The sequence below is a fragment of the Hyperolius riggenbachi genome, chromosome 5, assembly GCF_040937935.1.
Source record: "Hyperolius riggenbachi isolate aHypRig1 chromosome 5, aHypRig1.pri, whole genome shotgun sequence".
Classification (NCBI taxonomy): Eukaryota; Metazoa; Chordata; class Amphibia; order Anura; family Hyperoliidae; genus Hyperolius; species Hyperolius riggenbachi.
The window spans coordinates 263,160,156-263,304,334 of NC_090650.1; the positions used below are offsets into that span (position 1 = coordinate 263,160,156).

Below are 144,179 nucleotides of genomic sequence, written 5' to 3' on the forward strand. Positions count from 1 at the left end.
GATTGGTATTACAAATGTGCAGCTGTCACACACACAGGTAGTCACTGAATGTGCTGGGCCTGGCAAGGGCACAGTAGGAATTACCAAGGGGCCAAGGTCCCAGCAACAGCTGCGACTGACTGACAGGGCTGTATATGCAACACAAGTGTCTGTGGGACACACACACGCACACACAAAAAAATATAGATCACAAGAACAACATTAGCTCTCAAAAGAGCTGTTGAGGATGAGGAGTGCTTTTTAGCAATAAGATCAGCAAGAAAGCGCTACCTAACAAAAGAGCCTAGCTAAGCTTTCCCTATGGCAGCACCCAGGTTCTCTACCTTCTCTAATTACTGCAGCCACACAAGTGAGTGAAATGGCTAATGCTGCTTGCGTTTTATAAGGGGGGGGGGGAGGGGGGCTCCAGGAGGGAGTGTAGCCTGATTGGCTACCCTGTGCCTGCTGACTGTTATGTAAAGGGTCAAAGTTGACCCTAATGATGTAGTATAGGGGGCGGGTCGAACTCGCATATAGTTCGTTTGCCGTGAACACGAACCACCGACGTTCGCGGGCGAACCGTTCGGGCCATCTCTACTTGTATACATATTTCTCATATTGACCTTGTACTATATAAACAACAACAAACCTTGTAAATTTGGGGTTATTATATACACAATGCCATATATTTCGGTATCTTTCTAAGAATTCAAGTTTAATTTGCAAATTGAAAGTGAACACAATTATAATAATGTAACGTGATCTTCTATGCGGCTCCTGTCGCCACCTCCCTCTTATGAACTTTGAGCTATCCAATTTAAAAAATGACTTACTTCTGTAGCAAGGGAATAGCCAAATAAATAATGAGACTCAAAAATCATACTGAGGAAAGGATGTATGCTAATAACAAAATTGGACTTTAATGATCTCAATGTCCAAATCCCCACATGTATTCTTGCCTGGTTAAACAACTACAATTGGTGAAATAGCAAGTTAATGGGCTGCAGGAGTGTGCTCAGGAGAAAGCGGTTATAAGCCAGGAGTGAGGAGGGCAAATGTTTAACACATCCATTTTATTCCTATCCCAATCTCCATTTATCATGTTAATTTATTCACAGGAAGCATTTGCTAATAGCTAATTAACAGATATGACTTTTTTAATCCCATCAGCGCAGAGGCACTAAGAAATATATTATTTGAACCTCACAGAAGATTCTGGGATGAATGTTCAATGGTCAGTTGTGTAGAGAGAAAACTAAATATATGATTTTTTTGCTGTTATTCAGCTTTTTCTGACATTCTTTGAAAATACAGAAGATAGCACTATATCAGCTTGAAATAACGCACATGCATCAGATCAGGGGCTGTGAGCCAAACGCTTTCCTTATGTCAGTCTTAGTAAGGCTACACTAACAGTGGGCATTGCGTTGCACTCCCTGTAAAAGCAGGAACCCAACACAATGGGAAGAAAAGTGAAGCCACATGTTATCCGTTGCATTGCATACTGAGAAGCATATAGTCAATGAAATGTATACTTCGCTGTCACTGTTAAGCCCCCTCTACACCATTCAATTCCATGCGCGATCGATCTAATTCGATTAAATCGAATTTGATTCGATTGATTAAATCCGACATGTCCGATCGGGATTCGATCGATCGTGTGATCGATTTCGAATAGTTTTTAATGCAAACCGATCACTTGATCGATCAAATCCCGATCGGACATGTCGGATTTAACCTATCTAATCGATAAATCGCTCCTGGAATTGAATGGTGTAAGGGGGGCTTTAGCGCACGTTTTCCAGTAACGCACTGTATTCAGTGCATTGGGATGCTGCATGCAACAGGCAATGCAATGTTTTGGCACTGTTGTGTTGTATCACAATGCAACATTCAGTGTGACCCTAAATCACAAGAAAACATGTACAGTCTGAAAGTAGCCTAATTCACTTTGATTTGCATTTATAAAGTGATGACATTCCATGTTGTGCTAAATAAAGTACAAAAATAATTCATATTATTTTCTGTGCTCAAGAAGTTACCATATTTTTAGACTATAAGAGGCACCTAGATTGTGAACGCAAAAATCAGGGGAAAAGAAAACAACTAAACCTGGTGCATCTATGGTGTACGGGCGTCTTATGAACCTTTTTCCCCTAACCTAACTAAACTACTCTATTTTACACTGCCCGGCTTTACTACACTAACCCCTGCCACACCCACCAGTTACACTAACCCCAGCTGCAACCACCAGTTACGTTACACTTCACTAACCCCTGATGCCCCACCAATTTCATTACACTACACTAACCCCTGCTGCCCCACCAATTACACTAGACTACACACTACACTAACCCCTGCTGTCCCCACCAATTTCACTACACTTCACTAACCCCTGATGCCCCACCAATTTCATTACACTACACTACACTAACCCCTGCTCCCCCACCAGATAAGCTACACAGCACTGCACTACACTAACACTTCAGTTCTCACCTGATCCTGCCACCGCGCTCCTCTCACTCTGGTCCTGTTGATGCAGACACGTTTCTCTTATCCTCCTGCAGATACTGGCGATATAGCGGTACACTGCAGCCGCCTGCTGCTATACAGCTCCGGGTCCTCTGTACTTCCTGGTTCTGTACTTCCTCATAAGTGGTTGTTATTGTAACCTCCGTGGCACACATCATGCATGGCCCTGGCACAACTGGGGTTACAGTAACAACCACTAATAAGGAAATACAGAACTTTGTCTGCATCAAAAGGACTGGAGTGAGGGGAAGAGGTGCCAGGATGCTGTAGGTGCTTCTCTGCACACTCTGCACCACTAGTTACCGTATCTTTGGAATATATGATGCACCCACTTTTTCCCTCAGTTTTAGGTGGAAAAAAAGTGTGTGTAATACTTTGAAAAATACGGTAACTATCTAAAGTTACATAGGTTACTGGAATGGAGATTTATTCCTCTGGTAAAGGAACCCTATATTAACATGTAACATGGTAGTCAATTCATCAAATGTTCATAACATTTTTGTTTGTCACATTGATTTACATATTACGCTATTAGGCTCCTCTTGTCTCTGTGTTTTCATTCAAGGTTTCAAAGCACCACCTCCACATGTCTCCAGCATAGCATGGGCTCACACATCTCTGACATAGCAACGGCTCACACCGCTCCAGCAAAGCTGTTACAATCTGCATCTGCTGGTAGATTCCTGCATGTACTACCTCTGCTTCACCAGCAGATGTCGCCAGCCTCTATGAATTTACAGCCTGAACTTTCCTCTGCCCACCAGCAGAGGGTGGACTTTCTGGATATCTCTCCACAGACAGGGAGGAGGCCTGGACTATCACATGGTCTTTCAGCATGGTATTTAAGCCACACCTGAACACTCAGAACTTGCTAGCTCTTTGTTCCTGATCCTAGCCATCCTGCCCTGTGTTCCCTGTTCCTGGTGTTAGTTCCTTGAGTCCCTGCTGTATTGATCTCCCGTGTTTTGACCTTGTGCCTTTGTATACCAACTACTCTTTGCCTAGCGATTACTGTACTGTTTGATCTCCTGTGTATGACCTATGCTTGCTGACTATCCGTGTGTCTCCTCCTTGATTGTTTATCCTGCATATATATACATCTATTGTGCTTACTATTCTGGATCCAGGGTCCGTGTGCACACAGTTCTATACACTGGACCTACTCTGCATAACTCGCTTATGCAGAGAGGTCCTTGTATAAACCCTGATTTTCATACCTTCCTGTATGCTTATTGTTTGTATCTACCTGTATTATTGGTTGCAGTGCATGTATGTGTGTTGAATACATTGCCTGCAAGTCTATGCTGATTGTTTCCTTGCATGAGGTTAATGCACAGCATTACTCTATTTTTATTTAATAATAAATTCTTATTATTCATTTATTCCTGGTTTTGTCAGTCTTTTCCTAAACAGTGACATCTCTGCCTGGTTGCAGGTTTGTGCGTTGTTTTCTGTTTGCTCCAGGTGCAGCGCACAAACTCCATGCAAATTATAACAATAGCATTGGCTCACAACCCTTAAGTATATCATGGGCTTACATCCCTCCACCATATCATGGGCTCACACCCCTCCAGCATAGGATGGCCTCACCCCCCTCCAGCACAGAATTGGCTCACACCTCTCCAGCATAGCATGGGTTCACACCCCTTCAGCACAGAATGGGCTTACACCCCTCCAGTATGAAAGCCAGATGCACCCACAGGAAACACATGGAAAAATCACACATAATGAAAGTCTATGGACCGCACTGCAAAACACAGCTATCTGTGGTACAATGTAACTTTTCAACACTGAACAGCTTGTTGGATCTTTCCGCACACAGTATGTGAATCGTATACAACCCGCATATGATGCTCTAGTATGTGGTGAAAAATGCATGCGTTTGACATGCATTTTCTCAAACAATATGATACTGTATTTTTCTCAGTTTCAGAATGCAAACACTTGAAAAACACAATTGCAAACGCATTAAAAATGCAGAACCAAAATAGCGAACTGCAGAAATGCACAGGGCAGAAAACACATGATTTTCCACACAGTCAAGTGTGCTCCCAGCCTCCGTGATGCTGCTGCTGTTTTGCAGTTGTTCCCGCAATGTGAATTTGCATTAGAACGGAAAGCCAACGTAAATGAATCGGCTTGTTCAGGTGTAATGCAAACTTTTGCATGCAATTAAAAAAAGAACCTGACAACCTGTAACATTTTTAGCATACCATGCAGTTATTCTATTTTTTACATCAGATTAAATGTTTTTTTCTGCATCTGAGAAGACATGGTGTATGTAAAAACGCGTGCGATAATACATGTGCAGGTTTTCCCCACCTACAAGTCGGAACCCCACCCTAATCTATTCCATTTATTCAAAATGTACGTATTTGTCTACGAGCATTATTGGAACAGGCTTCCATAGTGAGTGTTGTTCTTTCTGATTCAAACACAGTCCACACTATCTTTTGTTGAGGAAAGGTTTTTCCTTTGCATAAGCCACATAACACTTTGAAAGCAGATCAGCACAACCCTTTTCACCGAATGGTATCGCCGTTATTATATGAGCAAAAATAAATATTTGTTTTATTGCAGCGTTGCAGCTTTTATTTCCTAAAGAAAACAAATAGAGGCTAATACAGTATGCAATACCAATTTCATTACTACACGATCTGCAAATGATTGCTAGGAAATCCTAAAATGTGCCCAAGAGCTGCTGTTATTGATATGGAACCCTCAGGACATGAACATTTGGGTTTAAGTGTCTAAAGCGTTTTATTAATTAAATTGCAGTGATTTAATTCTCCCATGTTAGCATTTACAGTTTATGAAACAGCCTTGTAATTAGAAAATGACTACACTGATGTTGTGTTTTCTTTGCTAGTCATACATTACTGCACTGCTTTCCCCTCCTTTGCACACAATCTCCCAGGCTACCTTATTCTGAGCCCGATTAATAGGCAACCGCTACTGGTGCGTTAAATTACTTTCTGCTTTATATTTTGATGCCAGTATATGATAACTGGTACTTTAAGAATCATGTTTGACGAGCTGTAAAGAAATGATGCTTATTTTTCTTGCAAGCATAGGGAGAGGCAGTGCAGATGGAAACAGTGCAAATCTGATAAGAATATATCTGTTTCTTTATTACCATTCAGTCATGTGTCGCACTAATGGAATCATAGGAACAAGCAAACAAAATTCCACTTGTGTATTTAAGCACAAGAACTATTTAGATATATGGTTGAAGATTTGGCCATTGAATAATTGTTACTGCAGATGAATAGTGGTCCCTAGCTGTATTTATGAAAGCCCAGCTTATTATGCTGCCATATGAAAGGACAGCTGAAGGAGAATAGACACCACATCTGAATTCAGCTAACTGGAATACTACTAGAAAGACAGCGGTGTGGAGCAAAACAGGTGGCATTAGGAATTCTAGGACTGCCAGGTTTGTACACAGATGTTGGCCTATATTGTTGTCAGTCAAGAAATGAGCTAGTCCAGAACTTTTCAGACCCCAGAGTCAGGTTGAAAACTTCACAAACTATTAAATAGTTTAAATTTCAAGGCAAATGCTTTGGAAATTACAACTAAGGTGCACATACTGTACACATACTGTATAACAATCACTAACTAATGGAACAGTGGACTCAGGGTTGTTTTGAAGTAATCGGTGTCCCGGGAAAGGTAAACACCCACACAGACCCATACACAGGGGAATATACAGTGAGTGGCCCCCAAAAATGACCCCTTATTTGAAAGTAAACTAGTCCAATAGTGACATAGGATGACATCACAACGCAGAGTTGATTATATAAGGAAAGTTCATCTTTGGACAATGTAGTTGTTATGGAAGTTAATGTCAAAATGGGTAAGACAAAATATTTAAGTGACTTTGAACAAAGGATGATCGTCATCATTGCAGTATAGAATGAAGACGCATTATTTTTTTACAGCTGCATTAACTCAATGCAACTTATAAGAGCAAAGTGAAAAAATATAATGGCAACAGTTAAAGCACACCTGAAATGAGAGGAATATGGGGGTTGACATACGGTATGTATTTCCTTTTAAACAATGCACCTTGCCTGGTTGTCCTGTAGATTCTCTGCCTCTAATGCTGGGAATACACGATACTTTTTTTTGCGGTCGATTCTCCAAGCGATCTATTAACCATAGGATTCTCTGCTTGAATTCTCTTATCTTCCGCTTGTTTTTCTTATCTTTTTTTCCATTCACTTCTATGAGAAATCAAGTGGAAAAGAATCGAGCGGAGAATCGGACATATCGGAATACTTAAAACCACAGACCCTGGACAAGCATGCAGATAAGATGCTGGGACCCAAGTCTGACCCGATTAGCTGCATGCCTGTTTCATGGACAAAAAAAACGAGAACACTGAATCAGTTGTAATTCATCACCTTCACCATTAAGGCAATTGACTTCCACCTGTGATAAACTGTAATTATTTTAACTAATTCAGCATAAAAATAGCTATTCCTGGACCTCTCCAGTACTTGTTAGTACAACTGAGAGAAAACAATAAACTATGGGTTGCAAGGCATTGTCAAAACATTTCAAGAATAACGTTGTAGAGAGGCACCAGTCAGCAGTTGCATATAAACCAAATAAAATGCTTTATCAATTACTAGGAGCACAGTACAATCTATATTGAAGATTATGATGCATAACATTATTCAACATATGTACAATCTATTGTAGTAGGACTTTCCATGTTAACCAGCTTGGCGGTATGGACGAGCTGAGCTCGTCCATACCGCCGATACAAATAGTGGTAATGACGAGCTGAGCTAGTCATGCAGGAGCAGGGGCTTACCACTGCGATCGGCGGCGCGTCCGCTGCATCCCGCTGTCTGTGCTGGCTCTGCGGGCTGTGTGGTCTCCCCTCTCGGGCTCCCTGATCTCTCTGTGCGGAGGATTTCCGGATTCCCAAGATGGCGATGCCCAGCTTCCTTCTGTGATGTGTATCATGCGCCCTCTGCTGGCCGGTGCATGAATTACATCATAAAGTGACTCATTACACAATTACAAAGTAACACCAATCATGATACATTCATTCAAAGTTGTTTAGTAAATACACCTGATCACAGAATAAAAAGGGTGGGCTGTTACTGATTCTTCCTCTTTCAGAGTCACTGGTGTCCCATTGCTAGTCTGCTTGTCAGCTACTTTTGGTGATTGCTGTGCTTTGAGTGATTTTCCTGCGTTTGCTTCATACAGTTTTGCAGTTTTGCTAGTCTTTCTAAAGACGCTGTGATTTCTGTGTGATTTTTTTTTTTTTTTCCGCTGACCCCGTATCTTGTTTGGAGTCATGGCTTCGTCCTCCCGGAGGCGTCTATGTGACCAGGAGCTGATGGACGTCTTTGAGGATAGCGGCAGTGATGTCGAGTCTGTGGCGGAGGAACCTACCGACAGTGACGTTCCAGGGGATCTGTCATCAGAGACCGACGCCACAAGTGACAGCGACATCGAGGAGCCAGTCGTTGTGCGCACATGGTGTGAGCTGGAGAGCCTGGACCAAGTTCCGCCACCCAGGTTCCCTTTCACTGGGGTACCTGGGCAGAAGCGCAACTGCGACCACAACCCGCTGGCGTACCTGGAGCTCTTCCTGACCGAGGATGTCATCCAGCGGATTGTAGAGGAGACCAACCGCTACGCAGTGCAGCAGCAGGGTGCTCCTCTCAGCAGGTTTTCCAGGAGCAGGAGGTGGGAACCGGTCACCAGGGATGACATCTGGTTGTTCCTGGGCCTCATCTTCCTCCAGGGACTGGTCGGTAAGCCGCTGCAGAAGTGGTACTGGTCCACCAACCGGATGATTGCCACTCCGTTCTTTGGTTGTGTGATGCCGGAGTACCGCTTCAGCCTCATCATGAAGTTCTTACACTTCGCGAACAACGAGGACTTCGATGAGGCCACCCATCCTGCACCCAAGCTGAAGAAGATCTGGGACATCTACCAGATGATGGTAGGCAATTTCCGGGATGCCTACACACCAGATCGAGATGTCACCATCGACGAAAGTCTCATGGCCTTCAAGGGGAGACTCAGCTGGGTGCAGTTTATCGCATCAAAAAGGGCCCGCTTTGGGATCAAGTCCTTCATGCTTTGTGAGGCCAAGTCCGGGTACATCTGGAACTCTATCGTGTACACGGGCAAAGGCACGAAGTTTGGTCCCCAGTTCAGTGAGTATGGGTTGGCTACCTCATCCGTGCTCACTCTCATCGAGCCGTTGCTGGATCAGGGGTACTGTCTTACGACGGACAACTTTTATACTTCCCCTGAACTTTGTGACTACCTGATTCAGCACAAGACGGATTCATATGGCGCAATAAGACTCAACCGGCGCCAACTTCCACTGGCCTTTTCTGCCAGGCGTTTGAAAAAGGGAGAAATTGTTGCCTGGCAGAAGGGGGAAATGATGGCCCTGCAGTGGAAGGACAAGCGGGATGTTTGTGTTCTTAGTTCCGTGCACAACGCTGCTACCGTGCACACCACCACCAGAGGTAGCAGGGAGGTGGACAAGCCACAAGCTATAGTGGACTACAACCACACCATGGGAAGTGTGGACAGGGCTGATGCTGCCATGACTTTTTATCCGGCTGTCCGGAAGCAGCAAAAAAAATACTATAAAAAAATTTTTAGGCACCTCCTGGAACAGTGCATATGGAATGCCTATGTCCTGTTCAAGTAAAACAGTGAAAGGCCTGTTGCACACCATGACTTCATTTGGCAGTTGTGCAAAAACATTTACCTGAAGCACCCCCCACCGGAGTCCAGTAGAGTGGGGCGCAGAGCCTCATATGTTGTAAATCCGGAGAGACTGACTGGACGCCACTTTCCTGAATATTCGCCCCCGACCGCACAAAAGCTTCACCCTACAAAAAGGTGTGCGGTGTGCTGCGCCAAAAAAGGCCCCGAAGGTAAAAAAAGTGTGCAAAGAGACACGCACTTATTGTCCGGACTGTGACGTTGCACTTTATGCTATACCTTGTTTCAAAATCTATCATACGAAGGAGGTATTTTGAGATATACCATGCATTTGTTTTTCTGCCTCCATTTATTTCTGCCTTTATTTTCAGCATATTACTGCATTTATTTATTTGTATTACTTATTATTTATTACTGCATTGATTTAAAGTTATTTCTGTTTGTCATTAATAAATTTCATTTTATTTTTGACAAGAATTTGTGTTTGACGCTTTTATTATACTCCTATTGTATACTAAACTCTTGCTTGACTCATGTTGGTAAGTTACAGGAAAAAGGTTATGAAAATTAATTGTACCAATTTGGGCACGGAAATCCTGGGGAAATAGAACGCCAGGGTGGTTAATGAGCAAATGTAAAATCAGTATCGAACGGGTCTTCCCCCTTTCATCATAGGGAGTCTGATCTATCTTGCCATCTAGGCCTGATATCTGGGACCTTCATATTTCAAATTCTTTTGAATTAGTTTCCTTGGAACTTTTTTTGCATCTCTGGCAAGAAAATTATCTTCTGTAAATCAATATTCTTACTATAAATGGATGAGCCGTTTATCATCTAAATATAGATTATGGCCACATTTCCCTACATCTTTTTCTCAAATGGATTCTCCCTTGGAATTATTCTTTCAAACTATGTTGTGTCATATCTGTTAAACACATGGGCTACCTGTAACTAATTAACTTATTCAGAAACAAAACTATATATACTCTGCAAAGCAATACAGCGCTGCAGAAAATGACAGTTCAACAACTGAGATTTTTTTTTTCTTTTTCCAGAATGCCAGACTTTACTACAGCCTGACAGGAAATGGGAAGGCACCTCCTCTCCCTTACTCATATATTAAAAAATAGTAGAGAAGGTCGGGTTACTGGATTTTATGCACAACACTTTGACAGACTTAGTCAAATATCGATCAACTTGGGATGCCTGATTAAAATGATCCATGTCCACTACCTCAAATCATTTGAACAGTTTTATCTCGCTATGGTATCTACTTAAAGAGAATGTGAACCCCACCTCCCGGAGATACTTACCTCAGGATGGGGAAGCCTATGGATCCTAATGGGGCCTCCCGTCCTCTTCACCCTCCGGGATCCAGTGCTGGCAGCCCCCCGAACACCGGTGAGGTAAATATTTACCTACTGCAATCCTGACCAGGCGTAAGACAGCTTTCCAATTGGGCCTAGGAAGAAATAGCCAAGCTCAATCTGGTCTGTGCAACTGTGCAGGCGACTCGGTCAGTGCAGTAGAGCTGACCCGATCGGGCTCAGCTAGTTACACCTGAGAACGATCAGAAAGCAGATACTGCTACTGTGCAGGATTGCAGAAGGTAAAGGGGAGCCAGTGCTTGGTCTCTGAAACTTAGGAGGAAGGGTGAAGCTTCATTAGGATCCAGAGGTTTCCCCCTCCTGAGATAAGTATCCCCTGGGAGGGGGGTTATTTTTGTTAAAGATTTTCTACAAAGATCACAAACTCAATTTTTTTTTTTTTTTTATAAGATGCCCGGAAAGGCTAGTTATCAAACACGTAGCGTACTCTGTAAGGTCATGCAACATCCTCTGTTCCTGGGTCATAAGTATAACAGTTACAATTTTTTAAAAATAATTTCTGTTGATTGAAAATTGTTGTACATTGGCAATTGTCCTTTCTGTACTTAGTACATTAACCAAAGTATTAGTTGCTGACTGAGCATTAGACATTGCTGTTTAGTACGTGAAATATTTGTACAGGACCTGAGGAAGCACTCCTGTGGAGAGTGCGAAACTGCTGTAGACGTTTCTTGTTCATGCTTGTCCCCTCTCTCTCCTTGGCTGACTGCTGCTTTGATGGTATGTACTGCATTTTAATGGAATCATATTAAAGGTGTGTTTTTACTGGATGTGCCCAGCCGCTTCTATCTGTACAAATATTTCACCTGCTGGAATCTTTTTTGGGCTTTGAGCACTCCGGAGTGACCCTGGCTGGTAGTCCTGTGCACCTTTTCTCCTACCCATTGCATTGCTGTTTAGTACAAATTCAGTAAATAGTGTTTCATTGAAGACCTAACCATGCAAGCTGTAGAGGTTTCCAATTTAAGCATACTCATTCTCCTAAGATTGTGATTAATCATGGGAAAGTGGTTACTGATGATGGAACAATGGATTCCTTACAGTATAAAACAACACAGTCTAATGTATTCACTATTAATCATGCTTGATCGCTCAAGTGCTGCAAGTGTGTATGTGAATGTGATTAATTGGGGCTTTATTTTACACTGGGTCATATCACAAATAAATAATGAGATATTAAAGATCATTTACTTTTGAATTTGAAACTATGACAACTTCTTAACTATGAAACTATGATAACTTCTTAACACTGACCTCACAAATACTTTTTATTTTATACTCTGCCCCCCCCCCCCCCCCCCCCCAGCACACACACACAGCCATTTGTTAGGTTGCTGGGAAGCATTTGGGAATATGGTGCTTAGTTGCAAATGGAATGTAAATTACTTTGAAATGGCAACAGATTTTCCATAACATCTCAAAATTGCTTTAGAGCAACCCTGTCACCATTTATTGAACAGAGATTTAGCTTAATTTGGCGGTTGCAGTCTTCATTGCAAAGCAGTGTGTTATTGTTGCAATATGATAAGCTGTGTTAGGAAGAGACAGAAAGTGAACGCTTCACACTTCTCTTCATGTTTGCAAACACTTTTACCTTACTGTGCGTTATCATTAAAACCCAAGATCAGCCTTTTTTAACGCATATAATAGAAAATTTGCATTAGTTAGCAGTCAAGGGAATATCTGGGGTATGGCAGAGCATCTATTTAAAACAGGTGCATGGTAATTTGGATGCTGGGTATTGCCGTTGGCTTGGCTTTGGCAATTTGATTGTTGCTGTTTCCATCACTCTGTAATGCTAAGCTCCTCTACTACTCCATATTCCAAAGCCTGGTACACACTTTCAATTTCGACTGGCCAATCATTGAGCAATTTTACCAACTCCATGTAGTTTAAGGGTTTACCTGTACAATCTGCTCATATTAATCAATATCAGTTGACCATCATACTGCAGGGAGGTGGTAAAACTGAGCAGTGATTTGTCAACCGTAACTGAAAGTGTGTACTATACTTTACACGAACCCTCTTACAAATGCCTACCACTAACCTCCTTCCTACCCACACGTTTAATTACACCCAAGAGCTGAAACGTTGTCTAATGTTCAGCAATGTCTGATGTTCAGCAACTCAGCCTAGAATATTGGCACTCAAATTACAGCGATTCCCCACTGCGCTGCTATAGCCATAATAACATTAGTCTATGACAGTGCCCAAAGCAGGAGCCGAGATCACCTGTCTCACAAATACATATGTGCAATGCTCAAAACTTTGTGCACAGCTAATAAATGCAAATTTACTACCCTATGCATAGTATGGCGGTGGGGTGAGGAGGAGACGGTTCTGCAAACTATAGCTTTAAAGGAAACCTGAGATGAAGAACCCCTCAGGTTTTATACTTGGCATTTCCGCCAGCCCCCTGTAATCTGTCTGGTCCCTTGGATTCAATCCAGTCCTCTCTGTTGCGCCGCTACACAATCCTCAGGAGTACATTTGAAATGGGAGCCGGTAGACTTGGGCGTAGGATACAGCCTATATATGGCTGATCCTGCTTCTGCACAAGTCCGGGCCCCTCCAGGCCGCCATGGATAGTGGGGGGAATGATATAATTGGTCTTCCAGCGATTGCTGGAGGCCGAATTATTGTGTTTTTTAAGCAACTTCGGCTCTGTCTTCTGACGGCACTGACGTTACTCACTGAGCGCCGCTATAGACTGATTCCCATTATAGTCTATGGCGGCGCCGGCTGCTCCCAAATTTAGCATTGCCAAAAAGCACTGCTCCGATCCTCAGGCCTGGAGAGTTCTGCACAAGCGCAGTTACAGTCCTTATGAACTACACATGCACAGAACACTCTCGGCAACGGGAGCACAATCAGGGGGTGCACTTGACCAGGACCATGTATGTGCAGCGGCCTGCAACTGGGCCAGTCTGGGAATTTATCAGATCAATTCAATATAAATGCCTGACTCAACCACTTAGTTATAAGGTACCAATACCACTATCTGCGAGAATGACATCACAAATTCTTAATATAGCAATCAAATATATACTGTGACATTACTTAAGGAATGCCTATTGAGTAGGAATATAACTTTATTCAATTTATTATAAGGTATAAAAACCAACAACCAATTAAAACACGTAAAAACATGCTTAATAAATGCTCTCTGGAATTTTCAGAGTGTGGGGAGTATGGTTGGACATGTAAACCATCCCTATATATGCATAAATCATTGTTTTGATTAGACCTCACTCACAAATGTCACCCGTCCTGAGGCCCCCAGACAGCCACCCAGTACCCCATCATCACCCAATATGTTACATTTAAGCTCCACAGATGTAAAGTCTTTCAGGGAGTTCAAAATATGTAATACTTCCCTATCCTGACAATCAAAATCAACCTGTTGGTCTGTCTCCCCACTATTGGTCTCCTTTTTCCCCATGCAGTTTTTTGTAACAAATCTTTTCTCAAAAAGTGGGTGAAGGCATTAAAAACTTCAAAGGAATCCCTCTTACAGGTTGGGGAAAAAGTTAGACTTCAATTTAAAGCGGACCCAAACCAAACTTTTTTTTAGTTCAAAATATTTAGTTGCACCACTCTGACACATACAAAGATAAATAAACACTCCTTCAGGCCTCTTGCACACTGCACGCGATTCCGATTCAGATTCCGCTTTTTAATCAGTTTTTACATCCGATTCAGATTCTGATTTGCAGTTTTCTCCTTGCACACTGCAAATCGGAATCTGAATCGGATGTAAAAACTGATTAAAAAGCGGAATCTGAATCGGAATCGTGTGCAGTGTGCAAGAGGCCTCAAGCCTATGAGCATTTCAGTGCATGCTTTTCACCCTTCACTTTTTATAACTAGGGTTATACAGGTGGCAGCGATTAGCAATTCCTCCTTTGCTGGATACCATCTACTCCATCAGTTTGCCGGATTTTGTCCTGGCAATTTGAAAGGAAGGGAGGGGTTTCTCCAATAAATGTAAAATATTTTATATTTGTTACCAAGCAGCTGAAAAAAGGCTGCTATTTATTACTATAATTTAGAAAATAGATTTTATTTCTGAAATCTTGTATTTTTAATTTGAGTCCACTTTAATAGTGAGATATGATGTTCATGGACATATGGCCGCATAGGGGTGCTATTTTGGCTGGGAACGCGTAGTATCAGCCGCGTTCCCCAGCCTGACGGGTCCTGACGGCAAAACCGGAAGTGGCCGCCAGCGGGACCCGGAGCATCAGAGCTACTCGTCGTGGGCACCGATCAGCTGCAGGGGGCTGAGGTAAGCCCCAGGTGAGTAAAACTCAATTTTTTTTTCTCACTTAAGGTTCACTTTAAAGGGAACCTTAACTCTAAAAAAACAAAAACAAAAAAAAAAACATGAGTTTTACTTACCTGGGGCATGTACCAGCCTCCTGAAGCCATCCTGTGCCCTTGCAGTCACTCATGGCTCCTCTGGTCCCCCACTGCCAGCTAGTTTCATTTTTGCTGACTGGGAGTCGGCCGGCAGCCATGCGTACCCTTTTACGCATTCCTGCTGGTGCAGGAAGCTATTGCGGACATCAACAAGTACATTTTTATGCATTACGGCTGTAATGCGTAAAATTGTACGTATTACAACCATAATGCGTAAAAATGTACTTGTTGATGGCCGCAATACCTTCCTGCACCAGCGGGAATGCCTAAAAAGGTACGCATGGCGGCTGGCCGACTCCCAGTCCGCAAAAACGAAACTAGCTGGCAGTCAGGGGGACCAGAGGAGCCATGAGTGACTGCAAGGGCACAGGATGGCTGCAGGGGGCTGGTACATGCCCCAGGTAAGTAAACCTTTTTTTTTTAAGGTTCTCTAACTCAAAACTTGTCAAATTGATTACGTTATTACTGTCTGAATTATCCTCCACTCCAACTATTTCTTGCCTTTGCTGGCCCTTGATGGTAGTGGTATCTACTTCAGAATTGGTTTGGGTTACAATCTTTTTGGCTACTTTCCTCAATTTCTTTGTGCGATCTAAATCACCCCCCTCGTTCCCTAAAAAAGTCACTCCCTGGATGAAGCATCAGACAATTGTGTCTCATCACCACTATGGTCTCTAGACCTAGCACAAACTATCCGCTGTCTGGACTTAGCAGTACCTGGTTTGTATTCCAGAAACTCTCCATCATACCAGCCCTCCTCCTCATCTTTAATAAGCTTTTCATGTTTAACTAATCTGATCTATCTCTGGGTTGTCTCAATCTCACATTTCATGAATTTATTCATTTCCGTAAAATCCTCTCGGGATCTTCAGACAGCAGGTAAAATATGCTGCCAGAGTTCAAATAAGGATGTCGTGTCTCACCACACATTGACAGCGGGCCGTTCAGCCTCACACACTTCCAATCGCAAGAAGTCCTTAATGTCAGGTGATTTCAAGTTGTCAGTCTTGTGAAGGATGTTCTCTTTCCTGCTTGGGAATGTGGTCAGAATGGTGCCGACACTCAGTATAGCTGAGTGAGGGCTTCTGGGAACACATCATGCACGCAGATCCTAGAATGATGTTCCGACTCTAAAGTTCACTGGGAACCCTCACAGGCAATTACGGGGCATGACCATGCCCACCTACGTATTGAGCCAGCCTTATGAGCTGCAATAATGTCATAGAATTTATCGGACCTGCCTGCAGGAGAATGGAGAGGACCAGACAGAATCCGAGCGACCAGACAAACTACAGGGGGCTGGAGGAAGACCGAGGTCAGCATAAAACCTGAGGTGTTGTTCATCACAGGTACACTTTAAGTAGGGAACTGCAGATGTCTCTACTACAATATTATTTACTTTGGGATTTTATGTGATGGGGATAGGTCTGCAAAATAACTTTTCATTAAATGACAAATTCAACAAACATTCTAATGAAGACTACAAAAAGATGTGGCATTTTTGACAAAGAGGTTTCTCCTTGTATGATGCTGTGTGTTGCTAAATTAACAAGCTGCACCAACAACATTTCACACATCCGTGTACTCAGTCTCTCCACGGTGAACGGGGGCTGTACATAAACATGTTTAACATTCAGAATTTGTCCACAGACAATAATTTATTGGAACTCATCTGTAACAAGCACTGGCACTGATTTATAAGTTGATTTGAAAAATAAATAAAAGTGATAGAAACCTGCATTTGGTTTTAATGATAGACTGTTGCAGCGTGAAAAGTAAGGATAGGAAACATTGCTGGGAAATTAGATATTATGCCCTGAGGAAAGCTGCAGCTACCAGCCCATTAATTATTAGATATTTATTATTAAAAATTCTTTTCATGAGTGAGTGCAGAACATTCATGCTGTTCAAGCTGTGGAGTTCCAACATCAATGAGTTCTATGAAGCGGTTTTATATATCTACCTGTTGCTAGATTGTCAGGTTTGCTCCTATTTATACTACGTCTGCAAACATTAGCAAATCCTCAACAAGCGAATGGAGTATTAAAATCGGGAGATCCTTTGTTGCTGTAGGGCCATGTAAGTATCAGCACTGAACCATGCCTACATCGTGGAAGCCTGTTGAGGGTTATCCGAGCTTCTCGTAATTGTTCATTCTAACATACAGGAGGGGATATACTGAAGGACAAATATCTGAAAAGCAGTGACATTTCTTTCTGTTCACATCAAATATCCAAACCAAGACCAGCTGTGTTTACATTTCTATGCACCTTAATCGATGTTTGAAATGATCGGTGCCAATTAATGATAGAAACTCAATTATACAATCTTATGAAGTCTGTGAAGAAGGGGGGGGGGGGGGAGATCATTGAATATACTTTAGGGTACTTTAAATAGTCTCTCTATTCCTTGAAGTGGTAAGATTGTATCATTTGTGGGCACCTAATGCTGTGAATACACGGGTCGATCCGGCATCCTATTAGCCGCCGGATCGACCCCAGCCGCGTCCCCGCTCGTACGCACGGATCGATTACCACTCGTCCCCGCTGGCACTCCTTATCAGCCCTGCCATTGTCCGCCGGCGGGGATCGAGCGGGCGGGGGTCGAGCAGCGTGATCGGACCAGCTGAATATTATCAGCTGGCTGGATCAGCTGCTCGATACACGGTACAGAAACGTACCGTGTATCCCCAGCATTAAGGTGGCCATACACTTATAGATTTGCAGCAGATTTGACCATCAGATAGATTTCTGTCAGATGCCTGTCAAGTTGAATCTGACAGAAATCTATCTGATATGTGCCACACATTAGGAACAGATTTCCAATACATTTCAGAGTGAAATCTATTGGAAATCAATCTAATTGCATTATTGGACCATGAGATCCAATGTAACTCTATAGCCCATCGATCTGCTGCCAGCAGCAGATCGACCTAGATTTTCCATCCTGTCAGATAGACCAAATGGATTGAAATCGGCCGCAAATTGATCAATTTGATAGAATTCCATAGAATTGATCACTGAAATCGACCAGTGTATGGGCCTCTAAAGTGGACCAGAACTCTTGCATAAGACAGAAGGAAAATATATAGAAATGCACCCTGTATGTATTTATAGAGTTTAGCCTGTCTAATTTCCCCGCATTTTTGTCTAATCACAAGTTGTAATTTGATCTCTCCCCTGTGTCACATGACTGCCACAGCAGATAAGCTAATTTGAAAGCACAGGATGTTAACAATGTGTCTGCTTCCATGAAATCAGGAAGTAGAAACAGTGCAGATTTATTGTAGGATTTGCATCAGCTGTAACAAAGAAATGTTTTTATTTAAAGGTTATTATGCTGTTGCTTATCTTTTGGAGCCGAGAGGAGTGATCCTGCATCTTTTTACAGATCCTCTCCAGTAAGTGCTTACCTTAAAGAATAAATGAAATACTGAAAAAACCCACATTAACCTTCCTGGAGGTAAGCCCGAGCTGAGCTCGGGCTATGCCGCCAAAAGGCACTGCTCAGGTCCGCTGGGCCGATTTGCATAATTTTTTTTTTGCTACACGCAGCTTGCACTTTGCTAGCTGCGTGTGCAATCCGATCGCAGCCGCTACCGGCCGATCCGCCGCTATCCGTCGCGCCGCAGCCGCCCCCCCCCCCCCCAGACCACATGCGCTGCCTGGCCAATCAGTGCCATGCAGCGCGGTGGGGTGGATCGGAGTCCCCTTTGACGTCACGACGTCGGTGACGTCATCCCGCCCGTCGCCATGGCGACGGTGGAAGCCCTCCAGGAGATCCCGTTCTTTGAACGGGATCTCCTGATCTCTGATCGCCGGAGGCGATCGGAGGGGCTGGGGGGATGCCGCTGAGCAGTGGCTATCATGTAGCGAGACCTTGTCTCGCTACATGCAAAAAAAAAAAAAAAAGGGCTTTGCTGCCCCCTGGCGGATTTTGACAAACCGCCAGGAGGGTTAAGAGATGTCCAAAACTTGTCAGTTTTTTACTACCTACTGTGAGCTGCCGCAGCATAGGGGAGACAAACTTAGGAAGAAATGCCTCTTTTTTCACAAGCAGCGGAAAAAAGAGGCCTAAAGCCTAGTACACACTTTCAATTATGATTGGCCAATCACTGATCAGTCTTGTAGTATGAGGTTTTACCTACGCAATCTGCTCATAGTATTCAATAGCTCTTGACCCTCATACTACAAGGAGGTGGTAAAATTGGTCAGTGATTGGCCAATCATAATGTGTACCAGACTTTAGGTTGTGTACATACAACCAATTTTAATTTGCCAATTTTACCACTTCCATATAGTATAAGGGCTTACATACACAATCTGTTCATAGTATTCAAAATCTGTTGGACCTCTTACTACATGGAAGCGGTAATATTGGCTAATTAAAACTGGTTATGTGTATGCACCCTTAAGGTGCCCACTAACAAAACAATTTTCTGTAAATTTGATAGCATTTGTCTGATTGCTCGGGTGATTGTTCACTGAAAATTGTACCGTTAGTGAGCACCTCAAGAGAAAGGGAAAAGGCGGAAAATGGCTTAAAATAATACCAAACACATTTTAACCATTCATGCCACGTGGACGTGATTGTCACATCCAGGCGGCTGCTATAGCGCTGCTGCGCGCTCCCATGTGAGATCGTGCGCGTGCACATGTTGCCCCCCGTTAGCCCAAAGATTAATGAATGGGAACATGGTTTCAATCTAAGTCCCTGCTAGAAAGACAGATGGCTTCTTTTCAGAAACCGCCGCCTTTCTAATGAAAAAAAGTTTCCCCTCTATACCCTTCCCAGAAGGATTCATTTTAAATGTAACAATGTCTGTTTATTTCATTGAAAAAATTATTTATTAATGACCTAGTAGATGCAGTAGTAAGCAATGTTGCTATTTTTGCAGATGATGCAAAATTATGCAGAATCATCAACTCTCAGGAAGATAGGGACATATTGGAACAGGATCTGGATAGGATGGCTATATGGGCACATAAATGGCAGATGAAATTCAATGTTGAAAAATGTAAAGTTATGCATTTTGGTCGTACCAATGGTCTAGCACCATACAAAATAAATGGGATACAGTTGGGGACATCAAACTTGGAGAAGGACTTAGGAGTACTCATCGACAACAAGTTAAATAATCGTACTCAATGCCAAGCCGCTGCAGCTAATGCTAACAAAATTTTGGGATGCATTGAAAGGGAAATAAAAGCTTGAGATGCTAGCATAATATTGCCCCTGTTTAACTCTCTAGTAAGGCCACATCTGGAATATGGAATTCAGTTCTGGGCACCACATTACACGAAAGCTATTCCAGTTTTAGAGCAGGTGCAGAGACGAGCAACAAAATTGATACGTGGGATGGAAGGTCTCACTTACCAAGTAAGGTTAGATAAACTGGGTTTATTTAGTCTAGAGAAAAGACACCTTACAGCAGGGGATCTAATTAACATGTACAAATACATCAGAGGGCAATATAGAAGCTTGGCGGATGAGCTGTTTGTCCCTAGGCCTTCTCAAAGGACAAGAGGACATGGTCTGCGCATGGAGGAAAAACGTTTTTAGCCATTTATTTAGGAAAGGGTTCTTTACAGTAAGAGTGATTAAGATGTGGAATGCATTGCCAAAGGAAGTAGTTATGGCAAATTCTATACCTGCATTTAAAGGGGGCTTAGATGCTTTCCTTGCGTTGAAAGACATCCATGGCTACAATTACTAGGTAATACCCAATGATGTTGATCCAGGGATTTTATCTGATTGCCATCTGGAGTCGGGAAGGAATTTTTTCCCTTTTAGGGCTAATTGGACCATGCCTTGTAAGGGTTTTTTGCCTTCCTCTGGATCAACAGGGATATGTGAGGGAGCAGGCTGGTGTTGTACTTTCTCTGGTTGAACTTGATGGACGTATGTCTTTTTTCAACCCAAATAACTATGTAACTATGGAAGCGAGAGCGTTCGCTTCCAGGATTACATATTTTTTTTTGACTGTGGCCATCTTGTGGCCAAATAGTAAAACCACATCTACATACTTTTTTCAATGAAATAAACAGACATTGTTACATTTAAAATTAAATGTTAAATAAAATTAATGAAAAAAAATTTACATTTAAAAAAAAAATCCCAAACAAATAGTTACCTAAGGGGCTGAACTTTTTTTTAATATGCATGTGAAGTGGGTATATTACAAACATTTTTTAAATTATAAGCTTGTAAATAGTGATGGACGCAAAGATGAAAAAATGCACCTTTATTTCCAAATAAAATATTGGCGCCATACATTGTGATAGGGGCATAATTTAACCAGGTCAAATGGGCAAATAAAATACATAGGTTTTAATTATGGTAGCATGTATTATTTTAAAGCTATAATGCCGAAAACTGAGAAATAATGATTTTTTTCCATTTTTTTCTTAATATTCCTCTGAAAATGCATTTAGAAAAAAAATATTCTTAGCAAAACATACCACCCAAAAAAAAAAAGCCTAATTTGTGGCGGAAAAAACAAGATATAGATCAAGTCATTGTGATAGTTAGTGATAAAGTTATTGGCAAATGAATGAGAGGTGAAAATTACTCAGATGTATAAGGTGAAAAATCCCCACGGGCTGAAATGGTTTAAACAGTCCTGATTGCTGGACTGCAGGTAAACGTGAATATAATGAAAATAAGTTCCTCTCCTACAGTTTATGCATGTTTGTAATGGCTGTGCTATCACTAAAAGCAAAGCATTCCAAGCAGTCAGCCTAATGGTGCTCATACATGGTACAATTTTTTCAATTAGATAATTTAGTTCGATTATTCCGTTACATCAAATATACAGATTTTTCTAACATGTCCGATCAGATTTTTATTGAAAAAAAATTGGGTAATTGTTTGTTTTTCTTGATAAAAAAAATTATTCTTTTCAATTCGATCACTTTGGTCGAATAAATGGGAAAATCAAATGTTTTTATTGCTCCATGTATGTGCACCTTAACCCTCCTGGCGGTATAAAAAAATACGCCAGGAGGCAGCGCGGCAGTTTTTTTTTAATTTTTTTTTTCTATATCATGTAGCGAGCCCAGGGCTCGCTACATGATAGCCGCAGCTCAGCGGCATCCCCCCGCCCTCTTCGATCGCCTTCGGCGATCTCCGATCAGGAAATCCCGTTCAAAGAACGGGATTTCCTGGAGGGCTTCCCCCGTCGCCATGGCGACGGGCGGGATGACGTCACCGAGGTTACCGCCAAGAAGGTTAAGACTAAAGGTAGCCATACACAGGTCGATTTGCCATCAGATTCGACCAACAGATAGATCCCTCTCTGATCGAATCTGATCAGAGAGGGATCGTATGGCTTCCTTTACTGCAAACAGATTGTGAATCGATTTCAGCATGAAACCGTTCACAATCTGTGGTGGTGATGGTGGTGGTGCTGCCGCCGCTCCCCCCCCTCCACATGCATTACCTGCTCCGCCGGCGCGACTCCCCAGGTCCGCTGTCTTCTCCGCTCTGGTCTGGTCTCTGGGTCCGGCATGCTTCACTTCTTCCTGTCTGGGGGAAGCTTAAACAGTAGAGCGCCCTCTACTGTTTAAACTTTCTGCCGGGACAGGACAAAGTGAAGCATGCCGGACCCAGAGACCAGACCAGAGCGGAGAAGACAGCGGAGACCTAGGGAGTCGCACCGGCGGAGCAGGTAATGTATTGCAGCTGTATTGTGTCGGTCGTCGGGCACTCGAACGCCGCTAGCGATGCGCTCCCTACCCGCGGGCGATTGACGGTAATTTCCCGCACGGAGCAATCGACGAAATAGATCGAAATTTAGCGTGAACAATGTGACAGCAGATTCGATCCCAGTGATCGAATCTGCTGTCGATCGGCGGGGAATCCGCCTAGTGTATGGCCAGCTTAAAGCTGGGTACACACGGTACAATTTTCCATCAGTTTAACGGAGATCAGATAATTTCCAACCAGTCCGATCAGATTCTGATCACTAACGTAATTAATTTTGGGTAGAGAATGCAAAATCGATCAGGAACAATTAGGATGTCTATACACAATGCAACTTCTTATCAGATCACCCCTTCAATCTGATGGAAAATTGTACCGTGTGTATTAGGCTTAACACACCAAGTGCAAGAAGATGGAACCCAGGGCACAAATACAAACAGAATTTTGCCAACTACTGTGCATGGTGTTGATATCATCAGTAAAAAGAAATAAACGATGTGAAAGATGTAAACAGTTGACCTATTCTGTAGAAAGCATAGTTTATAATTTCAGAATAAAGATAGCATGATACTTTAGAAAATTGCAATAGACGCGTTGTGAGGGTTTCAGTTAATAGTTTGGTCACATTGACATAAGTGTACAGTAGAGTTATTCCTTAGGGCGAATTAATAGCATTGGGTTAGGGATGACAATAGTTTTGTTGATGGGTTAGATTTATGAAAATTAAAATCCTTAGGCAAACCAACTTATCCTTAACTGTTACACTACTCCTTACACTCCGTACTCGGCGCAGTACGAATTTACTTCCAGCAGGCGGTGCTGCAGCCCTGAATAGACGTAGACTCTATGTCGCATTGACCAGGCGTCCCCGCCGATCTCGCCGCTCTGTCCCCGCCGCAATTCACTCGCCCTGGTGTCTCTATGATGGCAGAGCTCTGTGAGCAGGTCAGGAGCCGTTTTCATTAGCTCCTGGCCCTGTCATCACTATAAGCCAATCCCATTGGCTTACATTGATTGACAGGGTCAGGAGCCAATGAAAGCGGCTCCTGACCGGCGCATATCCCTCTGCCGTCATAGAGACGTCAGAAAGTAGCCTGTGGCGGGGACTGAACGGCATGATCGGTGGATTTTTGCGGTGATTCATCGGGAAGCAGCGTTTTACTGTACCAGCAGTCTCTGGTCCTTAAAGGGGCAGAGGCTGCTGGTACCGAAGTGGTTAAATTTTTTTTCAAAAAAACAAAACCCTCATTAGGTGAAAGGTTGAAGTTAGTATTAAGAATTTTGTCAGTGTTAGAGGTACACACATCCAAATTTGGTTACCACTTCCATGTAGCGTGAGAGCTTAGCTACACAATCTGTTTGTGGTATTCAAAATCTGTTGGACCTCATACTAAATTGAAGTGGTGAAATTGGCCAATCAAAATTGTGTGTTTGCACCCCTAGTCTATTCTCCTGTACCTGTTTAGCTCACAGTTCTCATAATATGGATTAAATATAACCTTTCACAGCCATGGCCTGAGTGATCTGTATAAAGGTGGCCACACACAATACAATAAAATGATCCGATTTTACAGCAATTCAATAAAAAAAAAGGTCAGATTTCCCTAAAAATCTAAAGCTTTAATTTTTTTATTCGAGCAAGAAATCCGATCGGATTTACCATTTAGGTTGATCAGGAATGGCGGATTTTCCTGTTAAATTTTCATGAACATTGAATGGTGTGTGGTAGATTGTCAATTCTTTAGTATATACACCCAAGCAATTTTGTCAGAGTTTCAAATCATTTTTTTCATAACTGAGGAAAAATTGTGTGTAATACATTGGTCAGGTTTTTAAAATGTTACAATCAGTCAGAAAAACTGATTGCTATTCTTGAATTGAACAGATATTTAAAAAAAATGTATGGTGTGTGGCCACCTTAAGGCAATCTGAGAGAGAGACAGCATGGCAGAAATATGGTCACTCACCTGTTCCTCTGCATAACTTCCATTCATGGTGAACACACAGAGGTTGCTAGAGATAGGAGGGACAGAGCTAACAGATGGGTGTAGTATTTTTTAAGGCTAGATACTTTCTCAAAGCAGTGTTTTATGCTGTGGAGATGAGCTGTAGACACTCTCCTGGTTATTTACTGCACTATGCAGCCGATGTAACAAAGAGGTCACCACCAGCTGCAGTGACTTCCATTATTCTGATGCAACAGGGAAACTAAATAAGGTAATAAACATTTCACTATATTCCCTCCTGCTATATTATTAATGTATGTATTTCTATAACCTTAGCAAAGCTCCATCTACATGAATCATCTGTGCTTTCTATTCCAACTGCCCCTGAAGTACACTGCCATTTTTTTCTGCATGCCTGACTTTTCTATGTACTAATAATTCTTCACAAGACCAGTGGTGTTTTATACAAACACTTGGAAGTTTCAATCCATATAGAGACTTGCAGCTTTACATGAACACTTCATACAGCTACAGTTTCTTCATGAATTGGCTTTCAGGAACACTATTTCCCTTCATCGTATCCTGTGTTCCCTGCGATTGGCTCACTGTAATCATGGGGTCAGAAGCCAAAGCCAATGAAATTGGCTGAGGACGCTCTGCTGTCACTGAGACAGAGCAAGCTGGTACAGCGACTGGACAGTGGTGCAAACTGTGAAGACGGCATGAGTGTGTGGCAGCGAATAGCTGGAATCTACTTTCTGTCAGAGCCGCACAGCCACCATCAGGACATAGATTCCAACTATGCCGTTCCGGAAGGGGTTAAAGTTATCATGAAGTGAAAATCTAAAGAAAAACAATTGTATCCACAGAACGAATCCCAAACAGGGCTTTGCTGAAGCCCAGAATTCCTATTTTGTTTTCAAGCATTTTATATCTAGGTTTTGGAGATGTAAATGTTCTTAGGGAGGGTTCACATTTCAATCTGGGGAAAATGACCACAGAATTCCCACAAAGGATTTTGGGTTTGAAATGCATGTTTAAACATGCTCATCACCCACAGACAGCTGACTGCAGGCAACAGGAATCGCACTTGGTGTACGATTTTATGCTGCAGGTAGCAAGTTTTTGTCCCTGCATGTGGAAGCTAACATGGGCTGTCACAAGTGGTTTGATTCTGCATATGAGCCTGTGATGCGAAGATTGTTTTACTGAATTTCTACCATTTAAATCTGAAACATTGTGCAATCAAACATGAACAACATACGAGTCATTTTTTGATAGCCACATGGCAGCTCTCGTACAGCTCAGCATTGTGGAGTTTCCTGTGGCTACAGGAAGTACAGATAACCTCTCTCTAGCCAATCACAAAGCAGGGAAGGGGTGGGGCGTTAGGAGGTATAAAAGGTACTGCAGCATTGTTTTCTCTCACTGACTGTTGGATGCCATGGAATGAGCATCAGAAGGAAGGCTTGTGATCTGGGAAGCCATTGTTCAACCAAACAAAGCTAAACACAGGAGACAATGGACTGCTGTTGGAGTTTCATTTGCTTGACAAAGCAATGCTGATTAATTAAGACAATGGACAGTGGAGACTGATCTAATCTGACAAGAGCTAAAGGCCCGTACACACGCCGTACTAAAGGCAACGACGGGTCCGTCGTCACCTCCCGCTGGGCGGGCGTTCCAGCGACAGTCTGGCGTGTGTACAGTCTGTCGGCAGACTGATAAGGCTGTTTCAGAAACAGCCTTATCAGTCCGCCGACAGACTGTACACACGCCGGACTGTCTGCTGAAAACCCGCCCAGCGGGAGGTGACGACGGACCCGTCAATGCCTTTAGTACGGCGTGTGTATGGGCCTTAAGTGTACTTAAAGTGAACCTCTGAACTAAAAATCTACTCAGCAGAACTGAAAAGGCTTGGGTGTTTCTTTAAAGCGGAATGTAACCCTGCATTTCAACTTTGCTCTAAAACAGTATTTACAGCATATTATATGAAACCAGCATTTTTTATTTACTAGACCAGCATTGGAAGGGTTAAACACAGAGGTTTAAAGTTCAGTGGAGAGATACGCAGAAGTTCAGATAGATACATTTAACTAAATAGAATGTAACAAGTGATAAATGTTACACACTCTTTGGCTGTCCTTCAGCTCCTTCTCAGTCAGAGAGAGTGAGTCACATTCCACACTTAGATACATTTATGTAAACAAAATGTATCTATGTAAGCTTCGGATGCGTCTGCAGTTCTCTCCAGGAACTTTAAAGCTCTGTGTAACCCTTCCAATGCTGGTCCAGTAAAAAAAAAAATGCTGGTTGCATATAATATACTGTAAATAATGTTTTAGAGCAAAGTTGAAATGCAGGGTTATATTCCGCTTTAACAGTTTCACAGCATCCGAACTTGGTTTTTCTTACCAAAGCATCATTTTTAGCTGTATTTTTTAGCTAAGCTCCACCCATCAAAGAAAACTGCCCAGGCTTTTTTCCCTGATGCTGTGCAAAGCATGATGAGATTTCCTATGTTATTCACATTGGCTAGCAACTAGGAGGGGTGATCAGCACACAGGACAGTTGGAACTGTGTCTCATGCTCCCTGTCCCCTCCTTTCAACCAAAAAGAAACCTCATGAAATCAAACATTTGCCTGTTATTTTAAAACAGGGTGGGTAAGAGATTACCTATTAATTTTAATTAACATAACTAATGTAACTTAATGACAGTATGTTTGTTTAGGCTGAAGTTCCTCTTTAAAGTTATATACAGTGGGTTGCAAAAGTATTCGGCCCCCTTGAAGTTTTCCACATTTTGTCACATTACTGCCACAAACATGCATCAATTTTATTGGAATTCCACATGAAATACCAATACAAAGTGGTGTACATGTGAGAAGTGGATCGAAAATCATACATCATTCCAAACATTTTTTTACAAATCAATAACTGCAAAATGGGGTGTGCGTAATTATTCGGCCCCCTGAGTCAATACTTTGTAGAACCACCTTTTGCTGCAATTCCAGCTGCCAGTCTTTTAGGGTAGGTCTCTGCCAGCTTTGCACATTTAGAGACTGAAATCCTTGCCCATTCTTTGTTGTAAAACAGCTCCAGCTCAGGCAGATTAGATGGACAGCGTTTGTGAACAGCAGTTTTCAGATCTTGCCACAGATTCTCGATTGGATTTAGAGCTGGACTTTGACTGGGCCATTCTAACACATAGATATGTTTTGTTTTAAACCATTCCATTGTTGCCCTGGCTTTATGTTTAGGGTCATTGTCCTGCTGGAAGGTGAACCTCCGCCCCAGTCTCAAGTCTTTTGCAGTCTCTAAGAGGTTTTCTTCCAAGTTTGCCCTGTATTTGGCTCCATCCATCTTCCCATCAACTCTGACCAGCTTCCCTGTTCCTGCTGAAGAGATGCACCCCCCGAGCTTGATGCTGCCACCACCATATTTGACAGTGGGGATGGTGTGTTCAGAGTGAAGTGCAGTGTTAGTTTTCTGCCACATAGCGTTTTGCATTTTGGCCAAAAAGTTCCATTTTGGTCTCATCTGACCAGAGCACCTTCTTCCACATGGTTGCTGTGTCCCCCACATGGCTTGTGGCAAACTGCAAATGGGACTTCTTATGCTTTCTGTTAGCAATGCCTTTCTTCTTGCCACTCTTCCATAAAGGCCAACTTTGTACAGTGCATGACTAATAGTTGTCCTATGGACAGAGTCTCCCACCTGAGCTGTAGATCTCTGCAGCTCATCCAGAGTCACCATGGGCCTCTTGACTGCATTTCTGATCAGCGCTCTCCTTGTTCGGCATGTGTTTAGGTGGACGGCCTTGTCTTGGTAGGTTTACAGTTGTGCCATACTCCTTCCATTTTTGAATGATCGCTTGAACAGTGCTCCGTGGGATGTTCAAGGCTTTGGAAATCTTTTTGTAGCCTAAGCCTGCTTTAAATTTCTCAATAACTTGATCCCTGACCTGTCTTGGACCTGTCTTGTGTGTTCTTTGGACTTTGCGGTGTTGTTGCTCCCAATATTCTATTAGACAACCTCTGAGGCCCTCACAGAGCAGCTGTATTTGTACTGACATTAGATTACACACAGGTGCACTCTATTTAGTCATTAGCACTCATCAGGCAATGTCTATAGGCAACTGACTGCACTCAGATCAAAGGGGGCCAAATAATTTTGCATACACCACTCTGCAGTTATTTTTTATTTGTAAAAAAATGTTTGGAATCATGTATGATTTTCTCTCCACTTCTCATGTGTACACCACTTTGTGTTGGTCTTTCATGTGGAATTCCAATAAAATTGATTCATGTTTGTGGCAGTAATATGACAAAATGTGGAAAACTTCAAGGGGGCCGAATACTTTTGCAACCCACTGTATATAGCATAGCGCACATGATAGAAATATACAGGATCTTCTAAAAAAAAATTAGCATATTGTGATAAAGTTAATTATTTTCTATAATGTACTAATAAACATTAGACTTTCATACATTTTAGATACATTACACACAACTGAAGTAGTTCAAGGCTGCTTATTTTTCTTATTGATGATTTTGGCATACAGCTCATGAAAACCCAAATTTCCCATCTCAAAAAATTAGCATATTTCATCCGACCAATAAAAGAAAAGTGTTTTTAAAACCAAAAAAAAAAAAAAAAAAGTCAACCTTCAAATAATTATGTTCAGTTCTGCACTCAATACTTGGTCGGGAATCCTTTTGCAGAAATTACTGCTTCAATGCGGCGTGGCATGGAGGCAATCAGCCTGTGGCACTGCTCGGGTGTTATAGAGGCCCAGGATGCTTCGATAGCCGCCTTAAAGAGTAACTGTCAGGCTGCAGAAGCTAATTTAAACCTCTATTCTCCTGTGTTAAACAGTTTAGAAGGAAGCCAAAAAGGCATTAGTGAAGATAAAAATCTCTCTTACCTTTGATGTGTGCTTATCAGCAAAGCTGTTAGACCCAAGCAGGACACAAGCCGCATACTATACTGCAAAGCATTCTGGGGCCCTCCCCTCGGCTGCTAATGAGACGTTACAGCAGCTTGTAATCAGTCCAGCGCGTAGCACTGATAAATCTCCAGGCAGAGTACACTGCAGGAGTCCGCTATTGTTCCTAGCCACATGGCTAATTAATATTCACTGCACACTGTGTTATTCAGTACCAGCTTTTCTGTGATCAGGAAGCAGGCAGGACATGACGACACATTTGGCTTCATAGAAGACAGAAAAACATGGAACCTGCCATGAGTTGTCAGGAGCATCAATCTCTGCATATACTATATAAAAATTCTGTGAAGTACAAACGTGGACAGTGAAATGCATATGTAATGTAAGTACAGCCAATCTTTAGCTACTGATATATGTGTTTATTTTCTCTGAGACCCTATACCTAACAGCTCCTCTTTAAGCTCATCCAGAGTGTTGAGTCTTGCATCTCTCAACTTTCTCTTCACAATATCCCACAGATTCTCTATGGGGTTCAGGTCAGGAGAGTTGGCAGGCCAATTGAGCACAGTAATACCATGGTCAGTAAACCATTTACCAGTGGTTTTGGCACTGTGAGCAGGTGCCAGGTCGTGCTGAAAAATGAAATCTCCATCTCCATAAAAGGCAAAGGCAAATCGTAAAAAATAACCCAAAAACACACAAATAAATATTTATAAAAAAATACACAACTTGGGGGCGATCAGACCCCACCAACAGAGAGCTTTGTTGGTGGGGGGAAATCACTGGTGTGCTGTGGCAGCTCGGCCTTAAAGCTGCAGTGGCCATTTTAGTAAAAATGTGCCTGGTCTTTAGGGGGGTTTACCACTGTGGTCCTCAAGTGGTTAAAAACATTGCGCCGCAGCACAAACATAAAAAACTCAAACATTCATGGAAAATCATGTACAGAAAATGTGATTGAGAATGGAGGGCGCCGCAAATGCCCGTGATTTGCACATTAAAGTGTGCAACCAGCCTTTTTCTGCTTCTTCCTACTGCAAAGAGATAAAATCATAGCACTGGTTTATTAACCCATACAGTGAAAAAAAGAAAAAGTAAACAAATGCAAGTTTTAAATAGGATTGGACCCTTATATACACACTTTTTTTTTATTTTTTTTATTTAAATCATGCCTTATGTCACTTCAGATACATTTGAACCCTCTGACAGCCTTGACAAGATGGATCTCAGCAATGTCTGTCAATGAATGGTGTAACTTTGTAAAGTTTCACCTCGCCAATAGCAGTTAAAGGTTCCAGTAGCATGTGACACTTGATGACTGGTTAATGTGATCATGCAGTTTGCAGCACTTACCCATAGATGGGGAAGTTCCATTAGTCAGAATCATTAGGATTTTCCTTGAGGTTCACAGTGGTCAGTTGCATAACACACACTTTATAATGCATTATGAGTGTGAACTGTAATGGAGACTGGACAGACTTTAATACAAAGCCTGCATGCAGCGAGTTGCAGAGTTAAAGAGTATTACGATCAGTTACAACAGTACTGTGAACAGGCCCATAGAATTGTATGGGCAATGAGTTGACATGCAAAATATTCTGCAACGCAACTGAGCACTGTGAACTAGCTCTCAATCACCCAAGAACGATGGTAAACCTTTTACTAACCCTGGCAAACTAAAACAGTTTAGTGGTCCTTAGTGTGATGGCTGACTTCAGCGACTAACACAAGAGGTAAACACACCTTACCGTCACTTTTATTTCACCAGAATTCAGCTACTGAGCATTTCAACATACAGTTTTCAAACAAGTTTACCTCTGGCTGTATATTTCGTGTTCTCGTGCCCAGGTATGTGAAAGGATTGCTTTAAAATGAAAATTGAACCAAAACGTTTTTATTATTAGTTATGGATTGCATGATCTCAATAAAGAGAATGTCAACATGGGAGTCCAATATCTCTACTTTCCTTGTCCCCAACTAACTGCTGCTTTTTTCTGGTTTCGGGAGCAACATATCAGAAGAGAAAGCTGTTTAAAGAAGAGATAACTCTGGGGCACATTCCCCTTACATGGATCATTACTGGAAAATGAATAGGCACCAGTTGGTGTCAGCAGAAGGAACACTCATACAGTAATCGGAGGATCGAAATGTCAAGACTTGGAGCCCTTTTCCGCTAGCAGCGGTTTGCAATCAGATTCCAATAGCTTGCATATCGCAAAATGCTATGTTCTTCAAAATGAATGAAAACCATGGGCTTCCATTAGTGCGATGCATTTGCACTAGAGATGGGACTAATCCCAAATTTCCTCAAACCTGAATCCAAATATTCTTGATTTTCTTGAAGCCTTTATTTACAGGATTGGTTAGATTTGAGAAAATCGAGAATCTTTGGATTCCGATTCGAGGAAATTTGGAATTTGTAGCATCTCTAGTTTGCACAATAGCAAACTGTTGGTCCTGCTGCATTTTTCATGCATACTTTGAACAGGGGTGCAGTAGCATTACATAACCACAGTGCTGTGCAATTTTTTTTGCATTCTGATAGCTTAAAAATTTTGCCTCATTTTTTCTCCCATCGCAAATCACAATCACTGTACACCTAATATCCATATTGTGGAAATTAGTGGAGTAGCGATGGCTGATGCAGTCACAATTCACAGTGGAGAAGGGTCCTTAAAAGGTACCTGAATGCTCTTTCTGTTGAATACGGTTGGCCCAATGCATACAAACCAAACATATTTTCATCTCATTCACCATCTCTAATACTGAATTGCGGTATTTCTGTGAGTAGAGATACACTTTAAAAAGAACCATAGGCAAACCTCGTTCCCGTGTCCTCCTCACACCTACCACCACTTGCTAGGACCCTCCAGAAGAGCTGAGCCATGCTCCTCTTCAGCATGAGTGCGGCCATGGTGCACCTGTGCATCAGGGTTACTGTGCAGGTGCATCCGTACTCGCATAGAATCAGTACAGCCGTGCTCATGCATGAAAAGGAGTGCGGCCCAGATCTTTTTTGGGGGTCAAGGATGGTCTGGAGGACTGCATGGGAAGCCTCTAGGATCTAGAGGCTTTCTTCTTCTTGGGCAAGTATGTGTTTACACTTTAAGAATTTACCCCTCTACCTGCCATAGGAACACCCGTTGTTGAAGCTGCCATATTCCCCATCCAGAGTACAATTCAGGTACTTAAGAGTTTTCCAAAATTATTCAGGACAGAACTGTTAAAATCGGTGTTTTCAATTCATGTTTAGCAATAAAAGGAACAGGATTTATGTTCACATTTCATGTCACATTACAAATGATTTTGCAACGGAATTGCACAGTTAGAGAAACACACAGAGACGAGACTATTATACACATTGGGAAGGGAGACAAGTTATAGCAGTAGAGTAAACTGGAGAAAAAAATACATTCGTCATAGATTTTGTACATGAATAAAATGCTGCTTAAGTAAGGCTTATGTTCTCTTTCAGTACTGTAATCTGGAATCATAGGCGTGAGACCAAATCAACCCAAACTGCAAATAACTCCTTATGTCGAAAACCAGTTATATGCTTTATTGGTAAAAGGGGCTCTCCCATGTAAAGCAGCAATAGTCCTTTATAATATTAGATCTACCTAAATGATCTGATATGTGCTGTTTGAATTTGTACGATACTGATAGTTTTGAGTCCAAACACTGAAACCTGTCTTGTGATAGTGGCAAAAAGAGAGGTATAACAAAAAAATGCCTTGGTCCATTAGTGTATATAGTCCCGCCTCTAACAGAGAGGTCACATCAGTGACACAGTACCATACTTCCTCTGAAGACCTCACGTCCTGAGGCCCTCTGAAAAATGTCATTTTACAAGTGGAGTGGAAAAAAAACAAAAGCTTGCCCTTGGCTTTCACCTCAGCAGTAACAACCCAGGCAATATGCCTACACCTTCCATTTAGTGTATCCAATTCCCTTTGGAAAAATATAATCATTTAATGATTGTTCAAGTAAAAAAAAAACAAATACTAAAAAAAAATAAAAAATCATACAGTCTGAGAGAAAGTCCGTGATTTCCCTTCTGGGTTTCTTCTCCTTAGTAAACTAGAAAGGTGAGGCAGCTTGATTTTGTCCATGTTCTTACTATAGACATTAAGGAAAATTCCAAGTAGAACTAACAGTCCGGCCCATATATACCTGTAAAGGAGAATTGTTAAGGGTTAATCAACTGTAAAGGTAATGCAATACACAAAACTGTGAGATAATGAAATGAAGAGGAGAGGTAGGTCTTAATCGATTGCAAAACCCCCCCACAAAATCTGTAAACAAAAAATGCTAATGTTATGGATGTTTTAACAAATAGCTAAAAACATTTGTGTATTAAAAAGGATATGGAAACCACCCCCCTCCCTCATCACTCCAACCCATACACACTAGCTCACAACCATGCCCCACAGGATCAGAGGTCATATACTCCAAATGCTATAATGAACCAAATTGAGGATGGCAAATAGCACCGGTGGCTGGATAGTGTAATGGTTAAGGGCTCTGCCTCTGACACAGGAGACCTGGGTTCAAATCTCAGCTCTGCCTGTTCAGTAAGCCAGCACCTATTCAGTAAGGAGTTATTTGGGCGAGACTCCTTAACACTGCTACTACCTACTGAGTGCGCTCTAGTGGCTGCCTCGCAAGCGCTTTGAGTCTGACAGGAGAAAAGCGCTATACAAAAAAAGGAATTATTATTACTACTGTATTGATAATCCAAGCACAGGCTCGATCTTGCAACAAAGCACATGAAGACAAGCAATTGGCCTGTAGTGAAAACGTCCATACACAAAAGGGAAAACGAGATTAATGAAGGCAGCTGGTTGGATCAGCACAAAAAAGCAGGCTTGGATAGTGTCAGCATGGCAGACAAGCTAAAGCAGTTTGAGGGCCCTTTTACACTGGTGCGGTGGGTCATGTTTCTGCACCTCACCGATATGCTAATGAAAGCCCATGCGTGCTTTCATACAGCATGCAGTGCGGTGCGCCAGAAGTCGTCGATCTACCGTGCGACCTCTGCGACGACTTGCTGCGGACCAGAAGTCATGTAAGTCTATGGGGAAGCAGGGTTTGCCACAATGTTGGTCTTACGACACGCATGCGTTGGAGTGTATTTTTACAATGCGCTTCCACGCACTTCCGCATCTCTAAAACAGGAAGTGACCACAAACGTGCGTCACTTCCTGTTTGGATCCTGGCCAGAAGGGGATTACTGCATAATAACGTGGTAATCCCAAAGGCCTGCTTTTGGTGGTGTGGTGCAGCCCCCGGGCCACAACGCAACCCTGCCGCCAATATACAGTGCAGCCAGCCTGTGAAGCAGCTGGTGTAGTGTGTCATAGGATTCAAAGCAATGACAGCAGGAAACAAGCAGCTGCAACACAGCACAGGGCATAGAGCACTTAGACCATGTAGTGAGCTTTAATCAGTGCTCTCATACTGCCTACTACTGGTAGCAGAATAAGTTGGATCAACAAAATATAGCTGATGCGAGGTTCAGCCACATAACAACTGAAACTGGTGCACTGAGTAAGGGCACCAGGAGATTATGGAAGAATAAGGGCTCGTTTCCACTATCGCGAATCTGCATGCGTCCAACGCATGCAGATCCGCACATGTAATACAAGTGGATGGGCCTGTTTCCACTGTAGCGTTGTTGAGGTGCGTTTTTTTCAGCGTGAAAAAAACGCACAAAAGAGCCAACGATTTCGCCTGCGTCGGGAATCCGTGCGAATCGCCGCTAATGTATTTAATAGTAAAAACGCATGCGTTTGTTACATGCGTTTTTACCCGTGATTTCGCACCTTTTTCAATTTTATTTAGCCCTGGCAGTGTCATGGTTAATTTCGCATGGCACCCTGCCATGCGAAATCGCAGGCGAAATCGCGGGTAAAAACGCATGTGGAAACACATCCGCATGCGTTTTTACAAGCGTCGGAATGCGGCCAAAATCGCGTCGCAACAGTGGAAACAAGGCCTAAAGAAAGGACCACGCCAGCCAGATAAGCGAGAGTGCATTATGTGGTGCTAAAACTCTGCTGGGGCCCATGTGAGTAGTATTAGAATGGGGGAACACCTGGCGGGACATCACCAACTGTGGGGGGGGGGGGGTTGACAGTACTATTAATTCTTGCTAGACATCATGTTGACATCTATTCAAAGTTGATGTGCAGTGTGTGCTAGTAATAGATACAGATATGTATATTTTGCCACTTCGTGTGTCGGGTGGGTATCTGCTAGTGTATGGTAGGATTTACACATGGAACAAGGACATGTGACTTGCTGAGCTGTAGTGCTAGCCACAAAAATGCATCTATTACAAGCATAGGGAGGGATCAGACAAAAGCTCTGTACTCAAAGGAAGAGAATGGATAGTAACTCCTTTCTGACTCACTTATGTGGGTGATGATGGGATGGGGAGGAATTAAATTTAATTTACACCGACACCTCAACAGTAAAAAAGAAAATACCGGATACAGCCAGCCAGGAACTTTCAAAGCATCCATTACAAAAGAACATATATGTAATGTGGAACAAAAACTTTGTCCACTACTATTTAAAACAAAAATGAACTGTTACTTGCATTTAAAAATGCAGTGCAGTGCAGGCCGCACCCAATAAAATATTTTCATATAGTGAGAACTTAACAGAGAATTTGACCATCAGAAAATAAGAATTCTACGTGTCAGAAAAACAGAAAGCATGACTTACTGGAAAGTAAATGGTTTTGCGAAGAATAAAAAAGACAGTACAATGGTCATAGCCTTTCTCCCAGTTGTCACTGTAGGAATGAAGAAGAGATAACAAATTATTAAAGCAGAAACATTGTGATTAGTGTAGAACTTCTAACTAGTACGCTCAGAGCAAACATTCTATGATGGTAATGCACACGTATACAGTTCAACAGGCTTATTATCCCTAGGACTAATTATAGATTTCTCAAAGCTCTGAGCTCATTGACTGTCAAGTAAGATACTATCTTATTCTTGCTGTTAAATGTCCCAATTTACACTTTCTTCAATGCATCACAGGGAATTCAATTTCAGGGGGTTGTTCCATGCAATTGCTTTCTACCACTGAAAGATTTACTGTATAAAATAAGATGAAAAACTTCTACAAAACAGCTGTGTTTTTTTTGTTTTTTACAAGCTGCCCAGCTGATTCATCCAGGGGGCCATAAATAGGTGTGCAATCCTAATAAGTTATAATTTAATAATGTGCATCTAAGGAAGCTGAAAACATTTACCTGTCTTCTCTGTGGACTTTACTGCCTTGAGTTATGTCCTGCTCAGAAAGGATGCTGCTGACATCTAACTGCAACACTCAGTGGATGGTTTAACCTGCTGAGCGGTCTGGACGAGCTCAGCTCGTCCAACACCGCCAGAGGCTGCCGCTCAGGCCCTGCTGGGCCGATTTTAATGAAATAAAAAGCAGCACACGCAGCCGGCACTTTGCCAGCCGCGTGTGCTGCCTGATCGCCGCTGCAGCGCGGCGATCCGCTGCGTGCAGCGGCGAAAGAGGGTCCCCCCAGCCGCCCGAGCCCAGCGTAGCCGGAACAAACAGTTCCGGCCAGCGCTAAGGGCTGGATCGGAGGCGGCTGACGTCAGGACGTCGGCTGACGTCCATGACGTCACTCCGCTCGTCGCCATGGCGACGAGGTAAGCGAAACACGGAAGGCCGCTTATTGCGGCCTTCCGTGTTACTTCTGGCCGCCGGAGGCGATCGGAAGAACGCCTCCGGAGCGCCCTCTAGTGGGCTTTCATGCAGCCAACTTTCAGTTGGCTGCATGAAATAGTTTTTTTATTTAAAAAAAACCCTCCCGCAGCTGCCCTGGCGATTTAATCAGAACGCCAGGGTGGTTAATAAAAGTAAAGGTGGCCATACATCAGGCGACTTGGTGGCCGATTGACCATCCAATTCAAAAATTATAATCGAATTGGATAAAAATCAGTGCTGCCAAGTGCATACCAGATCAAAGAGACGCCCAATTTCAGGCCAAAATTGGCTGCATTAATTGGCTGGACATGCTCGATCGGGTGTGCGGCACTAACAGCCAGCAATATCGGGACGAGGGACAAAACCCCCAGCGCTGTTCCTGCCATGTATAAATGTGCAGTAAGTGTGTGCTTATACATTACTTATCCTGTGTCGTGGTGCCCCTCCGTCTTCTATTAGCCGCATACATGCCGCCCCCGTGTGACATCACACATGCGTCATGGCGCCAGGCTGGCAGGGTGTATGCAGCTAATTGAAGACCGGGAATCGGCCTGCGGTGTATGGGCAGCTGACAGATCTCTCTCTTATCAGATTCCATTAGAGAGGGATTTGTCTCCTGGTCAAATCTGCCCATCATCGCTAGATGTATGGCTACCTTAGAAGTGCAATATAAATCAGTGAAAACGCTTAGGCCTGGAACCCACTAGCAGTACATTACTAAGCAATTGTGATTTGAAAAGCTCTTGCTAATGTAATGCAATGGGTGTGATCCCACTTGAGAGATGTGATTTTATAAAACTCCCCCATAGCATTGCATTAGCAAGAGCTTTTTCAAATCACTAGCACTTAGAAAAGGCTGCTAGTGGGTTTGAGCCCTTATTCATTTTTGCATTTTGGAGGGTTGACTCACAACAAATCTTCTGTAGTAGGTCATCTTCCAAACATGAGCTTACCCACGGTGGACTTAATGCAAACATGTGGCCTAAACCCACCTTACCACCTACCCATTAGGATTTTACAGTATATTGTATAGGTTAAACAAAGCCGCTGCTAGTGTACCTTTAAACGTGTTTGCCATTCATAAGACTCTCTGGGACCTATAAATGATGGTGTTTTGACATGAACTGTAAGGCTAGGTTTCCACTGCTGTGATGACCAACCGATTCCCTGCACACAAATGCAGATGCGATTTGGCAACTACTGAAGTCAACAGGGAACATGTTTGGGTGAAACATCCGAGGTAGGCAGCACAATCTTGCGTCACTCGTCCGAATCCCATAGCCATGCATAGCACGGCTAGAGGGATTCAGCAGCAAGACACATAACAGCTGTGCCAGCATCGCATCTCGCAAGACGCATGCCGAGCACATTGGCACCACAGCCAAAGAGGAATTATTACAATACAACCCTACCATCACTTTTAACCTCCTTAGCGGTATGGACGAGCTCAGCTCCTCCATTACCGCCGGAGGGCGCCGCTCAGGCCCCACTGGGCCGATTTGCTTCATTTATTTTTCAAACACGCAACAAGCACTTTGCTTGCTGCGTGTCTACTCTGATCGCCGCCGCCGATGCGCCGCTATAGAGGTCCCCGTCTGCCAGACCCCGTGCGCAGCCTGGCCAATCAGTGCCAGGCAGCGCTGCAGGGTGGATCGGAATTCCAGATGACGTCATCGCGATCGTTCAGAATGGAATTTCCTTACGGGCGAGAGCGCCGGCGGCGATCGGAGGGGTGGGAGGGATAGCGCAGGGAGGGGGGCATCATGTAGCTAGCGCTAGGCTAGCTACATGATGGGGGATTTAAAAAAAAACAAAAAATACTGCTGCGTATCCACCCTGGCGATGTTGATAGAACGCCAGGGTGGTTAATTTAACAGCTGTAAAAATAAATTTCCAAGCAACAGGTAAACCTCTCTCCCATCTATTATTATCATCTAAAAAAAAACGGCCTCAAGGCAGCAATCGCATGACTGTTTACCCCTCATCTTTCACAGCCATGGACTAACTTACATGTCTTTACCGCAGTTACACCAAAATCTGGCACTGTTCATGAGCCATCCCGACTCTCAGTAGGAAATCATCTTATTTCTTGATTTGGTAGGAGTCAAGGTTAATGGACTACAAAATTAAAGCGTTGGTTTACTTATATTTAAAAGTGCTCAAAATTACACTTTGATCAATAATATCTGCATTACTTATTTTAGCATAATTTGAAAATAATGGCACATTATTGAAAATGCCTATACCAGGCCTGGGGCAAAGCTTAAGCAGCCTGGGGTGCCAGCTACGAACCACATTCCTTTTTTAATTCTCCCTCTCTCCTCCCTGCTGAGTTGTGAGCTGACGATAAGAAGAGGGTTAAAGTGGTCTGAAACGCTGACATAATATTCAATAGAAATGTGTTTTCCTACTTTTATTTTATCACGCATACAGTTACCATATTTGCTTTTGTGCACAAGTAATATTGCTCATTTACAAATTCCAAGTTCCCAAAGTATATTATATCTGCTCTAAAAGCTGCCAATGCATTTTATTCAAGTTACTTTTTATTATATATTAAAATCTTCTATCGAGCTGTTCTGAACTGTGTGCATATTTAAAACAATGAGAGCTCGTTTTCAGTTGTTACACAAGTAACAACTGAGGAATGTAAACAAAAGATACTGTTATCTCCACTGTATTTGCCTTTATACCCTTACCTATATTAAGTGACTTCACTGCTGCCTGAGAGCTCCTGTTATTAAAATCTCTATAATCAGTAGCAGATACAGAGCTTAGTCAACTGCTTCATTTTTTCTGTACAAGTTGTGCACCTCAGACCATACCCTTAGTAATGCTAGGTACACACCATACAATTTTCTGTTAGATAGATGGTTCGATAGATAATTTCAGTCATGTTCAATCTCATTTTTGATCGTTTTTCGGGTAAATTTTCATAGAAGTGAATGGAAATCGATCAGAAAATGATCAGAAATGGATCCAAAAAACGATCGGAACAGAAAATCGAACAGCAAATTGTATGGTGTGTACCCAGCATAAAGGTGGGAAAATAAAGACAACACAAGCCCTCTAATAACTGATAAATATAGTTATTAGTAAAGCAGGCTTACAGGTTGCAGTGAGAGTCATGCAGACAGCATTGTGTCATTATACAATATATTGCATTTAGAGTGATTGTTTCATATGCAGCAGGGATCATGTTGGAATATTTGTTTGTTTTTTAAATGATGTTATTCTTTATTGAATCATCAGTATTGTGATTATTATTATACCTAATGTTGAATAAAGATTCTTGTTATATTTTTCCAAAATTTGCTGCGGGAGGTGCTATTCTTTTTCTACCATATAATTGCTCTTGTTTTGAGCCCTAACACACACGGTTATTTGGTTGAGATGTTGCAGACACTTTTCAGAAACTAATCAGTAGAGTACACAATACCAGCATACCAAGAGTGCACACAGCACAGGCTTGCTTAGTACTGTGCAAACCAGTTACACAGAACACAGCGGTTAATACAAGGCAATTATCTTAGAAAGTCCCATATATTCCAGGGTAAATAAATCAGGTGTAACAAAGAGTGACATGTGCTGTGAAGCATTGGTCAATACCTCAGTTCATCTAAGGAAATGTTTCTGTTACTCTAACCTTACTTTTTAGCTTATCTTAGGTAGTTACCTGTGACAGCAATCAGAGCTCCAAAAAGTTTAATCAATGCAAGTACAAAAGATATTCCAAAATATCCAGTCACTGAGAAAAGGAATGCATATCCATAAGTCTGAAATGGATGCTAAAATACAACAGGTTCACGTTAGGAGAAATTGTTCTGCTTTAAGTATACACATATTCAATGTTACTGTTAAGAGAATATCACATACATCCTAGTAAGAATAATAATGATGGAATATATATATATATCAGGGCACTGGATACAATGTACTAATACAAGGTCCTGTTTTTGTTTCATATACAGTATATGAATACATAACTGTAGCACTTGTCACACCACTACCTTCTGATGAGTGCTTATTATCACAGAGGGTGTTAAAATGCTATACATTGACACAACGCTAAGTGTTGGCTTAAATCCAGGATCCATCTGGGAAATAATTAAAAAAAAAGTTTAAGGCTTAGTTCACGTTATAAATCGCAAGCGCAGAGTGCTTTTGAAGCTTTTTTTTTTTTTTTTTTTTTTTAGCCATTTGCGTTTTTTGTAAACACTTGTTTTTGCGATTTGAGCTTTTCTGTTTGCAGAATCAGGAAGTGAACTCTTTGACCTGGAACTCAATGTCTTTAATGCAATTTATCATAAAAAGCGCTCTCAAAATTGCTTTTCCAAACGCTTTGCACTTTTCCTATACATTACATTTAAGCGCAAATGCTCAGAAAATGGTGCAGGAACCGCATTTGCGATTGAAAAAAAAAGTTCAATGCTTATGTGAGAACACTCACATTAAAATTCATTACACAAGCGCTTTTATAGTGCTTTTAAAAAATGCTGGCACTTATTAAAAAAAAAAAAAAAAAAGAAAAAAGAAAAAAAAAAAAATCGCTACCCACGGCCGGGATCTTCTGCACTTGCGCGCCTCTCGTAATCACGCTCTCATCGCTGGAGCACTCTGTGCTTGCACAGTTCAATTCGCTGTGAACTGCGCAAGCGCAGAGAGCTCCCAGCACCGGGAGCGCAATCCAAAGAGGAGCGCGGAATGCCCATGCAGAAGATCTCAATCAAGCCACGGAGAGAACGGAGGCCTGACTCAGAGCGGAACTACCTAACAGACTTTTAGGGACTGGAAGAAGAGGGAGGGGGAATAAGTGAAGGGGAACAAGAGTTTCCCAGAGCCAATTGAAGTGCAGATAATGAATGAATATGCTTTGAATCACAAGGCATGTTCATTCATCAAAGTAAAATGTAGTTAAAATTTGCATTTAATTTTTTTTTAACACTTCCTGGTTACTTCCAGGAGAGCACCATCTAGTGGCTAAAAAGTATAATGTAAAAAGAATAAATGTAATTATTATTAAAACCTCCCCCGTACTTGCCAAACATACAAACTTAAAGTGATCCTTAAGCCAACGGAAAAAAATGAGATTTACTCACCTGGGGCTTCCCTCAGCCCCCAGCAGCCGATCGGTGCCCTCGCAGCTCCGCTCCGATGTCCCAGGACCCGCCGGCGAGCACTTCCGGTTTGGCCGTCACCGGCCGACAGGCATGGGAACGCGAGTGATTGTTCGCGTTCCCAGCCTGTATATCGCCCCCTATGCTGCTATTGCGGCCTCCTGGTGAGTGAGTAGAGACAACTATATAGACTGGAGAGAGTAACTCTTCCCACCGAAGAATAAAGTGTACTTGAAGTGGAAAATAGTACAGTTATTTCACTCAGTTTGTCCTTCCAAAACATAGATTTGGTAAAATTGTACAATCAATATTGTATCATCGATAGACATCTCAACTGAATTACAAAGTGCTATTTCCAATTTTTTCACAGTATCAATGAATTTCACATACGACACTGGGCTACCTCAAGGCAGTGTATGCGACTACGCAAGAGACTTTATTCTTGTAATAAAGATCCCAGCTTTTAACTTAGCTGTAGGGCCAGCATTGATTGCTGCATGATTTTTGTGAATGGATTCGCATGAGGATTTGCATGAGTGTGTGGAAGTTCATTTTGACTTTGCCGTTTTGCTTGCCACACCCCTTCCAGCACCTCCCTATTACATCTGCAAGTGTTTGCATGTCCTAGCTGGAGGTGAGGAGCTTGGATTTTGTGTTTTGTTTTTTAATTTTACAATGCTGCATAATCTACCTCCGTACAGATCATAAAAGACTCTATTAAATGTTTGTGTTCCAGATGGGACTAATGAAGCTACACACGTGGATCTACATGAAAAGCAAGACTATCCGGCACATATATCAGCTATGTGATGGATTAATTCTGAGTAAATAAAACATGCCATTATAGTGTTATTCACAGCAAAGGGGAAATGGTTTTCTGAAGCGCGTACATGACTTTTGCTGGAAGGTAGTGCAGCCTCTCCAGAACACAACATGTATATTCTATGCTGTCATGCACTATTGCCTTGCATTAATACACTTCTCAGCTGTGCACCAGACGTTTCCTATTTTTAATCAGGCTGCTTTGTTTCAGCACTCACCTTGGAACAGAAGGCTATGGCGGGAGTCAATCCGCTGGTAATGGCCAAACCCAGTAAAATGTAAACAAATCCTATGGAATATGAATACAGAACCTGAAAAATTAAATACTCACTTGAAAATTGTAATGGAAACCTCAAATATCGTTCACACAAGCGTCAAAAGCAGTTATATAAACCACAAGCAATTATATAAATCACACACACACACACACACACACACACACACACACACACACACACACACACACACACACACACACACACACACACACACACACACACACACACACACACACACACACACACACACACACACACACACACACACACACACACACACACACACACACACTATACAGTAGACTCTCGTTATAGTAAACTGATATAGTATACCTCTAGATATAGTAAACTCAGTCCTCAGGTACCGGGAAATGAGTGTGTATAAATATACGATGTATGACCAATTATGATATAGTAAACTTCTGATATAATAAACTACTTTTCCTCGTCCCTTGGACTTGGATTTGTGTGTGTGCACATATATATATGTATGTGCGTATGTATGTGTGTACACACACACACACGTTTCAGTCAGAATTCTGCTTTAGTGCAAAAATGTGTCATTTGTCATCATTACACAACTCAGATTTTAGCCAAATACAGTACAGCCCCGGGTTATCCAAAACTCAACTAACCAGCACAAATCCAAATCGCCGGCAGTACTCAAACTGGTGAAGGCCACATTTTTGGGCTGTTTGTGGGCTCTGATGTGCTTAAAGGCTGGGTTCCATGGCTCCCCCAAGGTTAATATACCTACACATGACTGTATTTTAACATTTAATACAGAGTTCATGGTATGTATATAGAGTGGAGAATAGTACTGTATTAGCTGAGCCTATTTTTAACATAGAGTCTCATGGAACCAGAAAGCATCAGCCAATCCCCATTAGTGTGAAAAAAACAATACTCTACTGTACCTTTAAATATTGTCTTTAAAGTTCTGACTACAACTGCATCTGTATAATAGTCAGTAAACATGCAAATAATCACTACAGTACAGAGCTTGGTGGAAGAAACTTCCCAAAATGTGTATCTGTCATTTATTGAAAGGTCTGCACACTCCATTCTCTATTTTTACTGTAATGACACATTCATCAAACAGGAAGGAGTTTTCTTGTACATATGTGGGTAGGCCAGGGATGTGTATATTTCAACTGCGGTAATCAGAGATAGGTGATGAGATACAGATATTCTGGGTTTGCGTGAAAATCTAATGCAGATTAAAATTCAGCCAAACACATGCAGGAGCTGAAGCTGAATTTCAAGATGCAAGCATACCAATCCCAGGGATTATGGCAGCTATTGGGGCCCATTCACACTACAAGAGCTGTTTAAACGCTAGTGATTGGAAAAGCTCTAGCTAATGCAATGCTTCGGGGGATTTTTACAAAATCACATCGCTCCAGTGAGAACACTCACATAGGATAACATTAGCAGGAGCTTTTAAAATCACAAAGCGCTTAGAAAAGCTCCTGTAGTGTGAACAAGCCCTTGCAGTGAACACATACTGGGCCTAAAGCAGTCACCAGACAGACAACTAGGTAAATACAGATATGTTCAAATACTTTAAATGTACACATATGGTTTGATGATTTTCTTTTCTTTATGGGAACTGGAACTGCGCTTTAAAGAGAACCCGAGGTGGGTTTAAAGAATGTTATCTGCATACAGAGGCTGGATCTGCCTATACAGCCCAGCCTCTGTTGCTATCCCAAACCCCACTAAGGTCCCCCTGCACTCTGCAATCCCTCATAAATCACAGCCGTGCTGTGAGGCTGTGTTTACATCTGTAGTGTCAGTCTCAGCTGCTCCCCCGCCTCCTGCATAGCTCCAGTCCCCGCCCCGTCCCTTCCCTCCAATCAGCAGGGAGGGAAGGGATGCAGGCGGGGACTGGAGTTCTGCAGGAGGCGGGGAGAGCAGCAGACTGACACTATAGAGATAAACACAGCCAGCTCTGACAAGCTGTTTGTCAGCAGCATGGCTGTGATTTATGAGGGATTGCAGAGTGCAGGGGGACCTTAGGGGGGTTTGGGATAGCAACAGAGGCTGGGCTGTATAGGCAGATCCAGCCTCTGTGTGCAGATAATATTCTTCAAACCCACCTCGGGTTCTCTTTAAGAAGCAGAAAAAGAATGATTAAAACGTACAAAGGGGTTGTAAAAACAGCACTAAATACTCCTCGGCATCAAGTTATTTCAGGGGTTTTTTTTTCCATCAACGTGAAAAAAACAATTTTATAGATAAGGCGGAAAAAATATAAGGCGTGGTGGCTCAAGAAAAACTTTGTGCAACAAGGCCTTGGTCCTTTAAAGTGGACCTGAACTCAGAACTTCATCTCTGCTCTAAAAGACAAGCAATGGCATAATAACCTTCAAAGAAAAACATTTCTTTGTTAGAGCTTACAGAAATAAATTTGCAGTGTGTCTACTTCCTGCTTTCATGACAGCAGACAAAGGGTTAATATTCCTGTGATATTCCTGTGCATACTGTATTAGTTGCGCTTGCCGAACTGACACAGCTAAAAGCTCAAATTACAATTGTGATTGCTTGAAGAGGAGGGGGAATTAGACAGGCTAAATTCTCTAAATACATACAGGGTGCATGTTTCTCCGTGTTCCTTGAGTCCTGTGCAAGAGTTCAGGTCCACCGACCTAAAAGCTAAAAGTAATAGTAAAAAAGGGCCTAGTGCCGACGGCCCTGCATATCTTACTGGGTACAGTTCTTTCTGCAATGTAAAGTTACCTGCAGTCTCTGCCATTCTGAGGCATCTGCCTTTTATGAGCTCCCATTGGTCATTGCTCCCAGTCACTGTAAATGAGCTAGGACCAGCTTGAATTAGGAGCTGCAATCCAAGCTATGACATAAAAGACAGGCACCTAGGAGGGAAGGAGGCTGCAGATAACCTATAAAAACAAAAAATAGCAGAGTGGACTGGAAAGACATGCAGGGTAGTACTGAACTAGCCAGCAGTAGCTCTACTTTAGTTTTGTTTTTATCAGGGCTGTGGAGTCGGAGTCGAGGCAATTTTGGGCACCCGGAGTCTGAGTTGTGGTTTCAGAAACTGAGGAGTCGGAAGTCGTATGATTTTTGTACAAAATCCACAGCCGTGTTAAGTATTAGACTAAGGAGTCGGAGTAGAGGAGTCTGAGCAATTTTGCGTACCCGGAGTCGTGGTTTCAGAAACTGAGGAGTCGGAAGATTTTTGTACCGACTCCACAGCCCTGGTTTTTATCCTTTAGTAGGATAGAAAACTGCTCTTTCTAGTGATGGGTCGTTCGCGAACGAGCCGGCTCTAAGAGCCGGCTCTTTGCTGTGAACGACAAGAGCCGGCTCTCAGTTTTGAAAGAGCCGATGCCTCAGCCGCCCCACACAGCTCTGGTTTGCTGTGTAATTAAGGGCGCTGAGGCATGCTGGGAGATGTAGTCCTCCTCGTGCAGCTTGTAGGGGCGGAACAGAGCAGTAGCAGGAGGGATTGCCCGAGCAAAAGAAGCAGTCTGGAGTTGTCATGGAGATGGGGCGGGGCTTTTACTCCGATTCTGAGTGGTCTCTAGTGATATTTAATGAAGAGACGATTGAGAGCCGTAAGAGCCGGCTCTTTAATGGGAGCCGATTCAGAAGAGCCGAATCTCCAAGAAGAGCCGGAATTCCCATCACTAGCTCTTTCCCTTAAACCATTTCAGGTTATGGAATGCACAACTGTTACATGATCCAAGCACACCAAATTCATTAAAATGTAAACATGTATTATTTACTTTATGCAGATTATGGGGTGTTTACCATTTCTGAATTAGATCCATTGTGCAGTTTCATGGCTTTTTCTTGCACATTTCCAATAACGGCATCTGCGCAAAGGGCGAGGGAAATAAGCACCACGCCTTAAAAGAAGAAAACACAATTAAAATGATTTCTATATGTTCAAACTGAAAAGCGCTCACAGAGGCATCACACATTCAGCAGAAATGGTAATTAATAACGTACCAATCTGGGGTTAATTGCTGGGTTTTATGCTGGGTGACTGTTCAGGCAGAAGAAGGATGATGTGCCAAGTGTCTGTGTAGGCACAAAGGGGGGTAAGCACTGGGCAGGCAGAGATGGCTTGACACACAGTAAAAGGTTGTCTGAAATGCACTTGGGAGATCACATATTCCTATAATTTGTCATAAAAAGACCATTGCAGTGTTCCCAATAGAGTCAGCACCGCATTTTTATTTTTTAACACACTGCATGCTGCATTTCCATCTGCTTCCTTTACACTTTCCCAGTCAGTGCAACTGGATGAGGTCTGACAGCACCAAACACGTAAAAAAGAAAAGCATTAAAAAAAAAACTGTTTTATAGTGGGAACAGGTTCTCACTGGGCAGGCAGAGATGGATCCAGTTGAGGGTTTTAAATGAGTTTGGATCTGGGACAGAGAAGACATTCAAAAGGATCTGTAAAAATAATGTTATGAATAAAATTGCTTATTTTTTACAATATTCATTTATAAACTGTTTACTCATTGTAAAATCTTTCCACATCCCAATTTACAATCTGAAATGTATCATGAGTAGCAACATCTTTAGTGCTGCCAGGTGATCTCTGCGGAATGTTTGTTTACTGAGAGTTCTATGCATAAACGGAAATATGCCTTCCTTGACATTTAGAGAAAGCTGTTATTTCCCACAATGGAATGGGATTCACAGATAGCAAACTTTCGGGGCCATGGCCCTGATATCACAATGTGGGAGGGGTTTCACCAGCCATGCAGATAGCCCTGATGATCTATTCGAGAAAAGTTAAAGATTTCTTTTGGGAAAAGAGGTATCAGCTACTGATCAGGATGAAGTTGAATGATTAATGTACTTATAAAGATTGGTGGATCAACCCCAGATTATCCTCTTATTGAGGACATGCAATTATAATCCATTACTTCTGCCCTCTGAAGAAATGTGAGAACCTTTTAGGCTGTCTACAGCTCATAAACACCACCCCTGAATCAACAGGTTGTACCATACACAACAGCAATGCTGTGGGTCTTTCCCTACAAATGTCGGACTTCTGCTCAAGATGGTGTGTGAAAGCATTACTGACCTAGCTGCCCCTTTACCTTCACTGTGTGATCACTGGTCTCTGATATCTCATTCTTCAAGTGGTGGAGAGGTGTGGAACTATTTGTTTTTGGTGTGGAACTATTTGTTTTTATTTACAGAATGAGTTATGCGTTGCATGACGCTCTCCTCACAGCAAAAATGCAGGGCAGTAAAAGCTGAACATAGAATAAAAAAATACATAATTGAAGGCTGAATGTAAAAAACAAGCCTTTCAAGTTCTCCACCTTCTCAGCCACAAAAGCCAACCCTGTATTGTAAGTAACTGAAATCATAATTTGTTAATAACTGCCATAACATGTCAGTGATGCACAAGTATGATATTTATTGCAATCTAAGGTTGTTAATAGTTATATTTCTTTCAAATTGCAGCCAGCTATAAAATTCCAGAGAATACTTTAAGCTCAAATTGCACTTCTGTACCCGCATCAAAATACTGACTGCCCTGGTATTTTACTCTTCCTGCACAAGTAATTAGCTGCACAGCGCAGAATCCCTTGTTCCACACCCGCACTAGCTGAACAACTGGCAGCATACAGTGATGCTCCCATCTTTATACAGTGCCATATTGCGGGGGTTGTTTATTTTTTTTAACAAAGGTGGAATTTCACTTTAAAGAGAACCAGAGATGAAGCACCCTCATGTATTTTATTACATTTATCAGTGGTAACATGACAGTAAACACCTACCCTGCTTTTAGTTTCATTGTTATCTGCTTAATTAGTCTATTAGCAACTGTGATAAGAATCCACCCACTCGAGGTTTGATCTGGAATCATTATAGCTGAGTCACTCTTCTGTGGAGTCCTTTCAAGCCCAAGCCTTCCCCCTCCTGGCTTAGATCTTCTGCTTTGCATACTGAGAGCTGTGATGACTGGGAGGGGCTGCTGCTCCTGAGAGAGAAGCTCTGTGGCTGTAATATGATCCCTGTGTGCTCTGTGTGCACTAGATTCTCATAGGAATGAAACTGCAGTTATTATCAGTGACACTTCCTACAGGCAGATCATACCAAAATGAAAGCACATAGATGAAAGGCTGCATTTAGCCTAGATAGCAGCATAGTCTCATATAGCCTAGACAGCACATCCAGAACAACTCATATAACCCAGAAGGAGAAGAGATATGAGCCGGCGGCCATATTTGATTTTTCCTGGCGCAATAATGGATAAAAAACACTAAAAAATTATCAGATAGAGCATTTATTCTTTACAAGCTATCGACTGATATGTTTATTTTGTGTGAAATGTTCATCTCTGGTTCCCTTTAAGGACGACAGTAGTGTGGGAAATGAAGGAGGCTAGGCAATGCAAAGTATTTAATGTGTAACTGAGGCAAACCTTGGGTACAAAATAACATACTTACCTAAGAAGAGGGAAACCTCTAGATCCTAATGAGGCTTCCTATGGTGTTCTCCAGTCCCCCATTGCAGAGCGCTGACCTCCCCAGAAGATTACCCATAAGGTCGGTAAACACAATGGGGCCACACTACTCTTCAGGCACAAGCGCAGCCGCACAGTAAGCTGGACCCGCTCATGCACGTGTTCCGTGCTACTACCAATTAAATAAGACGCAATTTTAAGGTTGCTCCTTGCAAGCGGCGGAGGACCAGAAGCTTTCCTCAGGGAACCTGAACTGAGTAAAATTATTTAAAATAAAAACATGACCTACAAATGAATATTACATACTTACCTCGCCATCAATTCCTTTCAGAAGCTCACTATTTTTTTCTTACAACGATTCCTTCCAGTTCAGTTATCAGAACTGAAATTTATCAGTTGCTGTCAGTTATATATCAGTTGTTGTCAGTTACAGCTGAAAGGACAACTGATGAGCAAAGTAATGTCCACGTTTCCCTATGGCTCAAGTGGAAGCTATTATGGGGCAATGGGTATTTTCAAAATGGAGGAAGGAGAATTCCATTGATCTCAGTGGACAAACAGGACGCAGGAGAGGAGAAAAGCTAAGGAGTAGAGGAAAAAGAGATTAACCTTCCTGGCGGTAACCCCGTAGTTCGGGGTAAGCCGCGCAGGAGGTTTTCTCAGGCCCTGCTCGGCGAATTTTCAAAATTTTGTTTTTGCTGGACGCAGCTAGCACTTTGCTAGCTGCGCCAGCACACCGATCGCCGCCGCCCCGCGCCTGATCGCCGCTATACGGCGCGGCGCGCGCCCCCCCCCAGACCCCGTGCGCTGCCTAGCCAATCAGTGCCAGGCAGCGCCGAGGGGTGGATCGGGACTCCCAATGACGTCGCTGACGTCATCCCGCCCCGTCGCCATGACGACGGGGGAAGCCCTCCAGGAAATCCCGTTCTTTGAACGGGATTTCCTGATCTATCGCCGGAGGCGATCGAATCGGGCGGGGGGATGCCGCTGAGCAGCGGCTATCATGTAGCGAGCCCTGGGCTCGCTACATGATATAAGAAAAAAAAAAAAACTGCTGCGCTGCCTCCTGGCGGATTTTTTCATACCGCCAGGAGGGTTAATGAGTAGACTACACCGGAGGTAAGTATGACCTGTGTATATTTATTTTGACTTCTTCATTTACAGTTCAGGTTTGCTTTAAGTATTTACTTTGACTACTATTATCCCTCGAATTCTCTTTTAAGATCTGAGCCACATTACTAAGCACTTTGGGATTCATATTCTCTGGAAAAAACAAAACAAAAAAAAAACAAAACAAAAAAACAAAAACAAAAACAAAACAAAAAAAAAACTTTACACCCCCTAGTGACCAGACGATTTTTTACAATTCAGTGCTCTGCAACGTTAACAGCTCACTGCAGAGCCATACAACTTGATACAAAAATGAACTTGCCCTCCTTTTGCCACCAACACAGAGCTTTCTGTTGGGAGCATCTGATTGCTGCTGGGATGTGTATTTTTTTATTTATTTTTTTAATAATAATTTATAGAGTACAGGTAGTCCCCAACTTCCGAACGCCCAACTTACGAATGACCTGCCGATACGAACGGCATGTGTTCTGTGTTTCCATGGGAACAAGCCCCCCAAAAACATTTTCAAATTGGACTTTAAACTTATATAAGCAGGTACAGAGGGCAGAGGTGACACAGAGGGGGACACTGAAGGCACAGGGGGGCACAGAGGAGGTACAGGGGACAGAGATCGCACAGTGTTCCGACTTAAGAACAGATTCAGGTTAAGAACGAACCTACAGTCCCCATCTCGTTTGTTAACTGGGGACTACCTGTATTTATTTTGTATTAAATTTCCATATTTTTTTTACTGCTAGTCCGCGATCAGCAGGCTGTTAGCAGGGATAGCAGGCTGTTTACGGAGCGGAGCTCTGTAACTAAAGCGGGGATGCACGCAATCCCCTCTAATCTCCACCCACCGCTTTTGACGCCGATCAGCGTTAGTCGGTCCTGGAGCTGCCACCTTCCCCACACCTATTGGCGTTAGGCGGCTGGGAAGGTGTTAAAATTATCAAATTTTTGCCATGATTTTTCTAAACTCTAAGGGCCCGTTTCCACTATAGCGTTGGGGAATCGCCGGTGAATCACCGCAGGCAAATCGCATGCGATTCCGCATGCGTTTTTTGCAGCGATTTCGCATAGGTTAGGGTGATGCGATTTTAACCATGTCACTGCCTGTGTAAATTAACATGGGTACCTATGCGAAATCGCATGCGAATTCGCGGCAAAAAGCGCATGGGGAAAACGCATGCGATTTCCCTATTCAATACATTGCGTGCGATTCGCCTGCATTCCACACGCAGGCGATTCGCCTGCATTCCACACGCAGGCGAATTCCACACGCAGCATTGCGGAATCGCCGGCGAATCACCGCAGGCAAATCGCATGCGATTCCGCATGCGTTTTTTGCCGCGATTTCGCATTCGATTTCGCATAGGTTAGGGTGATGCGATTTTAACCATGTCACTGCCTGTGTAAATTAACATGGGTACCTATGCGAAATCGCGGCAAAAAAAACGCATGGGGAAAACACATGCGATTTCCCTATTAAATACATTGCGTGCGATTCGCCTGCATTCCACACGCAGGCGAATTCTGAGGGCTGTGCCATGCAGAAAAATCCTGCACAGAAAAACGCACAGGTAAACTGACAAGTGGAAACAGGCCCATCCACTTGTATTGGCTGTGCGAATCTGCATGCGGGCAACGCATGCGGATTCGCGATAGTGGAAACGGGCCCTAATGCAGGTCAATGGGATTTTTTTTCAAAATGCAAATGTAGCGCAAGCGGATGGCAAATCGCTCAGCAGTGTGGCTCAGCCCTTACAGCCTATATCTTTAGTAGTGGCTGGATAGTGTAATGGTTAAGGCCTCTGACGCAGGAGACCAGGGTTCGAATCTCGGCTCTGCCTGTTCAGTAAGCCAGCACCTATTCAGTAGACCATGGGCAAGTCTCCCTAACACTGCTACTGCCTACTGAGCGTGTCCTAGTGGCTGCAGCTCTGGCGCTTTGAGCCCACCAGGAGAGAAGCGCAATATAAATGTTCTGTGTTTGTTTATAACTACTGATCATTTTAAAATGCACTTTTTAATGAAAGTAAAGAATGAGTCTGCCTTTTTTTAAATATATGAAAAAATATTATTGGGTAAGGGCCTTTATAATGTGAAGGATCAAAAACACAGTCCTGTTTTAGGGCAATCCACCTTGCCCACCGTGACTAGTATATTGCTTTAAGAAAAGGAGGTCACAAGAAAAGAGGGCCCACCACCATAGGAAATTATGGCGTCAAAACGTGGGCCCTCTTTTCTTGTGACCTTCTTTAGGTCATATTTTATGTGGAAATGTATTTTGTGATATCTAATGTGACGTTGTTGTTTTCTTTATAGAACTGGGTATCTTGGCCTGATGAAGGGCACATATATTTACACAGCCCGAAACGAACATGTGTCGTTGCCTTGAAAATCAATACCTGTTGTAACTGCAATTGTTTACCAAGCTAAATTAGATATCACTTTTTTGTCTTTGGCTCTATGAGGACTCACTATTTACTCAAGAACTGTGCTTCTTTTATACTTTTGGATACATCCTTTTGTATATGTGTCCATAAAATCTTTTTTATGAAGAATTTTTTGTAATTTTGAGATTGCATCTCGATACGAGTCATTTTCTTAAAGCAATATACTTTTTTTTTAAATATATGCCTAGTTTGAATTGCCCAAGGTTTTGTCACACATGCTTTAATTGGACAATTTAAACTTTAGCTCTAACCCCTAAATGAGAGTAATGCAAGGCGGAATAGTGTATTTACCGTAGAAAGCACAATCTGCAGAGCGCAGGGAAGAGATGGAAGCTCTGAGCCAACTGAGGCTTTATGATAACAATATTTGTATGAGACAGCAGAAGAGTCTGCTTTGTTTATACTAGCTGAATAGTTTTGCTTCCTTTAGGCAAAAATGTCATCTGAATAGATTTGTCCCTCACAATGTTCAAAGGAATCTGATTAAATCCTGTAAGTAGGGCTTCAGCTGAAATCAGACTAGTTTATGTATCAATGTTTGAGAAATTTATGAGTAAAAAGTCAAGTGAAGTCAATCTGGCATTTAGTAACTAGCATCCCAACTGCTCCCCTTAGGCAACCCAATCCTTAAGAATTTTTCATTTGAAAGTTAATATAAAATAGAGAAAGTAGCATGTTTTCTGAAAGCCTCAATGCCTCCAAGACTTTTGCTGGTTTATGCATTTATCCATGCATATGCTAGTGTCAATACACATTTAACATATGTTTTCTAATACACCGCCTTTGCAAAGAATATTATGTGATAATAAACTGCACTGTGCCGCTCCGTAGATCTTTTATTTCCCCATGTCATGACTATATTTTATACACAAAGAAAAGGCAGTATTTTGACTCCAGTTTTTACTACGTTAAAGTGTACCTAAACTCAGAACTTCCTCTCTGCTCTAAAATATAAACAACAGCATAATGACCTTTAAAGAGAAACATTTCTTTGTTACAACTGATACAAATCCTACAATAAATCTGCTGTGTTTTTACTTTCTTTACAGTCAGGTGACACAGGGAGAGATCAAATTACAACTTTTGATTAGACACAGATGAGGTGGAATTAGACAGGCTAAACTCTCTAAATACATACAGGGTGCATCTCTCTCTGTTTTCCTTCTGTCCTGTGCAAGAGTTCAGGTCCACTTTAAAATCTTTTAGTTAGAGAGTTCCACTATTATAAATATCTGCAACCAGAGGGACTCAAAACTAAAGGTGGCCACTAATGATCCAATTTCTAGCAAAAAATTTGTATCAGAAATTCTGATCGGAAGAAAAATTGTTCACTACACCATCAACGAACCAATCTTTGCTTGCTATCTATCACAACCAATCAAGAAAATCCAAATTTTGGTTTGACAAAAATCCAATCGGACGACTATTTTTATAATTGTTCATAATGGATTGTGTCCATCAACAGATTATTTTCAACCAATCCGATCAGAATTTCTGGTCGCTCGAACGATTTTTTACTAGAAATTGGACAGTTAGTGGCCAGCTTAACAGTAATTTGAAAGTAGAGTCCATCTTTTCTGACCCACCTTTAAAGTGAACCTTAAGTGTCCCAAAAAAAATGAGTTTTACTCACCTGGGGCTTACCTCAGCCCCCTGCAGCTGATCGGTGCCCACGACGAGTCGCTCTGATGCTCCGGGTCCCGCTGGCGGCCACTTCCGGTTTCGCCGTCAGAACCCGTCAGGCTGGGGAACGCGGCTGATACTACGCGTTCCCAGCCAAAATAGCACCCCTATGCGGCCATATGTCCGCATAGGCACCCGTATGCGGACATATGGCCGCATAGGGGTGCTATTTTGGCTGGGAACGCGTAGTATCAGCCGCGTTCCCCAGCCTGACGGGTCCTGACGGCGAAACCGGAAGTGGCCGCCAGCGGGACCCGGAGCATCAGAGCGACTCGTCGTGGGCACCGATCAGCTGCAGGGGGCTGAGGTAAGCCCCAGGTGAGTAAAACTCATTTTTTTTGGGACACTTAAGGTTCACTTTAAGCACAGGACCATTGTTCCTGTGTGTATATATATAGAACTGCCTTAAAAACGTACCTGAAGTGACATGTTGAGTTAAACATATACACATATAGTACTATCCACACAGAGGCCTGGTGCACACCAAAAACCGCTAGCAGATCCGCAAAATGCTAGCAGATTTTGAAACGCTTTTTCTTTTTCTGCAGCGTTTCAGCTAGCGTTTTGCGGTTTTGTGTAGCGGTTTTGGTGTAGTAGATTTCATGTATTGTTACAGTAAACCTGTTACTGAACAGCTACTGTAACAAAAAACGCCTGGCAAACCGCTCTGAAGTGCCGTTTTTTAGAGCGGTTTGCGGTTTTCCTATACTTAACATTGAGGCAGAAATGCCTCGGCAATCCAAAATCTGCAGCAGCCCGGGAGTATGCGTTTCTGCAAAACACCTCCCGCTCTGGTGTGCACCAGCCCATTGAAATACATTACCCAAGCGGATCCGCACCCGCAAGCGGATCGCAAACCGCAGCCGAAACGCTCTGGTGTGCACTAGGCCTAAGAGTCGGTTCACATTTGTTTTAAAAACGTATCCTTTTCCCTAGACCAAATTCAGAGCCACGCCAAAACCGGAGCCACGGATACCATTGTTAAAAATAGCGTCAGTCTTCACACACTTCAAAAACGGATCCGCGGGTGATCAGTTTTGAAAAACTGAACAGAGAGTCTTCATTTGTTGGGACTTCACGGACCCCCACAGACCCCGGTTACACGGAGGAGTAGTGAAAGGCGATGCAAAAACGGATCTCCCTCTACACAGCGAACTTTGCACGGAGGGAGATCTGGATTGCCTACTGCCTGCTGCTCCCCTCAATGTCACCCCCATAGGTGTCCCCAGGTATGCCTGAGGGGGTAGCAGTGAACACAGCGGTAGGGAGGGCCACCCTCCCCCTATGTTCGCTATAGCAAAAATAATGATGGCAAAAGTCATGAGCGAGTGAGCGAGCAGGGAAGCAATTACCTTTCTTTCTCTGCTTGCCGCGCGACTTCCTGCAATGCCACCCACTAGAGGGAAGGTAATGCTTCCCTGCTCACTCATTATTACTTTTGCAATCATTACTTTTGCTATAGTGGACATAGCTGGAGGGGGAGCGGGGACTGGGGGACCCAGGTGAGTGAGTGGAGGGGCCGACCCCCCACCCACCCACTGCAGCCCTTCCTGGTTGCTACCCCTCCGGCATGGCGGACACAGACATGTTTTTTAAAACGTAAACAGACTGGAAACGTGCTAAAAAAGGGCAGTACGGATCAGTTTTTGATCCGTTTAGGTTCCGGTTTAGAAAACTGGAGCCCGGACCGCGGATTGCGTTCTGCAACTGCACCTAGTGTGGACTGAGTCTAAAGGGGCCCATACACTGGTCGATTTCAGCCATATCGAATCAGCTAGAAATCGATGGAGCAGGAAGCATAATCGAACAATTTCGATTTTCTTGATCAGTCCAGATGGAAATTCTAGGTCAACGGCTGCTGGCAGCAGATCGATGACCCATAGAATTGAATTGGATCGGTGCAATAACTCATTTTGATCGATTTTCAACAGATTTCATTCTGACATCTATTGGAAATCTGTTCTTTGTGTGTGACACACAGACAGATTCCTGTCAGATTCAACCTGACAGACGTCTGACAGGAATCTATCTGATGGTCGAATCTGCTGCAAATCTATAAGTGTATGGCCACCTTTAGAAATGATCAGAAGTCTCTATTTTCTAGTGCAGTAAGAGTTAAAAAAAAAACAACAAAAAAAACAAAAACAAAAAAAAACTTGAGTTGTTATCCATGAAAAAAGCTGGATGAATTCAATCCAGTTCCCTGAAAGTGATATTGTCACCATAAAAATCAAATTTCAACAGCAACTGGTCTGAGTGTATTAAGTGATAAAGATGCTAATCCTGTATATTCAAAACTTTTTCTGCTGTTATGGTTTGGAGTTATATATATATATACACAATAGGAGCACTGGCCCTAATGCCAAACAGTGCCAAAAAGTTGAATGCTGGGAGTTCTTTTGAATGCTGGGAGTTCTTTTGAATGCTGGGAGTTTTTTTATCTATAATATATTCCCCCTCTTCCATTTATTTCCCAGCCTAGGTGATCACTTGTGTTTACAAGCAAGGCTGAGGTGACTCAGTGATTGGATGTGTAAATAAAAAAAATAAAAAAAGACTCTGGGAGGAGGGCAGCTAATGAATACACAATGAGTAAGAGAAGGGAGGGGGGAAAACAAGAGTCAGGGAGGATATGATGTCAGCATTAGCTTGGCAAGATAGCCACTGCCTAGAATATAATTTTCTGCTTTTCCTTTGTAAAATTCACAGAAATCATTAAGTGGATAGCACAATACATTTGTTATGTAAGTAGATGTAGTATTTATCTACTTATATATGTGTTTTTTATTTCTAGGTTAGCATGGGTGTCGCTTGTTCTTGAACAGTGAATATAAGCCAAAACAGCTGAGAAACAGTGAGATAAGGGTTCTAATGAGGTTTTACTGCAGTACGGTTCAAAGGGTCATTAGTTCTATAAATTTTCAACTTACAAGTAAGGGCCGGTTCACACGGACGCTTGGCGGCGTCTACCGTCAAGCGTTCGGGACCCATCGGCTAAACTCTCCCATTCAAGTGAATAGGAGCGTTTAGCATTGCGCGGTTACCGTCGATTACCGTCGATTGCATAAACGCGGCGTTCTGATCCCGATTTAACGCATCGTTTCGGCCGTCCCTAGAAGCCGCATGCAACGTCCAGGGACGGCTAGCCGGCGCGGCTATATGTCCCCCTGCGGGGACGAGAAACGCTGATCGCGACGATCTCTGTACCGCCGCCACTGAACGGGACGTCGCAGGACGACGCGACTTCCTGGCCACCCCAACGCCGCCTGCCGTCCGTGTGAACCGGCCCTTAGAGTGTGGATTCTGAACAGCAGCAGTAACAGTCTGATGCAATCTTAAAAATAAAGTTCTAAAACTGGAAATAAAAATGAGAGACTCTTTCTATACTACAGATGCTACACTTACCAGCCATACCACACATAAAATTCATTCAACCGGTTCAGCGCCGCAGTCCGAAAATTTCATGCATCCGAGCAACGTTCACCTCCCATTCATTCGCCTATAACTTTATTGCTACTTATCACAATGAATTGATCTAGATCTTGTTTTTTCCGCCACTAATTAGGCTTTCTTTGGGTGCTACATTTTGCTAAGAATTATTTTTTTCTAAATCCATTTTAACAGGAAGATTAAGAAAGAAATGAAAAAAATTCATTATTTCTCAGTTTTAGGCCATTATAGTTTGAAATTAATATACGCTACCGTAATTAAAATTCATGTATTTTATATGCCCATCTGTCCTGGTTATTACACCGTTTAAACGATGTCCCTATCACAATTTATGGTGCCGATATTTAATTTAGAAATAAAGGTGCATTTTTTCAATTTGCGTCCATCACTATTTATAAGCTTATAATTTTAAATAATATAATAACATACTCTCTTGACGTGCATATTTAAAAAGTTCAGACCCTTGGGTAACTATTTATGTTGTTTTTTGTTTTTTTTTATTGTATTTTTTTTAATTTTTTTTTTTAATAAAAAATGTATGTGGGTAATTTTTGGTGTGGGAGGGAAACTGTTTGTTTTACATGTAAAATAATAGTTTTCTTTAATTAAAAATGTATGTGGGTGCAGTTTACTATTTGGCCACAAGATGGCCACAGTGAAAAAATTCCTAGATGCGAACGATTTCGCATCCAGGAACTAAAGATCAGAGGAGTTGTTTCCTGGGGGCAGAAATACCGCGCTCTCTGGAGAGAAAGCGTCGGTATTTCTGCAGGGAGGTTAGATCGGTGAATGGGAATTATATTCCCATTCACTGATCGGAGGGCTAGCGGGGGGCGGCGGGTACGCGCGCGGGCGCGCGCCCGATCGCGCGCACCACGCAGGGGAAGATGCAGTGCCTATCTGGACAAGAAAGCTCGTCCAGATAGGCCGAACTGGTTAAAATATGTGCAAACAGACACATAAGAATAATGTTTTTTCCAGAGGAAAATGAGCCATAAATTACTTTTCTCCTATCGAGTGCTGTAATCACAGCGCAAGAGATTTGGATGCACACTGAGTAACTTTGGCACCATCAGAAGATGGAGCAGAAGTTACATTTTAAAACACTATAATTTGGCCTCCAGCAATAGCTGGAAGCTGAATTATATAATTCCCCACTATCCACGTGGACCTAGTGGGGGAATAGTAATTAATGTCGCCAGGACTTGTGCAGCAGCAGGATCAGCCATATACCATCTGTATCCTGCGCCCAAGTCTCACGGTGGCCAGTTCATATGTACGCTCTCCTATGTTGCGGTCACTAGCAGTAAATAGTAGAAATCTGACAGAAGTGACAGGTTTTGGATTAGTCCATCTCTTCATAAGGGATTCTCAGCAAGGCTTTTATTCTTTATAAAGATATTCCCTAAAAAGGATTTAAACAAATGATGCTGGCCAGCCTCCTTGCTCGCTACACAGTTTTTTGGCAGTTGGACAGAGCAACTGCCATTCCTTAAGTGCTTTTGAAAATAAATAAATCCCTGAGAATCCCCCCCTGAAGAGATGGACTAGTCCAAAACCTGTCGCTTCTGTCAGATTTCTACTACCTACTGTAAGTGACAGCAACATAGGAGAAAAGTAATTTATGGCTCATTTTACTCTGCAAGAAACGTACTTCGTATTTATATGTTTGCACATATTTTAAATTTTAAATTTTGTGGCTGTGTTATGATTTGGAGGGGGGTGAGTGCCAGTTTTGCCCCATTCCTGCTTCCACTCACAGTGAAGCAGCTGAGCAATATCTAATTTACAGAGTGAAACTCATCAAGCAAATGCCTCCTGTGAACATGCACACAGGTAGTTAACCACAGAAGGAAAGCCATGCCAGGGTCCGATAAACATAAGTGCAGGCTTCTATTGTGCTAAAGTAAAGAAAACCTGACCAGCAATTTTGGAGCACCTTATCAGTTTTCCTTATTAAAAATATCTATGGTCAGCTCAGCGTTTGGATATCACACCAACAAAATAAGAAGTGTGATGTTTTATGCCCTTCTAATGGAGAACTATGGTGTCCTAACATTCCTGGTATCAAATATGTAATAGGAACATGAGGGTTTGTATTTCAAAAATTCCACTTTACAGTATCTAGGAGCTGTTCTGTCAATAACAGCTGCCCTTCCCAATGGATTATCTCCTCTTCACTTTGGACTCATCAAGATATCATCTCTCTCCACACAAGCCATTTTGTGACTGAATTTCTGCACAAACACTTCTTAAAAGTCCTGTGTGACTGCACCATCTTGTGTAGCTGCATTTTATTGGGAGAAACCTAATCTAAATAATCAGGCAGCTAAAATGACTCAAATTATCAAATAGCGCTGCAATATTCAAATTATAGCAATTCAAATTACACCAATATTAGGCCATAGGCTGGAAAGTTCAAACTTAATAGTCTCTATGTATGCGCTTTTCTGTGGGGTGTAGCAAATCCCTTCTGTAAAGTCTCTTTATATAGATAGCGCTCCACAGTGATGATTGGTTAGAAGATAGAGAAGTCCCCTTTAGGACCACACTCACCCGCTCAGGTGGACCACTGTCAGACTGGTCATAAACGTTTTGGGCGGTCATCCGAGTTGGAATCGTTGAAGCCCTCTGTCCGTTATCCAGATGATAGCGTCCACAGTGTGATTAGATGACTCCACTGGTAGTTAGACTTCCTCAGCGTTCCTCATAGAGGATATGTGGCTTCAAGGTACCTCAAACACCAGGAACAACACCTCGGAGTGGGAACGGACAGCGGAAACTGAGCAACACGGACAACCTCTATAGGCCTTACCCGGGAGGCACGGGGGAGAGCCCTTTATTCACTCTAAACGCCTGTACCAAACCTATGTTTGTGAGTATGTTTTAAGGAATAAACTTGTCAGATTTTTTATGGAATTACGCAATGGTCTACTTATTTCCTCTGTGAGGTACCTTGAAGCCACATATCCTCTATGAGGAACGCTGAGGAAGTCTAACTACCAGTGGAGTCATCTAATCACACTGTGGACGCTATCATCTGGATAACGGACAGAGGGCTTCAACGATTCCAACTCGGATGACCGCCCAAAACGTTTATGACCAGTCTGACAGTGGTCCACCTGAGCGGGTGAGTGTGGTCCTAAAGGGGACTTCTCTATCTTCTAACCAATCATCACTGTGGAGCGCTATCTATATAAAGAAGCTAAAATGACTCAGCAAGCACAATTTTCAAAATTACAACTTGATGATTATGAGACAGAGGCAATACTGCTGTGGTAATCTCTTGAGGGCAGAGTCAGAACCAGCATTTCAATTGCAACGAATTCAAGTAGTAAACTAAAGGTGAATTCTGTCTTTGAGGAAGCTTATACATAACTTGATTTTAGGCATGGATATTCAGCCAATTTGATCATCATCATCAAATCTGGCAGAAATTGATGTCCCCACCATGGGCACCTGATTGATCGTTTCAATCGATTTTCGTCTGAATTGATCGATTGGCATGCTGGAAAATCTCGGTTGGAAGGGCTCCAATGGGTGCGGGGCGGCGACGACATTTGATTTTCCAGTGATTGCCGGACTACTGGCTGGTCTCCCCCCAAGTGTATGCGTCATCTGCCATGACCAATGTAACCCTGGGCCTCCACCAGCATTCGTGTTCCTTTTGAATTGGTACCGTGAACGCCAGTACCACATGACACTGCAGCATGTACCGATGTTACTATGTGTAGTGGTGTCAAGTGGTGCAGGCGCTCACGGTGCCAATTAAAAAAAGATGCCATGTGACAGGTGAGTATGCAACACTCATCACTAGTCTGGGGGAGGGGGAATGGCAGCCTGGCAGGTGGAGGCGTTAGGATGATTTAAAATAGATTTCATGCTGGAATCTATTGGAAGACTCTCTGCAGTGAGGGCAGGCAATAGATCCCTGTCTGATGAGATTTGATCAGAGAGGGATCTATCTGGTAGTCGATCTGGTGGCAGATTGAGAAATGCATAGGTACTCACCTTGAGTGACACATATCTCAATGGTATAGTCTTTATGCCTCACACATAACAGGTTGTGGGTATGGTTCTCTTGCTTGCTGAGATTTAGATTCCTCACAGGTGTAATGCAGCCACACAGGACAGCACACCACACACACACACACACACACACACACACACACACACACACACACACACACGTGTGAAGAGAGAGAATAAGACACGATTAGGGGCGTTTTCCGAAGCAAGTAATTTGAGTGCCACCATAGGTGCACGCTGTGTGTAATTTGGGCACAAGACAGAGTTGGTAGCAGATAATGTGCAAGATGAGATGGGAAGTATTAGGCGTAGCAATAGGATTGGTTCTAGGAGTAGCTAAGAGCAGTTAATGTTAAAGTGAACCTAAAGTCACCCCAAAAAAAATGAGATGAACTCACCTGGGGCTTCCCTCAGCCCCCTGCAGACGATCGGTGCCCTCGCAGCCCCGCTTTGATGGCCCAGGACCCGCCGGCGAACACTTCCGGTTTGGCCGTCACCGGCCGACAGGCATGGGAACGCGAGTGATTGTTCGCGTTGCCAGCCTGTATATCGCCCCCTATGCTGCTATTGCGGCCCCCTAGCATAGGGGGTGATATACAGGCTGGGAACGCGAACAATCACTCGCGTTCCCATGCCTGTCGGCCGGTGACGGCCAAACCGGAAGTGTTCGCCGGCGGGTCCTGGGCCATCGGAGCGGGGCTGCGAGGGCACCGATCATCTGCAGGGGGCTGAGGGAAGCCCCAGGTGAGTTCACCTCATTTTTTTTGGGTGACTTTAGGTTCTCTTTAAGAGAAACCGTAACCAAAAATGTAACTTCATCCCAATCGGTAGCGGATACCCCCTTTCCCACAAGAAATCTATTCCTTTTCTCAAATGGATCATCAGGGGCTCTGTATGGCTGATATTGTGGTGAAACCCCTCCCACAGTGTGATGTCAGTGCCTCACAGTTCTGAGGTCTTGACATCACACTGTGGGAGCCTTGTTGCATTGTGGGAAATAACAGCTGTTTCCAACTGCCAAAAAAGCAAGCAGCATCTCCTTCCAGTTACATCACCTGCCAGCAGCAAAAATGTCACCATGTGATAAATGTCTGAATGTAAATCAGGGATAGGAAAGATTTTACAATGAGCAAACATTGACTAAATCATTTATACATAATTGTTGTAAAAATTAAGCAATTTTTATTACATTATTTTCACTGGAGTTCCTCTTTAGGAGTAGTTAAAGGGAGGGTTAGTGTGAGTGGTAGGTTAGTTAGTAGTATATCGGCAGTTAGATGGATATTCTACTACTTGCTTCACCAGGTGCCTAAATTTCCTGGCGCTCTTTTCCCATGTATGCAAGGGGATCACCTTCACAACTACAGCAAAATACACTTAAAGAGAATCTGTATTGTTAAAATCGCACAAAAGTAAACATACCAGTGCGTTAGGGGACATCTCCTATTACCCTCTGTCACAATTTCGCCGCTCCTCGCCGCATTAAAAGTGGTTAAAAACAGTTTTAAAAAGTTTGTTTATAAACAAACAAAATGGCCACCAAAACAGGAAGTAGGTTGATGTACAGTATGTCCACACATAGAAAATACGTCCATACACAAGCAGGCTGTATACATCCTTCCTTTTGTATCTCAAGAGATCATTATACACAGGCAGTGTGCATAGAGGGGCCAGGAGGGGGGAGATGCATCACAGAACCACAACACTGAAGAACTTGGCAGCCTTCCATACACAGGCTGACAAGTCTGACAAGAGAGAGATAAGTTGATTTATTACAGAGATGGTGATAGTAGAACGTGCTGCAGTAAGCCAGAACACATTAGAATAGCTTTTGGAACTTGTAGGATGATAAAAAACAGGATGCAATTTTTGTTACGGAGTCTCTTTAAAAGAACTGCAATTGACAGTCTAGTAATAAGAATAATTTACCTGTTATATTGAAGTTTGGTGCAACTGTGCTATCTGCCAATGTGAACCATATGAGACCAAAACTCATGCAGACCGCTGCTGCCACATCTGCAGCATTGTGTCTTTTCCCTGTATATAAAAACAAGGAGAGCTTTTTTTTCACATAATAAAATTGTGTAGAGGAAATAATGAAATGACTGAGAACCAGGAAGCAACACATACACAAAAGCTCCAAATACAGTACTTTTATACACACTTTCAAATCTATGAAATAGTTGTTACTTTGTGCTCAGCTTTCATATTTTACATTTTTTTTGGTTTTCTCAAGTGCATTTTCATTTTAGAATAAGCCTAAGGGCCTGAGCACACTTACGGGTTGCTGAGCTAATTTCAGCAATTCATGTCAATGTATGATTAGCAGAGACATCAGAAAATGTATAAACTGTACTGTCTGATGGGCACACTAGTTCCAACATTGCACTGCTGCATGCATTTGTGTGAAAATTGCAATGCTTGAATGATGTCAGCATTGCAACGCTGAGCAATGTGTACCTGTAAATCACACAGCCACATTCATTGCACAGCAACCCGAGAATGTGCCTGGGCCCTAACTCAGCTTTCTCAACTCCACTATGAATCATGCTGGATTCCAGGGTAATAACTAAGCATATACCATAATGATACCTTCTTCTACAGTCGAAGGTGCTAGTACACATCTGCAGCTATCCGGGTCCGTAATAATCATTTCATTTCCACAGTGAGTAGAGATGTCCCACAGTGTGTTTTTGACAACAGACAGCAAGGGAGACCTGATTTTGGGAGACGTCTGGGGTGTATTTATATTTGTAATATTTTACCATCAACATCAATCCTATATAATTACTGATTAGTGTTGAGGTCTCTGCTATTATACCAGGCGGCAGAGAGCAGACAGTAAATTCTTCATGTCCAATTTTGTTGAAAGCTGAAGTGAGAATGGGTCCAATACGTTTCTATAGTGCATCAATGAATCCATTGCCATAAATACAGTGTGTGGTGTCTGCAAAAGTCGTGCAAGGTGGTACTTGGCATTCCGGTACTACAATGGACAGTGAATACGCTGGGAAAATGGACGTGTCTGAACAATTTATAGAAAGCATAAAGTCTCTGCTCCAGAGAAAGAAAAAAAAAATCAGTTTTTGGGTCTAGTGTGAACCTGGCATTAAAAGTCCTCCAGGGTATTATTCTACCGAGCCCGCTGTCACTCAAAAAGCAACAGATGGTGTGATCAGGCCTTGATGTTAAGGTAGTATCTTTTAAAGTCATACTTGACTTTTTGTTTACCATTCTCACTATCACTGAGAGGTTGGCTTCAGTTCCATGAACCTTACACATCTTAATACTTGCAATTGTTGACACAAGACATCATGATGCTTGAAGACGGTCTAATGGCCTTAATACATGTCCATATCAATAAAATGATACATTAGTGCTGTTTATTTATCGTTGCCTGTATGTGCATGTTTTAAAGGACAACTGAAGTAAGAAGAATATGGAGGCTGCCATATTTATTTCCTTTTAAACAATACCAGTTGCCTGGCAGCCCTGCTGATCTATTTGGCTGCAGTAGTCCTTGAATAAACACTAGAAATAAGCATGTGGGTAATCCTGTCAGATCTGAAAAGAACGTCAAAAACACCTGATCTGCATATGCTTGTTCAGGGTCTAGGGCTAAAAGTATTAGAGGCAGAGCACAAAGGACAAGCAGGACTGCCAGTCAACTGGTATTAATATCTGTATGATGACAGCGCTCCTCTTCTTATAGTACAACCTGCAGGGTTAAAGAGACCTCAACATAGTGCATTACTGCTAAAATTACAAGAATGACTAACACCATCAGAGGCGCCCCAAACGTGGCTTGATAGACAGACTGGCTTTTTACTTGGCCTGAGGAAGTGGGCTGGGTCCCACAAAACGCGTAGCCAGTGCTTAATTACTATTAAAATTCTTTTTCTAAAGTGATTTGTCGTCTATGAGTGGAAATTGGATTAAACCCGTTGGAAATTCAATGCTGCTAAATCGGTGGCTGATTTATGCGAGAGACCCACCTGAAAACTGAGGTGGATTACATCTGTGTGAGCCTGTAATTTTAAAGGGGTCGTGCGAATAGTTGCACCGAGAGTGGAGTTCGAGTGAAGCACCATTTTGCACTGGGGTGTTAGTCATTCTTGTAATTTTAGCAATAATGCACTATGTTGAGGTCTCTTTAACCCTGCAGGTTGTATTTTAAGAAGAGGAGCGCTGTCATCATATAGATATTAAGACATTGCTGTGGACTAATGATAGCGAATACTCTGGACTTTGGTTTGATGCATATAACAATTTAGAGGTTATATTGTTGGTCTGGTGGGCGCATTCTGTATCACTATAAAGCCAACTGGTATTGTTTAAAAAGAAATAAATATAGCAGCCTTCTTAGCCCTTTCGTTACAGTTGCCCTTTAAATCTGTCGCGGGCGTAGGAGATCCATCCACTGTAGTTGCAATCCTTGGTGTGTTAGAAAATAGCTGTTGCTTCCTCAGAAATATTTGTCGTTTACAACTGCCATTTTTACATTTTAGTTTTGCAAATGAAGCTAGGAATAGAACGGCTGGACTGGCCTTCACACAAGAGTTTTATGGTACTTCTACATCCCTAGTATTTGTATACTAAAACGATTGCTTGTGATTTGTGTAGCATACAGATCTGATTTGAGCACAGGTGTCTCCTGACCTAGATGGCCTCCTCTTAAGTGATCTGCCAACTTAGATTTAACTTGGCCAACCATTATTATAGTTCCAACTGTGAGCTGCTCATTCTCTTTCTTCTCTACTCCACAGAACAGAATGTGTTGCTTACATTTTATCACTATTCTTTAAGTAGTATCACTCCATACACATATAAAAAAGCAACTTTACAATTTCAGAGAAGAAAAAAAAAAAAGTTGAAGACATGAAGAAGTAAGAAAGCACAGGATTTGGACACAGGTTCGGTTTAAAAGACAAGCATACCTTGGATAAATATTCCTCCAATCATTACAGGGATTAGTTTGCAGCATTTGAAAATCACCTGAGTAGGATAATTCAGATACCCCAGAGAAGTGTTTGAAAGGCCCATTGTAGCCACAGTAAGGAATGCTATCATCATATAGGTTTTTGCAGGTATTCTGAAAAATAAAACAAATTTTAATGCAGTTTTTATTGCATCATTGTTATATTACAGTATGCATTTCTTACTTCTAAGGACTAGTTTAGGCCTTGGCAGCAGTCACACTGCTCTTCTGTTATAGCCTTAAACCTGCATAGAAGTGCTTTATTGTTGTTTTCAAAGGTAACATCTATGCAGTGTTGTTTTCAGAGTTCCAGCAGGAGTATTTTGGTTTTCAGTTTCCACAGGTTTGCAATGACAGCAGTCCTCCGAGGAACCTGCTTCCGACACTGGCAGCAGTCCTCCGAGGACACCTGCTTGCGGCACTGGCAGCAGTCCTCCGAGGACACCTGCTTGCGGCACTGGCAGCAGTCCTCCGAGGACACCTGCTTGCGGCACTGGCAGCAGTCCTCCGAGGACACCTGCTTGCGGCACTGGCAGCAGTCCTCCGAGGACACCTGCTTGCGGCACTGGCAGCAGTCCTCCGAGGACACCTGCTTGCGGCACTGGCAGCAGTCCTCCGAGGACACCTGCTTGCGGCACTGGCAGCAGTCCTCCGAGGACACCTGCTTGCGGCACTGGCAGCAGTCCTCCGAGGACACCTGCTTGCGGCACTGGCAGCAGTCCTCCGAGGACACCTGCTTGCGGCACTGGCAGCAGTCCTCCGAGGACACCTGCTTGCGGCACTGGCAGCAGTCCTCCGAGGACACCTGCTTGCGGCACTGGCAGCAGTCCTCCGAGGACACCTGCTTGCGGCACTGGCAGCAGTCCTCCGAGGACACCTGCTTGCGGCACTGGCAGCAGTCCTCCGAGGACACCTGCTTGCGGCACTGGCAGCAGTCCTCCGAGGACACCTGCTTGCGGCACTGGCAGCAGTCCTCCGAGGACACCTGCTTGCGGCACTGGCAGCAGTCCTCCGAGGACACCTGCTTGCGGCACTGGCAGCAGTCCTCCGAGGACACCTGCTTGCGGCACTGGCAGCAGTCCTCCGAGGACACCTGCTTGCGGCACTGGCAGCAGTCCTCCGAGGACACCTGCTTGCGGCACTGGCAGCAGTCCTCCGAGGGCACCTGCTTGCGGCACTGGCAGCAGTCCTCCGAGGGCACCTGCTTGCGGCACTGGCAGCAGTCCTCCGAGGACACCTGCTTGCGGCACTGGCAGCAGTCCTCCGAGGACACCTGCTTGCGGCACTGGCAGCAGTCCTCCGAGGACACCTGCTTGCGGCACTGGCAGCAGTCCTCCGAGGACACCTGCTTGCGGCACTGGCAGCAGTCCTCCGAGGACACCTGCTTGCGGCACTGGCAGCAGTCCTCCGAGGACACCTGCTTGCGGCACTGGCAGCAGTCCTCCGAGGACACCTGCTTGCGGCACTGGCAGCAGTCCTCCGAGGACACCTGCTTGCGGCACTGGCAGCAGTCCTCCGAGGACACCTGCTTGCGGCACTGGCAGCAGTCCTCCGAGGACACCTGCTTGCGGCACTGGCAGCAGTCCTCGAGGACACCTGCTTGCGGCACTGGCAGCAGTCCTCCGAGGACACCTGCTTGCGGCACTGGCAGCAGTCCTCCGAGGACACCTGCTTGCGGCACTGGCAGCAGTCCTCCGAGGACACCTGCTTGCGGCACTGGCAGCAGTCCTCCGAGGACACCTGCTTGCGGCACTGGCAGCAGTCCTCCGAGGACACCTGCTTGCGGCACTGGCAGCAGTCCTCCGAGGACACCTGCTTGCGGCACTGGCAGCAGTCCTCCGAGGACACCTGCTTGCGGCACTGGCAGCAGTCCTCCGAGGACACCTGCTTGCGGCACTGGCAGCAGTCCTCCGAGGACACCTGCTTGCGGCACTGGCAGCAGTCCTCCGAGGACACCTGCTTGCGGCACTGGCAGCAGTCCTCCGAGGACACCTGCTTGCGGCACTGGCAGCAGTCCTCCGAGGACACCTGCTTGCGGCACTGGCAGCAGTCCTCCGAGGACACCTGCTTGCGGCACTGGCAGCAGTCCTCCGAGGGCACCTGCTTGCGGCACTGGCAGCAGTCCTCCGAGGACACCTGCTTGCGGCACTGGCAGCAGTCCTCCGAGGGCACCTGCTTGCGGCACTGACAGCAGTCCTCCGAGGGCACCTGCTTGCGGCACTGACAGCAGTCCTCCGAGGGCACCTGCTTGCGGCACTGACAGCAGTCCTCCGAGGGCACCTGCTTGCGGCACTGACAGCAGTCCTCCGAGGGCACCTGCTTGCGGCACTGACAGCAGTCCTCCGAGGGCACCTGCTTGCGGCACTGACAGCACTCCTCCAAGGACACCTGCTTGCGGCACTGACTGCAGTCCTCCGAGGACACCTGCTTGCAGCACTGGCAGCAGTCCTCCGAGAACACCTGCTTGCAGCACTGACGGCAGTCTTTCAAGGACACCTGCTAGCAGCACTGAATGTAGTCCTCCAAGGAACCTGCTTCTGGCACTGGCAGCAGTCCTGGCAGCAACAGCAAGAAAGTGCATGGACTCTGTTCAAGCATTCATATACACTCCTTAGATGCAATGAAGAAAATTGTACATACATAAAATGTTTGTGTTTCACATACCTTCTGCGTTTATCTTGAGTCAGCTGCAATTCTATTAATCCAAACATTGAGTAAAATCCAAATTGCACTAATGTCAAATACCAACCAAATGGCTTAAAACCTTCAACTGAAAATATCAGTTCCTGTAAAAGAAAAGCATGCAATTAAAATCACCTATGCAACCAAGATTCAGGAGATTATTATGAACAGATTCGTTTGAAGCAGACGGATTCTCCCTCCTAATACTCTGAATGTTTTCATATTAATTTAAGCAAAGCTTAGTCTCCACATATACAGTGTCCAAAATGAACGCCCTGCACTTCTTGCTACAGAAATTATGCAGCATTGCAAAAGTATTTGTTTTTAAATTAAAAAGCCCTCCTTTCATTTTCTTTGAGCTGTGACCATAAGAGTATGCCTACAAGAAGTGACTGACTCAGATGCATGGTGGGAGAGAACCTGACCTGCAGTTACTACTAGATTTCTCTCCCAGCATGCAAGTAAACCAGCAGCTTCCTGCAGGCATAATCATGTGACCCCCAACCCTGGAAGTGAATGCATGTTTTTTTAGCTTAAAGGACAACTGAAATGAGAGGCATATGGAGGCTGCCATATTTATTTTCTTTTAACCACTTTATCCACCACTGCAGTATATCTACGTCCTCTGTGACTTCATCTAAGCCACAAGTCAGTAAATATATGTCTTGCAGCAGAAACAGTGCTGTGCAGGATTGGGCTTGCTCCTGTGCATTTTTCTGGCACTATCTGATGCAGCACTAATTGGTGAATGGGAATATATTTTTCCTGCGCTAACGAGATTGATTTTTACCATTAAAAATACTTTTATTTTCTCAGATTATAGTGAAAAATACACTCTGTAGCATTATTTCAGAATCAAATATCTTCACCATAAATTGTGATTGGAACATAAGCTACCGTATTTTTCGGACTATAAGACGCACTTTTCCTCCCCCAAATGGGGGGGGGGAAGTCAGTGCGTCTTATAGTCCGAATGAAAGGCAAGGTGTTCCCATGACAAGCAACTGCAGAGCCGTGCGGTTTCTCTGTAGTTAAATTATGCTGCTCCGGGGGGCATAGCTTGGCCGTTACAGAAAAAAAGCTCTTGCGGCTATGTTTAGCTACATGGAGTCCCGAACACCACCCGCTCTACCTGATCATTCATCTGAGAAGACTTTGGGCAGAAAGACTTGCTGCCGATCAGACCCACCTGGAAGAAGGTAGGCTCTCCCCGCATACCTGCAGCCTGCTCCGGCCATCAGTTTGGTGGGATCTCCTTTGCCCCTGGACTTTGCCCATGGATGGATGAACAATCGGGCGGGAGGGAGGATGCCTTCCATGTGGGCAGGTGCCTTCCCTGCCGTTCCTTAGTTGCATTTGGACCAGTGGTGGGTGAAATAGAGCTGGTCCATTAATGCATGGCTAGATCCTCTCCTCTCTTCGTTCCTTCATCCCGGCAGAGCCAAAGTTGCAAGCGCACCTCCGCTGCGATTGGAAGCCTGAAACGGGCTCACCCGATCACAGCTTTCAGGCCCCTCCTCCCTCTGTAAGCCATAGGCTGCTCCCCTGTGTCTGACATTTTAGCTTTACTTTCTGGTACACCCCTCCCGGCTGCATTTCAGGAGGAGGAGGAGGCAGCGGCAACAGGACAAGAATCACTCGGGGCTGTGTTCTTGGTTCAGCGGCTGCTGAATAAGGTGGAGAGGAGGTGACAGTCTGGCTGAGACGCTGAGCAGTGCATTCTCCCCTGTATGGTAGAGAATTATCCTTCTATGGGGATCTACTGTTTTTGTTTATATTGGTAATTTCCTCTGTAATTGTAATTGCATTCAGTCACGGTCAGCAGCTTTACACATGCAGTTAGGGCTGACATTTGAGCACCATAATAAAGTTTCCCTGTGTCACATGACCATATGACAGTTGCTCTGTAGTGAAGTTTGAAAGGACATGTGTGGGAAAAGGACACATAAGAGGAGTGAAAGTTGATGACTAATGTGTGAGAAAGCTTGATAAGAGTAATGCTGCCACAACAAACTGAATACCCTAAGAATAAATATAGTGGATTTAAGAACAAAAACCAAGCTATACCATACAAGATCTTGTCATAGAAAAGTGCACATGAAAGTGTTGTAGCTGGTTGTTAAGTGTGGCTAGTGGAGGCATAATGGGTTAGTATAGCTGGTGGTGGGTAGTATAGTGCATTTTAGCTGTTGGGACAGCAGGCGTTTGTGTAGCTGGGCTATGTAGCATAGATAGACAGCTTTGTGTGGGAGAAGAATCTCCACAAGATGCTCCTGGACTATGAGCGCACCCAGGTTTCGTTTTTTTTCCTGGTTTTTGCCCTCTAAATCTAGGTGTTTCTTATAGTCCAGAGCGTCTTATATTCTGAAAAATACGGTAAGTTTTGTGATAAGCAGTAAGAATAGCCAAACAAAATGTGAGTTTTTTACCTACAGTAGCACTTTTTATTTTTAAACTGGAATTGGTAAAACTGAGAAATGTGTTTTTTCTATTTTTTTCCTCGTTTTCCCATTAAAATTCATAGAAAACAAAATTGTTTGAGGGAAAAAAATGGCATACAATGAAAGCCTAGTTTGTCTTGAAAAAAACAATACATATTTCATTTCTGTATCATAAGTAGGGATAAAGTTATTTCTGATTAAATAAGGACATAGCTAAACTGTCAAAACTGCTCTGGTCCATAAGTGGGAAAAAAGGTCTGGAAGCGAAGTGGTTAAGCAATACCAGTTGCCTGGCTATCCTGCTGATCCTTTGCCTCTAATACTTTTAGCCATAGCCCATGAACAAGCATGCATCAGATCAGGTGTTTGACATTATTGTCAGATCTGACAACATTAGCTGCATGCTTGTTTTTTGGGTATTATTCAGACACTACTACAGCCAAATAGATCAGCAAAGCTGCCAGGCAACTGGTATTGTTTAAAAGGAAATAATTATGGGAGCCTCCATACTCTTCTCACTTCATTTGTCCTAAAAAAAAAAAATATATATTTTATACTCCATGAAGTTCATTTTAGACAATGCGCACTACAACACCTCCAAACTGCTCCACAATTATCATCATCGTAATACATTAATTATCATCCCCTCCAAAAGATCTGAGAATCTCCTAGTCTGTAAGCATTTTCCCAACAAGAGCAGCCACTTGTTTGGACAGCATACCCACACCACTTTCTTTTCCATGCATGCCCATCTTTGCTTTTGGCTTGTATGACGTTATTCACATATCTAAAGATCCATTCAATCAAAGAGCTGGCACATCCAAGGTGAATCTTTATTTGTTTCATATAAAACATATAGCCAACGTTTCAGAGCCACATATGGCGCCTTTATCAAGGCACAATTTGCGCGAGGGCAAAAATCTGCCTGCAGCTGTAATCAAGCTCCTGTAGGGTTAGTGGGCAGTGCTGTTGCCCCCCGCTGAATACACAATGCTGTGCGCGAGTGTCTAGAGGCGTCTTCTCCCATTAACCCTACAGGAGCTTGATTACAGCGGCAGACAGATTCTTGCCCTCGAGCAAATTGTACCTTGACAAAGGGCCCCTACGTGGCTCTGAAATGTTGGCTATATGTTTTATATGGAACCAATAAAGATTCATTTGATATGCCAGCTCTTTTTGATTGAACATTGTACCGGGGGGCGTCCTCCCTCTTTTTCCAGCTGATGCACTCCCCCAAGAAACAATGGGTTTGATCCTTTAGTTTGAGCGAGACAAGACAATAACGGTTACATCTAAAAATCCATCTTATTATTGCTCACAGTGCTCCTATTGAAAGTAGCTGCCACCTTAGGTGGGCATGTCACATAATTCTGGCATCAAACACTGCTCTTTACTGCTTAGCCTCTGAAGTGCAATATATTCTGTAGTGGCCTCACCTGTATCCTGTGGATATTTAAAAAAAAATAATGCTAAACAATAATAAAAAAACTGAAATCAAAAAACCACAAATGACTCTCCTGGAGCCTCCAACTAAATATTAAGAGGCAGGAATGTCAAAAATTACAGGGAAGGTTTTACTTCTACCTTTTGATTTCTAGGCTCTTAACACATGCAATCTCATTCAGACTGATTAGGCAAAGCTCTCTTTTAAAGTAGACCTATGATATACAGTATATGGCTCAGGGCAGAATGGCTGTGTCAAAATAGCAATACAGACTTGCTTTAGGATTAAGTCATTTTATGGCCTGATCAGACACCAGTCCTATGTCTGCAGACGTGTTATCCGTTTCCCAAACCTGTCCTCACATTCTACCAACAGTGCCTATTTTGCAGTCAACCTTCAACATTCACACGTTGTTTCACTAAAGCCTTAGCAATGTGAATATCCACAAAACGTGCTCTGCTGGAGGAACTTAGGGACATGATTAGGTAACCTGTTTATACTTTTGTAAGAAAAATGATGATTGACAGTACTGAACTTTTTCAGCCACCGGAGAATGTACTGTATTTGCCTGCAGCAGGTTTCCTGCTCCTCTCCCTCCCCTTTGCATTAGAAAGCACATGATGTACAAGCCATGTCTGATCAAATAGATGGTATTTGGATTGTGGGTTAAACCATGTAATATCAGTACCAGGTTTTATCTTAGAAATCTGGATATGTCAGACTAAGCAGCAAAATATAACTCACCAGTTTATCCAGAATGTTATTAAAGAGACTCCGTAACAAAAATTGCATCCTGTTTTTTATCATCCTACAACTTCCAAAAGCTATTCTAATGTGTTCTGGCTTACTGCAGCACGTTCTACTATCACCATCTCTGTAATAAATCAACTTATCTCTCTCTTGTCAGACTTGTCAGCCTGTGTCTGGAAGGCTGCCAAGTTCTTCAGTGTTGTGGTTCTGTGATGCATCTCCCCCCTCCTGGCCCCTCTCTGCACACTGCCTGTGGGTTATTTAGATTAGAGCATCTTCTCTCTTATCTTTTACAAGCTGGATAAATCCTCCTCTGAGCTGGCTGGGCTTTCACATACTGAGGAATTACATACAGGCAGAGCTGTCTGCACTCTGCAGGAAGAAACAGCCTGACACTTCAGTGGAAGATAGCTGCAGGGGGAAAGAAACACACAAATGATCTCTTGAGATTCAAAAGGAAGGGTGTATACAGCCTGCTTGTGTATGAATGTATTTTCTATGTGTGGACATGCTGTACATCAACCTACTTCCTGTTTTGGTGGCCATTTTGTTTGTTTATAAACAAACTTTTTAAAACTGTTTTTAACCACTTTTAATGCGGCGAGAAGCTGCGTAATTGTGTCAGAGGGTAATAGGAGATGTCCCCTAACGCACTGGTATGTTTACCTTTGTGCGATTTTAACAATACAGATTCTCTTTAAATAAAATACTGAAATTACACAAATCTCAACTAACACTATACCAGATCAATCATTTTGTATGAACTACACAAGCTGTTTGATATAGCACCCCATATGCAATAGAGAATTGTGGGAGATGCATGAAGGCGATTTCTCCTTATACCGACAGTGCCTTATTCAGGAACATTCACTGACATTTAGATTTGCCATACAAAGACTCACTGGGATTTCCTACTCACAAGAATCTGACCTGTACTCAACACACAACAGGGCTTTTCAAAATGATCTGACCTACAGTTAAACATATGAAAAAAGACACAGCTAAATCATGTAAACAGGTCAATTACAGTGGAGGAAATAATTATTTGACCCCTCACTGATTTTGTAAGTTTGTCCAATGACAAAGAAATGAAAAGTCTCAGAACAGTATTATTTCAATGGTAGGTTTATTTTAACAGTGGCAGATAGCACATCAAAAGGAAAATCGAAAAAATAACCTTAAAGGGAACCTTAACAGAGTGATATGGATGTTTCCTGTTAAACAATACCAGTTGCCTGGCAGTCCAGCTGATCTCTGTGGCTGCAATAGTGGCTGAATCACACCCTGAAACAAGCATGCAGCTAATCAAGTCTGACTTCAGTCAGAGCACCTGATCTGCATGCTTGTTCAGGGGCTGTGGCTAAAAGTATTAGAGACACCGGATCAACAGGCGATTCAGGCAACTGGTATTATTTTAAAAGGAAAAATCCATATCCTTCTCAGTTTAGGTTCCCTTTAAATAAAAGATAGCAACTGATTTGCATTTCATTGAGTGAAATAAGTTTTTGAACCCCTACCAACCATTAAGAGTTCTGGCTCCCACAGAGTGGTTAGACATTTCTACTCAATTAGTCACCCTCATTAAGGACACCTGTCTTAACTAGTCACCTGTATAAAAGACACCTGTCCACAGAATCAATCAATCAAGCAGACTCCAAACTCTCCAACATGGGAAATACCAAAGAGCTGTCCAAGGATGTCAGAGACAAAATTGTAGACCTGCACAAGGCTGGAATGGGCTACAAAACCATTAGCAAGAAGCTGGGAGAGAAGGTGACAACTGTTGGTGCGATTGTTCGAAAATGGAAGGAGCACAAAATGACCATCAATCGACCTCGCTCTGGGGCTCCACGCAAGATCTCACCTCGTGGGGTGTCAATGGTTCTGAGAAAGGTGAAAAAACATCCTAGAACTACACGGGAGGAGTTAGTGAATGACCTCAAATTAGCAGGTACCACAGTCACCAAGAAAACCATTGGAAACACATTACACCGCAATGGATTAAAATCCTGCAGGGCTCGCAAGGTCCCCCTGCTCAAGAAGGCACATGTGCAGGCCCGTCTGAAGTTTGCCAATGAACACCTGAATGATTCTGTGAGTGACTGGGAGAAGGTGATGTGGTCTGATGAGACCAAAATAGAGCTCTTTGACATTAACTCAACTCGCTGTGTTTGAAGGAAGAAAAATGCTGCCTATGACCCCCAAAACACCATCCCCACCGTCAAGCATGGGGGTGGAAACATTTTGCTTTGGGGGTGTTTTCCTGCTAAGGGCACAGGACAACTTAATCGCATTAACGGGAAAATGGACGGAGCCATGTAACGTGAAATCCTGAACGACAACCTCCTTCCCTCTGCCAGGAAACTGAAAATGGGTCGTGGATGGGTGTTCCAGCACGACAATGACCCAAAACATAAAGCAAAGGCAACAAAGGAGTGGCTCAAGAAGAAGCACATTAAGGTCATGGAGTGGCCTAGTCAGTCTCCGGACCTTAATCCAATAGAAAACCTATGGAGGGAGCTCAAGCTCAGAGTTGCACAGAGACAGCTTCGAAACCTTAGGGATTTAGAGATGATCTGCAAAGAGGAGTGGACCAACATTCCTCCTAAAATGTGTGCAAACTTGGTCATCAATTACAAGAAACGTTTGACCTCTGTGCTTGCAAACAAGGGTTTTTCCACTAAGTATTAAGTCTTTTATTGTTAGAGGGTTCAAAAACTTATTTCACTCAATGAAATGCAAATCAGTTGCTATCTTTTATTTAAGGTTATTTTTTCGATTTTCCTTTTGATGTGCTATCTGCCACTGTTAAAATAAACCTACCATTGAAATGATACTGTTCTGAGACTTCATTTCTTTGTCATTGGACAAACTTACAAAATCAGTGAGGGGTCAAATAATTATTTCCTCCACTGTAAGTACAAGATATTAGGGCCAAAATTATGCAGCACAGGACTGGGTTTTGGCTACACAAATGATGATAGTTTCCCATCTCTGTTACATGATGCTGTTTAAGTTCAGAGTGGCATATATCCCTTGTACTTTAGCTAAAAGTAGCTGATCCCACCACCTAATGAATAATCTTAACCTCTCCTCATGCCTAAATTACTATACTAATGTAAATTCCTTTCTTAACACCAAACTTCAACCTCATGCCTAAAAGCAAACCCTGAAGTGAATTACAAAAAAACCAAAAAAACAAACAAACAAACAAACAAAAAGTTAGATACTCACCTAGATCCCATAGAGCCTTCCCAGTCCACTCTCCTTGCTCTTGTTCCACAGCTGTCTCCCCATTGAAGTTATTTCACCTGTAAGTAGAATACAGCTTCAGGAGTCCTGGTGCAAGCTCGGAAGTACTCACATCCCCAAGTACTTCTGAAGATGAGAGGATCTGTATAGTACACATGCAAGAGTCCGTGCTCGCACATGCGCAGTATGGATGTGCCAGCCATCAGGAAGCCCTTAGGGACGCAAGTGCTTCCAAAGCCTTCTGGGGAGCCCTGATGGCGTGTCATTTCAACTAGGGACAACGGTAGACCAAGGACATGGAGAGAGGACCTGGTAGGTTCTATGGAATCCAGAGCCTTCCTTCTACATAGGCGAGTATCTAACCCTAGTATTTTTAGTTGCTTCAGGATTACTTTATTGGCAATACCTTTCCTGTCACCTACAGTTCTCCTGACCACTAAACGTAACCTCTCAGAAAACCATTCTCTCCCTTACATACCTATGCCTGATATTCACAAGGGATAATCAATTAGATGCAGAGAATTCAAAGGTAATGCAGAATTATGCAAATATATGCAGTTTGAAAATAGACCAATCAAATCCCACCTTGGCTTCAAATGGTCCATTTTCAAGCTACATAAATCTACTTAAAACTTAGCATAATTGTGCATCAACTTGGAATTATTTGCATCTCAGTGAGTATCCCGAATATTTATTTTTCATTATCCATTTTGGCTTCAGTGTCCGGTGCCTAATCTACCAACAACTTTTTGCTTGAATGCCTCCCAAAACTGCAGTTTAACACACATATTTCAAAATCAAAGCCGCAAAGTACCTTGAGGTCTTCCTATAACGTCTGACTATAAGTACATAACTGCATTCTAGACAATTTTTTTCAGGAGCTGGAAAATATTGAAATTAAGAAAACTCAGGAAAGTTAGAAAGGAAAACGCCATATCTGCATATTCTCATTCTAGTGATAGGATTGTTTTCAGAGACAGCATAAAGACAAGTCAGTACAGGAACAAAATGCGTGTTGTATGAAGATTACCTGTAAATACCCATATATTAAATAAAAAATAAAAACTCCAGTAATGCAAATGAAAAATTGCACAGGTTTCTGGTACTGGCTGAGATTAATGCCAAGCACCCGGATGTCATCAACAGACTTGATGTGAGGTGACATTGTATCTGTTTTTGATGGGACACTGATGGAGATGTATTTCCTTGAATTATTAAATTTCAGATCCATGATCTTCGGTTGGAAGTCTTCAAGGTCTTCCGGCAGTTTGTCTGCTTCTTCATAACTGAAATAAAAAGATTAAAAAAAAATGAATATGAAAATACACAAGAAAAAAAAAAAAAAAAAGATTCTGCAAAGGTTGATAAAAAAAAAGAAAGTTTCTGCAGAGGTTAAAGTACATTATATGCACTGTGATCTGCAAATCAATGGATACACATATGCACAAAGACCAGTTGTACATAGATTTAAAGGGATTCTCCAGACAAAGTATGCATTACAACAGACTTGGGGTAATGGTCAAAAACCTATGCGCTATGCTTGGAATGCATGGCTTTCACAAACAAATCAACAGGTTTTGTCATTATATAGGCATAGTCGCTCCTGTTTTATCTGTTTCAGGAGTCAGGAACCTCAGTGACCGATCACCAAGGTCTAGCATACTCCATCTTAAAGTGAACCTGAACTCTTGCACAAGACTCTCCAGAAACAACATCCTTGACCCTCTTCAATCTGGCTTCAGGAAATATCACAGCTGTGAAACAGCCCTCACCCAGATTTGCAATGATCTGCACATTGCAAGAGACAAGGGTCAATGTTCCATCCCGATTTTGCTCGACCTCTCAGCGGCTTTTGACACAGTCGATCATGGAATCTTGCTCAACAGGCTACAAGAGTACTGTGGCATAGATGGCATTGTTCTCCAGTGGTTCAACTCCTTCCTGGCTGGCAGAACACAAAGGGTAGCCTTAGGGCCCTTCCTCTCCAACCCTGTACCACTAAAATACGGTGTACCTCAGGGCGCAATATTATCCCCTTTACTTTTCACCATATACATGCTGCCACTTGGAGAAATCATACAAAAACATGGCCTGACATATCATTGCTATGCTGATGACACCCAGCTATATTTGTCATTCAAACCTGGCATCACAGACCCTACTCCACAAATAAACTCATGCTTAGCTGAGTTTCAGGAGTGGATGAATATGAATTGGCTAAAACTTAATGCTGACAAAACTGAGGTACTTGTTATCGAGGGCCAGGGCTCAACAGCAAAGCAGCCCCAGTCTCAACCAACACCGCTAAGGATAGGGAGCTCAGACCTGAAAAACTGTGTGCGCAGCCTGGGAGTACTGATTGATAGGAAATTAAGCTTTAGGAATCAAATCTCAGCTGTTGTGAAACATTCCTTCTTTCATCTAAGGAATATTGCAAAGATTAAACACCTAATTCCTTCAGAGGATCTTCCAACCCTAGTCCATGCCTTCGTCACATCAAGGCTAGACTACTGCAACGCCCTCTACACAGGCCTGCATAAGAAAGACTTACGCCGCCTGCAATTATTACAGAATGCCGCCGCAAGGCTGTTAACGAGCCAACCCCGCCATTGCCACAGAACACCAACCCTGAGCTCACTCCACTGGCTACCGATAAAATGGAGAATTCTGTTTAAGATTGGCTTACTGACATTCAAATCCTTGCACAATCTGGGCCCTGGATACCTAAAAGACTTGTTGCAACTGCATCACACCCCCCACAATCTTAGATCAAAAGGACGCAACACCATGGTCGCCCCCAGAGTCCACCTCAAAACCTTTGGAGACAGAGCCTTTTGTCATGCTGCCCCAACACTTTGGAACTCCCTGCCACACCCAATCAGGACAGCTCCATCCCTGGAAGCATTTAAGTCTAAACTGAAAACCTACCTCTTTAGTCTGGCATTCATGAACATCTGACTATCTCCTCTGTAACACAACCCAGCCTGCAACCCTGTATTAATCTGAGACACAACTATGCGCTTTGAGTCCTATGGGAGAAAAGCGCTTTACAAATGTTATTGTATTGTATTATTGTATTGTATTGTATTAAGACAGAAGGAAAACAGAAACATGCACTCTGTACGTATTTAGAGAATTTAGCCTGTATAATCCCCCCCTCATCTATGTCTAATCACAAGTTCTAATCTGATTTCTCCCGTGTCAGCTGACTGCCACGGCAGATAAGGTAATTTGAAAGCACAGGATGTTAACAATATGTCTGCTTCCATGAAAGCAGGAAGTAGAAACACTGCAGATTTATTGCAGTATTTGTATCAGTTGTAACAAAGAAAAGTTTTTCTTTAAAGGGTTCTTATGCCGCTGCGGATCTTTTAGAGCAGAGAGAAAGTTCTGAGTTCAGGTCCACATTTAAAGGTGCATACACCCATCCAGTTTGATTGGCCAATCACTGACCAATTTTACCAACTTCATGTAATATGAGGGCCAACAAACTGAATACTATGAACAGATTGTGTAGGTAAATCCTCATACTACATGGAAGTGGTACAACTGGCCAAGTAGAATTGGATGGTTGTACCAGGCTTTACCCTAGTAAATAGGAATTCAATTGTAGATTGATCAATTCCTTCCCTAAACAGCATGCTTAGTCTCAATAGATGACAGCAGAAATCTTCCACGCTTGAATTGGACTGTTAGCGCCTTACTGCTCGATGTAGAACAACACCACGGTCCATCGATCTTCCATCACTCACACAGATTTTGCAACGTTCCCCATGAGACTTTAAATCTATAAACTACTTAGAATCAAAAGGATTCTGATCAGATATGCTAAAGCAATAGATGACTGGTGGATTTTATATTAACCTTCTAAAAGTTCTTGGCTGACTGCAGATCAAAATAAAAAAATATTTTTCAATAAAATGCAATGACTTGTGCAGTTCTGATTCTATATTTATGCAAATTTTAGACTGAAAGTGGAATTTACCTTTATCCTGTACGCAACCTATACACAACTGATCAAACTGCAGTTCAACTGGCTCATTTCCTTTTGAAAATGCTTCTTGCCTGGCTGAAGTGCTAATCCTCATCTGCTAACATATTCTGCATCACTGAACAGGAACAAGTATAATAATAATAATAATAATAATAATATGTATTATAATATAATTCTATCCATTTGACTTCAAGACCTTTTCCAGGTTTAACCACCCTGGCGTTCTGATTAAATCGCCAGGGTGGCTGCGGGAGGGTTTTTTTTAAATAAAAAAAAAACTATTTCATGCAGCCAACTGAAAGTTGGCTGCATGAAAGCCCACTAGAGGGCGCTCCGGAGGCGATCTTCCGATCGCCTCCGGCGCCCAGAATAAACAAGGAAGGCCGCAATGAGCGGCCTTCCTTGTTTTGCTTATATCGTCGCCATAGCGACGAGCGGAGTGACGTCATCGACGTCAGCCGACGTCCTGACGTCAGCCGCCTCCGATCCAGCCCTTAGCGCTGGCCGGAACTTTTTGTTCCGGCTGCGCAGGGCTCAGGCGGCTAGGGGGGCCCTCTTTCGCCGCTGCTCGCGGCGAATCGCCGCAGAGCGGCGGTGATCAGGCAGCACACGCGGCTGGCAAAGTGCCGGCTGCGTGTGCTGCACTTTATTTGATAAAAATCGACCCAGCAGGGCCTGAGCGGCAGCCTCCGGCGGTGATGGACGAGCTGAGCTCGTCCAGACCGCTCAGGAGGTTGACATGATAAGGAAACCTCTCGTATCATCATCTTTTATTTTGCAGAGGGGAAGAGTTATAAGTGATTTCTAATTCTTACTGATGTCTCAGATTTCCTGTCCATAGGACTAACAGTTTTCATATCAAAGCCATAAAGTTCCATGGAGATCCCAGAGACTGGGCATAATGACAACAACATTCCTCCAATGGGGGACAATAAAGCATGACCCCCAAAAAAACTTTGCCATCCCTTTATACACTGCCCTAAAATTAAAACCAGTTTCCATCCTGGTACTGGGCTTTAATAAACAGATTTTAATCTAAACTTGACAGCCATCATAAGAATTGTTTGAACTTACTATGATGTGATGATAGCTGAAAGGGAAATTAGACTTAAACAATACACTGAGTGACTAAAAAATAATAGACCATCTAATAACAAGTTTGTCTACCCTTTAGCTCTAATCACAGACGATATTCTTCTTGGCATGGACTCAACAAGATGCCGATCCCCTGCTGAAAAATGTTGGCCCATGTTGATAGAATGGCAGCTCTAAGTTGGGTCAGATTGGATGGTGGCGTTTCAAAGCTTTGAAGTGATCTTTCAACTTTGTACCACAAATGCTCAATAGGATTAAGGTCAGGGGACTGAGCTGGCCATGGAAGAAGGCTAAACTCTGATCGATGATCCTCAAAACAATTTGAGAACGATCGAACATGGTGGCAAAGGCCGATCAACAGGCGTGTTTTCCTATGATACCAAAAGCACTCTTGATGGTCTCCTGCTTCTAGAGCCCATCCTTTGCAAGGTCAGTTTTGTTGTACGTTGGGATATGCTTGGTGATGCACCAGTATTGAATTCCGCTGTAATTTGTCAAGTTCTTGCTCTTCTGTTGCTGCGGACTATGCGCGAGCCAATCACATTGGCCCACAGTGATCACAGGGTTAGAAGCCAACGAAATCGGCTTCTGACCAGCTCATGGAGCTCTGCTGTCATAGCCACGGCAGAGCAAGTGGCCTGCAGCAATGGGTGAGTGGTGTGAACAGCAGAGTGATGGGTGCGTGCGGCGTGACGTCGGTTAGCCCCGACGTCACAGTGGTCTCTGGTCCTTAAGGGGTCAGAGACTGCTGGTACTCAAATGGTTAAGGACCAAAGCCTTTTTTTTTTCTTTCTTTTTTCACTTCCTGATCACTGTGATTGGCTCCTAACCGAGGTACTGAACTCAGTCGTCTTTAGATGGCAGAGATCTGTGCCAGCGGGGATGCACTATTGTGACCGGTGCACAGGATCGGGCAGTGTTAAAACAATGCAGCATCAGGCTTAGGCAGCCACAAGTGCGGCATAGTTTTAACTATGGAGGGTCCTTAACTGGTTAATTAAAAACCTATCCACTTGCATTAGGTAGCATCTATACAGAGGATATGTAACGTACATGCCTTAAACGGCTGTCACTGGATGTTAATGATATACCTACTGCACTTTGTTGATTCTGGGTGGACCTTTTGTACAATAAACATACAAATATCCAGGCACATCGCCTCTAGTTAGGACATTAAATAAATTTTTAGGGAAAGGGAGGTGCTGAAGGGGTTGTGGCTAGAAACAGCAAAAATCAATTAACCCTTCGCACACTCACATGCAAATGTTCAAACAAATGCATTCACAGATTTACTCATCCAGGCACAACTGTTATCCCTACTGCTAAATTAAAAGCCAGGGTTTTAGTTCACAGAAGAATGCATTCTTATGCTTAGTCACCTATACTGCGCAGAAGTACCCAGGTAAACATAGGTGTCCTAACTCTGGCCCTGTAACATGCATAGTGCAGACATGCAAACACATTCATTGCATCAAACCTATCAATGGATTAGGAGCACACATCCTAACTTCCTCTCCTGGGAAAGACAGTGCATCTTACCAATCGCACAAGGGAGCTAATTTTATGTGTCCATGTGCACTATGCGCATACACCAGCATAAGCTGTCTGCATGCTGACAAACATACAGGGGAAGGGGGGAGTGCACCGAATTAGACCCTAGCCACAGGGGTCAATGATAAGAATAAACATACAAATATCCAGGCACATCGCCTCTAGTTAGGACATTAAATAAATTTTTAGGGAAAGGGAGGTGCTGAAGGGGTTGTGGCTAGAAACAGCAAAAATCAATTAACCCTTCGCACACTCACATGCAAATGTTCAAACAAATGCATTCACAGATTTACTCATCCAGGCACAACTGTTATCCCTACTGCTAAATTAAAAGCCAGGGTTTTAGTTCACAGAAGAATGCATTCTTATGCTTAGTCACCTATACTGCGCAGAAGTACCCAGGTAAACATAGGTGTCCTAACTCTGGCCCTGTAACATGCATAGTGCAGACATGCAAACACATTCATTGCATCAAACCTATCAATGGATTAGGAGCACACATCCTAACTTCCTCTCCTGGGAAAGACAGTGCATCTTACCAATCGCACAAGGGAGCTAATTTTATGTGTCCATGTGCACTATGCGCATACACCAGCATAAGCTGTCTGCATGCTGACAAACATACAGGGGAAGGGGGGAGTGCACCGAATTAGACCCTAGCCACAGGGGTCAATGATAAGAATAAACATACAAATATCCAGGCACATCGCCTCTAGTTAGGACATTAAATAAATTTTTAGGGAAAGGGAGGTGCTGAAGGGGTTGTGGCTAGAAACAGCAAAAATCAATTAACCCTTCGCACACTCACATGCAAATGTTCAAACAAATGCATTCACAGATTTACTCATCCAGGCACAACTGTTATCCCTACTGCTAAATTAAAAGCCAGGGTTTTAGTTCACAGAAGAATGCATTCTTATGCTTAGTCACCTATACTGCGCAGAAGTACCCAGGTAAACATAGGTGTCCTAACTCTGGCCCTGTAACATGCATAGTGCAGACATGCAAACACATTCATTGCATCAAACCTATCAATGGATTAGGAGCACACATCCTAACTTCCTCTCCTGGGAAAGACAGTGCATCTTACCAATCGCACAAGGGAGCTAATTTTATGTGTCCATGTGCACTATGCGCATACACCAGCATAAGCTGTCTGCATGCTGACAAACATACAGGGGAAGGGGGGAGTGCACCGAATTAGACCCTAGCCACAGGGGTCAATGATAAGAATAAACATACAAATATCCAGGCACATCGCCTCTAGTTAGGACATTAAATAAATTTTTAGGGAAAGGGAGGTGCTGAAGGGGTTGTGGCTAGAAACAGCAAAAATCAATTAACCCTTCGCACACTCACATGCAAATGTTCAAACAAATGCATTCACAGATTTACTCATCCAGGCACAACTGTTATCCCTACTGCTAAATTAAAAGCCAGGGTTTTAGTTCACAGAAGAATGCATTCTTATGCTTAGTCACCTATACTGCGCAGAAGTACCCAGGTAAACATAGGTGTCCTAACTCTGGCCCTGTAACATGCATAGTGCAGACATGCAAACACATTCATTGCATCAAACCTATCAATGGATTAGGAGCACACATCCTAACTTCCTCTCCTGGGAAAGACAGTGCATCTTACCAATCGCACAAGGGAGCTAATTTTATGTGTCCATGTGCACTATGCGCATACACCAGCATAAGCTGTCTGCATGCTGACAAACATACAGGGGAAGGGGGGAGTGCACCGAATTAGACCCTAGCCACAGGGGTCAATGATAAGAATAAACATACAAATATCCAGGCACATCGCCTCTAGTTAGGACATTAAATAAATTTTTAGGGAAAGGGAGGTGCTGAAGGGGTTGTGGCTAGAAACAGCAAAAATCAATTAACCCTTCGCACACTCACATGCAAATGTTCAAACAAATGCATTCACAGATTTACTCATCCAGGCACAACTGTTATCCCTACTGCTAAATTAAAAGCCAGGGTTTTAGTTCACAGAAGAATGCATTCTTATGCTTAGTCACCTATACTGCGCAGAAGTACCCAGGTAAACATAGGTGTCCTAACTCTGGCCCTGTAACATGCATAGTGCAGACATGCAAACACATTCATTGCATCAAACCTATCAATGGATTAGGAGCACACATCCTAACTTCCTCTCCTGGGAAAGACAGTGCATCTTACCAATCGCACAAGGGAGCTAATTTTATGTGTCCATGTGCACTATGCGCATACACCAGCATAAGCTGTCTGCATGCTGACAAACATACAGGGGAAGGGGGGAGTGCACCGAATTAGACCCTAGCCACAGGGGTCAATGATAAGAATAAACATACAAATATCCAGGCACATCGCCTCTAGTTAGGACATTAAATAAATTTTTAGGGAAAGGGAGGTGCTGAAGGGGTTGTGGCTAGAAACAGCAAAAATCAATTAACCCTTCGCACACTCACATGCAAATGTTCAAACAAATGCATTCACAGATTTACTCATCCAGGCACAACTGTTATCCCTACTGCTAAATTAAAAGCCAGGGTTTTAGTTCACAGAAGAATGCATTCTTATGCTTAGTCACCTATACTGCGCAGAAGTACCCAGGTAAACATAGGTGTCCTAACTCTGGCCCTGTAACATGCATAGTGCAGACATGCAAACACATTCATTGCATCAAACCTATCAATGGATTAGGAGCACACATCCTAACTTCCTCTCCTGGGAAAGACAGTGCATCTTACCAATCGCACAAGGGAGCTAATTTTATGTGTCCATGTGCACTATGCGCATACACCAGCATAAGCTGTCTGCATGCTGACAAACATACAGGGGAAGGGGGGAGTGCACCGAATTAGACCCTAGCCACAGGGGTCAATGATAAGAATAAACATACAAATATCCAGGCACATCGCCTCTAGTTAGGACATTAAATAAATTTTTAGGGAAAGGGAGGTGCTGAAGGGGTTGTGGCTAGAAACAGCAAAAATCAATTAACCCTTCGCACACTCACATGCAAATGTTCAAACAAATGCATTCACAGATTTACTCATCCAGGCACAACTGTTATCCCTACTGCTAAATTAAAAGCCAGGGTTTTAGTTCACAGAAGAATGCATTCTTATGCTTAGTCACCTATACTGCGCAGAAGTACCCAGGTAAACATAGGTGTCCTAACTCTGGCCCTGTAACATGCATAGTGCAGACATGCAAACACATTCATTGCATCAAACCTATCAATGGATTAGGAGCACACATCCTAACTTCCTCTCCTGGGAAAGACAGTGCATCTTACCAATCGCACAAGGGAGCTAATTTTATGTGTCCATGTGCACTATGCGCATACACCAGCATAAGCTGTCTGCATGCTGACAAACATACAGGGGAAGGGGGGAGTGCACCGAATTAGACCCTAGCCACAGGGGTCAATGATAAGAATAAACATACAAATATCCAGGCACATCGCCTCTAGTTAGGACATTAAATAAATTTTTAGGGAAAGGGAGGTGCTGAAGGGGTTGTGGCTAGAAACAGCAAAAATCAATTAACCCTTCGCACACTCACATGCAAATGTTCAAACAAATGCATTCACAGATTTACTCATCCAGGCACAACTGTTATCCCTACTGCTAAATTAAAAGCCAGGGTTTTAGTTCACAGAAGAATGCATTCTTATGCTTAGTCACCTATACTGCGCAGAAGTACCCAGGTAAACATAGGTGTCCTAACTCTGGCCCTGTAACATGCATAGTGCAGACATGCAAACACATTCATTGCATCAAACCTATCAATGGATTAGGAGCACACATCCTAACTTCCTCTCCTGGGAAAGACAGTGCATCTTACCAATCGCACAAGGGAGCTAATTTTATGTGTCCATGTGCACTATGCGCATACACCAGCATAAGCTGTCTGCATGCTGACAAACATACAGGGGAAGGGGGGAGTGCACCGAATTAGACCCTAGCCACAGGGGTCAATGATAAGAATAAACATACAAATATCCAGGCACATCGCCTCTAGTTAGGACATTAAATAAATTTTTAGGGAAAGGGAGGTGCTGAAGGGGTTGTGGCTAGAAACAGCAAAAATCAATTAACCCTTCGCACACTCACATGCAAATGTTCAAACAAATGCATTCACAGATTTACTCATCCAGGCACAACTGTTATCCCTACTGCTAAATTAAAAGCCAGGGTTTTAGTTCACAGAAGAATGCATTCTTATGCTTAGTCACCTATACTGCGCAGAAGTACCCAGGTAAACATAGGTGTCCTAACTCTGGCCCTGTAACATGCATAGTGCAGACATGCAAACACATTCATTGCATCAAACCTATCAATGGATTAGGAGCACACATCCTAACTTCCTCTCCTGGGAAAGACAGTGCATCTTACCAATCGCACAAGGGAGCTAATTTTATGTGTCCATGTGCACTATGCGCATACACCAGCATAAGCTGTCTGCATGCTGACAAACATACAGGGGAAGGGGGGAGTGCACCGAATTAGACCCTAGCCACAGGGGTCAATGATAAGAATAAACATACAAATATCCAGGCACATCGCCTCTAGTTAGGACATTAAATAAATTTTTAGGGAAAGGGAGGTGCTGAAGGGGTTGTGGCTAGAAACAGCAAAAATCAATTAACCCTTCGCACACTCACATGCAAATGTTCAAACAAATGCATTCACAGATTTACTCATCCAGGCACAACTGTTATCCCTACTGCTAAATTAAAAGCCAGGGTTTTAGTTCACAGAAGAATGCATTCTTATGCTTAGTCACCTATACTGCGCAGAAGTACCCAGGTAAACATAGGTGTCCTAACTCTGGCCCTGTAACATGCATAGTGCAGACATGCAAACACATTCATTGCATCAAACCTATCAATGGATTAGGAGCACACATCCTAACTTCCTCTCCTGGGAAAGACAGTGCATCTTACCAATCGCACAAGGGAGCTAATTTTATGTGTCCATGTGCACTATGCGCATACACCAGCATAAGCTGTCTGCATGCTGACAAACATACAGGGGAAGGGGGGAGTGCACCGAATTAGACCCTAGCCACAGGGGTCAATGATAAGAATAAACATACAAATATCCAGGCACATCGCCTCTAGTTAGGACATTAAATAAATTTTTAGGGAAAGGGAGGTGCTGAAGGGGTTGTGGCTAGAAACAGCAAAAATCAATTAACCCTTCGCACACTCACATGCAAATGTTCAAACAAATGCATTCACAGATTTACTCATCCAGGCACAACTGTTATCCCTACTGCTAAATTAAAAGCCAGGGTTTTAGTTCACAGAAGAATGCATTCTTATGCTTAGTCACCTATACTGCGCAGAAGTACCCAGGTAAACATAGGTGTCCTAACTCTGGCCCTGTAACATGCATAGTGCAGACATGCAAACACATTCATTGCATCAAACCTATCAATGGATTAGGAGCACACATCCTAACTTCCTCTCCTGGGAAAGACAGTGCATCTTACCAATCGCACAAGGGAGCTAATTTTATGTGTCCATGTGCACTATGCGCATACACCAGCATAAGCTGTCTGCATGCTGACAAACATACAGGGGAAGGGGGGAGTGCACCGAATTAGACCCTAGCCACAGGGGTCAATGATAAGAATAAACATACAAATATCCAGGCACATCGCCTCTAGTTAGGACATTAAATAAATTTTTAGGGAAAGGGAGGTGCTGAAGGGGTTGTGGCTAGAAACAGCAAAAATCAATTAACCCTTCGCACACTCACATGCAAATGTTCAAACAAATGCATTCACAGATTTACTCATCCAGGCACAACTGTTATCCCTACTGCTAAATTAAAAGCCAGGGTTTTAGTTCACAGAAGAATGCATTCTTATGCTTAGTCACCTATACTGCGCAGAAGTACCCAGGTAAACATAGGTGTCCTAACTCTGGCCCTGTAACATGCATAGTGCAGACATGCAAACACATTCATTGCATCAAACCTATCAATGGATTAGGAGCACACATCCTAACTTCCTCTCCTGGGAAAGACAGTGCATCTTACCAATCGCACAAGGGAGCTAATTTTATGTGTCCATGTGCACTATGCGCATACACCAGCATAAGCTGTCTGCATGCTGACAAACATACAGGGGAAGGGGGGAGTGCACCGAATTAGACCCTAGCCACAGGGGTCAATGATAAGAATAAACATACAAATATCCAGGCACATCGCCTCTAGTTAGGACATTAAATAAATTTTTAGGGAAAGGGAGGTGCTGAAGGGGTTGTGGCTAGAAACAGCAAAAATCAATTAACCCTTCGCACACTCACATGCAAATGTTCAAACAAATGCATTCACAGATTTACTCATCCAGGCACAACTGTTATCCCTACTGCTAAATTAAAAGCCAGGGTTTTAGTTCACAGAAGAATGCATTCTTATGCTTAGTCACCTATACTGCGCAGAAGTACCCAGGTAAACATAGGTGTCCTAACTCTGGCCCTGTAACATGCATAGTGCAGACATGCAAACACATTCATTGCATCAAACCTATCAATGGATTAGGAGCACACATCCTAACTTCCTCTCCTGGGAAAGACAGTGCATCTTACCAATCGCACAAGGGAGCTAATTTTATGTGTCCATGTGCACTATGCGCATACACCAGCATAAGCTGTCTGCATGCTGACAAACATACAGGGGAAGGGGGGAGTGCACCGAATTAGACCCTAGCCACAGGGGTCAATGATAAGAATAAACATACAAATATCCAGGCACATCGCCTCTAGTTAGGACATTAAATAAATTTTTAGGGAAAGGGAGGTGCTGAAGGGGTTGTGGCTAGAAACAGCAAAAATCAATTAACCCTTCGCACACTCACATGCAAATGTTCAAACAAATGCATTCACAGATTTACTCATCCAGGCACAACTGTTATCCCTACTGCTAAATTAAAAGCCAGGGTTTTAGTTCACAGAAGAATGCATTCTTATGCTTAGTCACCTATACTGCGCAGAAGTACCCAGGTAAACATAGGTGTCCTAACTCTGGCCCTGTAACATGCATAGTGCAGACATGCAAACACATTCATTGCATCAAACCTATCAATGGATTAGGAGCACACATCCTAACTTCCTCTCCTGGGAAAGACAGTGCATCTTACCAATCGCACAAGGGAGCTAATTTTATGTGTCCATGTGCACTATGCGCATACACCAGCATAAGCTGTCTGCATGCTGACAAACATACAGGGGAAGGGGGGAGTGCACCGAATTAGACCCTAGCCACAGGGGTCAATGATAAGAATAAACATACAAATATCCAGGCACATCGCCTCTAGTTAGGACATTAAATAAATTTTTAGGGAAAGGGAGGTGCTGAAGGGGTTGTGGCTAGAAACAGCAAAAATCAATTAACCCTTCGCACACTCACATGCAAATGTTCAAACAAATGCATTCACAGATTTACTCATCCAGGCACAACTGTTATCCCTACTGCTAAATTAAAAGCCAGGGTTTTAGTTCACAGAAGAATGCATTCTTATGCTTAGTCACCTATACTGCGCAGAAGTACCCAGGTAAACATAGGTGTCCTAACTCTGGCCCTGTAACATGCATAGTGCAGACATGCAAACACATTCATTGCATCAAACCTATCAATGGATTAGGAGCACACATCCTAACTTCCTCTCCTGGGAAAGACAGTGCATCTTACCAATCGCACAAGGGAGCTAATTTTATGTGTCCATGTGCACTATGCGCATACACCAGCATAAGCTGTCTGCATGCTGACAAACATACAGGGGAAGGGGGGAGTGCACCGAATTAGACCCTAGCCACAGGGGTCAATGATAAGAATAAACATACAAATATCCAGGCACATCGCCTCTAGTTAGGACATTAAATAAATTTTTAGGGAAAGGGAGGTGCTGAAGGGGTTGTGGCTAGAAACAGCAAAAATCAATTAACCCTTCGCACACTCACATGCAAATGTTCAAACAAATGCATTCACAGATTTACTCATCCAGGCACAACTGTTATCCCTACTGCTAAATTAAAAGCCAGGGTTTTAGTTCACAGAAGAATGCATTCTTATGCTTAGTCACCTATACTGCGCAGAAGTACCCAGGTAAACATAGGTGTCCTAACTCTGGCCCTGTAACATGCATAGTGCAGACATGCAAACACATTCATTGCATCAAACCTATCAATGGATTAGGAGCACACATCCTAACTTCCTCTCCTGGGAAAGACAGTGCATCTTACCAATCGCACAAGGGAGCTAATTTTATGTGTCCATGTGCACTATGCGCATACACCAGCATAAGCTGTCTGCATGCTGACAAACATACAGGGGAAGGGGGGAGTGCACCGAATTAGACCCTAGCCACAGGGGTCAATGATAAGAATAAACATACAAATATCCAGGCACATCGCCTCTAGTTAGGACATTAAATAAATTTTTAGGGAAAGGGAGGTGCTGAAGGGGTTGTGGCTAGAAACAGCAAAAATCAATTAACCCTTCGCACACTCACATGCAAATGTTCAAACAAATGCATTCACAGATTTACTCATCCAGGCACAACTGTTATCCCTACTGCTAAATTAAAAGCCAGGGTTTTAGTTCACAGAAGAATGCATTCTTATGCTTAGTCACCTATACTGCGCAGAAGTACCCAGGTAAACAGGAGAGGAAGTTAGGATGTGTGCTCCTAATCCATTGATAGGTTTGATGCAATGAATGTGTTTGCATGTCTGCACTATGCATGTTACAGGGCCAGAGTTAGGACACCTATGTTTACCTGGGTACTTCTGCGCAGTATAGGTGACTAAGCATAAGAATGCATTCTTCTGTGAACTAAAACCCTGGCTTTTAATTTAGCAGTAGGGATAACAGTTGTGCCTGGATGAGTAAATCTGTGAATGCATTTGTTTGAACATTTGCATGTGAGTGTGCGAAGGGTTAATTGATTTTTGCTGTTTCTAGCCACAACCCCTTCAGCACCTCCCTTTCCCTAAAAATTTATTTAATGTCCTAACTAGAGGCGATGTGCCTGGATATTTGTATGTTTATTCTTATCATTGACCCCTGTGGCTAGGGTCTAATTCGGTGCACTCCCCCCTTCCCCTGTATGTTTGTCAGCATGCAGACAGCTTATGCTGGTGTATGCGCATAGTGCACATGGACACATAAAATTAGCTCCCTTGTGCGATTGGTAAGATGCACTGTCTTTCCCAGGAGAGGAAGTTAGGATGTGTGCTCCTAATCCATTGATAGGTTTGATGCAATGAATGTGTTTGCATGTCTGCACTATGCATGTTACAGGGCCAGAGTTAGGACACCTATGTTTACCTGGGTACTTCTGCGCAGTATAGGTGACTAAGCATAAGAATGCATTCTTCTGTGAACTAAAACCCTGGCTTTTAATTTAGCAGTAGGGATAACAGTTGTGCCTGGATGAGTAAATCTGTGAATGCATTTGTTTGAACATTTGCATGTGAGTGTGCGAAGGGTTAATTGATTTTTGCTGTTTCTAGCCACAACCCCTTCAGCACCTCCCTTTCCCTAAAAATTTATTTAATGTCCTAACTAGAGGCGATGTGCCTGGATATTTGTATGTTTATTCTTATCATTGACCCCTGTGGCTAGGGTCTAATTCGGTGCACTCCCCCCTTCCCCTGTATGTTTGTCAGCATGCAGACAGCTTATGCTGGTGTATGCGCATAGTGCACATGGACACATAAAATTAGCTCCCTTGTGCGATTGGTAAGATGCACTGTCTTTCCCAGGAGAGGAAGTTAGGATGTGTGCTCCTAATCCATTGATAGGTTTGATGCAATGAATGTGTTTGCATGTCTGCACTATGCATGTTACAGGGCCAGAGTTAGGACACCTATGTTTACCTGGGTACTTCTGCGCAGTATAGGTGACTAAGCATAAGAATGCATTCTTCTGTGAACTAAAACCCTGGCTTTTAATTTAGCAGTAGGGATAACAGTTGTGCCTGGATGAGTAAATCTGTGAATGCATTTGTTTGAACATTTGCATGTGAGTGTGCGAAGGGTTAATTGATTTTTGCTGTTTCTAGCCACAACCCCTTCAGCACCTCCCTTTCCCTAAAAATTTATTTAATGTCCTAACTAGAGGCGATGTGCCTGGATATTTGTATGTTTATTCTTATCATTGACCCCTGTGGCTAGGGTCTAATTCGGTGCACTCCCCCCTTCCCCTGTATGTTTGTCAGCATGCAGACAGCTTATGCTGGTGTATGCGCATAGTGCACATGGACACATAAAATTAGCTCCCTTGTGCGATTGGTAAGATGCACTGTCTTTCCCAGGAGAGGAAGTTAGGATGTGTGCTCCTAATCCATTGATAGGTTTGATGCAATGAATGTGTTTGCATGTCTGCACTATGCATGTTACAGGGCCAGAGTTAGGACACCTATGTTTACCTGGGTACTTCTGCGCAGTATAGGTGACTAAGCATAAGAATGCATTCTTCTGTGAACTAAAACCCTGGCTTTTAATTTAGCAGTAGGGATAACAGTTGTGCCTGGATGAGTAAATCTGTGAATGCATTTGTTTGAACATTTGCATGTGAGTGTGCGAAGGGTTAATTGATTTTTGCTGTTTCTAGCCACAACCCCTTCAGCACCTCCCTTTCCCTAAAAATTTATTTAATGTCCTAACTAGAGGCGATGTGCCTGGATATTTGTATGTTTATTCTTATCATTGACCCCTGTGGCTAGGGTCTAATTCGGTGCACTCCCCCCTTCCCCTGTATGTTTGTCAGCATGCAGACAGCTTATGCTGGTGTATGCGCATAGTGCACATGGACACATAAAATTAGCTCCCTTGTGCGATTGGTAAGATGCACTGTCTTTCCCAGGAGAGGAAGTTAGGATGTGTGCTCCTAATCCATTGATAGGTTTGATGCAATGAATGTGTTTGCATGTCTGCACTATGCATGTTACAGGGCCAGAGTTAGGACACCTATGTTTACCTGGGTACTTCTGCGCAGTATAGGTGACTAAGCATAAGAATGCATTCTTCTGTGAACTAAAACCCTGGCTTTTAATTTAGCAGTAGGGATAACAGTTGTGCCTGGATGAGTAAATCTGTGAATGCATTTGTTTGAACATTTGCATGTGAGTGTGCGAAGGGTTAATTGATTTTTGCTGTTTCTAGCCACAACCCCTTCAGCACCTCCCTTTCCCTAAAAATTTATTTAATGTCCTAACTAGAGGCGATGTGCCTGGATATTTGTATGTTTATTCTTATCATTGACCCCTGTGGCTAGGGTCTAATTCGGTGCACTCCCCCCTTCCCCTGTATGTTTGTCAGCATGCAGACAGCTTATGCTGGTGTATGCGCATAGTGCACATGGACACATAAAATTAGCTCCCTTGTGCGATTGGTAAGATGCACTGTCTTTCCCAGGAGAGGAAGTTAGGATGTGTGCTCCTAATCCATTGATAGGTTTGATGCAATGAATGTGTTTGCATGTCTGCACTATGCATGTTACAGGGCCAGAGTTAGGACACCTATGTTTACCTGGGTACTTCTGCGCAGTATAGGTGACTAAGCATAAGAATGCATTCTTCTGTGAACTAAAACCCTGGCTTTTAATTTAGCAGTAGGGATAACAGTTGTGCCTGGATGAGTAAATCTGTGAATGCATTTGTTTGAACATTTGCATGTGAGTGTGCGAAGGGTTAATTGATTTTTGCTGTTTCTAGCCACAACCCCTTCAGCACCTCCCTTTCCCTAAAAATTTATTTAATGTCCTAACTAGAGGCGATGTGCCTGGATATTTGTATGTTTATTCTTATCATTGACCCCTGTGGCTAGGGTCTAATTCGGTGCACTCCCCCCTTCCCCTGTATGTTTGTCAGCATGCAGACAGCTTATGCTGGTGTATGCGCATAGTGCACATGGACACATAAAATTAGCTCCCTTGTGCGATTGGTAAGATGCACTGTCTTTCCCAGGAGAGGAAGTTAGGATGTGTGCTCCTAATCCATTGATAGGTTTGATGCAATGAATGTGTTTGCATGTCTGCACTATGCATGTTACAGGGCCAGAGTTAGGACACCTATGTTTACCTGGGTACTTCTGCGCAGTATAGGTGACTAAGCATAAGAATGCATTCTTCTGTGAACTAAAACCCTGGCTTTTAATTTAGCAGTAGGGATAACAGTTGTGCCTGGATGAGTAAATCTGTGAATGCATTTGTTTGAACATTTGCATGTGAGTGTGCGAAGGGTTAATTGATTTTTGCTGTTTCTAGCCACAACCCCTTCAGCACCTCCCTTTCCCTAAAAATTTATTTAATGTCCTAACTAGAGGCGATGTGCCTGGATATTTGTATGTTTATTCTTATCATTGACCCCTGTGGCTAGGGTCTAATTCGGTGCACTCCCCCCTTCCCCTGTATGTTTGTCAGCATGCAGACAGCTTATGCTGGTGTATGCGCATAGTGCACATGGACACATAAAATTAGCTCCCTTGTGCGATTGGTAAGATGCACTGTCTTTCCCAGGAGAGGAAGTTAGGATGTGTGCTCCTAATCCATTGATAGGTTTGATGCAATGAATGTGTTTGCATGTCTGCACTATGCATGTTACAGGGCCAGAGTTAGGACACCTATGTTTACCTGGGTACTTCTGCGCAGTATAGGTGACTAAGCATAAGAATGCATTCTTCTGTGAACTAAAACCCTGGCTTTTAATTTAGCAGTAGGGATAACAGTTGTGCCTGGATGAGTAAATCTGTGAATGCATTTGTTTGAACATTTGCATGTGAGTGTGCGAAGGGTTAATTGATTTTTGCTGTTTCTAGCCACAACCCCTTCAGCACCTCCCTTTCCCTAAAAATTTATTTAATGTCCTAACTAGAGGCGATGTGCCTGGATATTTGTATGTTTATTCTTATCATTGACCCCTGTGGCTAGGGTCTAATTCGGTGCACTCCCCCCTTCCCCTGTATGTTTGTCAGCATGCAGACAGCTTATGCTGGTGTATGCGCATAGTGCACATGGACACATAAAATTAGCTCCCTTGTGCGATTGGTAAGATGCACTGTCTTTCCCAGGAGAGGAAGTTAGGATGTGTGCTCCTAATCCATTGATAGGTTTGATGCAATGAATGTGTTTGCATGTCTGCACTATGCATGTTACAGGGCCAGAGTTAGGACACCTATGTTTACCTGGGTACTTCTGCGCAGTATAGGTGACTAAGCATAAGAATGCATTCTTCTGTGAACTAAAACCCTGGCTTTTAATTTAGCAGTAGGGATAACAGTTGTGCCTGGATGAGTAAATCTGTGAATGCATTTGTTTGAACATTTGCATGTGAGTGTGCGAAGGGTTAATTGATTTTTGCTGTTTCTAGCCACAACCCCTTCAGCACCTCCCTTTCCCTAAAAATTTATTTAATGTCCTAACTAGAGGCGATGTGCCTGGATATTTGTATGTTTATTCTTATCATTGACCCCTGTGGCTAGGGTCTAATTCGGTGCACTCCCCCCTTCCCCTGTATGTTTGTCAGCATGCAGACAGCTTATGCTGGTGTATGCGCATAGTGCACATGGACACATAAAATTAGCTCCCTTGTGCGATTGGTAAGATGCACTGTCTTTCCCAGGAGAGGAAGTTAGGATGTGTGCTCCTAATCCATTGATAGGTTTGATGCAATGAATGTGTTTGCATGTCTGCACTATGCATGTTACAGGGCCAGAGTTAGGACACCTATGTTTACCTGGGTACTTCTGCGCAGTATAGGTGACTAAGCATAAGAATGCATTCTTCTGTGAACTAAAACCCTGGCTTTTAATTTAGCAGTAGGGATAACAGTTGTGCCTGGATGAGTAAATCTGTGAATGCATTTGTTTGAACATTTGCATGTGAGTGTGCGAAGGGTTAATTGATTTTTGCTGTTTCTAGCCACAACCCCTTCAGCACCTCCCTTTCCCTAAAAATTTATTTAATGTCCTAACTAGAGGCGATGTGCCTGGATATTTGTATGTTTATTCTTATCATTGACCCCTGTGGCTAGGGTCTAATTCGGTGCACTCCCCCCTTCCCCTGTATGTTTGTCAGCATGCAGACAGCTTATGCTGGTGTATGCGCATAGTGCACATGGACACATAAAATTAGCTCCCTTGTGCGATTGGTAAGATGCACTGTCTTTCCCAGGAGAGGAAGTTAGGATGTGTGCTCCTAATCCATTGATAGGTTTGATGCAATGAATGTGTTTGCATGTCTGCACTATGCATGTTACAGGGCCAGAGTTAGGACACCTATGTTTACCTGGGTACTTCTGCGCAGTATAGGTGACTAAGCATAAGAATGCATTCTTCTGTGAACTAAAACCCTGGCTTTTAATTTAGCAGTAGGGATAACAGTTGTGCCTGGATGAGTAAATCTGTGAATGCATTTGTTTGAACATTTGCATGTGAGTGTGCGAAGGGTTAATTGATTTTTGCTGTTTCTAGCCACAACCCCTTCAGCACCTCCCTTTCCCTAAAAATTTATTTAATGTCCTAACTAGAGGCGATGTGCCTGGATATTTGTATGTTTATTCTTATCATTGACCCCTGTGGCTAGGGTCTAATTCGGTGCACTCCCCCCTTCCCCTGTATGTTTGTCAGCATGCAGACAGCTTATGCTGGTGTATGCGCATAGTGCACATGGACACATAAAATTAGCTCCCTTGTGCGATTGGTAAGATGCACTGTCTTTCCCAGGAGAGGAAGTTAGGATGTGTGCTCCTAATCCATTGATAGGTTTGATGCAATGAATGTGTTTGCATGTCTGCACTATGCATGTTACAGGGCCAGAGTTAGGACACCTATGTTTACCTGGGTACTTCTGCGCAGTATAGGTGACTAAGCATAAGAATGCATTCTTCTGTGAACTAAAACCCTGGCTTTTAATTTAGCAGTAGGGATAACAGTTGTGCCTGGATGAGTAAATCTGTGAATGCATTTGTTTGAACATTTGCATGTGAGTGTGCGAAGGGTTAATTGATTTTTGCTGTTTCTAGCCACAACCCCTTCAGCACCTCCCTTTCCCTAAAAATTTATTTAATGTCCTAACTAGAGGCGATGTGCCTGGATATTTGTATGTTTATTCTTATCATTGACCCCTGTGGCTAGGGTCTAATTCGGTGCACTCCCCCCTTCCCCTGTATGTTTGTCAGCATGCAGACAGCTTATGCTGGTGTATGCGCATAGTGCACATGGACACATAAAATTAGCTCCCTTGTGCGATTGGTAAGATGCACTGTCTTTCCCAGGAGAGGAAGTTAGGATGTGTGCTCCTAATCCATTGATAGGTTTGATGCAATGAATGTGTTTGCATGTCTGCACTATGCATGTTACAGGGCCAGAGTTAGGACACCTATGTTTACCTGGGTACTTCTGCGCAGTATAGGTGACTAAGCATAAGAATGCATTCTTCTGTGAACTAAAACCCTGGCTTTTAATTTAGCAGTAGGGATAACAGTTGTGCCTGGATGAGTAAATCTGTGAATGCATTTGTTTGAACATTTGCATGTGAGTGTGCGAAGGGTTAATTGATTTTTGCTGTTTCTAGCCACAACCCCTTCAGCACCTCCCTTTCCCTAAAAATTTATTTAATGTCCTAACTAGAGGCGATGTGCCTGGATATTTGTATGTTTATTCTTATCATTGACCCCTGTGGCTAGGGTCTAATTCGGTGCACTCCCCCCTTCCCCTGTATGTTTGTCAGCATGCAGACAGCTTATGCTGGTGTATGCGCATAGTGCACATGGACACATAAAATTAGCTCCCTTGTGCGATTGGTAAGATGCACTGTCTTTCCCAGGAGAGGAAGTTAGGATGTGTGCTCCTAATCCATTGATAGGTTTGATGCAATGAATGTGTTTGCATGTCTGCACTATGCATGTTACAGGGCCAGAGTTAGGACACCTATGTTTACCTGGGTACTTCTGCGCAGTATAGGTGACTAAGCATAAGAATGCATTCTTCTGTGAACTAAAACCCTGGCTTTTAATTTAGCAGTAGGGATAACAGTTGTGCCTGGATGAGTAAATCTGTGAATGCATTTGTTTGAACATTTGCATGTGAGTGTGCGAAGGGTTAATTGATTTTTGCTGTTTCTAGCCACAACCCCTTCAGCACCTCCCTTTCCCTAAAAATTTATTTAATGTCCTAACTAGAGGCGATGTGCCTGGATATTTGTATGTTTATTCTTATCATTGACCCCTGTGGCTAGGGTCTAATTCGGTGCACTCCCCCCTTCCCCTGTATGTTTGTCAGCATGCAGACAGCTTATGCTGGTGTATGCGCATAGTGCACATGGACACATAAAATTAGCTCCCTTGTGCGATTGGTAAGATGCACTGTCTTTCCCAGGAGAGGAAGTTAGGATGTGTGCTCCTAATCCATTGATAGGTTTGATGCAATGAATGTGTTTGCATGTCTGCACTATGCATGTTACAGGGCCAGAGTTAGGACACCTATGTTTACCTGGGTACTTCTGCGCAGTATAGGTGACTAAGCATAAGAATGCATTCTTCTGTGAACTAAAACCCTGGCTTTTAATTTAGCAGTAGGGATAACAGTTGTGCCTGGATGAGTAAATCTGTGAATGCATTTGTTTGAACATTTGCATGTGAGTGTGCGAAGGGTTAATTGATTTTTGCTGTTTCTAGCCACAACCCCTTCAGCACCTCCCTTTCCCTAAAAATTTATTTAATGTCCTAACTAGAGGCGATGTGCCTGGATATTTGTATGTTTATTCTTATCATTGACCCCTGTGGCTAGGGTCTAATTCGGTGCACTCCCCCCTTCCCCTGTATGTTTGTCAGCATGCAGACAGCTTATGCTGGTGTATGCGCATAGTGCACATGGACACATAAAATTAGCTCCCTTGTGCGATTGGTAAGATGCACTGTCTTTCCCAGGAGAGGAAGTTAGGATGTGTGCTCCTAATCCATTGATAGGTTTGATGCAATGAATGTGTTTGCATGTCTGCACTATGCATGTTACAGGGCCAGAGTTAGGACACCTATGTTTACCTGGGTACTTCTGCGCAGTATAGGTGACTAAGCATAAGAATGCATTCTTCTGTGAACTAAAACCCTGGCTTTTAATTTAGCAGTAGGGATAACAGTTGTGCCTGGATGAGTAAATCTGTGAATGCATTTGTTTGAACATTTGCATGTGAGTGTGCGAAGGGTTAATTGATTTTTGCTTTTGTACAATAGACTATAATAATATATGGCAAGGAAATGAACAGCGCTACTTAAAAACAGACTAGTGCCTACCTGCAAAAGAGTGCAAGCCCCACTTGTGGGGTCGAATACACACCGAGCATACACATGATCTTACGTAAACACACAAGTGGGGCAAGCACCATCCACTCCACCATAAATATGGGTAAATGCCAGAGCGTGCAGAAAGGAACCAAAAATAGCTATGCAAACCAAGAAGAAAAGTAGTTCCCTAAAAACCGCACCACTCAAATAAATAATGGATAATCAACAACCTTTATTCGAAGCTGCGCATTCAGGCAGCGAATCGCGACGGCGTCCGTGAAGCACCTCATTCCCCTGCCTGCCATTCCTCCTTCCTGGTAAGCTATTAGCCCTATCTTGCCTTTACACTACCTAGCACTTTACTAGTTTCATTTACTATGTTTCACATGTACTACTGTCTTACTCAACTTTATGTTAATGGGTGAAACGTTCTCATCCTCATTTTGCACTATGCACTTTATCTATTCATTCACTCTTTGCACGATTTTGCACATTATTTGCTGACAGCTTGTCAGGGGGTCCCTGTAATCTTGTTATATATAGACATATGCATTGAATTAGTTCATTTTCCTGTATTCATTTAGGGGTTTCTTTGCAGGCATTGTGGCTACATAACTTATATAGCTTATTATTATTTTCATTATGTGCCTCATGATCTACTGTTTTTAGTGTGTTTTTAATTTTGTATACTGAATAAAGGTTGTTGATTATCCATTATTTATTTGAGTGGTGCGGTTTTTAGGGAACTACTTTTCTTCTTGGTTTGCATACACATGATCTGTCTACCACTGGAGGAGGATGTTGGTTTCCTGTAACAGCTTGCATGCAACCTATTAAGTACTCGTCCCTCCCACTGCGAAGAAGTCAATCCTCCATGGGAGGGGACCTAACACTAACTAAATCCTAACCTATGTATATACATAGCCTGGGTGCGGCTAATCAAATAAATTCGAAAATTAAAATTGCGCAAAAGGTGGATCAGCGCATCACCAGGCCGCCTCCGAATGGCCTCGAGACTATAATAATAGACTAGACTAAATAGACTCCTATTGGAATCTGTAGATCATGAACACAATGGATTCAAAAGGTTGATGCAAAAAGGATGTGTAATATGCAACCACTGGGAGATCCTGTCTTCAAGCATGTGAATTCAGTGACAGCTGTCTGACGGGAGTTCATTTGAAGTGCCCTGAGGTAATTTCAAGGCATAGTAAAGCCGACCGATGGCTCACCCTGCTCCTGCTGAAACTCTCGGCCCATGTCAAATACTATTCCCCCTCCGAGTTGCAGCAAGTTGGGGGGGGGCACGGAAATCGGCCACCGGCTATTGCTGGTGGCGGATTGACTAATTTGTGTGGCGCCTTGCCGAAAAAAAAAGTAGTCACGCAGCGAGATGATGGGCGCAGTGTTGGTGCTGAAATTAGCTGCCTCGCATCTGACGGGCATGCATGTAATGCTGGAAATACACGGTTCATTTTTGAGGTGATTAGATGGTTCGATAGATGAATTTCCAACATGTTTAATCTCCCTTTCAATCCTCTCGCCTCTCGATTTCTGATAAAAGTGAATGGAAAAAGATAAGAAAAACGAGCGGAAGATAAGAGAATTGACTGCAGAATCGAGCGGCAAAAACGATTGAGAGGAGAAACGCACGGCAGAAACGAAACATGTATTCCCAGCATTATACTCAAGTACATTCACTTCCACCCACACTGCTTAACGGGAGTGGCTGGAGATTTCCATTACAACCTGGAGATAAAGTCTGACAGGCACCTTACCAGTATTCTATATTTTACTTGAATAGGAGGGTTGTGTAGCAAGTACACCTTCACCTCCTTCAAAGCACACTTAGCATGAAACTTGTACTCCATGTTTCAGTCAGAAAATGGCCTCCTCCACTCAGACACAGAAATTCAACTGTCAGCATCCATACACAGAAAATAGCAGTCAGTCACAGGCATGCACTGCAAAGGATCAGCTGGTTACCAGGCATAAGATATAGTACAAACCTTGGCAGCAAAACAGTTACGGCTAGTTCACAAAGCATCCGCTGCGTTGCAGAATAATTCTGCATGTCAACTTACTGCCAATAAAGTTCTATGGGGCTGCTCACAGTACAGCAATGTAACAGATTGCACTATTCTAACTCACTGCCTGCAAGCACTGAATTAATATCTAAGTCAAGTCTCCATTGCAGTTCACACACATTTTAACGCACCACTGTGAATCCAGCCTTAGATGACTCCAACTAAAGGTGCGTACACACATGCGACTATAGTCGTTTGAAACGATCGTTCCCCGAAATGACATGCGTGTTGGACTCTAGTATTCCAGCACGGAGCATGCAGAAAGTTACAGCATATCGCATGCATTAACAGTGATAGTGAAGTATACTTTTCATTGACTATGCGACTCAACAGACACAAAACGATTGATGCGACTTTTCCCCTCTGTTGCACTTCTGTTTTAACAAGGAACACAACGCAGCTCCCACTGCAAATTGAGCCTGAGAGTGAGGCAGGAAGTAGTTGGCAAAGGGGGCCCTGAACTAGTATTGTCTACACAGGGCTAAGAAATATCTGTGCTTAGACTCTGACTTTTTGAGTTTAAAGGATTGCAAATGACTTTAATAGCCTAGTATGACAGAGGCAGAGGGTGACAGAATTTGACATAAGCAGTTAGCAGATACTGTAAGGCCCTGCCTGAACAAGCAATAGAAGCACACAGGCAAGGTGAGACATACACAGATCAGGGGAGGCGATGAGCTGGCTGAATCCTCCTCAGGTACATCCCTCCTTCTCCCCACCCGCCCGCAGCCACGTATCCCCGCTGGCCTCAGCTGCAGCCGCCCGGAGAGCACATAGCTGGACTCCAGCACCGCAGGGCTGCCAAGCTTATAGGCTTCAGGGGAACCGATCGTCAGCTGCTTGTGTTGGTGACAGCGGCTGCTTCCGGGTTGTGACGTCACGTCGTGGAGACGTGTTACCTCAGCTAGAAGTGGAGTGGATGGGAGAGTGTATGACGGAGAGCGTCGTGTGGAAGTGCTGCGTCTGAATGAGATTGAGATGAGACCTGACTTTCCACATACACATCACTGGGAGGGTTTCTGACCTCTGTGATGAGAACACTAATGAGAGATATGGGGTTGAGAGAGGGAGGAAGTTGGGTGACTTGCAAACACATGTGACGCTGATTTTATTTTTGTAAAGGAAAGTTTAATCTGAAGTCCAACAGAAATGTGGAAAGTATTCTGATTTTGTTTCTAGATGTTCCTTTTCTGGCTGTTTTGCAGATCGAATGCCATTTAATGTGGCACAGTAGTGAGAGGGATGTGGAAGCACAATATGCAATGTGGATCGCCTGGTTGACCTGCTGAGCTTTCTCTCTACCAAAGTTTATGAATTAAATACTGTTGTATTTGCTTAAAAGAGCAAAATTGCAGCTCTATAGATTGAAGAGATTATTTCTAGCTAAGACATACCATTGGTCATTGCATAGACCAATAGGAATACAAATCAGTAAATTGGGGAAAAAAAATGTTTTTGCTGGGGCTTTTGCTAAGCTGCTATAACAGAGATTGGAGCCCTGGCGTAAATCGCATTTGAATCTGTCACCGGGGTCCTTCTGACCAATGGGAATCTTTATTAGGGAGGAAAGGAATTTTTAGGCCCCTTTTACACTTTAAACATGACATTGTGGCACGATTGTTCCCAAAAGTTCATACGTAATGGTGCGGTGCGACCATACAGTGAGACATACGGTACAATGAAATTGCGTCTCACTTTGCAGTGTAACTGCTTATAATTCAAGGGCAGTGATGAGCTCCGAATGGATTCCGAATTGATTTCAACTCAAAATCATTTGGAATCCAAATGCTAATTACTGCACCTGAGCAGGCGGGTGAGGGAGGGTTAACTTAGCCAGGCTTCCGTCTTCTTTAATCCGCGTCTAATTGCGTCCCACGTTGCGTTTCAAGTCGTGTCACGTGACCTCCACGCTTCCTCATTCAACCCGGAAGGAGGAAGCATAGTAGTCACGTGATGCAACTTGGAACGAGACGTGGGACGCAATTAGATGCGGATTAAAGAAGACGAAAGCTTGGCTAAGTTAACCCTCCCTTACCCGCCCGCTCAAGTGCAGTAATTAGCATTTGGATTCCGAATTATTTCAAGTCAAAATCAATTCGGAATCCATTCGGAGCTCATGCCTATTCAAGGGTATCCCGACATAGCCCACCGCTCCACACCACGATCAGTATGATAGCCCCATAGGATTATCATTACTTTTACGCTGCAATGCAACGATTTTGTGCAACACAACGTTGTAAAAGAACTCTTTAGCCCCTTTCACACTTTAGACATGATGTTGTAATGCGATAGTTCTTCAATCACACTGCGATACTAGGTTAAGTAGGCACAAGCCACAATTGGTACAAAAAAAGTGAACAATTCTTTATTTACCGTGTGAGATATTACAATGCATCCCATATATCATACAAACTATCACAATAAAATCAATCAAAACGTGGATCATAAGGTTACTTCCTGCACACAGTGTCTCACTATTGATCGGCACTTGGTTGTATATGACACATACCAGCTCACCATAAGGCCTCGTTTCCACGGACTGTTGTGCTGTGTGCTGAGCAAGCAGTTGTCAGGCTGAATTGAGCAGTTACCAGGCAGCAGTGAGCCGTTGTGAGAGTTTGAAAGGCATTTCACTGCCTATCAACAGTCTGTGGAAAGGAGGCCTAAGTATGTTGTTTATTACTTTAATTGATTTGTATCATCCTCCATGGCACAGAACAGAGTAAAAAACAAAAAGGGACAAAAATGTACAGACATGGGTATACATAAAAATACAGTCATAGGGGTTGCTTCATTATAACACATAGCGTGCCTTATCAGAGTCAACATGCCTTAAAGTTATCAGCGTTAACATGCCTTATCAGAGTTAGCGTGCCGTATCAAAGTAGCATAGTGAGCACTACAAACGTATGCCTACTAATTGGCAATGATGAGAGCTCCACTCGTCCTGCCCTGAGCCCCTGTGGGTTCAATCACTTTAAAAGACATTATCCCCGCACTTTGATTGGCCCAATAGGCTGCCTGTCAAGTTTCCTGTTAAGTGACAGTAGGGCTGAAAGATAAATCGAATTTAAACCAAAATCGCGATCACCAAGATCACGATTTCGGAATCATCAAAGCGATGAGTATCGCGATGACGTAATTTCCTCATAGGGGAAGTTTGAAGAAGCAGCTTCATACTTCCCCCAAGTCCGGGCGAGTGCGGCCTGCAGCATCGGCAGTGTTGGACATACCTTCTGCTCGAACCCAACACTGTCCGGTCTCTATCGCCATGTGCCGGCTCTTGTGCACGGAATACTTCCTGGTTCCTGTATGTCACAAGACATACAGGAAGTGTGCCATGCATTCGATCCTGCAGGAGAAGTGGATAGACGGGCATCGTATATCCAGTGCTGCCACAGCTTGGGGGACAGGGGAGGCACAGAGAGAGACCCAGAGTGGGTACAGAGAGAGACACAGATTATACACAAACAAAGGGGGCAAATATAGAGACACAAAGGAGACACAGAAGGTGCACAAAGAGAGGCAGGGGAACAAACAAGCATAGAGGGGGAACAAAGCTTGATTTGAAGGAAATCGTGAATCGAAATTGTGATTTCGGACAGAAATCGATCAATAAAATTTTTTCCTAAAATCGTTCAGGCCTAAGTGACAGGCAGCCTGTTGGGCCACTTTGTGGGCCAAATGCTGTTTGTGCCTACTATTTCCAATGTTCTTGAATCAAGTGTGCTAATATGTTGAATTGTGGCAGGATCCATTTAAATCAGAATAGCTACTAACTTGTTTTTGTCTAATGGGAGAAAGTCAGAAATGATTGATATAATGAAATTGATACATTAAGCATTTCGTCAGATTTTCTAACTTTTCTCCACATACAAAACACCCAGTCAGCAAATGAATACTATATATAAGGAAATAAATGTAAAATCAACCTTAACCCATTCAGGTTCCGTCGTTTTCACGTGAGAAATGTTCACCTCCCATTCATTAGCCTATAACTTTATCACTACTTATCACAATGCACTGATCTATATCTTGTTTTTTCCACCACCAATTAGGCTTTCTTTGGGGGGTACATTTTGCTAAGAGCCACTTTACTGTAAATGCATTTTAACAGGAAGAATAAGAAAAAAATGGAAAAATTCATTATTTCTCAGTTTTCAGCCATTATAGTTTTAAAATAATACATGCCTCCATAATTAAAACTCGCGTATTGTATTTGTCCATATGTCCCGGTTATTACACCGTTAAAATTATGTCCCTATCACAATGTATGGCGACAATATTTTATTTGGAAATAAAGGTGCATTTTTTCCATTTTGCTTCTATCACTATTTACAAGTTTAAAATAAAAAAAATATAGAAATATTTCATCTTTACATTGATATTTAAAAAGTTTAGACCCTTAGGTAAATATTTACATGTTTTTTTTTTTTATTGTAATGGTTTTTTTTTTTATACTAAACATTTTATTTGGGTACTTTTGGGAGGGTGGGAGGTAAACAATAGATTTATAATGTAAATGTGTGTTAATTCTTGTTTTTTTTTTTCAGGTGTAGTATTACTTTTTGGCCACAAGATGGCGGCCATGAGTTTGTTTACATGCCGTCACTTTAAGCGTAGCACGCGCTTAGAGTGACGCATCGGGAAGGAGACGGCCAGAAAAAGCTCAGCTTCCAAGAGAAGCTGTCGCTTTTTCAGCGGGGGAGAGGAAACAGTGATCGGGCTCCATAGCCCGATACATTGATTCCTCGGCTACCGAATCCGCGGCCAGGAGTGCGCGTGCACGGGCACGATCGGCCGCGGGGGCGCACGCGGTAGCGCGCATGGTTCCTGGACGTAGAAACTACGTCCAGGAACCAAAATAGGTTAAAGAGGACCTAAACTCTTCCACAAGAGAGAAGGAAAAACACAGAGAAACCCACCCTGTTTGTATGTAGAGATAACAGCCTGTCTAGTTCTCTCTTATCTCCTAGTAATGAGCCACTGTAATTTGAGCTGTCAGCTCTGTCTGATCTGTGCCAAGGCTATAAGTAAACACAGAAGATTAAAACTGTATGTGCTTTCATGTAACCAGGAAGTAACTACACTGCAGCATCTCTGAGCAGTTCTGTGGGCTATAACAAAGACATATTTTTCTGTAAGGGTTATTATGCTGTTGCTTATCTTTTAGAGCAGAGAGGAAATCATGGGTTTAGGTCCGCTTTAAAGGATACCACAGCTGAAAAAACAAAAAGCTCCAGTGTGTGGGGGGTTAAAAGTACATACTATGACCTCCTCCTGCCCCCTCCTTCTGCCACCGTTCGTGCATTATTTATGCCGGTGTCCCGGCGACTTGCTTGACCCTTGACCTGGATATAATCTTCCTCTCTTCACTTCTGGCCGGCGCATGGCGAACGCCGATCACCATGACCTGCGGTACCTCCCCATGATGTTTGGGCAGCGAAGGGATCCCCAGGATGGAGAGCGGCAGTGGAGGGATCTGTAGTGTGCTGATTTGCATTAAACTGAATGCAAGTTTGAGCCATTGGTGTGCCTCCTTCTGTTATACAGTCTATACACAGTGTGGGGCAGAGGTGGTGTAACTGCCTGGAGGAGTGCACTGGCAACAGCTCTCCTGTAAAGGGTTTGAGCTCCATTGAGAGCCTGCGGTGATTATATTGCCTTGACTGCAGTTTACCTTCCCTGCAGGACCTCCAGACCTCCCAATGTTTGGTGTTTGGAAGTCGGGGACTACCTGTATAGCACATTCATAAATAGGCCCCCAACATGTTTAAAACCTTTCATTATGAATGTCAGGGCTGGTACCGAAGTGGTTAAACACTATTATTGCTTTGACTTTGCTGTATGTTAGGCTGCTTTCTTAATTGACTATAGTTCTGCTTTAAGTATAATTTCCTTTTCATGAACAGACTGTTTTTTTGTTAGCTGTGTTATAAGGTACTATTAAGAAGATATACTGTGCAACCCTGCTGTATACAGCCACACAATCAGCTTTGCTCATTTTATATCCAATGGAAGTAAATTGCTTCTGATTGAAAATTAGAATTTAATGCAGTTATAATGAGGCACATCAAGGTTCTCACAACATAAGAATAACACAAGGCATGGCTTTTTTAGAGTAGTGATGCTATGTTCTTTTCATGTTATTGTAGGATGGATTTTGTATATAACCAGGCCTTGCTAAATCTGCAGTCTTTTTAATCACTTTAACATACGTGTTGTGCTGTCAGACTGTGCATGTACATGTACAGCATATCAGTTTTTTTCAAGGTTTTTTAATGGTAACAAAAAAAGCTAGCCATACATCAATCAAACAGTGTTAGTTCAATTGACTTTCAGTTTGTTTGATAAAAATGTCGCCAGTTGAAAGTGAATTGATTTACAGTAGCACACATGGCTATCAGTGTAAGGTCGATGATGTATTGAAGGTAGTTCCACCAGAAGAAAAGCACATTGAAGGATGCTTCTAAACCGAATTGTACAGCAATTGATTTAAAAGTCTCAAAAATCCATCAGATAGGTCTACAATCCTTGGAAATGGTCTGATTTGACAGATCAAGGTTCTTTCAGCTGTACAGTGAATATAGATCACTTTTAGTCAATTCAATCTAAAAATAGACGGTGTTCTCCCTAGGCTCCACTCTACTAAATTTGGGGAGCACGCATCCGTTATCGGCCTTTCTTCTCATTCTCCCCCCAACGCTGTAAGCAGAGTTGCGCCAGCCCTGCATTGCTCCGCTTGCGCCCCACCGGCTACTTTTTTATTCCAGACTGGAAAAAATCTGGGGAGAACATTGAAAGAATTTATTTGCACTTCATTCGATAAAAGTCTAATAGACTGCATGATCAAATGAAAAAGTTGCAGGGTGTTAAGGTGGCCATACACCATACAATTTTTTTAGATTGTTATGCTGGGCATACACGGGTCGATCCGGTGGCCGATTAGCCTCCGGATCGATCCCCGCGCGTGCGCACGGATCGATTCCCGCTCGAGTGCGGAATCGATCCCCGCAGCGATCCGACACGTCGGATATTATCATTTAAGCCATCAGTGGCTCGATTGATAAGGGGGCATCGAGCCGTGTATGCCCAGCATAATTCTTGAATTAAAATCTATTTTTCTGATTGATTAGAACATTTGAAAAATCTGACTAATGTATCAAATTTTTCTAAATTATGAAAAAAATGATTGAAAACTCAGAAAAAATTCAATGTTCGTAAAAAATTGATTAAAAAAATCCACTACTCCCAATTGAAATGAATGGGAAATCTGATCGGATCTGATTGAAAAACAAAAGAAAGCTTTTGATTTTTCTGTACAAATGATTGTTTTTATCTCATTGCCATCATTTTATTGTATCATGTGTCTCACAGTAGCCTTCAGCAGTGGGGACATCACACCTTGTGGTCACCTGGGGACTGTCCTGTGAGTGTCTGTCTACCTCCTTTCCTTCATCCGATGCAAAGGCTTACACGTCACTTTTGTCCATCAATGCCTGAGGAAATGGCTCTTCTGAGGAATTCGATTTTATTTGGAGGGGTTGCTGTGGTGGTGGAGGTGGTGTTGCAAGTTGACCACAACAGAGGAGGATGAGGAGGAGAGTGCTGGAACACTGGCAGCAGAAGAGGCAGTATGCTGAGTGAGTCAGTCAACCATCTCTTCTGCATTTGGGAATTGTTTTCTTCTTATGCATAAGATCACATATGCCACGACCACGCACCAACACAACCTCTAGTACCTCTACACTTTGGCCTGCCACTGCCTGTTATGCTTGTTAGAGTTAATGACCAGCCAAGGGGTATTGGCACAATCTAATTTTTTTTTTAGACACACAGAGATCACCTAGAACGCAAAATTCGGTCACACAGGTGTTTTTTAAAGTCAGTACACGTTCAACACAGCAGGTCAGGCAGTGACCAGCCAAGGGGTATTGTCACAAATGTAATTTTTTTGGGGGGGATCTCACAGCAGCGGCGTCGCTAGGGCCCTTGATCCTGGGCACCGACTGGGAACCTGTTGCCATGGTGCCCCGGATCTATTATGGCCCCCGTGCCCCGCGAGCCACTCTCTCCTCCACAGACCTCAGATTGCGGCGACTCCGCCCGCCTTTCACTCCCTCTCGCTCCCCGTCCCCCGCTGGTCCCCCCGCCCGCTCATCTACAAACAGCGGCAGCTTACCTCTGCCTGGAATCCAGCGTGGAGTGGAGACCAAAGCCGCAAACCTCTCTTCCTCCTGTGTTCCCCTAGTGACCGGCTTCTGCTTATGACGCTGATCACCGAGCTTTAGGGGAAACAGCTGGAGGAAGAGAGAGGTCTGCGACTGTGGTCTCCACTCCATGCTGGATTCTAGGCAGAGGTAAGCTGCCACTGTTTGTAGATGAGCTGGGGGGACCAGGAGGGGGGAGGGTGGGCAGCGCAGCCCAGTCCAGCCACCTATAATGAAAGCCCCATACCTACCTACCTATACTGAAAGCCCCATACCTACCCACCTATACTGAAAGCCCCATACCTACCTATACTAAGGATCCCATACCTACCTACCTATACTGAAAGCCCCATACCTAACTACCTACCTATACTGAGGACCCCATACCTACCTACCTATACTGAGGACCCCATACCTACCTACCTATACTGAGGACCCCATACCTACCTACCTATACTGAAAGCCCCATACCTACCTACCTATACTGAAAGCCCCATACCTACCTACCTACCTACCTATACTGAGGACCCCATACCTACCTACCTATATTGAAAGCCCCTTACCTACCTACACTGGCGTAACAATAGGAGATGCAACCCCTGCCGTCGCGGGGGGCCCTGGGGGCCCCCCTAGGGCCCGCTCAGGGACTTTTGGGGGGCAGGAGGGGTTGCAGCATAAGAGGAGAGTGTGGCAGATCGGTGGGGAGGGGGGACATTCCCCCCCCCCTCACCTCGGGCTCTCCTCTCAGCGCTCCCCCCCCTGCAATCATTGGTGGCAGCAGCAGCGGTGGCAGGCTGAGCACATTACCGCCTTCTCACCGGAGGTCTTCTGTTCTCTAAGAGCTTCATGCAACTCCCTGTGTAAACAGGAAGTTGCTCTTAGAGAATGGAAGACCTCCGGCGAGAAGGAGGTAATGTGTTGTCCTGCCGCTGCTGCTGCCGACTGCCTCCAATGATTGATTGTAGGAGGGGAGCGCTGAGAGGAGAGCCTGAGGTGAGGGACAGGGAGGAATGTCCCCCCTCCCCACCGATCTGCCACACTCTTCTCTTATGCTGCGACTCCTCCTGCTCCCCAAAAGTCCCTGAGCGGGCCCGGGTTTTTTTTTTTTTGCAGGGGGGCCCGGGATTTCTAGATACGCCCCTGCCTACCTACCTATACTGAAAGCCCCATACCTACCTACCTATAATGAGGACCCCTATACCTAGCTATCTATCCTGATGGCATCTATACCTAGCTACCTATGCTGAAGCAAAGCCCCCGAGCCCAGCAAAGCAAAGTTCCCAGTAAAGGTAAAGCCCCTGGGCCTCAGACAAGCAAAGCAAAGTCCAGCCTAGCAAAGCCCCAGCAACGCAAAGCCCCCGGTCCCAGCAAAGCAAAGCCCAAGGCCCCTAGCCCAGCAATGCCCCAGGGCCCTAGCCCAGCAAATTAAAGCCCCGGGGCCCCAGCGCAGCAAATCACAGCCCCCAGCAAAGCAAACACCTCAGTCTAGCAAAGCAAAGCCCCCAGCCCAGAAAAGCAAAGCCCCCAGATCAGCAAAGCCCCTGGGCCCCAGCAAAGTAAAGCCCCCAGAACAGCAAAGCCCCGGGGCCCCAGCAAAGTAAAGCCCTCAGACCAGCAAAGCCCCGGGGCCCCAGCCCAGCAAAGTAAAGCCCCCAGCAAAGCCTCCGGGCCCCAGCTCAGCAAAGTAAAGCCCCCAGCAAAGCGTCTGGGCCCCAGCCTAGCAAAGCGTACAGCCAAGCAAAGCTCCCAGCTCACCAAAGCCTAGTAAAGCCCGCAGCTCAGCAAAACGCCCAAAAATGCCCTTACCCCAGTGAAGCCCGCAGCAAATTACCCAGCAAATCACCCAGCAAAGCCCCAGGCCCAGCACCCAACAAAGCCAGGCCGGCACAGCATGCCTCTTGGTGCCCACGGACGGGTGCCCCTGATCTCCCAGGAACCTAATAACGCCCCTGTCTCACAAATCACCTAGAACGCACAGTACGGTCACACAAGTGTTAAAGTAACATGGTAACAGTCGGTACACATTCAGGCCAGGTAGTGACCAGCAAAGGAGTATTAGCACAAAATAATTATATATATATATATATATATATATATATATATATATATATATATATATATATATATAATTTTTTATTTTTTTATTTTTATTTTTCTTTACTTTTTTTTTTTGTTAAAGTGACAATGGTACCAGTTCACGTTGATCACTCAGCAGGCCATGACCAGCAAAGGGATATTGTCAAAAAATGTATGTGACACTGTCTTTTGTTTTTTTGCTTTTGACACACTGATTTCACTGATAACGCAGTACGATCAGTCACATGGGTGTAGCTTTGACACTGTGTGGGAACAAAGCACACGGCACTTCACAAATTTCAGACACTAAATTACTTTTACGCAGTGATGGGGGGCTATAAAGGTAATACAGCCACACACTACACTGTATATGGGGGGAAGGAAGATGGTCCGCACTTGTCAGCAGGAAAAACTTTTATTTAATGGACGTATCCACAAACACCCACAGCAGACATCAAGGCTGACATGTTTCGGACGTCAGTCCTTTATTATACTGTATATGGGGGGTTGTGTTGCTACAACACACCATACAAAAGCAAAAACAAATTATAAGTGCAGCAGGGTCAATAACACTGTCAGTCCTAAAAAGGACTTTTGTTATCAGGAAGGTCCTTTTTATCCCACTCTACCTTTGATTTCACTGTTTAAAGGGGCACTATGGCGAAAAACTTTAAAATTTAAAATATGTGCAAACATAGACAAATAAGAAGTAAGTTTTTTCCATAGTAAAATGAGCCATCAATTACTTTTCTCCTATGTTGCTGTCACTTACAGTAGGTAGTAGAGACCTGACAGAAGCGACAAGTTTTGGACAGGGCAAGAGATGGCTCTTCATAGGGGATTCTCGGCAAGGCTTTTATTCTTTTTAAAGATATTCCCTAAAAAGGATTTAAACAATGATGTTGGCCAGTTTCCCTGCTCGCTACACAGTTTTTTTTGCAGTTGGACAGAGCAACTGCCATTCACTAAGTGCTTTTGAAAATAAATATATCCCTAAGAATCACCCCAAGAAGAGATGCACTAGTCCAAAACCTGTCGCTTCTATCAGATTTCTACTACCTACTGTAAGTTACAGCAACATAGGAGAAAGTAATTTATGGCTCATTTTACTCTGGAAAAATATACTTCTTATTTGTTTATGTTTGCACATACTTTACATTTTACAATTTTTCGCCATACTACCCCTTTAAGCCACACACTAGATGTAACTTGGCTGATGAGAATCCAGCATGCCCCCAGCCTGGCATATAAATTCAGTCGCGCGATGGTCAAGAGTTTTGTTTTCCCAACCTACCCTATCCGCTGCGTGACATCATTCCCACACTGCTCTGTCAGCCCCCTTCCCCCACCCACATACCAACAGCATCTGTATTGTCTTGGGCCTGCAGTGTCGCTTGAGGGATTCCTCATACGTGCTTACAAGGCTTTCTTTCCCTACTGTTTTTTTCTGAGTCATCCCCTATACTGTATATGTTTCTTATCTCCTCAGATAGTATTTCTCTGACCCAGAGATTTCATCTGTTGGCATTGTTAAAGTGGGCATGCATCAGGTGACTTGGCGGTGATCGACCATCCGATTCAATGATTAGAATTGGATGAAAATCAGTGCCACCAAGAGCATGCCCAATTTTGGGCTAAAATTGGTTACATGTATCGATCGGAGATGCTGCAAACTGTTAGGCTGACAAGTTTGAAGTAGTGCGTGGCGTTACCACCCCCCAGAGTAAAATCCCCCCCCCCCTCGTGCACATGCATGAATTCTTTACCTGCCACTGTCTCCATCCTCTCACACACACAAACACGTGCCTCACATGGTTGCCGGCATAAAGTTGGCACGTGCAATACATGCTTGTGTGTGTCTCTTGGTCAGTTGTCCGCCGAAATGGATAAATGTATGGGCACCTTTACAGTTGCAGCATTATTTTGCACCCGTTGAAGCAGATGTGTTTTATTGCTATTCCTATGCTTTTTTTTAAATGTGAGTCACTAAAAGTTAAAAAAGCCAATAAATTCTATTGGCCTGCTGCTTTTACATACCTGTTAAAGTTTTGCACTTTTGTTTTTTTCTTACTTAATTAAAATGAAAATATATTAATGTAGAAAATGTGTTCGGTCTGAATATGGTCTGTGTCCCTGTTGGGCAAATATTTTATTCATTTCTCATGTAGCGTGTTTACAGGGGGTCCAACGACGTTAGGATCCTGCATGCGGGATCTTTGGGAATGTCCGACACCTAAGTGACCTTCAGGTAACTTGTTCCCCGCTCACCCTGCCTCCCGGCAATGCACCCATCATCCATCTTCCTCCTGCTACAGTAACAGGAGGCTAGCAACGCTTCTGTACAGCCTGGATCCTAAATTGTCACAGCCCTAATCTAGTCCCAATCCCTGCCAAGCGACAGTCCTTGTACATGTGTATTAAGGGAGAGCACTAATGACTTACTGTGGTGTATATTTACAGTACGTATCTGTGGGTCAAGCCAAGATATGGTCCTAACAGTGTGTGCACATGCCCTGTCACATAAAATAAAGATAATATAGCTCCATAGGAAACAATAAGGCCCAGGTGATAGTTACCAAGTCTGGAGACTTTGTTTTTGTACTGTTAGATGATAACATTCGAAGAGACACCCTCCTCTATCAATATTTTACCAGTGAAGCCAGGAGGCACTGCTTAAAAAATAGTTTGATTTTTAGTGAAACTGAAACATTAAAAATGTTCTTAGTTTTGGTACTTAAAACTATAAATAAATAAAACAAATATGCTAAATAGGAACTGTGTCCAATTTTTGTTTTATCTGGTAAAGGTAATAACTTTAAAGGAGACGTTTCACCCTAGATTTCTTCATAATGATGCAACCTTATTTTCCCATCCTGAATTCTCGTACACACAATAGAGAAAACTTGGCAGAGAGGATTGTCCTGTGAGATCCCATCTGAGAATCTAACATGAACAGCTATCCAAGGCTATTGCGGCTGGCTCCACAAATAATCAACGTGCACGTGGTTTTCTTTTGTTTTTGCACCACATGATGCTGCTGGCTTGTGTTCCACCTGTCATCCATTCTTCAGTGTACAGTAAAGGACAATATTAATTGGTCATTTGTATTTGTTTGTCAGACTTAACATTGGTCATTGGAAATTGGGGGATGTAAACAAATGCAATGTGACCTGAATTGTCCAGTGGTTGGCATGTAAAATATCCTAGTCTGTCACTGTGTCTAGCTAGCTGTGACATTTTTAAAAGCCTCTTTATGCCCCAGATGCACTTAATGGCAGCACATGGCAATTTTACTAGTACTAAAGTCACGGGAGCATCTCTGGTTAACCCATTAATGCCTCATGCGTTACCAGGGCAACGTGCTCTTTGTTGTTGTAATGTGTTATGGTGTTGTTATGGTGCCATAGCAATGCGCACGTTAACTTGGTAAGGTGTGGGAAGCTTTTGGGCTAATGGACGGTGTGCTGCTGGCATTAGTACCAGTAAACTTTACCGCCTTTTAGTGCAGCAGGCCCTATGTTACTGCTGAGTGGTCTAAAGGGCATCATGCCCAAAAATAAGAAAAAATTTAAAAATATTATTTCTTGATATTACAACGGTAAAACAAATCTAAATATCCTATCTTGTTTATACTTATTTCTAAGCTCACTTAAGTCCTGGGAATAATAAAAAACACTTTATAACACAATAAAACTAGAATATTATAACTCATAAATGTCAGTTTCACTGTGCAATCATTCAAATATGTATTTCAAATGTAACCGTGTCTAGAAGTACAGATGTCAGCCGTGTACTGAAGAAAGCAGCTTTTCTGTGGTAACTAGTTTTCACAATAAAAAATGGTGCAAAGTACCTTTTTTGCTTTGTTGTTAACCCCTCTGCATTGATGTTTTGATGGTTTGTTTGGTAGATCTTTGTAGGAATCCGGTTATTCTTGTTAGGAAACATTTCCCTCTTGAAAAAAGAGAGGAAAGTCTACGAGAACGTAGAGCTGTTTCTGCTCTTAGTGCTCACTTCCTTATTCTTATCCTACCAGTGGAGGCTGCACAGACCTGCTGACAACACGGACCTGTCTAAGTTCCAGTGCATTAATGCCAGTCGCATCCTGTTCACAGGTAACAGCAGGTGGAGATTTGCAAACAGCAACACTATGCTAACCTGTTGGTTTTGTTTGAATCATTTTGCATACTGGGAAATGAGTTATCCCTGAAGGTTATGCATACGGGAGATAAATTATCTTTAATGCCTGAGACCTAATAGATTTCATGATTATACAGTCAACATACATGCACAATATAATGTAGCTGCAAGGAAGTTCAAATGATCATTAGCTCTGCTGTGTTTTACAGCTTAAAATACAGAGTGTGGTTGCAAACTGCAAATATGACAGAATGATGCAAATAAATAAATATAACAGAAAATAAAAATAGGAGACTCTTTGTTTTCTACTAATGTTCTATTAATTTTCCATACTACACATACCCTACCTCCCAGTAATGCACCCATCATCCCTCTTTCTCCTGCTACAGTAACAGGAGGCTAGCTAGCAATGCATCTGTACAGCCTGGTTCCTAAATTGTCACGGCCCTAATCCAGTCTCAATCTCTGCCAGGTGACAGTCCAGGTAGATGTGTATGAGGCTTAAAGAGAATCTGTACTCTAAAATTCTTACAATAAAAAGCATACCATTCTATTCCTTATGTTCTCTTAGGCCCCTCTGTGCTGTTTCTGCCACTCCCTGCTGCAATCCTGGTTTGTAATTAACAGTTTTAGGCAGTGTTTACAAACAAAAGACTGGCTTCTAACCAGAGTATCATAGGCTGAGAACTAGCTTACTGTGTGACTCATACAGAGCTTGGAGGGGGTGTGTAAAGCTTCTGCCAATGACAAGCAGTGCTGCACATTCCACACATTCCAGCCTCAGCCCGACAGACACGACAGAGGAAAGGAGATACGATTTATTACAGAGACAGTGCATGTAGGAAAGGCTGCAGTAAGACAGACCACATTAGAACAGTAATAGGAACTTTTAGGACAGAAGAAATAAGGCTCAAAATTTTGTTACAGAGTCTCTTTAAGGGAGAGCACTAATGACTTACAGTGGTGTATATTTACAGAATTTATCTGTGGGTCAAGCCAAGATATGGTACTAACAGTGTGTGCACATGTCCTGTCACATAAAATAAAGATAATATAGCTCCATAGGAAACAATAGGGCCCAGGTGATAGTTACCAAGTCTGGAGACTTTGTTTTTTAACTGTTAGACAGTAACAGTAGAAGAGACACCTGCTTCTACCAATATTTTACCAGTGAAGCCAGGAGGCACCGTTTAACTGCTGTCCCATTCAAGCGAATGGGAGTGTTTAGAGCTGGCTTTTGCAGGCTTTCATGAAAGTCTGGTGGTAGATCCCGGCGTTGCGTCTCGTCTTGAAAGCAACATCTTGCTTTCAGGGGTGGTAAACGGTGGGAAACAAGTGCAGAGACTTGAAATGCTAGCCTTGAAGGCTTCCCAAAAGCCTTCAAAAGCTAGTGTCTAAATGCTGGCGAGGGAAATCTTGGAAGAAGCCCATGTGCACCAGCCCTAAAATATTTTCTTTGTTTTGTTAATTAAAACTATAAATAAATAAAACAATTATGCTAAATAGGAACTGTGTCCAATTTTTGTTTTAGCTGGCAAAGGTAATAACTTTAAAGAAGACATATTATTCTAGATCTCTTTGATATTACGGTTGTATATTTCAAGATATGATGAGAGGGGTGGATGGCATCTTATGAACCTGAGGTTAGCAACCCCATTCAGACAACACTTTTGTGACTGACATGCTGCAGCAGAATTGCGAGACATGCTGGCAGAACCTCAGTGAGCAGTGAGGTGAGATGTCTCCTCCGAGTCTCCAAACCCCCTCCCCCCTCTTGGCAGAGCGAGGCAGTAATGTAATTATCGGCAGCATTCCCCCGTGCGCCCCCCCTCCTCCAGCACACACAGGTTACATAAGCAGGGTGTACAGGGGGAGCTTTTACTCAGCGCTCCTTGCCCTCAGGATTCCTCTGCTTGGCTGTCGCCGTCTCACGTCTATGATGCTATGCGGTGGCGGCCTGCTAAGAGAGCGACAGGCAAGCAGGGGAATCCTGAGGGTGAGAAGCGCTGAGTAAAAGCTCCTGCCGTACACTCTGCTTATGTAGCCTAGGTGTGCTGTGGAGGGGGGGGGGGGGGGACGCTGCTGATAATTACATTACTACACCCCTCTGCCGGGGCGGTGCTGTACACTCTAGGGACAATTCATACATATCACCTCACTGAGATTCTGCAGGCACAATTTTGTCTTTTTCCGGCATATGGCGGAGGGGAAAGTTGGGGGTTAGTGCCGCACTGGGCATATGGTGGGGGCACTTTGGGGGGTGTAATAACTCGAGTGTAAGCTGAGACCCCCACTTTTGGGCCAATTTTTGGGGTCCAAAAACTTTGCTTATACTTGCACCCTTTATTTTATATCAACTATATTTGGGCGCCCGCTATTTTTTTCAGTTATATACTCATTCAGCTATATTATTATTATTATTTAGTATTTATATAGCACCAACATCTTCCGCAGCGCTGTACAGAGTACATATAGTCTTGTCACTAACTGTCCCTCGGAGGAGCTCACAATCTAATCCCGACCATAGTCTTATGTCTATGTATGTATTGTGTAGTGTATGTATTGTAGTCTAGGGGCAATTTTAGGGGGAAGCCAATTAACTTATCCATATTTTTTTGGGATATGGGAGAAAACCAGAGTGCCCGGAGGAAACCCATTCAGGCACGAGGAGAACATAAAAACTATTTGCAGATGTTGACCTGGCTGGGATTTGAACCGGGGACCCAGCACTGCAAGACGAAAGCGCTAACCACTACGCCACAGTACTGGTAATCTCACTGAGATTGTTTGAGTCAAAATTTTCGGCTATATTTTTCCATCAACTTGTCTGTATTTTCTATTAATATTACGTCTATATGTTCTCAAAAACAATTATGGGGCTATATTTTCCCACACACATATCGGCCACATACCACGCCACATCATGCCAAACCAGTTATAGCCTTCAAATATTGCTGCTACAACAAACAGCTAAGATTAAAGTACTCATGGGGCGAAATAGGCAAAAAAAAGTGAAATACCTGCATGAAATTTGAATGCACGGAGGACGCCATCCGCGCCCTGCGTGGCATTCTGACGGGTCCCCGCTGCTCAATGTCCCCCCGGGTTGGCTCCCGACCCCACAGCCCGGGTCGGGCACTCCTGCCTCCACTAAAATGGCCACCAGAGCTGGCCACGACTGCGCAGTCCGCATAGACGCTCAAAGGCTGGTGTCTTTTGAGCCCAGCCCTGCCCACACCCTCTGCACTGCTGCCTTCTGCAGCAATATAGCTGATGGGGTCATGGTCATGTGTGGAGGAGAGGGTGGGCTGAGAACACTGGAACCCCGATGAAAACCTTTATGATGGAAAGTATGCATTTTTTATAAAACATCCTTGCCAATTTCTGGAATTGCCCATAATTTGTAAACAATCCATGTCCAGTTCACGTCAATTAAAAAAATATATTTTCACTTCTAAAATAGCATTTCACACCATCTTGGTATCTGTCGAAGGCCTTCTCTGTTCCTTGTTTTGGATGCAGAGAAGGCCTTCGACAGGGTTCATTGGGGATTTTTGGATGAAGTACTCAAGAAATTTGGGATACAGATTGACTTCCACAGAGCCATTATGGCTTTATATCAAAACCCTAAGTGTATAGATACCAGGCGCAGAGACAGTGAGTTTGAAGTTACCTCAAAACTCCTCAGCTGCGTGTTAAAAAAGGGGATTCCAATACCGATGGCAAAAGTTAATGTATCAGGGTTTCTCTTGCACAGCTTTAAGATAACAAATGGTACCAGGCAGGGATGCCCTCTATCGCCCCTGATCTTTGTCATGATCATGGAGACATTAGCCACTTCTGTGCATAACAATCCAAAAATTAAAGGTATAGAGTTCCAAGACCAAACAAGCCTGATAAATCTGTTTGCAGATGATGTCTTACTCACCCTCTCTGAACCTTATACATCATTAGATCAGGTTTGGAAAACACTTAAAAAGTTCTCAGAAATCTCTTTTTACAAAATTAATGAAACCAAATCCCTACTACTAGACTTTAATTTAACTTCTGAAACGAGAGTGAAGATATCAAGGTCCTCTCCTTTCCCTTGGGCCAAGCACTCCTTAGATTACTTAGGCATAAAGATCCCCAGAAGATTTAAAGATCTGTATTCATATAATTTTTCACCTTTACTGAACATGTTGCGCATAGAGCTAGATAGAATCTCCAAACTAGAACTTTCTCCCTCAGGGAAAATTGCGGCCTACAAAATGCAAACTTTACCTAAAGTATTGTACCTTTTTCGCACAATCCCCATCCCACTTCCTGTAGGGTTTTTTAAGAAAGCTTAAAAAAATCCTGATCTCCTTCTTATGGGGTAGGAAAAGACACCGCATTGCTTATAGTACTCTTACTGTCCCATCAAATCTAGGAGGATTTGGTCTCCCAGACCTCCAAATATACCATCAAGCATGTGTCCTCGACATGACTAAATTTTGGTGGAACCCTAATATTCCCCAAAAAATGGGCCTAATGGGAAAAGAAACTAAACCACAACATCCCTCTCCGAGATCTGCTTCTATTAAGTAGCTGCAAACGAGATCTGCACTTCTCAACCTCCCCAATTATGCAAGTCACTATACAATCCTGGGCTGACATGCTCGCTACCTTATTACCCAACTAAGTATAAGTCAGTTCCCATCAAGATTTTAGCACTCTCAGCAGTTATTCGAGACTTTAGATTTCAGGGATGGAACTCTCTGGGTATAGGGACACTATCGCAAATTACTTCCCATAATAAACTTCTTCCTTTTTTGACTCTATCCCATAGATTTCCAGGTTTTAAATCCACCTTTCTCTAATACCAACAAGTAGCACACTGGTTTAAATCGTACGCTCTAACAGAAATCCTTCTACTTCGACAACTACTTGCAATGTTAGACAGCCAAATCCAGCTTAGAGGAGGCATCTCTGCCTGGTACCAAACTATTATGCATAAACGAGTCAGTTTATTAGATAAATATGCTATTTACTGGTCCTCGGAAATGCAGACCCCAATAACAAATAATATCTTTATCAGGGCCCATAACAACCTTAAAAGGGTATCTAAATGTACCACTCACCCTGAGACCTCAAGGAGATCTTCTATAAATTCTATACCTCTCCACGTTTGTTAGCCAGCTTTTATACTGATCATTCCCCCTATTGCTGGAAAGGGTGTGATATGATAGGTACAGCTTTTCACCTATTATGGGACTGCCCCAAGATCAAATTCTTATGGCAAGCTATTTTCCAAATAATTATGACAATTAAAGGCTCACCGATAACAGGAAGTCCAGAAGCCCTGTTTCTTATAGGCCTTAAAACATTTCCTATTAATTTCCAAATGCCAGTGGCGCACTTGTTATGCTCCACAAGACAAGCTATTTCAGGAGACTCGGCATCTGACTATATCCCTTCCCTGCCTTCCATAATTCAGACCACACAATGTAATCTAATTATGGAACACAGTCTCCGATTAAATCCCTACACCCTACTAAATCCTCCTGTCCAATCTATTAATTAGAAAGAAATAGTACATTCTCTTGTTGAAGTCTCCACCTCTAATACTAGTTCTCCCTTAGTACAATGAGATATGAAGCATACCCTACCAACACAGATTGTTAGTGGTACCTCCCTATTCTACATAATGGATATAATATCTCCCCACTGGTGCTCTCCCCCACACTCTCCTTTCCTTCTCCTATCCCTCTGATGAGACAAACTGTCCACAACAGCTCCCCTTACCACAAGAAAATAGCAGGTAAGGTAAAGAGCTGCTGTTATTTTCACACCTCTGCATTGTTAGACCCTATATTGGTTTTTGGTTTATTGGTTTCTTAAATATGTTACCTTATACATTATATACCGTGTGGTGGTAACAAGATGATGACACTTTTCTAAATGATAGATTGATGTCTCACATCTATATTGATCAAGAAGTTTTAAATCAGGATGATACCATTTATTGGCTAACTAAAAATGAATAAAAATAAGCAAGCTTTCGGCCTTGCAGCCTTCGTCGGGCTTATATCCTGTTAGTTTGCAAGCTGGTGGTACAGACAGCTTTATACAAGCAACATCAAAAGAGAAAACAGATATTTTTTTCAAGCATAAATACATGTCATTAAGATGCCTTAATTCAAACAGACCATCTGAATGGGGTTAGAGGTTATTAGCTAAGATAAGGATCCTTGTTTACGCCATGCTCACAGACCTGGGATTAGGATTGACCCAGAGGTATCGTAAATTCTTAGTTCACAAGTTCAGCTAGAATGGCTGAGAAAGTTTAAATATCATCAGTCTCATACCAATATAAAAAATTGTTGTCCTTATTCAAACCGTTCTGCACAGCTTTGAACCAATTTATACATTTTGTTTCTGCTATTAATCGATCATTTGACGTTTTGAAGCCACCCTTCAGGGCAGTGACACGAAGATCATCCATGCTGTGTCCGTTGGACCGAAAGTGTGTAGCAACTGGGAGTCCAGATTTGGTATCATTAATAGTGTGCCTGTGTCCATTCATACGTTTGCGCAGAGTTTGTCCAGTTTCTCCCACGTACAGAACATTGGGGCATTTAGCACACATGATCACATATACCAGATTGGTGGAACCACAGGAAAATGTACCTTGTACTCTGTACTCCTGTTGTGAACCTGGTATCGTTACCCTGTCAGTGGAGTAAATGTGTCTGCAGGTCCCACATATTTTTGTCGACAGGGTTTTTTTTGTTGTTTTGCTTCAGTGTCATTTTATGTTTTTTTTTATTTATTCCCTGGTGGTTTAGTGGTCCCCCACCCTCCACAATATTTTCTGGTGGTCAAGTATCCCTCCCCTCCCCATTTCCATCAAATTTTCCTAGTAGTCTAGTGATCTCCCATTGCCAACAGTATTCCCTGGCAATGGTCTAGTGGTCACAGCATAGTATTCTCTAGTGGTGGTCTATGGTCTCATGGCCCCCCCCCCCCCCTCTCTTGTCTTGTGGTCCCTCCATAGTATTCTGGATGGTGGTCCCTTTGATGTGCTAATGCATGCCATAACTGATCATTTGTGCTAAATGCCCCAATGTTCTGTACGTGGGAGAAACTGGACAAACTCTGTGCAGAACGGTTTGAATAAGGACAACATTTTTTTTATATTGGTATGAGACTGATGATATTTAAACTTTCTTAGCCATTCTAGCTGAACTTGTGAACTAAGAATTTACGATACCTCTGGGTCAATCCTAATCCCAGGTCTGTGAGCATGGAGTAAACAAGGATCCTTATCGTAGCTAATAACCTCTAACCCCATTCAGATGGTCTGTTTGAATTAAGGCATCTTAATGACATGTATTGATGCTTGAAAAAATATCTGTTTTCTCTTTTGATGTTGCATGTATAAAGCTGTCTGTACCACCAGCTTGCAAACTAACAGGATATAAGCCCGACGAAGGCTGCACGGCCGAAAGCTTGCTTATTTTTATTCATTTTTAGTTAGCCAATAAATGGTATCATCCTGATTTAAAACTTCTTGCTTTTACTGATAGCTAACATGGTACAATACCCTACTGCTACTACTATATTGATCAGAATCTTTGTTATATTTATATTTGTTATATATAGTTCAGCGCTCTCCAGCGCCTCCCCCAAGTGCTGGACCAATGGCAACCGTTTCTGGCGTCAGCTGACCAGCCTGGTCAGCTGATCCCCCACTGACTGACATAAAGCAAGCGCTCACCAATATGGGCCGCATCTGAATGACTCACCACCTCATATGCACCGCTTAAATAGCTCAAATACACACTCAGCAATCAGACAGATGCAAAACATATGCAAAACTAAACTAAATACTTACCATGCAAAACAGGATAGCACAATGGGTGCTGCTAGCCTGGTAGTTACAGAACTGTGGATAAAAAATAGGTAAAAGGCTGCGCATCCCTGACCCAATACTGTACAATTGAATGGTTAATCGCTGTGGCGCACACCGCCCCCCCTGGACTAAAATGTACGCCCGCATCCAAACAATGCAATACTGGTCTATGGAGAAATTTTAGCTTCCATCATAGTTTTGCATGCAAAAATATAGATATACTGGACATCTGCACCAACGTTGAGGTAAATCTCCAGAGCAGATGTCCTAACACTAAACTGACCTAAGTTAAAAGCAAATGTCTTTACCCTGGCAGCTGCTATGCTAAAATGTGTAACTTACATTCAAAACAGACAGCAGGAAACAAAGCAAGCGCTCACCAATATGGGCCGCATCTGAATGACTCACCACCTCATATGCACCGCTTAAATAGCTCAAATACACACTCAGCAATCAGACAGATGCAAAACATATGCAAAACTAAACTAAATACTTACCATGCAAAACAGGATAGCACAATGGGTGCTGCTAGCCTGGTAGTTACAGAACTGTGGATAAAAAATAGGTAAAAGGCTGCGCATCCCTGACCCAATACTGTACAATTGAATGGTTAATCGCTGTGGCGCACACCGCCCCCCCTGGACTAAAATGTACGCCCGCATCCAAACAATGCAATACTGGTCTATGGAGAAATTTTAGCTTCCATCATAGTTTTGCATGCAAAAATATAGATATACTGGACATCTGCACCAACGTTGAGGTAAATCTCCAGAGCAGATGTCCTAACACTAAACTGACCTAAGTTAAAAGCAAATGTCTTTACCCTGGCAGCTGCTATGCTAAAATGTGTAACTTACATTCAAAACAGACAGCAGGAAACAAAGCAAGCGCTCACCAATATGGGCCGCATCTGAATGACTCACCACCTCATATGCACCGCTTAAATAGCTCAAATACACACTCAGCAATCAGACAGATGCAAAACATATGCAAAACTAAACTAAATACTTACCATGCAAAACAGGATAGCACAATGGGTGCTGCTAGCCTGGTAGTTACAGAACTGTGGATAAAAAATAGGTAAAAGGCTGCGCATCCCTGACCCAATACTGTACAATTGAATGGTTAATCGCTGTGGCGCACACCGCCCCCCCTGGACTAAAATGTACGCCCGCATCCAAACAATGCAATACTGGTCTATGGAGAAATTTTAGCTTCCATCATAGTTTTGCATGCAAAAATATAGATATACTGGACATCTGCACCAACGTTGAGGTAAATCTCCAGAGCAGATGTCCTAACACTAAACTGACCTAAGTTAAAAGCAAATGTCTTTACCCTGGCAGCTGCTATGCTAAAATGTGTAACTTACATTCAAAACAGACAGCAGGAAACAAAGCAAGCGCTCACCAATATGGGCCGCATCTGAATGACTCACCACCTCATATGCACCGCTTAAATAGCTCAAATACACACTCAGCAATACCCACGAAGATATAGTATGGTATAGGTTCATAGAAGTAGAAAAGAGTAGATTATGATCTCGTGACCTATATCTTTGATTTATGTGTTCTCAAACCTTTACATTCTGTTTATACATGTCATGTACATTGAACCATGCTGCAATTTATACCTGAATGTTTGTGTAAGAAAACGCGGAAGCACCGCCGCATGCACCTCTAGCAGGGTGGCGGATTCCGCATCCAGCGCGGCAGCTGAAGCAGCTGCTCACTCGTCGTTGTGTCTGCCTGAACGCGGAGGAACCGCCGCATGCGCTGGTGGCATGGCGGCGGATTCCACGTGCAGCGCAGCGGGCATTTCACAACAAAGTTCTGGTATGGCTGGGAGCTGTAGTCCACATAGGTTTAGGTGGACGCGCGCGCGCTGGGAGGAAGAGCTTTATGTCAGTCAGTGGGGGATCAGCTGACCAGGCTGGTCAGCTGACGCCAGAAACGGTTGCCATTGGTCCAGCACTTGGGGGAGGCGCTGGAGAGCGCTGAACTATATATACTGGTGGCTGGGCATTTGCTGGTTGTCTGCCGTTGCGATCACTACGTGGTAGCACTCAGACCTTTTGTCAACATCTGTGTTATAGTCTAGACCAATTCCGGGGTGTTGATGGGAGCTCACACCCAAGTCTAGGCATTGTCGATTATTTGTTATGACCTTCTGCTTTCCTGACCACTCTTATGTTCACTGATTCGGTACTTCGCTATATCTGATACTCTGTTGCCAAACCCTGCTCGTTTTAGGACTACCGAATCAGTCTCCTGTCTATCTACCTTATCTGTCTGTGTGTTGTCGACCTGGCTTGCCCGACCTCGAGAACTATCTTCCCTGTTGGAAGATAGTTCACAGACCTGTCAGTGACACTTCACCTTTGGTGTCACTCACTCTCAGCCTGGCTCCGCCCCTTGGGGAGCATCAGACCTTTGGAAGGAACCAGATCTCTAAGCAGTATCTTGTACTGCCTAGCACCTTCTATACGGGTGCTCTCCTCAAAGTATTACTGTTGCACCAAACACTCATACTACTTAGATGTCCAGAGGTTAGAGATATATCTGATTATCGGTGATACTGTAGATCATCAATAATCGGGTATATATCTGTATTCTCGGTGATACTGCAGATCACCGGTAATCGATCCTCTCTATGTTACACCGATCGTTACAGAACGGCAGACCAAACTCAAATGGACGCACTCACGGCCCGTCTGGGCACCCTCACCACTGCGGTGGAAGATATCAACCGAGTGCTGGGCAGTCACCAGACGCAACTTAACGCATTGTCTGGGTCTGTTCAGGCCGTACAGGCGGCTGTGAATGATGTGCGATCTCCTCTTAGCACGGACATACGCATGCCCGTACCTGAAAGATTTTCGGGTCACAGATCTGATTTCCGAAATTTTAGGAGTAGAGTGTTGTCATACTTTGAGTTAAGACCTAATACTTCAGGAACCATTACTCAAAGAATCACGTTTATTAAAACCTTGTTATTAGGCGATTCCCAGACCTGGGCATATACTCTCCCCGATGATCATAAGGCCATGACCTCTGTGGAAGAGTTTTTAAGGCTATGGCTATAGTTTACGACGATCCAGACATTGCCTCGACTTCTGAGCGGAAGCTCAAATTATTGCATCAAGGCAAGGGTCCGGTGGAGGATTATGCAGCCGAATTTAGGAGGTGGTCAGTTTCTGCCAGGTGGGATACATTTGCATTACTCGATTGTTTTCTGTCAGGGCTTTCGGATGAGGTCTCGGAGCTCATGTTGGGACAACCTGAACCTAAGTCCATTGACGAAGCCATGGCATCTGCCATCCGAATAGATCGCCGTCTGCGCTATCATAGGCAGACCCGTGCTAGAAGAAGTGTAAGAATTGTGTCTCATGCTGCACCTCCAGTAACTCCACCTCCAGTAATTTCACCTCCACCCGCTTCGCCTCCCCCTGAGCCAATGCAGATTGGTCGGTCTTGTTTGTCTCAGGTGGAGCGGAGGCGCAGGTTGACTGAACAGCTGTGTCTTTACTGTGCAGAGGGGGGTCACAGGGTGCAAAATTGTCCCAAGAGGTCGGGAAACGCTACTGCCTAGGTGTACTCAGGGGTCATACCCTAGGCGCGCAGTTTGTACCCCCCAATGACGAGCGACTTCTCCTCCCTTGCACTATTTCTTGGGAAGATAAGTCTGAAGCTACTGAGGCCTTCATTGACTCAGGCTCAGCAGCTAATTTTATGGATTTTGAGTTTGCTAAGAAATTGGGTATTCCGGTCACGCCGATAAACCCACACATTCAGGTTACGGCAGTGGATGACTCCACTCTGCAGGGAAATAATCCGCTGTCTCAGACACCAGAAGTAGGAATTACTATTGGGGTGTTACATTTTGAAAGATTACATTTTTTCGTGTTATGTATGGCCACCTCCACGATTATTCTCGGTATGCCTTGGTTACAGGTGCACTCACCTCAGATCAATTGGGCCACCGGTCAGCTAACCAGCTGGTCTCCCCACTGTTTTCAAAACTGTCTAGTGAAAGTAACTTTGGGAGAGACTAAAGTTCACGTGGAGGGTGTGCCAGATCAGTATGTGGATTTTGCAGATGTATTTTGTGCCAAGTCAGCTGACAAACTTCCCCCACATCGCCCTTTTGATTGTCCTATTGATCTCCATTCAGGTTGTATGCCCATTAGAGGCCACCTCTATAACTTGTCTGGGCCAGAAAAATTGGCCATGCAGGAGTACATTAGTGAGAACCTAGCCAAGGGGTTCATTCGGCCCTCTCGGTCACCTGCTGGAGCAGGGTTCTTTTTTGTTAAGAAAAAAGATGGAGGTCTTAGGCCGTGCCTTGATTATAGAGCCCTGAATAAAATTACGGTAAAAAATCGTTATCCGTTGCCTCTGATTGACAATTTATTTACGCAGGTCACTAATGCTAAGATTTTTTCTAAATTGGATTTGCGAGGGGCATACAACCTGGTACGGATCAGAGAGGGCGATGAATGGAAGACGGCCTTCAACACACCCGACTGGCATTACGAGTACCTGGTGATGCCCTTCGGGTTGTGTAACGCCCCGGCTGTCTTTCAGGAGCTTATTAACGAGGTGTTTAGAGAAATCTTGGGGAAGTTTGTCTTAGTATATCTTGACGATATACTAATTTTCTCGACCAATCTCTCGGAACATAGAGTTCACGTCCGGCTGGTTTTGCGGAAACTGAGACACAAACATGTTATATGCCAAACTGGAGAAGTGCATTTTCGAGGTGACTTCAGTCGCTTTTCTGGGGTACATAATTTCTACATCGGGACTTTCTATGGACCCTACCAAGGTCTCGGCTGTTCTGGAGTGGCCCCAGCCAGTGGGGGTGAAGGCTCTCCAGAGGTTTTTAGGGTTTGCGAACTACTATAGAAGGTTCATAAAGGGGTACTCCACGGTCATCTCGCCCCTCACCTCTCTCACTAAGAAGGAGGCAGATACTAACCACTGGTCCCTGGAAGCACAGACTGCATTCTCCACTCTGAAAAAGTTGTTTTGTACCGCACCCATTTTGAGACACGTGGACATCACCTATCCCTTTGTGGTGGAGGTAGATGCCTCAGAGGTTGGGGTAGGGGCTGTGCTGTCTCAACGCTCGGGGTTACAGGGCAGATTACACCCGTGTGCCTATTTTTCACGTAGGTTTTCACCCGCTGAGAAAAACTACTATATAGGCAATAGAGAGCTCCTTGTCATCAAGTTAGCCTTTGAGGAGTGGCGTCATTGGTTGGAAGGAGCAGAACATACTATTACAGTCTACACTGATCACAAAAACCTGGAGTATATCGAGGGAGCTAAGAGATTGAGCCCCCAACAGGCTCGGTGGTCACTTTTTTTTTCAAGATTTAGATTTGGAATTACGTATACCCCGGGTAGTAAAAAGATCAAGGCGGATGCCTTGTCACAATGTTTTGAGCCAGAGACAGCACAGCCCTCAGACCCAGAAACTATCCTCCCACAAAGAGTGGTTTTGGCAGCCACAGAGACTTGGGGGGGACTGGACAGAGACCTTGAGCCCCTTTCAGCAGGACGTTCCTGAGGGAAAGCCTGAGGGGGTCATGTTTGTGCCACTGCCATATCGTCTGCAGATTTTGCAGATGTTCCCCTCTCACAAGAATTCTGGTCATCCCGGCGCCACCAGAACACAGGATCTTGTCGCTAGATGTGCATGGTGGCCTTCCTTGGCATCCGACTGTAAGGAGTATGTGAGAGAGTGTGCAGTGTGTGCTAGGAGTAAGCCCTCCCGTCTGGCACCTGTGGGAACGTTGCAGCCTTTGCCCACCCCGAGTGAGCCATGGACCCATTTGTCCATGGATTTTGTGGGGGAACTCCCAAGATCTGAGGGCATGTCGGTCATTTGGGTGGTAGTCGATAGATTTAGCAAGATGGCCCATTTCGTGCCCCTGAAAGGACTCCCCTCGGCTCAGGAGTTGGCCGATCTTTTTATCAGGCACATCTTTCGGCTGCATGGCATTCCGGAAGATATAGTGTCTGATCGGGGAGTCCAGTTCGTTTCTAAGTTTTGGAGGGCATTTTGTCAACATTTGGGCATGAAGCTGTCATTTTCCTCAGGCTACCACCCACAGACCAATGGGCAAACTGAGAGAGTCAATCAGTCCCTGGAGCAGTTTCTCAGGTGCTATGTGGCAGATGCTCAGACTGACTGGGTCAAGTTCTTGCCCTTTGCGGAATTTGCGCACAATAACCTGAAAAGCTCTTCCTCTGGGTTTTCGCCATTCCAGGTGGTAACAGGGAAATTGCCCAAGTTCTCTCCTTTGCCAGTAGCTTCAACTCCGTTTCCGGCCCTGGAGGCCTGGCAGGAGTCCTTTAGGGACATATGGGGAATGGTGAAAAGGAATTTAGAGAAGGCTTTTCATAACCAGAAGGGGCAAGCTGATAAGAGACGCTCCATTGAGTGGAGATTCCAGCCAGGGGACTTGGTATGGGTGTCCACACGTCACTTGGCCCTGAAGCAACTCACGCCCAAGTTGGGACCGAGATATGTGGGTCCTTTTCCGGTCACCAGGAAGATCAACAACGTTACTTATGCCCTCACTGTAATGTGAGAAAACGCGGAAGCACCGCCGCATGCACCTCTAGCAGGGCGGCGGGTTCCGCGTCCAGCGCGGCAGCTGATGCAGCTGCTCACTCGTCTTTGTGTCTGCCTGAACGCGGAGGAACCGCGGCGGATTCCGCGTGCAGCGCAGAGGGCATTTCACAACAAAGTTCTGGTATGGCTGGGAGCTGTAGTCCACATAGGTTTAGGTGGACGCGCGCGCGCTGGGAGGAAGAGCTTTATGTTAGTCAGTGGGGGATCAGCTGACCAGGCTGGTCAGCTGACGCCAGAAACGGTTGCCATTGGTCCAGCACTTGGGGGAGGCGCTGGAGAGCGCTGAACTATATATAATGGTGGCTGGGCATTTGCTGGTTGTCTGCCGTTGCGATCACTACGTGGTAGCACTCAGATCTTTTGTCAACATCTGTGTTGTATTCTAGACCAGTTCCGGGGTGTTGATGATCTAGGAGCTCACACCCAAGTCTAGGCATTGTCGATTATTTGTTATGACCTTCTGCTTTCCTGACCACTATTCTGTTCACTGATGCGGTACTTCGCTATATCTGATACTCTGTTGCCAAACCCTGCTCGTTTTAGGACTACCGAATCAGTCTCCTGTCTATGTACCTTATCTGTCTGTGTGTTGTCGACCTGGCTTGCCCGACCTCGAGAACTATCTTCCCTGTTGGAAGATAGTTCACAAACCTGTCAGTGACACTTCACCTTTGGTGTCACTCACTCTCTGGTCCTTCCCACTCTCAGCCTGGCTCTGCCCCTTGGGGAGCATCAGACCTGTGGAAGGAACCAGATCTCTAAGCAGTATCTTGTACTGCCTAGCACCTTCTATACGGGTGCTCTCCTCAAAGTATTACTGTTGCACCAAACACTCATACTACTTAGATGTCCAGAGGTTGGCGATATATCTGATTATCGGTGATACTGCAGATCATCAATAATCGGGTATATATCTGTATTCTCGGTGATACTGCAGATCACCGGTAATCAGATCCTCTCTGTGTTACACCGATCGTTACAGTTTGTTACTGTTATTGCTTTAAATTCAATAAAAATGTGTTAAAAAAAATAAAATAAAATAGCATTTGGCCCTGATCACAGTGCTTAGTTGCATTGCAGAATAAGTCTGCATGTCAACTCACTGCCCATACAACTCTATGGGCCTGTTCACAGTACTGAGTTGTTACTGATCACGTTATTCTAACACTGAATGCAGGCTTTGTATTAACCTCCTGAGCATTACGCCGCTCAGGAGGTTTTGCTAGCCTGAGTCCCCATGGTTAATTTATTAGATCCAATGGCTGCAAAAGCTTTAGCTAGCACTAGGCTAGCTAGTATAGGTGGCCAGCACCCTCGATCGCCCCCGATCCAGCCGCTTATACATTACCCAGCCTGGTTCAAGCGATCGCCGCAGCCTACCCGCACAGCTCCGGTCTTCTCTATGGGGAGGATCGTACATGACATAATGACGTCTCCGGCGTCATGACGTCATGTGCAGTCCAGATCCTCCCCATAGAGAAGACCGAAGCTGTGTGGGGAGGCTGCGACAATCGCTGGAACCAGGCTGGGTAATGTATAAGCGGCTGGATGGGGGGATCGCAGGCGATCGGGGGTTGCTGACCACCTATATTAGCTAGCCTAGTGCTAGCTAAATCTTTTGCAGCCATTTAATCTAATAAATTAATCATGGGGACGCCTGAGGCTAGCGAGCTGTATGCCCGACACAGTGTCGGGCATACCGCTCAGGAGGTTAAAGTCTATGTCCAGTCTCCATTGCAGTTCACACTTATTATAGTACATTATTAAGCATGCATTATATAAGTGACCACTGTGAACTTAGCCTTTATGTTATTTGAAGTATGTTTTACCAGAATGTCTACTTTCGTCATGTTACTGGTTACTAACATTTTTAGAAGTCATTCAAGATTTTGATGTGGAATTATAGTCTTTGTAGCACATACCTATTAACAAGAACAAAAACTGATTAAGATCTTTAGCAAAGCTTCAACTAGATCGTTGCAGTGTGAAACACAGCTACAAAACCAAAAAAGTGTGCCAAAAGTGCGGGTCTAGGCTTATACCCGAGTCACTACTGTGTCCCCCGTGTCCACCACAGTGGCGCTTATGTGTATTTTTTAATGCATTTTTTTTCCTTTGTCATGCATCAACCATGCATTCAGTTTGACAGCAAGTGATGGCTGTATGTGTGCTGTGTTCCCATTCCCACCAGAGCATTGCGGAATCTTTAGCAATCCACAGCCGTGGTTTTGCACAAAAAACAAACTGATGGCTGTGGGCTGTGTCCCTGTCCCCTCCCCACCACCACCAGAACGGCATGTCATGGCATATTTACCTGATGAATTTTTCCGCCACATGCCACCCGCGAGTGTCTCTGCTGGCATATGGAGAGTGGTGCCTGCTTCTGCTCTACAATCCACGCCACCAGGAATCCTTGTCAGTCGGAGTCTTATTTGCTATGATGCCCTTTAGTGGCATCACTGCAGAAGTTATAGAGAAGAGACTCCGACTCACAAGGATTCCTGGAGGCATGGATTGGAGAGCAGAAGCAGGCACCTCTCTCCATATGCCAACGGGAATCTAGTGTGCCAGCTAAGAATCTAATTTAATCAGGTGTTCCCAATGGTAGCATAAAGGTCTAGCGATGTTTCATTTCCTACCCTTGGCTTATACACGAGTGGTAAAAGTTGGAGGGGGGGCGCTTTTACTCAGGTCAGCTTATGCTCGAGTAAAGCAAATATAAATAAATGCATATAGAGGTGATCATTACCACTAAACCAATAAAGGCCTACTTTAGTGACTGGAGGTAGGCCTCTTAGGTCCAGGGGCCCTAGTGTGGTTGCAACCTCTGCAACTCCATTTTAAAACTTCATTAGCCATGTATGAAAAGATCCTTTGTGTTTGGATCACGGATGTGTCCAGAAGCCTGAAAAAGTGGGTGGACCCTTATATAACAGTAAATGGCAGAATCATGTCAAAAGGAAGATAAATATATTATAAATATATAATCAATTATAGCTGAGAAATAACATGTGTACAATAAATATGTCATGTATAAAATGTTAACGTAGTCTTTAAAGTAGACTGGGTCATATTTTATAAGTTCATTTTTTATTTACCTCTGGATTATCTGCAGTTTTAAAGATGTAAGGTTATCTTTTTTTCCTTTAAGAAAGGTTAAACTTGATGGGCATATGTCTTTTTATAAGCAATGTAACTAACATAACCATTTTTATCATCTCCAATATACGACTTTTCATTATATCACTGCATTAAAATGCACAGGGAACAGATCAGTCATAAAATAAAATTTAGTAATTTACAATTGTTAAATGATGAACCAAGATCTTTATATATGAGGCAATATTACACTTTCATTACCCATAAACGCATTACCTTCTCAACCTGATGAACCTGAGGTCACTTTATATTTCTTGTGAGACACAACAAAACACAAAATAGTTAGTAGATATTATCTTATTTATTTCAGTGTTATGCTTCCACTCTTACATAAGTACTGGTTTTGCTTTTGTTGTCCAGATTTTGGTGTGCTTGCAAATTCCTGTACAATCGTACTGAATTGGGACAGAAGTGCTAATTGCAGTATGCAGTGCATTTGCCATTGACCAAAAGTCAGACTGTCCTAATGGGAATGAAGATCTGGGAAATGCATAATGAGAAGTCCAGTTTGTACTATATATGAATAAAAATTTGAACTACCGCATGAGTGTTATTTTTAACCACTTCAGCCCGTAGGTGTTTTCACCTTCAGGAGTCAGGACGAAGGCAATTTTTCCCTGTCAGTGCTCCTTCCATTCATTCGCCAATAATTTTATCACTACTTATCACACCTATATGATCTATATCTTGTTTTTTTTGCCACCAATTAGGCTTTCTTTGGGTGGTACATTTTGCTAAGAATTATTTTATTCCAAATGCATTTTAACAGGAATAATACAAAAAAAAAGAAGAAAAACATTATTTCTCAGTTTTCAGCCATTATAGTTTTAAAATAAAACATTCTGCTGTGGATAAAATCCACACATTTTATTTGCCTATTTGTCCCGGTTATTGCAACGTTCAAAATATTTCCCTAGTACAATGTATGGTGCAAATATTTTATTTATAAATAAAGGTGCATTTTTTTCAGTTTTGCGTCTATCACTAATTACAAGCCCATATAGGCTAAAGGTAATACGGTATATAGTAATATACCTTCACAAAATACTGTATTTTTCGGACTATAAGACACACATTTTCTCCCTTCAAAATGGGGGGAAAAAGTCACTGTGTCTTATAGTCCGAATATATGGTATCTCCCCCCCCCCCAACACACATAGCTTACATATCCAACTCTCCCCTTCGGCTGCATGTGCAGCTCCCCTGCACCTTTCCCCACTGGTCGCATGTTTGGGTCCCCTCTGGACATGTGCAGGTCACCTCTGGCGGCAAGCGTGGGTCCCCTCCAGTGGCAAGTGTGGGTCCCCTCCGGCGGCAAGCGCGGGTTCCCTCTGGTTACATGTGTAGCTCTCTGCCGCTATCTGAAGACTTTCCACTGGTTGCATGTGCGGGATCCGCAGATTTTGAATGACCGGCTGTCATTCAGCTGCCACAGCTCTTCCTCCATCCTGCAGGTAGAAGATCCGAGGGCTTGCTTAGATGCTGTGCCGAGTGTTCGGGGTTCACGTGACGCTGCCAGCGATGTCCGACTCCCCAGCTCTTCAAGTACCGGTAAGCAGGTAACGTGACCAGCGCTGGAGCCATGATAGCCGCCTTATCCCTCTCTGCATTGAAGCGCTGGATGGATAGAGCATGCAACTGGATTGGTGAGAGGGGATCCAGTCTATCTAGTGTAGTGTAGCTGTGATGTGATTGGTAGGGCAGCAGGGGTTAGTGTAGCTGGGCAGTGTAGATTAGATAGTCTGGCAGAAAAGGTCCATAAGATGCTCCTGCACTATAGATGCACCAGGTTTAGTTTTTAGTTTTTTTCCCAGATTTTTGCCCTCTAAACCTAGGTGCGTCTTATAGTCCGAGCATCTTATAGTCCGAAAAATACGGTGCATATTAAAAAGTTTAGTCCCTAAGGTAACAATTTATGTTTTTTTCTTAAACTGTATTTTTTTTTTTAAACATGTGTTTTTATTTTTTTTAGTTAATGGGCAGGATGGGGAGTCAATCAGTCTTTATTTAGTGTGTATTGTTTTTTTTGTTTTGTTTTCCATTTCTACTTTAATATTACTTTATGGCCACTAGGTGGCTCTAAGCACTCTCCTGGAAGATACCAGGGAGTGCGAGCTCTTTTTTTTTTACACATTTCTGTTCATGTAACAAATACCTCCTCATTGGAGGCATTTGATTCATTTGCAAGGAATAGTTTGCCTCGGGTGATCACTGGTTCCTCTTCAGCAATCAATCCCCTGTAATAGCAGTGGGGTATGAGCCGCCTGCACCCAGATATGCGTGCACAAAGGCAGCAACTTTGCTGGACGGATATATTCGTCCAGATTGCATTTGAGTGGCGATTTTTGGACAAATATATCCGTCCAGATTGGCTTAAGTGGTTAAGATACTACCTACACTTGCCCTTTTTTACTGGATTTTAAGATTTTTTTTTAATACTCTATTGGGAGCCTCTTTCCTGTCAACCTTAACAAGGAATTTAGAATGAAAGCTTGGATATTCTTTTTTTCATTAAAATTACAGTTGGCTCTCTCCCCCTGGAGCTATGCAAGTTCCTGTTTTGGAACTTATTTGCTTCCATTATCCTTGCTTTTATAAATCTACCCCTATGTTTATAAAGTGTACCTGTAGAGAAAAAAAATGCCCCATGTGGTTATTGACCTAAGTTGAGGGAAGCTTCTGAATAATCTAGAGCAGGGGTGCCCACACTTTTTCGGCTCGCGAGCTACTTTTTAACCTGCAGAGTCCACGAGATGTACCTGCCCCCCGCGCCCCCCCCCCCCCCCTCCCCAGCATTCATAAGGATTCTTGTCACTCCCAAAGCCTAGCGAATAGTAGCAGCAGGAGCCTTCTCCAATACATGTCCTGAACTCCCCTGCTTATCCCAGCAGTTCAATCCTCCCCCTTCAAATGTAGCAAATAGCTTCTGAATCCTCCTGAAGCTATTTGTCCAGTGTTCTCACTTGCTTGGCAGTCTGGAGGGGAGGAGACCTATCTCTTCATTTTCTCCTCTCAGCAGTGCCATCAGCTGCTCTCCTGTATGCCAAAAGCTTCTGCTGTCTCCACTCAAGAAGATAAAATGTCAACAAAACACTTTTCAAGCAATGTGTCACTGACATCTGTACGGATCAGATTCGGCTGGGAAAAAGAACATACTGTGCACAGAATACACAGATCTGGACAGTGCTGTGTGCCCAGAGAACTGCCTACTACGTCTTTGTTTCACATTATAGGTAGCAGGGGAGATGAAGCAGCGACAGCTCGGTGCACGTGGCTGAACTGTGTCATATAAATTATCTTATAATGTCCATGTCTGTATCTTTGCATACCTCCTCAGTATTTGCAGCCTGAAGTGGAAGAGACGCTGTGTGAGTCACACAGCATGGAGGGGAGGAGACCTGTCTCCTTATTCGCTCCTCTCCCCTTCAGTCACGCCCCCCCCCTTTAGCCACGCCTCTCCCCTCTTCTCCGTGAATCAGCTAAGGCAGCAAAATCTGACAGCCGCGGCTGCAGATTATGACAGGACGCGGCCGAGCGGCTGCGATCTACTCAGCAGGCGGTCGCGATCTACCGGTAGATCGCGATCGACCTATTGGGCAGCCCTGATCTAGAGGCTTGCCTTGTCCTCCTCCTCCTCGCTATTCCAGGCTAGAACCACCCAAGACCCGTCGACAAAGTCTTGTCAAGGGAAATCAGCCGCACTGCAGTAGAATGGAGCCAAACTGGCTCAGAATTTACTGCTGAAAAAGTCAAGCCTGGCGGCTTTGTGCTACTGTGTAGGGGCAAGAGATTTCCTGCACAGTGCGACCACACCCGTATGGGAGTTCAGCTGTAAACTTCTGAGGGTCCCAGCACTGGATCAATGGTCGGGAGGAAGATGTGGGAAGTCTCTGGAGGACCCTCTACCAAGGTGAGTATCTACATTTTTGAGCATAGGATCTCACGTTTGCTTTAAAGAGACTCTGTAACAATTTTTTCAGCCTTAGTTCTTCTATCCTATAAGTGGTAACAGTAAATTCGGGCGCCTGAGGCTAGTGGACAAATCGGGCGCCGCCATTCACTCCTATAATAAATATCGTTTAATGGGCGCCCGATAGGAAAAAAGGGCGCCGGTGAAAAATAACGTTTTAAAAGCGGCGCCCGGAGACTTAATGTTTTATTACTGCTTCTCATGATTACACATTATTTAATGATTTATACATTTTTAAATATTATTTTTAAACGAAAAACAGTACAATATTTTTTTTCAAACATTATTTTTAAACGAAAAACAGTACATTTTTTTTTTTTACATTATTTTTAAACGAAAAAACCAACAGAGGGGTCTTAGGTTTAGGCACCAACAGGGGGGTCTTAGGTTTAGGCACCAACAGGGGGGGTCTTAGGTTTAGGCACCAACAGGGGGTCTTAGGTTTAGGCACCAACAGGGGGGTCTTAGGTTTAGGCACCAACAGGGGGGTCTTAGGTTTAGGCACCAACAGGGGGGTCTTAGGTTTAGGCACCAACAGGGGGGTCTTAGGTTTAGGCACCAACAGGGGGGTCTTAGGTTTAGGCACTAACATGGGGGTCTAGGGGTTAGGGGTAGGTACAGGGAGGGTTACTTAGGCACCAACAGGGGGGGTCTTAGGTTTAGGCATCAACAGGGGGGTCTAGGGGTTAGGGGTAGGTACAGGGAGGGTTACTTAGTAATTTTTTTTTTTTAACGTTATTATACGTTTCAGTATTTAAACGAAAGATTAACGTTTTTACAATTGCCGATTTAATGCACATTATTTAATGATTTATAACTTTAAAAAACATTAATTTTAAACGAAATACAGTACAATACATTTTTAAACGTTATCCATGCTTATCGTTAAAAACCCGGCGCCCTTTTTCCCAGCGCCCCTTTTTAACGTACGCCCTATAAGTTCCTATGCCTGTTCTAATCTGCTCTGGCTTACTGCAGTCTTTCCTAACTGCACTGTCTCTGTAATAAATCAATGTATCTTTCCTCTGTCCTGTTTGTCGGGCTAAAGCTTGATTGTGTGGAATGTGCAGGGCTGCTTGTGATTGGTAGAAGCGATACACACCCTCTGCAGGCCCCCTGCATACTCTGAATGACTCATACACTATGCTTAGCTGAGCCTATTAGAAGCTGGTTAGTTTGTTTGTAAACACTGCCTAAAACTGTTAATTACAAGCCAGGATTGCAGCAGAGAGTGGCAGAAACAGCACAGAGGGGCACAGGAGAAAATAAGGAATAGAATGGTATGCTTTTTATTGTAAGAATATTAGAGTACAGATTCTCTTTAACTTCTCTCACAGAAGATGTTTTCATACCTTATGTCTCCAACAAGCAAGGAAATACTCAAAATAAGTTTGGTATGACTTTTCTACCTAGTTTTTAGTACTTTTTCAACTGCTAGGTGCTGAAAAGTTATTTTGTAGGTAAGATGAAAAATGATCTGCCTAGAATAGGGGCTAATGGGCAAATTTAAAGGAGCAGGAGAAAATTCATTTTGAGGGGCAGGAGAAAAGTTGATTGCATAGTAGCCCTTGGCCCACATCCTATTAACTTATCTTCTGAGTTTTCTCTGAGATGTTTTCAAACCTTACTAATAAAATACATGTAAAGCTCCCAGTATGCAAGAAAATATTCAAAATAAGATTTGTATTGTTTTTGTTTACTTTTATTTTAGTACTTTGTCGGTTAATAAGTGCTGAAAAATTCTTTTTCACCTGGTTTTTAATACATTTTCAAATGCTAAATGTGTTTAAAAGTTATTTTAAACAGAGGATGAAAAATTATTTCATAGGAGAACCTATGACAAAAAGTGAATTGAAAAAGGGCCCTTATGTCATATATTTTCAAAAGGCAACTAAGGACTGCATAATAATGCAGCATTGCCACCTTGTCTGCAGTGAGACTGCATGAAGCTTTGTCACTTCCTGATATGGAAATCCAGCTACACTGACTAGAGCCACGCCTGCCTGCACCACCTGACCACTTTCCAGGCTGTGCCTTGAAAAACACACTAGATTATGGTAAAACGATGGAGCAGCAAAACGGTATGAAGCTTTGCCAGCTTCTGAAAATGTTGCTTTTGAGTCAAAATCTGTTGACATTTCCCTAGATATTGCACTATGATTAACCATTCTTGCGTAACTGTAGATATTGTTCTTATTAGAAACAATAACCCATTTTTTTCACAGTGTTCTTTGGAGCAGGAAGGAACAATAGAGAATTAACTAGTTTCTGTGGCTTGTCCTTACATTCTTAGGGCCAGTTCACATGCCTAGCTGTCGGCAGCTAATTTAGCCAATATTCAATATTTTTATGCTAAGCATTTGGCATCGGTTCTCGGCTTTTCACCATCACGTTTTGTGTCCCTAGGGGATGAAAAACCACAAACTCAACCAATGTTAAAAGATACACGAAGTGTCTCGGAAAGCTCATATGACCACGGTACAAATGGCGGTAATAAATGGTAAATTTGTTGAGATGAACGCTGCCACTCATCTCAATGTGGGATCCGGTGGACCCCAGCGGGAAATGTCATGCGCAGCTGCCGGAAATCACCAGTCTGAACCAACCTTTACTTTTGCATATCATGTCATGGTTCCCCAGCCCATTTGCATTACTGATTAGCTGAGATTGCCATTTAGGCTGTTGTGAAATGGTTGCTACAGAATAGTGTTAAGGGCTTTATCAGTTAGCATCATCAGGCTAGCAAACACTGCCACTTCTAAAAAAAAGAAAAAAAAAAGTGTATGTGTGTATATATATATATATATATATATATATATATATATATATATATATATATATATATATATATATATATATATATATATATATATGCATTAGCGTTACATCCATTATACAGTATTATGACAGCGCATTAGCAGATTATAGATTGCCAATGCAAATCTATAAAACATTCTTTATCAACATATAACATGGTCAATAGAGAGACTTCATTGGAACACACACTGTAGCTTTTAAGGTCATCATCATCCATTAGTACACAAGGTCAGTTCATCACCTTATTTCTCTGCTGCTCCTTGATAATATAAAAGGATTCTGTATGGACAGCTCAATCCCTCTTCCATTTTATATTTGATTGTTATGCTATTGACTCGTGCCCCAGAGAAGCATCTGGAAGAATTCTCTGCACTTTATGACCCTTAGCTGTAGGACTGCACAATCCCCATCTATTTTGCAATCCTGTTGAGGCTACACACATATTATATATTTTTATATATTATCAATATGGGATTAATTCATGATTCCAGACAACAGAGAAAATGTAAACATAAAGAACAGCATGGAACGTGCTGATACTATTTTATCTAGGTATTATAAATATTTAGGTTAGATTCTCTTTAAAATTACTCAGTATGGCTTCTACTAAATTACCCTCTGTACTAAATATTCACAATTTGTTTTGCCATTCCATTTGTCAACCATATTTAAAATATATGATATGCTTGATGGTAGTCCATCTGTATGTATGCATAGTAAATGTACTTGTTTATAAAAAGCTACAGCAAAGGAACTGTGCCTGACAAGAAAACTTGAAGCTGGTCTACCCTCTGAAACAGGTAGAAGCTCCCTGTGCCACTCTCCATACCCTGCCTAGCCTGCCTAGGTGGGAAAGGCACACTTCCCCAGCGGCAGAAATAATTCAGCCCTGCAGCCAAACAGTTTTACGTTATTTGGCTGCTAAAAAGTTAA

General features: G+C 43.3%; 2 protein-coding genes across 2 annotated transcripts; one reads left to right on the top strand and one right to left on the bottom strand.

Moving 5' to 3' along the window:
• Positions 1-7,831: 7,831 nt before the first annotated feature.
• On the top strand, positions 7,832-9,211 carry LOC137519383 (piggyBac transposable element-derived protein 4-like). Its single transcript, XM_068238337.1, has one exon. The coding sequence runs from the start codon at positions 7,832-7,834 to the stop codon at positions 9,209-9,211; it is 1,380 nt and encodes a 459-aa protein (XP_068094438.1).
• A 22,301-nt stretch (positions 9,212-31,512) lies between these two features.
• LOC137518698 (adenosine 3'-phospho 5'-phosphosulfate transporter 2-like) lies at positions 31,513-118,634 on the bottom strand. The gene is made up of 10 exons (XM_068236872.1): positions 118,493-118,634; positions 79,363-79,618; positions 70,428-70,549; positions 67,723-67,877; positions 64,715-64,822; positions 47,366-47,463; positions 43,529-43,621; positions 41,048-41,159; positions 36,367-36,436; positions 31,513-33,807 (listed from the first exon to the last, which is right to left on the bottom strand). The coding sequence occupies exons 1-10, from the start codon at positions 118,585-118,587 to the stop codon at positions 33,657-33,659; spliced, it is 1,260 nt and encodes a 419-aa protein (XP_068092973.1). The 5' UTR covers positions 118,588-118,634; the 3' UTR covers positions 31,513-33,656.
• Between the last annotated feature and the right edge of the window lie 25,545 nt (positions 118,635-144,179).

Excerpts from the sequence above, each read along its gene's own strand:
- LOC137519383 (XM_068238337.1), top strand. The coding sequence starts at position 7,832 with ATGGCTTCGTCCTCCCGGAGGCGTCTATGTGACCAGGAGCTGATGGAC.
- LOC137518698 (XM_068236872.1), bottom strand. The coding sequence starts at position 118,587 with ATGTTTCCTAACAAGAATAACCGGATTCCTACAAAGATCTACCAAACA. Across the intron at positions 41,160-43,528 it reads CCATAGCCTTCTGTTCCAAG|CATCCATTTCAGACTTATGG; the intron begins GTGAGTGCTGAA and ends GTTGTATTTTAG. Across the intron at positions 33,808-36,366 it reads GCAAAACCATTTACTTTCCA|GTATATATGGGCCGGACTGT; the intron begins GTAAGTCATGCT and ends TCTCCTTTACAG.